Here is a 116,087-nt window from a genome sequence, read left to right as displayed (position 1 = left end):
ATATATTTTCTTTATATATTTTTTATGTTTTGTATTTTCAGGCGAAGCTTGAACCACCGATTATCAAGCTCTAGTGTGTAATCTTGCTCTTGCCTAATCTATTAGTAGCCCTTTACTTCGTGATTGTATAACTTTCTTATCAATAAAATTATATCAATCTTTGCTAAAAAATAACAAACGTTCATTTCATAGTCGGACTAATTAACTAATTAGGTTATTAAACTAGATTTTATTTTGAATTAACAAACCACAAATATATATTAGTTTTGAAATCTCAGTGGTTGAGGTGGATTAGGTTCATGATGAAGTCACATGCTTTTTAAAAACATGTAAAAACAACAGATCATGCCTTCTTTTCCATGCCAAACAAAAGATGGATGTGTTTCCAAAAAAAAAAAAACAAAAAACAAAACAAAACAAAAGATGGATGTGTAAATATTTGATCAAAAAAAGGGCCCCCATCAATTTCCCATCCAATCGATTGTGCTTTTTGTTCTGTAATTGTTTGCTTTTGCTAGCACCGACCTGCCCTACCAAAACCACATCTCATCAATTATTTAAGCAGAAGCCCTGCCTTCTGTCCTATGTCCCATGGGTTTACTGCACCATGTGAGCTGTCCTTGTTTTGTCCTATATTTACAGCATTCATCATACAAAATGTAATGCAAAAAATAATAAAGAAAATTATGAAAATGACACGTGAATTTTTAGGTTAAAAAGAATTTCCTTTGAGACACATCGAAATTCTCACGCGCATGCAACAGACAATAAAGGCTCAATCAAGAAAGAGTCAAAGGTGATCAAAATAGTATTTATTCAAATATCTCTAATCAAATCCTCATTTAAAAGATAACTTCCAATTTATCTATTCAAATTAAGGTTGATTGCCACATAATATCTTGCAATCAATCCCACAAATCAACCATATGTGGCTGGTCCCAATTCGCCTAATAGAACCGGCCACAACCCTATAAATAGCCTCATTTCTCCACCAAAATCCGAGGTTCATTATCTCCCAAAAATTCTCAAACACTTTTTCTCTCAAATTATAACTTTAGCATTAGAGATTTACAGATGCGTTTTCGTCAAATAAGGAAAAGGCGGAAATTTGCATCCACACAAAACACTTTGTCCTTTACATATTAAAACCCTAACCCATACCTTTTAAAATCCAAATGTGGTGGATGGGTTGGATGATGGTCATGAATTTCGAGAGCAGCTTATATGTAAAGGGTTTATTGTCACTAATATGATATTATGCAAAAAGAAATTTATATATGACATTATAACATTAGATAAGGACGACATGGTGTAAACACGTTTTATCAAAATCTTTCTTCATAAACTCGTGACAGAGTTGACAAAAAAAAAAGTGAAAGAGAGTAGTTTTGGTGTGTCGCCAAATAAATTGTATTCCTATATCTCTAATCACGTGATGAGAAACAATAACACATGAATATATACATTTGTTAAGATTCGCCAATAGCAACTCTAACTTACGCACGTGCATATATGCACCGTCACCAAGGCAAATGGTGCGGGTTTGATTCCCATTAATTTTCTTTTGCTCTAACAACTAATTATTTAACGCATTAATATTATTGTTTGTTAAAAAATATATATAATAATAATAATCTTTAAGGTAGTATAAATTCTGCCCCATTTTATTTTCTACCTGTCTTCCATACATTCACAGGAGAAATAAAGGAGGTTGGATGGAGACGGAAATCGAAGAAGTTGCGAGAAGACTGAACCCGTGGGCTGGGCCATTAATGCTGATCGAGTATTGGGAATATTTTCTTTCTTTCTTCGACAGTGGTCCAACCCTTTGACTCTTCAATCCCTTTCTCTGTAACAAAAATCCTAACCATCTTTCTATTTTGGTTTTTTTAGCTAAATATATTTGAGATAGATATAAATCCATACTTTGTTTTCTGAGATTTGAAATTAATAGAAATATAGCTTGTTTGAATGTTTTTTTTTAAATGATTGAAAGTGTTTTTGGTGAAAATATTTTTGAAAACAATTCTTAGTAATAATGTTAGTAAACCCTAGAAAAACACTTAAATGCTTCATAGAAGAAGCACATAACTAGTGTTTCTTATAGAAAGCACTTAAAGTGCTTTTGAAACCCAAAAATATTTTCTCTAAAAGTGCTTTCAGTTATTTTAAAAACACATGACACACCTCGACCCAGAAAGTCCATTGGACTCCAAATCGAGTTGTGATGGCCGACACCAAGAGGGTGACGAAGCCATAAAGTATAGTGATGTGGGAAAATGTGAATAAATTTAAATCTAAAAGTTCCTAAATGCGAGAGTGCGTTGTGAGCAGAAATGAACTCATTTCACACGTGATGTCAGAGTATAAGTAAAGTACAGTAGAGCCTTGTACATATATTCCCATCTTTACCTAGCACGAGGCTTTTTGGAAACTCACTGGATTCGGGTTTCGTCGGAACTCTGAAGTTAAGCGAGTTCGGGAGAGAGCATTCCCAAGATGGGTGACCCACTGGGAAGTTCTCGTGTGAGTTCCTTGAAACAAAACCATGAGGACGTGGTCGGGGCTCAAAGTGGACATTATCGTACTACGGTGGAGTTGAACCCAGGATGTGATGGGGCCCGGGCCGGGATGTGACACACATCCAAACGAGCCCATAGTCTTTGAGTTTGCCTGTCATAAATCATTCTGATCATTTCGTAAAAAATTCTATTAAATAAGAATCAAAATAACAAATATACCCTTAGTTTAATAAATAATAGACCGTAATGATATGACAAAAATTCATGGTATTATTGTGATTTTATTCTTGTTTAATTGAAAATTTTGACGAAATGACCAAAATAATTCATAGTTGACAAACTCCTCTACCAATTCTATTGATTTTTAATATCAGGAACTAATGTAAGGAGTTATGTCAATCTCAATGACCAACTAAAAAGCATTCTATTTCTATTTTTTATTTTTTATTTTAGGCATGCCGATTTAACTTCATTTTCACTCTTTTGGAATTTTATTTATTACGGTTGTGATTAATGTTGGAATTTAGAACCCGTAAACTAATGTATTATGTTTTTCTATAAACGTTAAATTTTGAGATGATGGAGAGTCAATAAAAAATCACACTTTGAGAAAATATCTTTATCTTTTATCTTACATAGAATATTTAACCTGACTAGCAATAAAAGTCCTATCAATTGACGATCAAAATATATATATAAAACCCCGAGTTCTACCAAAAACTTGCTTGTAAAATTGGTTTAACTTTTCTTTTGTGAATATACTATTTGTTATAAGCAGTACTATAAGGAGAAGATACCGACACAAAACTTGCAATGTGCAGATAAACGCTGTTAATTAATCATTTGAATTACAAACTTTTATCTGCCGTGTGAATACAATTGTAGTCAAACACGTCCGTATGACCTTTTACATGCAGATATGATTAAAGTTTGATGATGGATCATGCTACACCTAATAATGAAGTAGGGTTTCGATACCTTCAAATCAAACTAAACCATCACCATAATTTCAAATTAGCACTTTGGAAAAAAGATAGAACCAGCTGTCTAGTCTAAATCAAAATACGAAAAGGAATAAAATCACTGATTTATTAAAAATAAAAATAAAAATAAAAGAAAATAAGCAAATGCTTTTTATTGTGAAGGAATAACGCAATTATATTTACATGCGGATTCGAGCTCATTTTGCTCTTACAAACAACTAATAATTTAACTCACGCTATAATTTGTAAAAAAAAAAAAAAAAAAAGATTGATAGAAATTAAGGTGCACCCGAGAGTGGTGGATCTCAATTTCTTATTGCCCTTTTTTTTGGGTTGGAAATTAACAATTTCTTTGAAGCGTGTAACCGGGGAACCGTTGACGGCCGTTTGTCTGCATGTGGAAGTTGGTTCAGCGCGCCAGATCTCCGTTCCGTTTTCGTCGGTGCGACCATTCATTCAGCTGTCGCACACTTTGGTTTATCCCGGATAATAACCTGTTCTGGACAAACAGGATTAGAAGGACTTTAATCCGAGAAAACACAAAAAAATTGTTTCATCGTCATTGTCACGTGTTATTACTAATACTTGTATTAAAATATGCAATATACTATATAGTTGGTATTTCATAAACTTTTGATGTAAGATATTGTAATACGAGTAAATTAATAAAATTATGTGAAAATGTGTTAGCAAGATACGATAACCATTATCTCACTTAAAAAGTTACTACGGAAAGTCTGGGTGTCTTGGCACAAATTTTTCCTTGGATTGTGTTCGATTATAGCTGAAGAAATAGAAAAGAGAGTATTGGTAGAGCAGCTCTCGCAAAAGTATGAGAGATCATGTATTTTAGTCTTATTTGACTTCATGTTAATTGCACTCGGTGTGAGATACGTTGTAATTAAGTAAACCTATCAAAATTTCTCTCACTGCGGGTATCTTTGCATGGTGGTGCCAACTGAAAGAATAGGAAAGAGATCATTAGTAAGGGTGTTACACAAAAGCATGAGATGTCATGTATTTTAGTTCTACGCGACTCAGACAGAAAAAGAGGAAAGGAACCATTGGGCTACAATTGCCTCTCATGTTAAGGCTTGAAGCCCGAGTTGTATATGGGCTGGACTCACATAAGTGTTCATTCGGGCTCAAATTTGTATGTCTGTTCAGCCATTTGGGTCGGCCCATATTTCATAATTTGATATCAAGGTTGCAAATACGATTTCAACACCCTGTTGAGAATGAATCCCACATTGATGAGATGATAGACCTTATATGTGCTTATAAGAGGTTGGGCTACTCCCCATATTGTGAATTGGTTTTATGGTGGAACCTCAACTTTCTTCATAGTATCAAAGCAGGTTGTCGTCCCACATGTGAAGCCCAACGGTCACACGTGCTCTACGTCACCCAAGTTGTGTTGTTTACGTGTTAGGCTTAAAATTTTACGCACGTGAGGGAGCGTGTTAAGAATAAATTCCACACTGATGAGAGGATACACCTTGCATGTACTTATAAGGTTGGACTACTCCTAAGTTTGCCCATGTGAGGGAGCGTGCTAAGAATGAATCCCACATTGATGAAATGATAGACTTGTATGTGTTTATAAGAAGTTGGACTACTCATCATATTGCCAATTGGTTTTATGGTGGAACCTCAACTTTCTTCGCATCCTACCTCCTCCTCCCCCATTGCTTTCTGCCCGCCACCCTGTGGGTGGAGGACACCGTCGCTGTGGATGCGTCTCTACCTGCGGTGCTTTTTCCACCCTCCGATCCGATATTTACCATTTTTGCTCTCTTCTTTTTTTTTTTTTTTTTTTTTTTTTTTGTGGTCTGCAGAAGGGACAGAAATTGACCAGACAAATTGTCACCGGGCAGAAACAGAAATGAAGGTGATAAAAAAAAAAAAAAGGATTCTGAGTATCTTAGTAGTAAAAAGCAAAAAACCAGAATTACCAGAAAAGAAGAACATCCCTGTCTGAATTCTGAGGAAATAAACAATGATTGGGAAATGTACGTACGTCTCTGAAAGTTTGATTGACATACGGACGTGTCCAATCGACCACGATGTGCCATGCGTGCCATGCATATATGAAGAGCTTCCCATATATTACAAATTTCCAAGGAATCCGAATAAAGCAGTACTCTTTCGCGTTACTGCGTAATCTTCTGTCCTCCAAATGCTCAGTGAGAAAAATTTGCACAAGGAAAATTCTAGACCCTGGAAAATGCTCTCTAGCTAGCTAAAGATAGTACTCTTTCTTTTATGGCGAACAACTCATATGAAATAAGTTCAGGTCATCGTCATGTGGTCGATATGCAATGACATATAACGAGAAACTTACGCATAATATTATATTATTAGATTGGAATGCCACGATGATGGTAAATTCCATTCCATGTAAAGTCTATATTCTTTATCTGAGGTCAGAATTCAGAAGTGATGGGAACAATTGTTTGATTCCTTTTACTTTTGAAGCCATTAGCTCCGTAGTGGAGAGAATAATTATCTTCTTCCACACAGTTGTAAGGTGTAGATATAAACTATTGTCTTAATTCATGAATCCACGCACGCTTTGTGTTCCGTATATATGCGTAGCTCAGCCATATCATTCTTCAGAGTGCAGCGTTCAAGTATTCGATCAACTGCATTCACAATCTCACCCCTTCTACATCTCCTTCATTTGGTCACTGATCCAAAATGGTAAGTAGATAACTATTTGTTTTGAAGATATTTTATGTGTTCCGTATATAAACGCATATTTATAAATGTGTCGATAGCATGTTGGTAAATTTTGTTGGGGTCAATATATTGATGAAATATTGACAGTCTGTCTTTGTTGTGTGATTTCTTGTATTTTGATCGGAACTTAAACCCCAGTTAATTATATATGACTGACTAATTTGGGGTGAATGTTAACGATTGCAGGATACTTTTGAGGGATCCGACAACAAACCCGTGTCAGTTGGGCCATGGGGAAGCCACAACGGACTCATTTGGGACGACGGAGTTTACTCGACTGTGAAGCAGCTGGTGATAACTCATGGTGCTGCCATTGATTCCATCCAGATTGAGTATGATGAGAAAGGGAACTCATTTTGGTCAGACAGGCACGGTGGCAATGGAGGCTGGAAAACTGACATGGTGAGTTAATTTAGTCCACGTTATATATTCTCACAAAAGCATGTGACTCCGTGATCCTCCGATTAACGCTCCCACTTGATTCCATGCAATTTTACTCGGTGTGAGACTTGTTCTAGTTAGGCAGCCCTATCGAATTTCTTCTCCTCCTCTTCAATTCATCCCAAAGTACATGACATAAAAGTCAGCTAGTCACGGTGTTATACAAATTAATTGTGTATATATATGTCATGCTGCTGCAGGTGAAGCTTGCTTCTCCAGAAGAATTTTTAACTTCAATTGAGGGATATTACGGTAAGATAAGCGAATGGGGACCGGTCACAGTTCGATCTCTTACTTTCAAGAGCAACAGAACAACTTATGGACCGTTTGGGATCGAACAAGGAACCTATTTTTCACTCCCGGAGACAGCTGCGAATAGTAAGATTGTTGGGTTCCATGGCATGTCTGGCTGGTATCTTGATTCAATAGGCGCTTACCTAAAGCCCCTTGATCGGAATGAACAAAACCAGCACGCGAAAACTCTGCTTCAGACACAGTTCAATTACCTGACTGTTGATACTGATCAGAACCTTGCTGGCTACTCATTAATCCAAAACTGTGATGTGTTTTTCGCTATAAGACCGAAGGACAACTCCACTACTAAACCAGCTGCAGTACCAGCACCAGCACCAGTACCCAAAATGCTCTCAGGGCAGTTTTCTGATTCCGAATTAAGTGATGCAGGAACCAAACGTAAGCTGGTAAGGAAAATTTCACCTTTTCCGTTTCCTTTTCGGGTTCAATTTGAAAATACGCCATATTAACAAGTAGTTATTTATTTCAGATGACGAATATTGAGAAGTTTCCCTCGAAAGTTGAAGGGGTGGTAGCATATGGTCCCTTCGGAGGAACGGGTGGTACTGTATTTGATGATGGAATTTATACGGGGATTAGACAAATCAAGTTATCAAGAAACATCGGAGTTGTATACATTAAGGTTCAGTATGACTGCAATGGTGAAGCCGTTTGGGGAGGCAGACGTGGAGGGACTGGAGGATATAAAAGTGACAAGGTGAACAATTAGTACTTAAACAAACTTGTCTTACAGGTTAAGTGTATTTACACTATATATTACGGTGTTTTTGAAATTATAATGTTCTGTACATGTATTTGCAGATAGTTTTTGACTATCCGAACGAGATCTTGACGCATATAACAGGAACATTCGCGCCTACAATGGTGATGGGGCCTAGTGTCATCAAGTCCCTCACTTTCCACACCACGAAGAAGCAGCACGGGCCATATGGAGAAGAACAAGGAGCCTGTTTCACCACCAAGCTTAAAGAAGGGAAAATCGTCGGAATTCATGGGAGGAGCGGTCTGTTCTTGGATGCTCTTGGGGTCCATGCCATAGAAGGAAAGGTGCATGTTGTAGAGACAAAGGCACCAACTGTTACAAATACTCCCAATGTTCCTAACGGCCACACTGACAGAAATAAGACCCCAACTGCCACAAATACTCCTAATATTCGTAACGGTCACAGTGACCACAAAAAGACACCAACTGTGACAAATACTCCTAATACTAGCACTGCAATGGTCCCAAAGGCGCCTGCAGGGGCAATTACTGAGATAGATAATCCTCACTGGACAAATAAACTACTGATGACAAACAGAGGAAAAGTCGAAGAGGTGATAAGTTCAATCCGATTCCGTCAGTAGATAAGACAATATTGTGCATGTACTAACTGTATTAGTAATTCTGTGTTTGGCAAGGTTGCTTGTGGGGTGATAAAAGAACCAGCTCCGTGTGGACCGGGACCTTGGGGCGGAGATGGAGGTAGACCATGGGATGATGGAGTGTTTTCCGGGATTAGGCAGATTCATTTGACAAGAGCAGCAGAAGGCATTTGCTCAGTGCAGATTGAGTATGATCGAAACGGTCAATTTATCTGGTCTGCTAAGCATGGAGGCGATGGAGGAACTTCCCCACATAGAGTACTAATGCTTAATCAACATCTTCATCAATTTGATTATTTTTTCACGATATCATAAACGACTATAATCTTAGTAATCTACGGGGCGAAGATTTGAACCTTCGTGCAAGTGGGCGGACATACTGCCTTGACTGACTGGCTTTCTATTTACCGTTTTCATTTGTATATTCTGCAGATAAAATTGGAGTACCCTCATGAAGTGATCACCTGCGTATCTGGATATTATGGTTGCGTAAGCAATGGCGAGGGACATAAAATCATGAAGTCGCTGAGTTTTTATACAAGCAGAGGGAAGTACGGTCCGTTTGGAGAAGAAGTTGGGACATTCTTCACTTCGACCGCGACGGAGGGTAAGGTGGTGGGCTTCCATGGGAGGAGCAGCCTGTATTTGGACGCCATCGGAGTTCACATGCAGCATTGGCTGGGAAGTGGTCAGAAAACAAGCTTCAAACCCTCCTTCTTCAAGAAGTATTGATCAAACGTCTCAAGCAATAATCGGAGTTCATACAGCTGGGAAAATAAATAGTTTTTCACTCGTGAATGATATTTGTTTGATTAAAAAGCACAAGAGAAGCCTTTCTGATTGTTTTGGGTCATTTTCTTATGTGGTTTAGTTGGTCTTGTCATTTAAGTGAGTCGAACTTTAGACTATCTTAATCGAACTATGGTCGTGCCATCTTGTGGAAATTTTGGAGTCATCCTCGTCCTTCTTTGTAGAAAAAATAAGAAAGTGACAGTATATGATGATTATTTTGGAGTTGTTAACATTTCTATTGTAATTATATGATTATTTGACGTGATAGATTGTTTTTTAAGTTGCTTATTCTTACTATTAAACATAACCAAACATTCGCAGTTTTCTCTATTATTTTTATTTTGCACGCATTGACATTGTTGCATAAGTGAAAAACTTCGGTCATACCATATAACGATCTTGTTAGTTCAATTTGTTAATAAGATTATATCGCGTCATTAGTCGTTTTCTAATAAAACTTTCATCAACAAGTATATCGACAACTATGTACAGAAATGTGATATCGGTAATATCAATGACACATTGATAGTTGATAATGTATTCCTACACTTGTTAATATTAGATAGTTGGAAAGGGAATTGGATCCGCTCAGAACCTTAGTGTCCGGAGCCTAATAATCAAATCAACTGGGCCACTGATTGGTGTGTAAAATAAATAAGAGCTATTAATTTTGTGTGGTAGGCTAGAAAAATAAATTAATGAGGACCGTTGGATTCAATTTGTGTGGCCTAGAAGAATTGATCACAGGCTCCGAACACTAAGGTCCAGAGGGATCCAATTCTGTTGGAAAGGCCGTACTTCTACGTGGCGCAATATCATTGGCTAAATCCATTGCAATTTGCAATGCGCGGGTTCCACTTCCAACGGACACAACAAACTCTGCAATCTTCTATCCGCGCTTTCCACCTCATCTTCCAGCCATGAACTAAAACAAATAGCGCCCAGAAAAACCCAATCCTTCAAGCTTCGAGCTTTCAGCAATGGAGAATTTTACAATCCCCTGCAAATCAAACCCTCCAACAGCCATCATTCCCCCCAAATTTAGCAACCCATCTGAATTCTCACCACGACAAACCAAACCGACAATCTCTTTTTCCAGAAAAACCCTACCAAAATCCACAGACTCTCACTTGAATTACCTCTGCAAGAATGGCGAGCTCACCAAGGCCGTCACGGTTCTTGAATCCATTGCCAAAAGTGGGTCGAAGGTAACTTCCACTACCTACATGAATTTACTTCAATCTTGCATTGACACCAATTCTATTCAACTGGGTCGGAAGATCCATGAGCGTATTGATGTAGTTGAGGAATTGAACCCTTTTGTTGAAACGAAGTTGGTGAGTATGTATGCGAAATGCGGGTTTTTGGATGATGCGCGCAAGGTATTCTACGCAATGCGTGAGAGAAATTTGTACTCTTGGTCTGCCATGATTGGTGCGTGTCTCAGAGACCAGAGGTGGAAAGAGGTGGTGGAGCTTTTTTACTCAATGATGAGAGATGGGGTTTTGCCGGATTACTTTCTGTTTCCTAAGATATTGCAGGCTTGTGGGAATTGTAGGAATTTAGAGGCCACAAAATTGATACATTCCATTGTGGTTCGGTGTAACTTGAGTAGTTGTATTCAAGTGAACAATTCGATACTGGCAGTGTACGCAAAGTGTGGAAAATTGAAGTGGGCAAGGAGGTTTTTTGACGACATGGATGAGAAGGATGGGGTGAGTTGGAATGCAATTATATCTGGTTATTGCCACAAAGGTGAGACTGAAGAAGCTCAGAGACTGTTTGATGCGATGAGCAAAGAAGGGATTGAACCGGGGTTGGTAACTTGGAATACATTGATTGCTAGTCATAACCAGTTAGGGCATTGTGATGTCGCTATGGAACTGATGAGGAGGATGGAGAGCTGTGGGATAACTCCTGATGTATATACTTGGACTTCTATGATTTCGGGGTTTGCTCAAAACAACAGGAAAAATCAGTCTTTGGATTTGTTGAAGAAGATGCTTTTGGCAGGGGTACAACCAAATGGGATTACAATCACTAGTGCAATCTCAGCTTGCACATCTTTAAAATCACTCAACAAAGGGTTGGAAATCTATTCTATTGCTATAAAGATGGGTTTCATTGATGACGTACTGGTCGGAAATGCACTCATTGGTATGTTTTCAAAATGTGGGGAACTGGAAGCTGCTCAGAAGGTCTTTGTTAGGATCCCAGAGAAAGATGTCTATACCTGGAACTCAATGATAGGAGGATATTGCCAAGCTAGATACTGTGGTAAGGCCTATGAACTGTTCATGAAGATGCAGGAATCAGATGTGCATCCCAATGCTGTGACCTGGAATGTGATGATCACAGGATACATGCAGAGCGGAGATGCAGATCAAGCAATGGACCTCTTCCAAGGGATGGAAAAAGACGGGAAAGTTAAACGAAATACAGCATCTTGGAACTCTCTTGTCTCTGGCTACCTGCAACTTGGGGAGAAAGACAAGGCACTTGGGTTATTCAGGCAGATGCAGGCCTACTGTGTTAATCCCAATTCTGTTACTATATTGAGTGTCCTGCCTGCTTGTGCGAATTTAGTTGCCACGAAAAAGGTGAAAGAGATCCATGGTAGTGTATTGCGTAGGAATTTGGAGTCTGTAGTCCCTGTTGCAAATTCCTTGATAGACACCTATGCCAAATCGGGAAATATAGCATATTCAAGATTCATATTTGATAGAATGCCATCCAAAGATATCATCACTTGGAACTCGCTAATTTCTGGTTATGTCTTGCATGGTCTTTCAGACATTGCACTTGACCTTTTTGATCAGCTGAAGAAGTCGGGCTTTAAACGAAATAGAGGTACCTTTGCAAGTATCATATATGCATACAGTCTTGCTGGAATGGTAGACGAGGGGAGACAAGCTTTTTACAGCATCACTGAAGACTATCAAATCATACCAGGTCTAGAACATTATTCAGCTATGATAGATCTTTTTGGGCGTTCAGGTAGGCTTCAAGAAGCAATGCAGTTTGTAGAAGTTATGCCCATAGAACCAGACTCCTCTATTTGGGCTGCCTTATTTACAGCATGTAGGATTCATGGAAATCTTGCCTTGGCAGTTCGTGTGGGGGAGCATTTACTCGACTTGGAACCAGGGAATATTTTGATTCAACAGTTACTGTTACAGGCATATGCTCTATGTGGGATATCTGAGGATACTTCAAAATTGAGAAAGTTTGGTCGAGATGCTGCAATAAAGAAATTTACTGGGCAGTGCTGGATTGAGTTCAAGAACTCAGTGCATACGTACACTGCAGGTGACCGGTCGAAGTTATGCTCAAACTTTCTAAATTCATGGTTACAAAACATAGACGAAAAAGCAAAGAGACCTGATTTTTGTAATGAGCTTTGTGTTGAGGAAGAAGAGGGGGGTATTAGCTGGGTCCATAGTGAAAAACTTGCATTTGCTTTTGCTCTCGTTGGCTCCCCGAGTGTACCCCGAAGTATTAGGATGGTGAAAAATCTGAGAATATGTGGAGACTGCCACAGGACAGCCAAGTATATATCTATGGCTTTTGGGTGTGATATATATTTGAGTGACCCAAAGTCGTTTCACCATTTTAGTAATGGTCATTGTTCTTGTGGTGACTATTGGTAGAGAGGTCATCAAGGAAAATCATCAAAGGCCAAAGTTGAAAGATCAGGTGCAGCGAAACGGGGCTTGTTAAAGGCACGACTGCAGCTAACATTCAACTTCATTTTTTATAGTCACATCAACTCCAATCCGTCAACATTTTTTAGTTTGAAGCCAAACTTAGGATTCGATGTAGCTCTGTGACTCGGCTGCAAGAGCAGATTCAATACCAATGTTTAGAGAGAAGCCTTCGATCCTCTTCGTTTTCATTGTGCAGAACTCAACCTGCTCCAATTTGACCAGGCTCACCTCTGAACATTTAGGAGGGGGAAGCCAATCAAGGAGCACAGTTTGCCTAGAAGATTTGTAAGACTGTTTTGGGTTTAGGTGAGGGCCCTTTTTTCTTTCTGAAATTCTTTGTATACAAAATAAATAAATAAACATTATTTAATTAGCATTAAGCATTGCTTGGACATGTTTCACATTTTCCCTCCCCATGTAACAACTCATTCATACTGAAAAGACCAATTAATGTGAAGTGTGTGGATAAACGTATGTGTCAGCTCATGATTTGCAGGTTAGAGAAACGACCGGCTATGCTACCCTGAAAAGCACGGCATGGGCTCCTCGTAAGCCCTCTTACTCCAAGGCCGAACTACTCATTGACTGGTTTGGATCTGTTTTGTTCTTCTATTGGGTCAACTTCTCATGAAGTCCGTGACAAACAGCATAGTATCCACAAAGAACAAACTTTTTCCCCAGAATAAAGTTAATTTCTGCTCAGATTAGGTTCCCTCTCCTTTTTTGGTCAATGTTGGAGCTTGGAATCAGATTTCATTCCTGTATAAACCCACTTAATCTTTTTATGACATACATGCGTCCTTAATCTGCTATCGCCAGTCCACTCCAGTCCAATCCAATCCAATCCAATCCTAACCTTCACTCGACCTACCTTATTTGCCTTGGATTTTAATTTGATCATTGATAGATTACTGCATTTATCCTTGTTGCTGGTTGAAAGTTGAAAGCAGGCCTCTGAAGATTTGGAATGCTGAAGAAGCTTTGAAATATACATCCCAAAAACTCAAATCACCACCTGTCACAAGTTACTTGCATGGCAAGCATCCGGATGAAGATTGCCGAGGACATTGCAGAGATGGATCATCCAATTTGGTTTATGCCGAAAGCGTTAACAGAAAAATTCAGATCAATTAGAAGAAAATAATGTACAAATTGTATTGGTGATCCTGTGTTTGTCCAGGTTGGTTATGGGGTGGTAAAAGAGCTAGACGGGCACTTGTGTGGACCGGTACCTTGGGGCGGAGGTGGCGGCAGATCATGGGATGACGGAGTGTTTTCTGGGATCAGCAGATTCATTTGACAAGAACAGCAGACGGTGTTTGCTCAATCCACATCGAGTACGATCGAAACGGCCAATTCATCTGGTCTGTTAGGCATGGAGGCAATGGAGGAAATTCCTCACATCGTGTAATAATCCTTAATCTATCTTCCTTCTATTTCGTTTGATTTTTTACGGGCCTAATTAACAATCCTTAATTAAGGTGATGGCTATGGAGACCTTAGGTTATTAATGGGCCAAGTTCTCTTAAAGAACTTTGGTTCAGTCGTGTCGATATTTAGCAAGGTATGTTGAAAGACAAAAAAAGAAAAAAGAATTGTATCCACTTTGAAGGTTAAAAAGCGGATTAACATATAAGGAAACTCACCTTTTCCTCATCATCAGAAAAATAGTAGGATTGAAAGATATATGTTTCATCATGTCTAATCTCCTTCTAATAATCGACAAAAAATAATTCACGTCTTCAACATACATTGAGTTTTATGCACCGAACAAGCTCTAAATGAGTAATCTAATCCAATTATAGAATTGAATGGTAATGTATAACTCATTATTCAAGTTGCACACCAATTTTCATTCGTGACGTAATCCACCATTCCTTCAATGTAATAAGTTATCAAATTCAATCCAATCATACATGACAAAAGAGACATAATCGCGTCGTTGTTTTGGAAAAGTATGAATGGATTTAGCTAGCTAACCTAACATTTCAAGAAAAAGTAATGCTGATGGTGAGAATTTCAGGTAAAGTTGATTTAGAGAATGACATGTTAGTGAAAGTTTGCTGCTGTTGCTGTACATTCATCAGCTCAATGCCATACACAGTTGTAAAGCCAAACTTTAATCAGAAACCATGCATGCATGTATATGATGTCAAACTGCACCACCACCATCAGTGTCATCACCCAACGAGTGACGCAATGCAATTGGGAGAATAATATAAATAGAAAGAAACAAATTTGAGTAGATCAACTGCTTTTGATTAATTAATTAAACATTTTTTTAGGTAAGTACTTGAAGTAATTATTTATCAAAATATTTTTTTTGTTTTTTTCTTTATCATGTTCTTTTATATTATCTTTCTTAGATTTTATACTTACATATGAAGCCAAAGAGATAAAAAAATTATAGAACTTTGGAAACCTAGCTAGAAGGTTTTCCATTTTGTGCAATAAACTATTAGGTTTGTTATAACTTCTTCCACTTGAAATTTATATATAATAGATATATGAGTCCACTACTCAACTGCTTTAAATAATAAACACCCTTTTAACAAGGCAATCAGCTTCCCGAACTATAGCACCAAAAAAAAAAAAAAAAATTATTATTATAATTAGAGTAATGTTCATTATTTAGACACGAGAAATTGATATACTCCCTAATACAGGTAGACCTCACATAAAATGATAATTTTCATCTAACTAAAAATGTACTTGTCAGACAATTTCGTGTTTCTAAATAACATTATTTGTATTTCACTTCCAACTCTTTCTCTTCATCTTAAGTCGACGGATCTTCTCAATTCAAAGATCCTCTAGATCATACACATTTCAATTGACCGACTAATTCTAATTGTGAGAGTTCCAAGTGAGAGACCTCCCTAGAATCTAAGAGTGAGCTACATGTGAAAGATACATGTAAAATGTGGTTGTGTGCATGAGCTGATCAATAACAGCTTATAGCTGACATGAAAATGAAGTGTCACTTAATTTGGTAGACCTAAGTGAATAATTAGGGTTAGGTATCGGATTATATGGCATAATTAGTATTAAAAAAATGCCAATAAATATAAAGAAAAATATAAGATGATGCCAATCGAGAAGAAATGGATTTATGGAGAATTGGAGATGCATGGGACCTATGACCTATATATGTTGTGCCGTATGGATAATTGATATGCCACTTGTTGTGGGAAATTCCAGAACAAATGATGTCAGATGGCAAACTAATAATTAAATTGGATCTGGCAATCTGCTACTATATATAACCCCCGAATGATGGACACCAAGATTCTGTGCTAGATTTTATCCTTGTAGCTGAGCTTTTTGCATGGGGCAATGCAGTTATGCACGTTGATGCAAAATGCTATGTCGACGTAGCCATTAATTATTAGAGAACTTTAATGAAAAACTCTCGATGTAGTTTATTTTAACGAAAAATTACATTTTTATACTAAAAAGTCAATCTTGGTACTATTCACTTTACCTTTTATTTTATCCTTATCGTTAAAACTCAAAGTTTTCAAGTTATTTTCATTAGTTTTTTTTAACTATTAATGTTCATGACCACGAAAAGGAAAATAGCAACCTTTCAGGATTGCTGAAGGTCGCAGGCTCACACAGAGATGATGAATGAACAATGCTGCAAATTAACAGGCTGCATCTTCTTCCACCGACAAATAATTAACCCCATTTTAATTGGTTTGTACCGTATCTAGGGGATAACGTCTTGCCTAGTTAGTGACGTGGCTCCGCGTATGCGTTGTGGTTTTAATGTGACCTCGCTTGCTAGCGATCGTTTGAGGTAGTCTTGCTTGTGTGGCGGTGACATTACATGTGCTTCCGTATAAATCTGTTGAGTTTGCCATCTTTGTTTCAGATTTGTTCCGGAAGTGCTTGTGCTAGTGTGTGTGAGACATTAGGAGATTATTACTATTGCTTGTGTGCACGAACTACCTCCAAATCAAATATTTCTTCATTGAGAATTGTACCCATGTAGCAACCCTTGTAATTGTTATCGTTCAGTACGTAATAAAAAACTGCTATCATTTCTTGTGAAAATAAAGAACTTCAATTCACTAGATAAAAGACGCTCATAGGTATGGTACTACAAATGATGAAATGGGTAATTTGTTTGTTTTTGATATATATATATATGACTTAGAGGTTAAAGTTTATACATATATGGGAACCGTCTGTCTTCTTGTAAAAATTTAGAATCACTAGTTGTATATGTATAGGCTACAGCCTGTAATATATAGTCGCGCGATAATTTGAAATTTCATCCATGTGCATGCTATATATACATAAAAGGCAAGGCCCTTGCATAATGCGTTTATATTTTGGTCTTGTTGGTTTCTCTCATAAGGAAGTTCATGTATGCATACCTTATTTCTTTCCCGTTCAATGAAATTGTTTGGACACATAAAACTGACACAAAGTCTTTTAATACAAGTACGCTCTTTCATTATATATGAGTTTTGGCTATATTATAGATTATGTCAGTAAGCATCAACTTCGCATGTTCAAATAGCCAATGGCGAAGCCAACTAGGGTCATTGACTGCTCATGACCCCACTTGCTTCATAGCCCCCAAGGAATATTTATATAAAAAAATGAGTAAAAAACACTAAATTACGACCTGCTACTTCTTTTGTGCAACCCTATGCATAGTTATTTGTAGCTTTTCTTATTTCTTTGTTTTGTCTTTCTACTAGTATTTCTTGCGTGCGACCCTATGGTTTGCAACAAGTGTTTGATTAAATGCTTCACTCTACAGGCCTTAGCATAAATCGACAAAATGTGTCATAACTCACCAAGTATCCACTAGGAGCTCGACGAAATGATCCAATAAATTTTTTTTAGCTTATAACTTCATTGTTATAAAATTTTAGCTCCTTCACTACAAATAGCATCACACTTTCCAATATTTTCCACCTATTTCATATGCATTGAGTTACAAGCACTTTCATTTCATTTCATTTCATGTGTAAATTATTGGGGTATTATTTGTGCTGTTTGATGCCATGCATGCATTGATTCGAAAACCATTTACTTCATTTCTATTAATGTGTTTCAGGTAGTTGCCTCTAATCTCTCTCTCTCTCTCTCTCTCTCTCTATATATATATATATATATAGCATAGGCAATTATGCATAATGCCAATGCTTATCCATATCTCACTATTCGATATGCGACTTTAAGCTCCCTATTGCTAGCTAGCTATCTTGCTAGTATTGTATAATTTGTATTACACAAAGGAGACACACGTAAGAAGCAATCAGCCGTGATGGACGCCTTAATAATGTCTTGTTACTATCTGTTTACATTTTGCGCCCTCATCAGTCATCACTGATGTGAAATGTTAATTATTATGTTATCGTTCAATCCAGGTACGAATTCGCGTACGTCGTGTAATTTTGGTAGGGAAAATGGGATTTGAATGCCATTCGAATCCAAATTGTAGGAATTCTAGGGATCTTTTCATCTTAATCATTCATTATGGATCGTGCAGTGACAAATCATTTAATTTTTTTTATTTAAAATTAAACATAAATAATACGTGATGAAAATTAATCACACGATATATAATAAACTACTAGAATGTAATAATCTTTATTATCCCGACAAAGCGAATCCAAAGAAGATCCTCTTCCGAGGAAAATGAGTCATTTCCTTTTCTCCACTCTCTCGGAAGCCCCCTGCATCATGGTTTTCTATACTGCACTTATGTTTACGTGTTAACTTCTTAGTGAAACTATATAATGTAGCTGACCACGTGTCAGCTCCATCGAAGTTCCTCTTCGATACGCATACAGCCTGCAAGAGTAGCATAAATCTGTTGAACAAAAAATTAAAGGGGCATAGCATGACCACCTAAATTGGTAGCTCAGCCGTGAATAGTTAAACTATCGCAGAATGCATGTGCAAGCAAAACATGAACACCTTGGTAGCTCGGCCGTGAATGGTAAAACTGTCGCAGAATGCATGTGCAATTTATTGAGTACACTATTTGCATGCAATGAAACGAAATGAATGGTTACAAAATTAGGTTAGCTTTGGACCTTGGCCAGCTTGTACGTACTCTGTACTATACATTAATTATCTTTTGTGTATCTTGTGAACTAGAATTGTCTTTCTACATATTGATAGATACGTTTCAATACTGAATCAACTAATTGACACTATGTAGAGTAATTCAAATTTTTATAAACACTTACGACTTCTCTTTTTTTTTCAATGTTGGATTTACTTTCTAATTTATGATGAATACACCATCACGAAGTAGTCAATACAATGATATTATCTATTCCGCTCCATGTACAGTGCGAGGGGATTCCCCTGGAAAAGACTTAACCTTTGCCCGCATGATTCAAGAAGAAATTACAAATATTTAATTTAATATAATACTATATGGTTTTAAAAAAGGACTAATTAAGCTAGTTTGCATGCACTGCATGGTGCTTGGCAGCTTTCTCTCGTTTATAATATGGTAAAGAAAAATGGGGAACCAATAATGATAATGAAAACAATAGGGAATGAATGAGCTGTTCATCATGTAATTAAAATCATCAAGACCCGTGGAAAGCAAAATTTTTCTCACTTCTGACATGCATCCTTACAGTCTAATCACGGTTTTAATTGCAATTAGGGTTTTAATACGCAATATAACTGTGATTTAGCTCCCTTTAATTATAATTTTTTGAAGGAAAAGGTTTAAGAATCTAATCTAGGGAACAATTGGTGTCAGGAAGGAAAAGAGGCTGCTATGTTATAAACTAACACAAAAGCAATTGTGTTTGCTTTCTTGAGCACAGCTTTGCCTGTAAAGTGACCCTTGTGTAGGACCTTTGTTGCCTCATTGCTCTGCACTTTGAGGGAGAAAAAAAAAACTTTTTGTTGTAAATTAAAGACGAGTTTAAACTCAAAAGCAAAAACAACATGAACGAATCATAAAGCAAATAGACAAAATGGCTTTCTCCTTTTTTAGACGCACAAAAGATAGAAGAAGAAAAGAGATAGAGAGCCCCCACTTCCACTTATTTGCCAAACTTTTGTTGAAAAGAGCAATTACAGCTTACAAACGAACTCCTATCGATTAATATTATTAATTTTATCATTGTCACTTTAGTTGGTGTTTAAAACTGCACTAATCGTTCTTATAGTTTAATCCCAATTGATTATATTGAAGGAGCGAGGAGAGGAATGACCAAAATGGTAAACCAGACCTCATTGAGGATTTGAGATTCCTTTTTCCTTTTGGTAAAGTGGGATTAAGTGTTACCTAAAAAATGAAGTGGATTTTTTACACAATAATGTTTAAAAAAAGAGTATAAGTTCATATATATTTTGTTTTTTTTTTTATTCAGCATGTTAATAGAATCACAATTCGAGCAGTTAAATTTATACAGTATTTGATGCATATCATTGAGGCTTAGATAAGTTAAGATACTAGAAGATTAAGGATGAACGTCCATAGTTTAGATTAGAAGAAAATGAGAGGATGACTGTCAATTTGCTCTATTTGCATGATTGTTTTGTTTTTGTTATTTAGTTTCCGGTTGCTTGATAATTTATATTCCTTATAAAATATTGGCGATTATATTTATAAATTTGGTTTTATTTCTAATGTTAAGATAATTGGTCATAGTTAACTCTCATTATTTATAAATTAATGGGGTCCTACGCATGCATATATATCTACGTACAGTCCAAATTGGTTGCTGACTTAAACAATTGGGCATTAAAATTGTTAGTACACAAGTTTGTTTGTGTTGGTCTTAGGACAGGACTCGTGTTGCAATCCCAAGTCTGAAGGACATTGGCACTGTTAACACACCTCTTCTTGTCGACAGATTAAACGTGGATTAATTCATTAAGCCAAATTATTTAATGATAATTGTACAACCAAAGCTTCTCATATCTAATCCGGTTGGATTTGGCTACCCGACAGAGACAAGACTTCTTGTCAAGACTCAATCTTGTGAACAGAAAAGGGCAAGTGTTGATTTGGATTTAACAATGGGAATAATTTGGAAGTATTTTCCTCGTTTAGGACATTGATCTGACAAATGGCCATCAACTTCAAATGGAGGTCAAATTTCATATACAAGTTCTTTAATTTGTATAAATATACGACAGTGTCGTACATATACTTATTTTTATTTTTTTTATATCTTGTTCAACTTTTTGTTGTTTTTTTTTTATTTTTGGTTATATTAGATGTTAGATTAGTCATCGACGAGACTTGAATCCATGTCATTATACAAGAGCTCAACACATTTTTATCACTGTGGTAAATGGTCACTTGCCAACTTTTTGTTGTTAGATTAAATAAATTTAAAAAAAATTAATAATAAAAATTAATAAAAGTATGTGAAAATTAAAATTGAGTATGTAACTATACTACAAATATTATTATGGGAGGTTTCACAAAAACACTCCCGGTATTGTTCATTTTTAACTAAAAACTATATTTATACATTTCTCTGATACTATTTACTTTACTTTTAAAAAATATTTTTTATTGAAAAAAAAGTTTTTTTGGACTTTTAGTTAGTTTTCCTTATTATAAAACCAAGCAAGGGAGCTGGGTCCAACCATTCACACCAAGAAAGAAAATGAATACATGCGTCCCCATTTCATGTGGGCTTGTTTAGTGGAAGAAAATGAGATAGATTATAGGCACCACTTGATTTTATATTATCAATGTCATTCTCAACAAAACCCCAATATTTTGACTCACAGAAAGATGATTTCTACGTATATCCATGTTGATTTATATATTTTTATTCAGGGTCCGTATATGGTATCTTATTGAAAAATAAGGTATTAGTATAATTTGAACGTTGAAATTATAAAGTTGAACTCAAAGTTGTACCATTTAATTTTCTTCGTACTATTTTTCTGACTCATACGAAAGAAATTTTCTATGCACTATTTTTTTTTTTATTATTTATTTCAAATTTTAGAAATGAAGAAAGGTATTAAGGTAGAAAATGAGGGTGTTTACTTATCAGAAATAGGAATTAAAATCATTTTGATTCTTGATTTCCCAATGTTACTAAATTATGGATAAGGGAATCATTCCACTCCTTAATTTTTTTCCTACTTTTACTTACACATAAGAAATTAGAAAAGTGAAAATTTCTCCCTAAAATCTGTAATAAAATACCAAAAAATAAAAAATCAAATCGACTGGAGGTGATTAGTTGTTTTGATTCACAATCCTTATTTCTTCTAATTTTAAGCTTTCCGATTCATTTTTCCATTTTTGTTGAGTAAACATATTAGACCTCGACCCACACGTATTTCCAACACCATATTTCCGTGTGCTAGGGTTATATTTTCACCATTGACCTAGTTTAATTATTATGAACCCTAATTATTCCTTACTGGCGAATGCCCATTCACGTCTGTAATGAAAGACAAGTGAATTAGACAAACTATTATTACGTGGTCCAACAAGTGTCTATATATATCAAAGCTCAAAATATGCACTCACTGATTGGATAATCATTTTCATTCCTAGACAAAGGTGGAAGAGTTGTCAATTTGCAGAAAGCTTTCCTAAACAGTGACTTCTTTAACCAAACAATGGTTTTACACCGTAACTATTTCATTTCTTTGTTATCTATGGAGGTTTTTAGGTTGTTAATAGCGTAACTTGAATACTTGAATATATATATATATATATATATTCTCAGATTTGGGTCTCAACCAATTAGCTAAAACAGTATGCACTCTCCACTACTTTCAAAGTTGAATCTTCCTTCACATAGTTTAAATAAAACTTAGTATTGAATATCATTTGGTATAAAAAATAAAAGAAAAATAGAAACTACAATCTTGGTATGAGAATCGTATTCTTATCCAAGAAGCTGGGTAGGTGTTCCTAAACTGCAAAGACTTGACTAATATAAGGGCCACATCCATTAAATTCTTATATTTATAACCAACTAATTATTTGCGAAGACTTGATACCAATCTAAGAAAAATCCAGAAGTGGGTGCCAACAATACCCACTTGGGAAATTGACATCGATCTAGCTATGTCATCACTTATAAATTAACCTAGAAGACTGACTAATTTCCAAACACCCACTTGTTGTTTTATGAATGTTTTTAGTTTGGAAAGAATGAAAAACCATAATTAAGTCCATAATTAGTCATTTGTAATCTAAGCTTTAGATTCTGCGATTTTCTTAGAATTAATTTAATTGATAAAATTTCTGGTTGTGTTGTGTAGTGTTGGTTTGATATGGATTGAGAGGGAGGGAGGGAGGCTTTCACAAAGGCCTAAAGAAACCCTAGCAGCTAAAAAGAAAGGGAAGGGAAGGGAAGGGAAGGGAGAGAGAATCTTCAAATCTTTATTGGTTGCTGCATTAAGCTGAATCGAACACCGTCGCAGTGGTGCTGCACCCATGTGAAGGTTCCCTCCCTCGTGTCCCCACACAGATCCTCCGTATCCACATGTGGGCCCCCACCATCCCTTCCCTTCCCTTCCCTTCCTTTCTTCCTCATCAAAGCAGGATCCCTGGGCAGTGCATTGGGTAATATGGTAATGGGTCATGAGAAAAAATCTTGGCTAGGGTTATACTTTTTTACCAAACAAAAAAATTATTACGTACACGTGTTCTGAACTCTCTCACTTGAACAGACACGTGTCCTCGGACCCCACACCCCGCTCCACTCTCTCATAGAGTCCCTTGTCCTTTAAATTGAGGACCTGCATGTTATATCCTAGACACAAAAGAAAGAGATACAGTCAGAAACTCTATATAATTTGTTGTTTGTTGCCTCGGAAAATTGTAGAGTGAGAGAAGAAATATTAGCATACATATATTACCTGCAGTTATCTGCTAAAATATTATGCAGTATATATATGTATGTGAGTGTACTTGCGGTCTTGTAACGTGAAGAAATCGAGTTCTGGAAAAGAACGAAAGAAAGAGAAGCTGATCGAATCTGTTCATGTTGCGTACAAAATCTTTAAAGCGAAATCAGCCTTACGTTATCTCCAGGACTACCCACATCCCCCTCCTTCCCTCTGCCCCAAAGATTTTGTTCCTTCTCATCTTTTGCTTAATAATTTCCCACAATTTTCGTTAATTATTTCCTCTCGCTCTGTCCCTCGCTATATATTTAGCTAGGGTACGTATAGCTAGCTGCCACCACCGCCACCAACTTCTCTCCGCCGTTGTCCTCAGTTTTCTAATCCTTCATCCTTCTAGCCGCCGCCTCCTCCTCCATTATGTAGCCCTATACCTAATTCATCATTTTAAACCAAACAAAGAAAATCAAGATCAAGAACAAGAATAGTAACGTACTCGAATACATGGCCACTACCAAGCTTGTTTTATTAACATTCGCAATCTGTCGACTTATTGTCACAGTTGGTTTAACCGTGGACCCAACGGAGCTTCTCCGCCTCGTCGTCGAAGGACAGCTGAGCTTAGACCCTTCCGACGTGGATACCGCTTCGAAAGATTTCGGCCTGATGAGCAGAGCGGAGCCCTCGGCAGTTTTACACCCAGCCTCCGCCCAAGACGTCGTGGGACTGGTGCGGGCCGCCTACTCTTCACCGCTTGGGTTCACGGTCTCGGCCAGAGGCCACGGGCACTCCATCAACGGGCAGGCGCAGACCAATAACGGTGTCGTGATTCAGATGAGCGGGGGATCGTCAAGATCGGGGACGCCGGGTCAGGCGGCTCGGGTGTCGGAGAAGGGTATGTATGTGGATGCGTGGGGTGGGGAGTTGTGGATAGATGTGCTAAGGAGCACGCTTGAGTATGGACTCGCACCGAAGTCGTGGACTGATTATTTGTACTTATCAGTTGGCGGAACCCTTTCCAACGCCGGAATCAGTGGCCAAGCTTTCAATTATGGACCTCAGATTAGTAATGTTCATGAGCTCGACGTTGTTACAGGTTTGGATTATATATTTATCACCCATTTCTGGTATTTTGTTTCTCATGGTGCGTTTAATTTTCCTTCTTACCAATATCCAATTGAATATGCAAAGGTTTATTAGTAGAATAAAGTTAGTTCCTACCACATTTAGGACTCTAAAGTGGACTCTATCTATATATACGAAATTCGACTGTCTCGTATAACAGAAATTGTCGAACACTATATTTAATAAATATGATTCAAATAGCATCACTTGTATTTTTTATCGTAGCATCACTTGTTTTAAGATAATTTGTTTATATGAACAGTTGAGCAGAACATTGTTTTAGTAAGTAATATAGGTAGCTCAGTATTTATTTATAGTTCTTAATCATTTTCCTAATTGGTGTTTGCAGATTTTATTGAATTCTAAGATTGCCCATTTTACACTTCTGGTCATCTTCTTATGTCATGAAGGATGTTTTCAGTTTCAGTTTAAACTGTACACATGACCACATGAATATCTCTTTAAAATGGTTGTTTTTATATTGTTTCATCAGCATCACGCAGAAATTGTGGTATTTTATTTTGTTCATTAGTTATTTTGTGCAAATAAATTATACCACTATTTCACCAAATGTTTGTTTTAATATGGGTTCATTTAAAAGCACTTTTAAAATGACTGTAAGCGTTTTTTAGGAAAATATTTTTGGACTTCAAAAACACTTAAAAGTGCTTCTTGCATGAAGCACTTCAAGTGTTTTTTTTTAGGATTTACTTGCATTTTTACTAAGGATTTTCCCAAAAAAAAATTAGCATAAAAAACGTTTTTGATCATTCTAAAAGCACTAACAAACGATTCCCATAGAAGACTCGAAATGGTTAGAAAGGTAGTTTAATTAGTTATAAGTTAGTCTCCTTATGTAGCATATTAAACTTAATTATTATATAATTTTACGCCGTTCACATGGCCTCTTTTGTTATGTCTGATATAGTGACGATCTAACAATATTCTCACATTATTAGGTTGTTGTCGTTGTTGCCAATGAAACTGCTTGTCTTATATGATCTCATCATGCATGATCAATATATGGTAAATCTTCGAGTACATATATAATTGATGTATTGAAGTGATCAATATATGTCTTGTTTAACAACAGGCAAAGGCGAGCTATTGACATGTTCAGAAGAGCAAAACTCAGAGCTGTTCCACGCTGTTCTTGGTGGGCTAGGCCAATTTGGAATCATCACTAGGGCTAGAATTGCTCTTGAACCATCCCCCCAAAGGGTATATATCTCCCTTTCACATCAAGTCAATAATGATGTTTAGACACTTGTGTTTCAGCAAGTATGTTTGTTCTATGTGTCTAAATAGCATTAATCGTTTCTGCTTAATGGGTTTGAAAGTTTTGGTTGGTTTCACCTTACACTGTGTGAGTGGAGGAAAGACTTGTATTAAAAATCATTATCAAATATGTTAGTTTTGAATGTCCAAATAATGTTACTCTCAACTGCTTTGGTCGGTGTCCACCTTCCAAAGTGAGGAACCATTTCAGTGCCAGGAATACAGTCAGGTACAACAATTGTCATAATATACAATTGGTTGAAATTTTTTTTTCAGGTTTTAAACCAATTAATTGTATGATTACACTTGGTTTCGGGTTGTTCTCAATACACTGAAAAATCTCTCCAAAATGGGAGTGGGGGCACATACCTTGCAAAACTTTCCTAGTATTTGTTAATGACAAAACCTAAAAAAGCAAGGTATCATCTATCATGCATGACCTAATTAAGGGTTTTAAGTCCATGAATTGGAGCTTTTTTAACCACATTCAAACGGCTGTTCTATAGCTGGCAATGTTGTTGACGTGTCCTTTTGCTTCTTTAACGTGGTCTCTTTCCTATATCTTTTTGTTGCTACTTTATTAAAGAAAATAAAAAATTATTGTCGTTCTTGTCAATAGGTGAGGTGGATCCGAGTACTGTATTCCAATTTTTCGTCTTTTACCAAGGACCAGGAATTCCTCATCTCTCTGCATGGGCAACCCACCAGCCAGAAATTCGACTATGTTGAGGGTTTCGTTATTGTCGATGAAGGCCTCATCAACAACTGGAGGTCATCCTTCTTCTCCCCGAGCAACCCTGTCAAGATCACCTCCATTAATTCTGAGGGTGGTGTTTTATATTGCTTGGAGATTACGAAAAACTACGACGAATCGACCTCCGTTACAATTGACCAGGTATAAGTATACTCGTATTTACACTCTAATATGGTTTTATTAGGCGGTCGGTGATGTATTAATTAATCTGGGTTATTAAAAAGTTGCAAGTCCAATATAGTCGTAAAGTTTAGGCATGCAAGCCTAACTAATTGAAATGGAAAGAAAGAAAGAAAGAAAAGAAAGACCTATAGAATACGTAACTTAAGAGTGTTAAAAATACAAGAGTCATATATCGAAAATTTGACGAAGTAAAATACAATATATATTAAATAGTTCTACTTATATACTTATTCATGTTGTGTAAGTGGTAAAATACAAATTATCTAAGTAGTTAGTAATGAGTCGTCTGCCGTTGATAAGAAAAATTAATATGGAGTAACAAATATGAAATATATAAAAGTAATGCGTCAGGCCATTGTGTCGTGCATGTGAGAGATTTTTTAATATGCCAGAACACAGGGTAAAACGCCATGTCTTATACAGTTAGAGGATACTTGAAAAAGAAAACTTTCCTCCAATTGTAAGAGGTGGTGTTCGGCCCCGTGATTCGGGCACACAAAGATCTCTCCGTGTATGGAGTATGTAATATGCTAAAGCAACACACCAACTTCTAGTAAATATATATTACATTAGAATAAACAGTAAGAGCGATAATTGGTTGGCACACTCGGACTTTAGAGACTAATTAAAATCGTTTATGTGGTTGTTTAAAGTGCTTGCTTAGAGTAGCTTCCAAATTCCAACCCTATCATATTGCACATACTAAAATTTAAAACCAATTAGAGTTATGCTCTGCTAGATTGATTAATTTACAAGGGTGTTCCACTAAACCATAGATTATATGATTGAGATGATTAGTGTCTAAGTGTACATAATAATTAAAGCTGCTATAAAATATAACCAGACATTCGCAAGAAAACATGGAAGATCTGTTATCTATTATCCTATTCAAACATAAGATCGAATACACCTTTATTTTTCTAATTTGTTACTAATTGTATATTACTAAATCTAAGCCACGCACCCACCAAATATTCCTCTTGTTAATTAGAGATTTAAACAGAATAATGGAACTTATCCTGACAAAAGTAACAGTTCGGTAGCAGCTTTCTTTTAAGCAGACTGTGATTTTTTTTTAATAATAATACGTGCATTTAAAACAACAAATAATTAAAAACTGTGCGTTGGGAATATTTTTCTTATCGCAGGAAATAGAGGATTTGTTGGAAAAACTGGATTTTGTACCGATGTCAGTCTTCACGACTGATCTTCCATACGTGGATTTTCTGGACCGGGTTCACAAGGCCGAGTTGAAGCTCCGATCCAAGGGTTTGTGGGACGTCCCCCATCCATGGCTTAACCTTTTTGTCCCCAAATCAAGGATTTCTGACTTCGACGAAGGAGTGTTCAAGGGCATTTTGGGAAATAAGACAAGCGGACCCATTCTGATTTACCCCATGAACAAAGACAAGTGAGTTCCACAGCCTCAGATGCGTACATATATGCACACGCGCGCACGCACACACAAAAAACTATTATAATTATATAATGTTCTTTCCGCTGCATGCATGCCTCTAAATATAACGACATAGCTGTTTCATGCAACATGCTAGCATTCTGTTGCGGGTTTAATCTTCACCGATCTTCCTGTCTTTTAATATTTAATTATTTAATCTACTAACGCTATTGTTTAAGTAAAAAAGAAGATGCTTTTAAGACATTGTTAATCTTCCTAATAAACAATACTAAAGTGTGCATCTAGGTTGTTGCATTTATTGAGCCTAGCTCTAAACAGTGGTAATTATACTATAAAGGCAAATAGAATCTCTTGTGACAGCAGCTGCGCACCTCCTCAATAATTGAGAAAGAATGACCGGAGACTATGTAGATGATACCATAGTCTTGAGGATAAAATCCTCCAGATCATAAAGGTTATTAGGGTTGCTGTTAGGTAGGTTGGCAGAGATGCCATTATCTATATGTGGAGAAAAATTTAGGCAGAGCAATTTGGCTGGATCGTCGTGCACTTTTTCAAAGATACATGTCCCGCTGTATTTGGATGTCATCTTCTTGTGTAGGTACTGCTGCCGATGCACACACTTTTTTGAGAGTGACGTGACAAACTAGCTGATCGAGTTGCTCTACTGACTATTTCTCTTACAAGATGTGGATAATTTAGCACTTAATCTCCATGTCTTTTTGCTTGAGTTGAGTGCAATTTTGGACATGAAAACGTATATAATTACATATAGATTACAGTTGGACTTGGTCCAGGATCACAGGGCTGGTTTCTGACCAAAAAAACACAGTGCTGGTTTTGTTTTATGGAAAGAGTTCTCTCGGATTCATTTTACCTAATTCTCCTTATTAAATAATCTTAATCTTTAGAATTTAATCCAACGGCTACAAACAGGGACTCATTCTAAAAGTTATAATAGTTTTAGCCGTTAAATCAAATTTTAAGAGTCCGGATCGTGACGGTTCATCGTACATTGTTGTCAATTTTCGTTAGGTACTATTTATATTTATTTTTAAATTTTAAATTTTAAAATACTTTTGTACGATGTATGATTACGATCACATGATCCATACGATCCCAAAAAAAGAATCCGACGAGAATTGCTCTCCAAACGTAAAGATTCCCATGTTGGGAGTTTTACTGATGGGATGTTCATTGTCGTTTTAGAAGCTCAGTTCGAGAAACTTTGACGTTAGTTATCAAAGTACAATATTAACACAGCCGTTAATTCCCAAAACATGTTTCGCTAATTGTCGTTTGTCTGGTTTTGATTCTGTGTAGGTGGGACCAGAGTAGCTCGGTGGTGACTCCCGATGAAGACGTTTTTTACCTTGTGGCGCTGCTAAGATCGGCCTTGGATACCGGGGACGAGACCCGCACCTTGGAGCACTTGACCAATCAGAACCGTCAGATCCTCAGATTCTGCGATGATGCCGGGATCGAGGTGAAACAGTACCTCCCGCACTACACTACGCCGGAGGAGTGGATGGACCACTTTGGAGATAAGTGGGACCGGTTTTACCAGAGGAAGATGGAGTTCGACCCCCGGCGCATTTTAGCCACCGGCCAACGTATTTTTAGCCCTTCATCGGGTTCTTCTAGTCTTGGGGTTGGTGGTGATAAATTGTCAGTTTATTGATGAACGAAACGCACAGCTTTTAGGGTTAGTCTTGTACATGTAAATATTTTGGATGAATTTTTTTTTAGGGAGTTTTAACGTTGAACTTCCAGTACTGTTTATTTTTAATGAAAAATCATATTTTTATCTATCCACTGCATCTTTATTGTCATTTCTCATTAAAACTAAGGTTTTTTTTGAACTTTTCGTTAATTTTTCTATTTTTTTTATAATCAAATGGGTACTTGTCGTTAGAAAGAAAACGAGAGGAATTTTTTGGAGTTGTTCAGTCTAGATGCCCGGATCACGTGATTTTCTGCCCGAGGAGGGACTAGAGAGGGTGGATGGGGCTGGAATATAGTGGTGGGACTGGATGAAATGTTTTTGTGTCTTTGGTTGTAGAGGTGAGGTGGCACCACCATCCGTACTGAAGAATTTCTCGTCTTTTACGGTTGTTCATCGAGGGCGAGAAGCGAATAGTGGGCCCGGGCGGGGTCCAGGACCACAATCTGCATGTCATGTGCCGCATGCAGCGCCCGTGATCGCGACAGCCCAGTCCGGTTTTGTTCAAGGACTTGGAAGTCTTTGTCCTCAACCTCTTCCACATAAGCTCGTTCCTGTTCAATGGCTCCATCATCCTTCATGGTTTGTAAAATTACAGTTATACCCTTCTTAGAGAGGTCTCTATGCAGAAGTAGAAGAAAACATGAAGTACAGCCTTGCAATTAGAGAAAATCAAATTTAGTATAAATTAAATTTCAGTATACAGAAATGTGAATGCAGTACACGTTAAGTGAAATCTACTCGCAAAATACGTGGTCCGGCGGTCTGCCATTAACATATAAGGTTTCACTTCTCTAGCTGTGGCTTGCATGGATCTGCATCACTCTGTGAACCAGGTTGCTTCCCGAATTGTTTCAATGCGATTGAATATATTGTTTTCCTCCGAACTGATGTCCCGTCGGCCACTAATTTGACAGCCTACATATGTACATAAGAGTTGTCAAACCCCTCAACCCCTCAACAGTTCACGATCAACAAACGGAAGAAAAGATAAATTCTTCATAATCTTTCAAAACTTGGAAAAGGCATACACACTTCTGTGAAATAGACTAATATCCGATAACGGAAATAGGAGTCATTACCGTAGAAAGACCATGCCCACTTGAGATCAAATCTCTTAACTCATCCTCAAGCTGGGACTCTGAAGGAGCTACAACCGGAGAATTTTCCTTTCCTTCAATTCATACTGTAATTTCACCTTTTGGCTGGTAAGTAGAAAACGCTTCTGCAGCTTCCCCCAATGTACCCCGCCAAAACTGACAAGGCATCAAATTTAGACACACATCGTAAAATAAGTCAAGATCACAGGACGAAATCAACAGAATAGCAATTATTTGTGAAAGAACATGCTAGCATTTGAAAAATTAAAAACAAAAATATCAACAGAATGGCAACTTTATCACTGAATTTGAACTTAATAGGAACACGGCAAATAATATACGCATATCGAATTAAGTACATTCATACAAGTTGTCCAGCTGACTTGTTGAGTTATTCCCCAATGGGATCTGGGTTCCGAGAGGTTCAAATCACATTGCCAAAACATTAGTCAAGTGAGATCGGCCTGTGCCTAAAATGTCGGACGAGCAATGCAGAGCCCAAAAGAAATTACAGAAACAGTCTGCTTGGGCAGAGCAAAAGAAATTGAGGCTGTAGTCTAACACATAAAGAAAGCCAAATGTGTAGAGTCTGAAACTTAGCCTACAGACAATCTTGAGCAACAAGTTTCTACTGGCATTGGCCAGGCATGCAATTTTTTACAGAGACATTGTCCATATTATCAGTTACTAGTCTTCGGTATGCAAAAATTTAAGAAGTTATATCATCAGAAAGAAGACTTAAATACTACTCATAAATTAGTTCAATTTTCGTTTCTTGATAAATTACGTAGTGGGATTTAAAAATGGTTAATCGCATGAGATTCTTCACAAATGAAATGAGGAAAATAATGTATAACAGATATAAATAAGAGACATCACCATAAGCCTACCTCTTCATGAATTTTTGTAATTTCACGAGCTATGACACATTTTCTGAAACACAATTACAAAATCACCAAATCAGTAATTTTGTAAAACCACTAAATCAGTAAAAGTGCATAAATCTATAAATGGAAGTTCAATTTGTAACTCACCATGACAAAAACTAATAAACAATCATATCAATGAGTTAGTGAGGGATAAAAGTACAGAGTATAGGATCTTTTAGTTTAAATACTAATTCTACAAAAACTTTTAGCCAAAATACCATGTTTTCAGTTTAGGTACCAATAGAAAAGTTGACCAAAACAATTCCGTAAATAATACTATAACTCAAAATAATTACATGAGTGCCACTCAATCCTACCGCGTTTTTTTGACCGGCCAACCTTTTCCTATAACCGGTTAATCAAATTTTCTGGCAACTGACCGATCAAATTTTCCGGTCTCATTGTCACTGTCCAACAGTGACCTTCAAAAAAAACATGTTAACTAATGAATTTTCTCATAAGTTTTCTAACTTTATTGTTTGTATACATGTGAAAAAAAAAATAAACTCAAACATCAAAACATAATGGGGAGAAAGCTTATAGGTGTATTTTCTCACAATTTGTGGCTTAATCCAAATAGAATGGGAAGGGATTGGTAGTTTTTATTGAAGTTGGTATTTTTTTTTTTCTTAAAACCTTTATTAAAATTGATTTTTAATCAGAAGCCTTAAAAGTATTTACCTTGAAACACCAAAAACTGAAGAAGTCTCTTCAAGAAACTGCTGAAGTTTGTGGGGAGGCACATAGAATATTTGGGTCGTCCCCTCATTTGCTGAAACCGTCAACCTCTCTCTTCTAGATCCAGCATGTTTAGAGAGAAATCCAACTGCAGAAGTATAATCAGTTCAGAGTTCTATATACATCTTGTCCCTCAAGCCACATCCACCAAGAAGAATATCTGCAACATCATTTCCATGGAAAACTTACCAAACGTAAACTCATCCGTGGACAGGCCAGAGGCAGAGAGAGCAGCCACAAAAGCGGACGGCCCAGGTATAGGAATAACAGGGATGTTTTCATCCACGCACAGCTTTGCCTGCAGCAAAACTTGATATCAATTGCACCGCTACATGATACATATATATCTAAACCATATCCGCAATAATATACACTACATTACTCCAAATTCATATTGTCCCGAATGACTAAACAATTGACAAAATCAATTCAAGCTGATACATGATGAATTGCTTGGTGTAAAAGTAAAGAAAACTAAAGAAGATGGGGAAGCACCTCACCAATTCCGTAGCAGGATCACTGATGCCCGGCATCCCAGCATCGCTTATGAGCGCCACAATTTCGCCTTCCTTCAACCGCTTCAACACCGTACACTACATTACTCCAAATTCAGATTGTCCCGAATGACTAAACAATTGACAAAATCAATTCAAGCTGATACATGATGAATTGCTTGCTGTAAAAGTAAAGAAAACTAATGAAGATGGGGAAGCACCTCACCAATTCAGTAGCAGGATCACTGATGCCCGGCATCCCAGCATCGCTTATGAGCGCCACAATTTCGCCTTCCTTCAACCGCTTCAACACTGTTTGTCCCCTTTGAGCTTCATTGAATTTGTGATAGCTCAGCTGTAATCTAAAAGCATAAATTAAAACCACTAAATCTAAAAGCCAACCAAAATTACCCCCAAAAACTCCCAATTCACTTACAAGGGGAGTTTTGATACTGTAATGGTGGAGCAGCTTCCCCGAATGCCGAGTGTCTTCGGAAAGTATTACATGAGCTGAATTTAACACCCGGAGAGCCCTGCATTGGCGAAATTCAATTCGATATCAAATTAAAAAGTGAAGAGAAAAGGAAAACATTGTTTGTAACTTTGTATGTAGAAATTGAGCGAGCACCGTAGAGTGATATCTTCGAGGTTTCCGATCGGAGTTCCGACTAGCTACAGACCGGGTTCAAGAGGACCCTGCAACCGAAACAGCATTCAAAAAACAGAAACTTTACGGAAAAGAAGCAAAATCATGCATTTTCATCAACCAAAAAGGAAAACTGACTGATTGAATTCTGCAAAAGCCAAGAAATTGAAATTAAATTGAAGGAGGAAGGACGGTTACTTGTTTCGACGGCGGTTGGGGGATTGAGTCGGTGAGTTCGGCGGAGATTTGAGGGCTGGAAGAACAGAAGGGGATTATGCTAACTTTATTGGGGCAAACGGAGAGCGAGTGGAGAGACGGCTGCGCCATCGGAGCCGTCTGGGTAGGGAGGAAGTTCGAGAGTCCGGGGCGCCGCCATGAGAAGGAAACCGCCGTGAAAGGAAGTCGTCGCGATAGCATTTGTTCCCCAAACTAAACCTCTCGCTCGTCTTTCTTAGTGGAGGGAAAACACAGCTGAAGCGAACCGTTTTGGGATATTTTTAGAAACGACAAGTGAACAAAGACGCTGATTCAAAGAACGAATAAGACAATAAGAAACGATATTCAACACTAATCTACTTAATTAAGGTCGATGCAAAAAGTTTTCAAGTTTTAAAGAATTTGTAGCTCAATTGATTAACAGTAGTAAAATACCGTCACCTTGTATCAAAAAATAGTTAACTCAGTGCGATTGCCGTCATCCCGGTGTATTAAAAACAATTGACTCGAGACTGATAACATATTTGAGATTTTTTTAGAATAATCAAAAGTAGACCTGACATTTCAAACCCGACCCGACTCGTCCCGTTAAAATGAGTATTCGGGTGAGTGTTTAACGGGTCATTTTGGATGAACCAGCGAAACCTGTTAACCATCCGTTAACACCCGTTATTGAGGGTTTTTTTTGTAATTTCAATAGTCAATAATGAAACCCTCACTCCGAGTCTCTATCCCATTACACAGTCAAAACTCAAAAGCCCTTATGAAACCATCTACCATAAAAACTTAGGGCCGTTTGATAACCATTTTGTTTTTAGTTTTTCTTTTCGCTTTGAAAACTGAAAACAAAATGATTATCAAACGATCGCTTTGTAATCTTATTAGGACCAAAACGACACAAGTCTAATTGATCAACCAAACGGAGCTCACCATTTGTATAAGCAAGGATGGAGACATGATATTTGACACAAGGGCGGAGCTAGAATGTTTTTCTTGAGTGAGCTAGCTGAAAATAGTACTATAAAATCATGTTTATTTTTATTTTTTTGCTTATATAAAATTATATAATAATCAATATAAAAGAGCAACAATATAATATAAACTATTCTCAAAATTATAACCCTAACCGATAAATTCAAGGACCATATAAATAATTAACCTACTAATTAAATCAATAATAAGTAAATAAAGAGATTAAGAACGTACAAAGGTGACATTCATTGGAAAATCGCAACTGAAAGTAAGGAATTCCGGAGATAGGGATTTAATTGTGGATAAAAAAATTAATTTTCTTTTCTTGAGTAAGAAGCACAAAGGCTAAATGACATAGGATAAATGGTATTTTTCTCTAAATAATAAGATAAAGGGGGACTAGAGATAGACCTAATTTATCATTTTTAGCATAAAACGTATTATTTACTACCTACCCTTTACTAAATATACATTAAATAATAATTTGTATTGAAATTGAGTAGGTTATAAGCATGAGTTTATAGTACTCCAATAACAACATTGATTAAATAGTACTCCAAATCAAACCCCCTTTTTTTCTTTTATAAATAGTTAATAAACATTTGTTAGGTCATTATATTACACTTTGTCATCATGGAACCACCATCTCGTCTCCTTGGGAGATCTGCCGTTCCTGCAGTTCTTCACGTATCGATCGTTATCCGCCGGGCGTTGCTGCACAATGGTAAATTGCACGAATCAGGGTTGTGAGTTTGCTTTACCGAAGTAATGTAGGGTGAAGTAAGATCATCAAAATCTATGACTTCAACCACCATACCTTCTCCGTGGAACTCGATAACATGGACAGAATGCTGATACAGATTGAACTAACCGTCATGGCTGGGGACCATGAATCATATAGAATGTCTGCAAAGAAAAACACAATCCGTTACCGAAAAATGAGATAGCTGGTGCTCATTTCATCCTAATAATCAGAACCATCAGGTACGTAACAGTTTTGTATTTCATCAACAATAAATTCAAAATAATGTCTCGAATTGATCGAACTGATCAAACTGTGATCACCTTAGCCACGCATTTCACAGTGAATCAAGGATAAAAAGATGAAAGTTTCGCCTTTTTTGTTATCTTATCATTTCCGGCAACAAAAATAAGATATCTAGTGCTTCAAAAACCAAAGCTTTAAAAGCTCAAAACAGCAATGACAAGAATAGATGCAAACATAAGGGATGCCAAATGACTCCCAGCAGGCAGCACCTAGAAGATTCTATCCGGTGACCAAAGCCTCACAACTTCAGCTGTGAGCTTGGCAGTACCTCACGCGACCATGCCTCTGGACTCATTATTGTCGCTTACAGTAACCAGAATAGGAGTTGAAACTGGAATTTGAGCTCCAACTACGAGCTATCTTATTCCTGGTCCCTTCTTTATAAATTCATTTCTAGTTTATTTTCTTGTCAATCTTCATATCAAGTCAATTCAGAATATCACAACCTCCAACCAGGCACGTCCCAAGCTCATGTGTACTCACTACAGTAAGCACTGGAGGCTTGTGGGTGTGGAGCAACAAAATATATTACTCTACTTCTTTTAACTCAAATCCTGATCTGTTTTTTCAGGTTATGGTTGACCGGCATTGGACTGTACCCTCCAACATTTGATGCTAATGAAAAAATTGCATGTCATGAGACATTAGATTTCTATCACAGAACGCAAAATGAAACGTTCCAAAGGGCTAGTGCTATGATCAAAATGTTAGGTGACGTTTGCCTCAAGCATAGTTGCATAGAGAAGGATACTCTCCAAGGCAAGGCCAAATTCTAATGGTCTGAAAATTCAATAGAATTCAATTAAACTTATTATAAAGTTGCCTAACTTGCAAGCAAACATTGCGATGTAACGTTTGACCAACTTAACAACTAGTCATCATTTTGATAGAATGAAACTAACGATCGCACAGGTCAAAGCAATGACTCGAATAATATAACAACCATCTAATTGTCTACTTCCGTAAGAACAAAGTACGAATTCACGCCAAGACTTTGGTTCCATACCGGCCCAATACTGAAAACTAAAGATAGCGGAAAATACTAAAACAAAGTTAAAAGACAAGAACGGTACCTAAACAAATATGGCCATTGCTATAAATGTGGGGATGCAGAGGAGCCGGAGAGACAAAAATCACCTGAACACCGAAACAAACAATATAGAAACTACAAACCAGTCATTTAAGCGAAAAGTTTCAAATATAAATCGAACATTGTGCGCTACTAAGTTGCTAATCGTTCTGTATTCGCCAATTTTTTGAAACCCTGATAACTACACAACCACCAAACGATATGTATAAGTACTTAAACAACTTAAACCTAATAGTCAATCTTCGGTTTCGAAATAATTTTCTTGGCAGCCAAACAGCATTAAGAGAAAAGCAAAAATTAAAGTCTGAATCTTATGGACCTGTGGTGCTTCCATGGGGTAATGCTCGGGGAAATCAACTTGGAGCTGATACAATTCGTTAGCGTATAGAGTTCCCGGAGCTCCGGTGACTTCGATTACCCATCTTAACACAAAATTTCAAGGAAATAAACACTAATCACATGATTAATCGCAAAACAAAGGAGATTAACACTTTAAATTTAAAGAAATTGGAAATGGAACCTCTGAAGATTATCAGTGACTTTGTGACTAAAACCTGCCGGAGCATTCACCTGCCACTCCACCAGCTCTTTCTGCAGACGATTGCAGGCGATCTTGCTTAAAGCCTACGCACCCAAAAAATTCCATTAAAAATAAATAAATAAATATTTAAATTGTAGAGAGAGAGAAGTAAACCTTGCGTGAAGTGGAGGAGGAGCTAGTCATCGTTTCCGGAGAAAGTGGACACAGAGGCGGACGACGACGGCTGATTCGAGTGCTCCTCCCTACTCTCCTTCCTCAGCTAGCATTTGCTCTCAATTTTCTCTGAAAAAAATTCAGAAAAAGTATTTTACTTTATATGACTGGTCAAATTCGGGATCAGAAAATTTTCCAAAAAAATAAAAATTAAACTATATTTTATCAAAAAAGTGTTCACGCGTGCGAGCACCCGCCACTCTCAACAGAACTATCTCCGGCGGAAACAATTTTTTAATGTGTCAAAAACACGACAATAGATATAACAAGTATCATTAGAATTTTAGGAAAGGGATCCGGAGATGATCTATTTCCACTAAATCCACCAAATTTAGGATCTAAATCGTTGAAATTTGATGTAACGGTTGCAAACAGAACTATCTCTGGCGGAAACAATTTTTTAATGTGCCAAGTATCATTAGAATTTTGAGAAAGAGATTCGGAGATGATCTCTTTTCATTAATTCCACCAAGTTTGGGATCCGAATCGTTGAAATTTGATCCAACGGTTATAAACAAAAACTCCGTTAAAAATTATAATAACTGTAACCGTTAGATCAAATTTCAATTATCCGAACTTCGATGAGTTTGATAGAAAGGGATGGAAGAATATCTCTTTCCAGAATTTTTAGCCGACTACTTGTATATAATATTTATATTCCGAATTGTATTTCCGTTGCACAAAAAAATTTCTTCTTCGGCAGGACCCACTGATTACTGGAAGTTTTTGAGGTTTGGTTTTGCCACGCTGATAATATTTGATTGCGTAATCCGCGTGGTCGTTTACATATATATATTTTTTTTTGTGTTGGCGCAGGTCGTTGCCTTTATTTAATTTTAATTTCTATGGAACCAAAAGATATTCTCCTAATATAATTTCGATATCGAAAAGTCGCACCAAATCGAACACGTGGTCGTCTAATCTAAGCATATAATTATAGAATTAATAGTTTATTTTGTTTCGGTGAGAACTTTAACGAAGAGCTTTAGGTGTTGTTCACTTTAATCAAAAATCACATTTTTACATTAAAAAGTTAATTCTGGTACTATTTATTTTATCTTTTATTTTGTCATTAACGTTAAAATTCAAAGTTTTTAAGTCATTTTCATTAATTTTCCTTTACGATAATCATTAATTAGTTTCTTGTTTTAAGAAATATGATTACTGGTTTTCAAATGTTTGCATATGAACAATTGGGTCATTAATCTAAATTATAATTAGGTCCATTTGGTGGAGTAATATATTTGGATTATATTTCTGGTGGAAACAGTTTGGTTGGCAATTTTAAGACGAGGTTTTGAAGAGAAATAAATATATTGATGATAAAAGTGGAATTTTCAAAACGGTTATAATAAAAGAATTAGGTGAGACGAACTACAAATAAAGACTTGATCATTGGCCTATTAAAGTAGCCTTACCCTCCTTCCACTGGCACAAATGGTGAAAATCAAGACCCCAAAGTTTGGTCATTGAACCACCAAGCAACCTAATTCCTTCATCTAACAGTTAGTTGATGCCGATAGGCCTCGTACCAGACTATTATAGCGTCTCCGAAAAGACTTTCTAGATTATTTTTCTAATCACTTATTAAATTCGTCATTTGTTGGTGTATGGTGAGCATGTATCTTTTTTTAGAGTTGAATTTTTCAAACTTTTTTGACAAGACAATTTAATTAAACTTTAGAAAGCATTTATAAACAACTTAATTGCTCAAACTGAATTCAAAATTAATTTTCTCATTTCTTAAGTATAAGGTCCTTTTTAAAAAAAGAAGTAAAAGGTCCCAAATTTATGTTATGGCATTTATGACGGTTACCTTGAATTAGGGGTAAGCAAAAACACTTTATAATTTAAGGGTTTTTTTTAGCCAAAATAGTTCATGAAATTGTTATGACACCTCACTTTGGTTCATGATATTTAAGATCGATATAATTGGTTTTTGAGATTGTCTACGGTCAATTATTTTGGTTATTCTATGAAAAATTTGTGTTAAATTGAAGAAATCACCAATTCTAGGGGAGAGAATGATTTGACGAAAATACCCTTAACTTAACGGAGATTTCTTACGGAATGATCAAAATAATTGACCGTAGACAATCTCAAGACCACAATTTTAAATTTCAAGAACCAAAATAAGGAGTTATACCAATCTCAGAATCATTTTTCATAAAAAGCCTAATATAAGCTTTTTTAGGTTTGCAAAATCCATAAGTAGTTGCCAAAACAGGTAAAACTGTACCTTCATGTGCGCGTTATGGCGGGACCGCAATTGAGAGCTAACGCACCGTATTCGGTCGTTAATGTTTGGACCTAAACGCACCGTACTAGTCCTCCGACACGACAGCCAAGCTACCGACTACAAGGCCTTCGACTACATCCACACCTCACACGGGAGTTTGCCACTTCCACGTTTTCCACCCGCAACCTTTTATTGCATAATACCCCCTTATATTTTCTATTTTTGTGCAATTGACATTTGCTCTAAATAATTCACAATCAACCACTTGTACTTCATGCATTTTGACAATTTGGTACTTTCGTCCGGTATCATTCATATTTTTATCAAATAATGATCATGTGGCATTCAAGAAGACCTTTTTCAAAAACATCCTTGCGCGCGTGTAAGGTATGAGGATAACTAAGGAATATGTAATGGAAACATGTAGTTTAGGGGGCTAAAAAGTTAGATTTTGAGTTTAGTGGAGGGTATTTGAGCTGGGATTGACCCTGGTGAAGAAATATGTAATGGAAACATGTTAGATGGGCCTCGTGCTAGCCGTTGCATCTACTGTGATTTAGTGCATTGTGTATCACAACAATGTGACGGTTCAACGGTATGGATTATATTACCTTTGTAATCCAACCATGGAAATCAAGATTTGTCGCATGCTCACTAAAAATCTATTGGTGCGTTGGTCTTGGCCTAGGCGAGTCTCGTGTGTGATAGTCTGACTCGAATTAAGCATATAGTTCCCTTCCTGGTCTGGGTTAGTTTTACGGTTCCATCCTTACTCCTCTTCGTATCCAAAAAATTGAGTACCTAAGGGCCATGATTTAGTGTGGCGCATTATAAAGTTGTGGGCTCAAATGATGAGTATCCTACTATTGGAGGAAAAAACTAATCGATCCCACACGTATAGGTGATACTCTAAGAATTTAGATTTGTGAAGAGAAAGCAACCTCATAAGCACACAAATTACCCCCATTTGAGTGCATGTTGGAAAATGTTGATACCAATTCCAATCAAGGCCGAATAAATTGGTCGAGAGAAGCGATGCGCAAACTTGATCGTTTCAAAGAACTCGACTGATATGTGAATAGTGTGAAGCAAACCTCCCACACAACCAAATAAAGACAAAACTTAAAGTCACATGGTTGGAGTCGAAACACAAGAAAAGGTCACAATTTGCCTTGAGGTGGTGCATTTCATTATCGGCTTACTACTCATCACATTGATATTGTTAATAAGTCGCATTTAACTACCTATATGAACAACATTTGTGATGTTTTATAAATAAATAAATAAATAACACCTCTATACAATTAGTAGTGTAACCATCTCATTATACATTGTATTTTGTTTCGTCAAGTTTCCGACTTTGAATTCTCACATACTTACAACACTACATTGTCACACAACCTAAAGTTTAGATGATTAATTGTAAAATTAAAAAAAATCTATACCAGTTGAAATTTTCACAAACGTAGAAAAGTCTTAAGTCATAAACTTGCAATTTTCAAAAAAATAAAAATAAAAATAAATGAAGAAAGAAAATTGGACGACATTTACTTAACTCACCAACTGGTGGTTAGTTGGCCGTTGGCGTAATAACGTTTGATTGAACTCTCTTAAGCAAACAACCACCACCACCACCCGTCACCCTTCACCCGTCACCACCACCCACATTCCGCTCCCCTGCTCTCTCTCTCTCTCTCTCTCTCTCTCTGTCTCCATCTCTCTCTTTCTCTCCATCTCTCTCTCTCTCTCTCTCTCTCTCTCTCTTCATCTCTCTCTCTCCAAGAACTTTCTGCCTCTGTTTTCTCTTGGTTAGCGTATACATATTGCCAAACCAATATCCCCATTAAAAAAATACACAAAAAACAGAGCATTTGAATTTTAAATTTCTTCCGGGCATTAAAAAATTCAAGTTGGTGTTGATATTCGAATTCTTCGATTATTCAATTGGGCATTAAAATATAAATATACTCGGCCGAAGTAGGTGCCTTTGTTCCAATGATAAGGAGGTTGGTCTTCTTCGGGAAACATATCTCTCGGGATTCGTGTCCGTCTTCGATTCCGGAGAGTCGAAGAAGATAGCTCGACTTTTCTTCTTCCTCCCTTTTCTGCAACTCCCTTCAATTCTTCAAAGTTTCTCCATTTTTTTTTCTGGTAATTTCGGTTTCTTACTTCCCCTGCTGCTTCAGTTCTGACCCTTTTCTCTGTTTTCGATTTTAATTAATTATGTTGATTACGTTAGTATTTTGGCTATGAAATCAGTATTAGTTTCGGGTTTTTAGCATCAATCTCCACTGGTTTAATTAACCTTGGATTACTTGATTTTTGGGTTGGATTTTGCTTGTGTTCTGGTATGACCACTCTGCTTGCATACTTTCTGAATTGGGTTTTTGCTTTTGGTAATTTTTGTTTGGTAAATTTGATGAATTTCTTGTTTTTCTTGGTAGGAATCGGTAATTTGGTTAAACGGGTGTCACCAATTCGATTTGTTTTTGGTAAATTTTGGTTTCCGTCCCTCAATATTTACTCAAAGATTTGGAGAGACAGAGGAAGAAGAAGATACTAGGCTATTAAGCTATGGCTACGTATTTCCAAAATTTGAGTAATCAAAACTTACTGAACCCTTATCAAGGGGACGAGAAACTTCCCTCGTACTCCGAACCGCCCGGAAACATGATGATGTATCTGAATCAGGCTTCCTATGCCGCCGGATCCTACTCCCAGGTCTTGCCCGGCGGCAACTTCTCCCCTCAGAAATATGCTGACTCTGATGGGGGCAGGAGTGAAATGATGTTTATTCCTCCAACGAGTGATCCAGTCAGGGACTGTAACGTTGGCGGCGAGTCCTTGATTGGGAAACATAGTATGCAGGATCATGGATTGTCTCTTAGCCTTTCCACCCAAATTCCGCAACCAGTTTCTCTGCCTTCGTTTCAGTACCAATATCCGAATTCAAGTCTCTCTTCGGTTTTGAGCAATGCTCCAATGATAGGGAAGGGTGAGGAGTACAATCAGAGCGAGGAGTTTAGAAACTTTGAAAGCTTGGCATCGGGGTTATATGGAGGCGGCCATGAGGCTGTCAAAACACAGGCTTTCTACAATCCAATGTGTTCATCGGGATCCAAAGAAATGCATTCGGAATATGTGTATGACTCACTAGGTTCCACGAACGCTATGTTAAGCTCTAAGTACCTCAAGGCCGCACAACAGTTGCTTGATGAAGTGGTCAATGTCAAAAAGGCTTTGAAGCAATCTCATTTGGACAAGAACCAAAGCTTTAAGCGGAGTGGATCAGATGGTTCCAAAGAAACCGATGGGAATGATCAACATTTACCGAGGTCATCAGATCCTGGTGAATCGAGCACCATTTCTTCTGTCGAGTTATCAGCAGCAGAACGGCAGGATTTGCAGAACAAGAAGACCAAACTTTTATCCATGTTGGATGAGGTAAATAAGCGCAATTCGTAGAAACTTTTGTTAATGATTTGGTCGGAGGTCCTTTTTATGTTACTTATTTTGCAACGTCATCAATGGATATGCCGTTATTGCAGGTAGATAGAAGATACAAACAATATTACCATCAAATGCAAGCTGTGGTGTCATTTTTTGACAAGGTGGCTGGGAACGGGGCTGCTGGACCGTACACTGCACTTGCTCTCCAAGCAATTTCCCGTCACTTTCGCAGTTTGCGTGATGCAATCAAGGGCCAAATTCAAGTGACGCGGAAAAGACTGGGAGAGCAAGATAATTCATCGGATGGTCAAGGGTCAGTAATACCCCGCCTCCGCTACGTGGACCAGCAACTCAGACAGCAGAGGGCATTTCAGCAGCTTGGTGGATTGCAGCATGCTTGGAGGCCTCAAAGAGGACTTCCGGAAAGCTCTGTTTCAATCCTTCGTGCTTGGCTGTTCGAACATTTCCTTCTTCCGTATGTACTTGAGCACCTTTTTGCCTTAATTGAAAATCATACTTGCCAATCTCTTAAGAATTCACTGATTCTTGTGGTTTTTGGTGTCCCTCCAGCTACCCAAAGGATTCAGAAAAGATTATGCTTGCAAGGCAGACAGGATTAACCAGAAACCAGGTAAGATTACTTATAGTCTTCTTCCCGTTGCATCGCCATTTATTTTTTCCGTTATGGTTTCTTAACGTGCACGGTTTTGAATTGGGATTCAACTCTCAGTCAGTTCAAAATATGAACGTTAATACTTGGTCCTTTCTTTTCAATGCCATCAACATGACTACTCAATGTTGTAATTTCTTCGTCATCATTTGAATCTCGTAGCTTACCTTGAAATATTACATCACCAAGGCCATATGGACCCTTGTTTTGTTTGCATAGTGTTGTAACTAACATTGTTCGTTGTCAGGTTGCCAACTGGTTTATCAATGCAAGGGTACGGCTTTGGAAGCCCATGATTGAGGAAATGTACAAAGAAGAATTCGGTGATTTGGACACGGATGCGAAATCTTCACCAGAAAATGCACTCAAAGAAGCAGCAAGAGTTGATCTCTCAGCATCTGAGGACAGGAAAGAGGAGTTGCACGAAAGCCTGATATCCGCAACTGCTGACAGCATCGAACCAGGGCAAATGCATGACTCGAAGTCGGGTCACAGTTCCACATATGACATGCCAGGGTTGGATCATTTCACGGTTGGCAACGACGTGTCACTTGCATTGGAGTTGCGGCATTGCGAAGAGCACGATGGATTTCCTCCATCAACCGGATCCCATGTAACAGTGAGCGATGCGGCAGCTTCTTTGGATTGTCACTATGAGGATCCGGAGCAGCAACATTTGATTCAGGTTTGGCAATACCCACGCGTTACTTGATTTTGTAGTCCGAGAGGATTATCGCCTCCAAGTTTTGGGTGGTAAGCGGTCTCAGGCAATGATCGTCGAGAAACAGAATGCTTGTTTTGATGCTGTAGCAAAGGGGGTGTAGATGTAGATGTGTGTATGATACTGATACCAACTTGTAATATAACAGAGATTGGTGGAAGAAGAAGAAGAAGAAGAAGAAGCCTTAGGCATATTTGTAAACTATTTTTGTAAAGATAAAAGGTGAAGGAATATCTTGTGCATTCATTGAATAAGGAACCTGGAAACTCTATAAGTGTGACATCAAAATAATCTCATTTGGGAAATTAGTCTGATACAAGATTTACATGAAATCGGGTGTATAATCCAAAGTATTTGTTTATATTCTCATGTGACGTGTTGGGAGAGTATTTTTTTATAAGATGAAAATGTGGTGTATAACCAGTGTATTACGTGTTTGTGCAACTACACATACAAAAGTGAGACTGTTTGTTTTTTTTATATCAACCATGTGTATCCGTAAAAGAATGTTGCATATAGCTGGTCGTACACAATAACACATTCATATACGTGATATTTCAAAAGAGAGTAAGATATAATAAAATTTGTGTTTCTTGTCGCGTGATGTTCGATAAGAAACAAATCTAAAGAGATGTATATTGGCTTGTATGATAGTCTCTCTCATGGGACTATGAAGAAGCATATACTTATCCAAGCATTCGATTTTTCTGATGGTCTTGGAAGGAGATCGGATTGGAGGGTGGATATCCCAAAGCAATATGATCACGGGAACAATTTTTTTCTGGCAGAAATTGTTGGCATTTGAAAATTACTGGGAGGGGAAGGAGTGGGATGGGTTTTCACTGTTCAGGTTTTGCAGATAGGGCAGAGACAACTTTAATCTATAGGGTTGTGGGCCCTAGACTTTAGAGGGGAGGGGTGTGTCCTATTATTTTATAAAGTTACAAAAGTTAGAAACTAGTGTAAGAGAGTGACAAGTGGAGGAGGCCAAAGGAACAAAGATGGCAATCATTACTAAAGCATCCGATCAGACCACCCCAAAATACCCAGCAAACCAACGCCCTACTTCAACCTCAAGATAAAATTTGCAGTGTGCCGGAAATATATCGGTATACTAAGTGTAATTATATAAATAGTTGGATATTTAAAAAAAAAAAAATTTAAACCACTTATATAATGACACTTCGTATATCAAGCTGTGATTCTGGCATACTGAAATTTTTTTTTCACCCTCAATTAATATTGACTACCTCTTTCTCAAAAACCTTGTGTAGTAAGAGCATTCAGGTCGCGTCGTATGTAGATTATTTCATAAAAACATAGCCTACTTGTATTTAGTCTCATTCGACTTCACGTTAGTTCTATTAAATGTGAGAATCGTCCCAATTAATTAGCGCTACACAAATTTTTCTTAGCGCTCTAGAAAACTTGGTATAGGGGCATCGATACCGCTTCATTTGTTGGTCATCTATTAGAAAACATGGGACTCAATGCATTTTTACTCGTCTGACCACAAGCTTATCTGCTTAGTGGGAGTTTTGCCCAAATTAGTCGATCCTACACAAATTTTTTTTTCTTAATACAATGAGAAACTTATTTGCATCGAAAATGCTACTGACTTGAATGAGAGTTCAAAATTAACTTTGATTATTACCAAAATGACATCTTGTATTATCCTCATCAAAATCACATGAACGATGAACTCGTTTACATTTTCTATTCAATACTTGAAAGATTGTGAAATCAGTGTCCTTTCAACATCTCTCCCTCTCTTTCTTTCTCTCTCTCTATATCTCTCAATCGCAGAGTTGGATTCTCTTCCGTCATTTTTCCCTTCTCTCCTCTCTTTTTCCTCTTCTTTTTTTTCTCTCTCTCTACTTTGAAGGTTAAAACAAGATAATGATGTGGCTTCGAATAAGAGGAGAGGGAGGGGAGGAAAAAATGGAAGCAGAGAGAATCCAGATCCATCAATCTCCATATGCATGAAGCATGAATACGATACCTAACATGAAAAGGTGAGATATTCCCATATGCTTAGAGGCTCAGAAGCTGACAATCTTAGAACTGGGAGTGTGCAAAAGGCACCCCACTTTTTCCCTCCTCCTCTCCTCTCCCTCCTTTTATTACAGTCCTCCACAGCAAACCCAGCAGCACTGCATACGAATAGAACAATTTAACGTGCTGAACTAGCTGAGACCAGCTGCTGTCCTTCTGCCTTTCACAACAAGAGAGAGAAAGTGAGGAGAGAGAAAGAGACAGCGACATACACACTGTTTAGAGAGAGAGAGAGAGAGAGACGAAAGAAAGTAGATTTGATAGTCCAAAAGAAATGTGACTGCAGACACTAAAGCTGGAGGCTTGGATGCTTTTTGGCTGTTGGTTTTTTTAAAGTCAGGGAAAATTGGGACCATCTTTTCTCTTGTCATTTTCTCTGTGTTTACTTGCCCAATTAACCTGCCTTCGTTAAGGATCCAGCACAAGTCTATGGTTCTAGCTTTCTGCTCCGAGTAATACTAGATAGATTAACTTTTTAGATCGTATTTATAAATTGTTATATAATTTACAAAATATAGTTTAAATAAATGATATCTAGCATTACCCTTCCGCTGCTGCTTACATTTAGATAAGGCCTGTTCCCTCTGTAACACACGGAGGAGAGAGAGGGAGAAGAGAGAGGAGAGAGAGAACCATTTCTTCATTAAAGGTAGGATTTGAAACCCAAACCACGGATTGGTTCTTGCTCTTTGTTTTGCCATTTCAAAGGGTCATCATAGCTCAAATTCTCAGGTTTACATTCACCAAATTGGGTTTTTCTTCCTCTTGTCAAAAGTGCTTTTCTTTTAAGCCATTTTATGACAACAAATTCACCAAAGATTCTGAGATGGCCTTCTGCCTCAATAGCCAAGTCCTATTTATATCTGGGCTGATCAAGCTATACTTGCATTGCTTTTTTCCTTGACATACCCATCTCCCCATCTCTCTCTCCCTCCCTCTCCCCCTCTCTCTCCCTCGTATGATCATGAATTAGATTTTTCAGTTTGTTTTTCTCCCTTTGAAAGTTTTGAGATTTTCAACTGCTTGTTTGCAATGGTGTCACAAGACTCACCCCCAAATCCCTCCTCAAGCATTTTCCACCAGTTCATAATCTCAGACTCCATTTCTGCTCAAAACCATCATCTGGAAACCCATCACCTTGACGCTTATCCGCCTTCGTTTCAAACTAGTACCGCAGTTCCACAAGCTCTCGGAGTCCTCCCCGGCATTCACTCCCTCGGCGAAAGAATGTCCCGGTCAGTAGACCTTGTTCAAGCTCCTACTGGCGCATCAGTCGAGAACCAAGCGCAGCGGCTTTCGCTCTCCCTCGGTTCCCGCATGCTTGTTCCTTCTGTCCAGTACCGGTACAACAACTTCCTCATTGGGGAAGAATCAGGGGGGGCTTGCAACCCGGGAGTTGAGCACGTAGGCGATGAGTACTGCTTCATGGGCGGCGCACTTGCTTCGCATTCAAGGGCGCTGAATAGATCCTGCTCCACTTCTTATGGAGCAGAATCTGTAGCCGCTGTCATTGCGAATTCGAAATATCTTAAACCGGCTCAGTCCCTCTTGGATGAGATTGTTAATGTTGGCGGAAAATTGGTTGACATTAGCAATGAGAAACATGTTGGGAAATTGTACGGAGAAGGGCGGCGAGGCGGTATGGGGCTCTCCTCTGAGCTAAAAGCAGAGCTGTCTTGCAATGCCGGGCTCATGAACGCCGACAAACACGAATTGCAAGCTAGACTTGCAAACCTCATCACATTGTTGGAACAGGTACAATCTTGATGCTTAGTTTAAGTTTTTAAACAAGACGATATTCTAAACTAGTTTAATCTACGGGAATGGGGGGATTAGAACTTAGGTACGAGGGGACACACTGCCTTAGGGTTTAGGGAACAAATTTTGTTTTTTAAAGACTTAATTTGTTTGATGTTTTTAAGGTTGAGGACAGATGTGGGAAGTACTACCATCAAATGGAACAAGTGATATCATCATTTGAGATGGTGGTAGGGGAAGGAGCAGCCAAGTCCTACACAGCTCTGGCACTCAAGGCCATGTCAAGGCATTTTTGCAGCTTGAGAGATGCCATAGTTTCACATATCTACACTGAGAAGCGAAAGCTGCTGCAAGATGTTCCGAAAATCAGCAGCGGGTTATCGCAACTGAACTTGTTTGATAAAGAGTGCAGGCAGAAAAGAATGTCCCTTCAACAGCTCGGCATTTTCCAGAGCCAACGCCAAGCTTTCAGACCAATTCGTGGATTGCCAGAGACCTCTGTTGCGATTCTTCGCACTTGGCTTTTCGAACACTTCCTCCACCCGTAAGCAATCCAAGAACTAATCAACCCTTCATTGGGATTAATCCGAACTAATTATGTCTAACTTGGTTTTGATCATACAGTTACCCGAATGACAATGAAAAGCTGCTGTTGGCATCACAAACAGGGCTGTCCAAGAACCAAGTAAGTTCCAACAACTTGATTATGTCCTAATTAGTTTCATATGCTGTAGGTCATATGTAACGGTCCGATTTTCTGATGATCCATGTTGTCTCTGTTTCAGGTTGCGAATTGGTTCATAAACGCGCGTGTCCGGCTGTGGAAACCTATGATTGAAGAAATGTACAAGGAAGAGTTTGGGGAGTCTTCAGAGGACTCTAACTCTTTAGCCGCCGGTTCCATGACCGGCGAAGGCAACACAGATCAGACAGAGGATTAATCGCTTGCAGTAGAAGGCATTTCAATTCTTTTGAGTTTGATGGTAAAAATTGCCTGTAGAAGTTTAACGACTGAAGTTGTAAAGATTTTCAATTTCTCAAGTCTAACATATGCAACTGTTGGTTTTGGTTTTGTGAGAGTAAATGGAAATCAGGTCTTAGAATTTCTCTTTGATTTCGGAGCATATAGCATCGCGAAATACAGAATCTCGGAAAAGCAAAACAATTTAAGATAATGCTAGTAAGAATTTTTCACATCCTGCTCACATCTTTTCTTTGATTAGCAAATCCTTTCCTATGCGCGTCTTCTTTCTTTCGGGTGTGGTTTGTCAAACTGAATCTCCCTTGTATCCCGTCTTATTTCATCCAAGGGTCGAATTTCAGAAATAATCGGTCTCCAAAGTTGCACGTAAACAGAAGCTTCAGTTTTGTGGTCGAAATGCTTTACGTTGTAAACTTACACCCAACAAATGGCAGTGTTGAAACCAGAAAGCCACTCTGGTCACTGTAACACAGAGCTGGAAGCCATAACATCCTCAACTCATCAGGGCCTACTCTTCAAAAAATAGGTCGTCTGCATCAGCGTCAAAACTACTTCGCGGACTCCTCCTGGACCTGACCATCTGCAAAGTGAACATGTCCAAATGACGTCGTTAAATCAGCTCAATAGACCATATGCAGAATCCACTAAATTAATGCAAAATCATCTCTCGAGTCTCTCACCAGCAAGAGTGATTTCCAAGTTTGCTTGAGCATCTGCCTTGGAGTTTCGTTCCCTTGAAGGTACACACGAACATGTCAGAATATTATAAGCAGCCTTCGTGAGGCGGTATAATACAAACCCACAGAAAGCAATACAGCACAAAAGATAAATAGACTCGACTTTGCTCACCCTCAGGGCATGGCTGATCTTGAAGGAGAGCAATTTATCCTTCAGTTTCTTCACCTCTTCATACAAATCCGACATGTTCTGGTTTTTCACCTTCCATAAACCCTGAACCTGTCCAGTTATCTTTCTCTATTAACACAGAACAAGGAGTAAAAGGAAAAGGAAAACCGCAAAACTGCTAAAGTATCAAACAACCAAAGACAACGTAAACCACCTTAAGCAGAAGAATGTAATCACAGTACTAACCAGCCTGCATACACACGAGTTTGGAGTCGCCTTGGACAGAAATCCTTGTAAAACCTTTTTTATGAGCACAATTTAACCCTAAAATAACAGCTTGGTACTCAGCAACATTGTTGGTTACAACACCCAGACCTTAACGTATTTCACCGATCTACATGAGGAAAAGCATGGTTAGAGTCTTCGAAAGACGAGTAACTATAAGAAAAGACCACCCAGACGTAAAATGTATACCAAGCGTCCATCGTCTGCTCGCAACACAGCTCTAGCACCAGCTATTCCAGGGTTTCCGTTTAATGTACCATCAAAATGAAGAATACAGGAACCCTGCATATTTAACCTGTCCCTGCAGTATCTTTGGTAAGTAAATACGTTGACATTGTCGAATTCACATTTATTTGGTGGTGGTTTTTAGTTTCTACCCGGTGTTGATTTTGTGCATTCTGTGCTGAGAAACAAGTTAAATCAATTGACTGGAGCCAATGTGCTTGCTGAGATTGATTATTTGCAACCGTAGATCCAGCCACAAGAAGGGTGGTTCGGGTAGCTTGATCATACTCTGACAAATTTCTTATTACATGATCATGTGTTATCTACCGTATAAACAACTGAAAAGTCAGAGAAGCAAAATTTTGATTTGATGTAGTACCGAACAGGCTGCAGGGGATGCATGAAATTTGGTTAACATGCTATACCACCTTTGATTCTCCACTGACAATGAGCTACTTTAGATCCTGTACACCAGAATTTGAACTTCATGCAATCAGTTAATTAATTATGCATCAGTTCCCGTCGAACCCTAATCATCGTGATTTATTTTATTTTATTTTTTGGTACGAGGGGAGTTTTATTGATATCGAAAAAAGTGTACACCTAGTCGGCGGAGGGGGAAAACCCTCATCATCGTGATCGAATCAATCAAACTTACCTGAAATACCAAATATGAAACCATTTCGATAGAGTTGTGCTGTCATCTAGTCATGTTATTCATCTTCTGCAAAACTGAAGCTCCAGTGGTATCCGGTTCAAAGTTGAAACTATTTCCAGTTGTAGTCTGTTTAGATGCTAATGGGTGGTCACCCTCATCTATACCCTAAACCGAATATTCGAACCGCGTTGGGATATTGACCAGCGTAAGAAACAGCGAGGAACGTTCGTACCCATGCCTGAAATGGGATTTTACATACTGATTGATTACTCTATAGCCAAAAGTGGAGAAAAATAAAATGTTAGAGAAATATTCTTCCTTGGAGCAGGTGGCACTAGAGACAGGTTCGACAATGCGAACAGCTGTTTGTCCACAGTAGTAGGTGGGAGTGGTTCCATTTCTTCCATTAGTTCACCTCTATAAATTAACTGGTCACCATGCAGTGAGAGCAAACCACACACTCGAAGCCTTGGACTTGAATTACCAATGGCAGTCTTCAGAGGAACTTTCTTAGGTCTCGTAGTTGTGACATTGGTGGTCTCAGCCACGCTTTCCGCCGCTCACCTGGAGGGTTTCAACTTTGGGTCGGTTGGGTCTCAAGGTCTTTTCCCAGAATTCTATCAATCCTCGTGCCCTCAGGTTAACGACATTGTCATCTCCGTGTTACAGCGGGCGATTGATTATATGTTGTTTGATTGTGTATAGGAGCTGCTGTTTGAAAAAGAATCTGTTGCTGCCAATATCAAGAGACTAATGCATATTTCCTTTAATGCTATTTGAATATTTCTTTTTGCTTGCTGTTGTTGCTGCTGAGACCAATATCAGGAGACTAATTCAGTAATTCTGCTTGAGTTCTTCATTTTTTTTTTTTGTGTTGTATACAACTTTATATAAACAGTTTTAGAAGATGTATTTGAATGCATGATGATTTGGTGTTCAAATAATTTAGTATTTGAAACCGTAAATCGGCAAGAACCGAGTTAGAACCGGTGTAGACCAAATCGTACAGTTCTAGTAATAAATTTAAGTGGAACCGCACCGAATTGAACCATTGATAATTTAAGATTCCGATTTCGATTTAGGGGTAGAACCACACCGAACTGTACCGTGCCCACCCTTAAAGTATAGAAAAATTCAGGTTGTCCCGATCCAAGTTGTACTCTTACCTTTACATTCTAGGTGCAAATAAGCATAAGCCCCGTAGAAATAGGTTCTTAGAAATATGAAGACGCCATGTCTAATTGGTTGCCCTTTCATGCGTTATTTTGTAGAAATAGTCAAATATGATACATGAGATAACTTTTGAAAATGCTTTATAACTTTGTGTTTTATTCTCTGAAAATACATGAGATAACTTTCCCACCATTGCACTGCGCCTATGAAAAACAGTTTTCCTGTATTTCTGTTCAGCTTTTCTATATTTACAATTTTCGGCAAGAATTGTCGTTTGTATCTAAACTTTCCAATGAAAATGCATCGTGTTTCACATGAGGTTAGCTTTTGCTGCAAAGAACAGTTAATAATAATACACTACTATGAGCAAATCTCGAAACGAAGTCAAAATAAAATTTTCTTAAATATTTAGCATAAGATACACACAACATAATGTAACACGCATGTTTCATGCATATAAACCAACATCATTCAAGCAATCCAAAGTAACATTCATGTCTTAAAAACTGAAAAATGAACTACTACAATTAAGGAAACACAATCGCTGATACGTGAGACTCTATTCTCCAAAACGCCCACTCACGAGTGGCACCGCATGATGTCTCATATGGGAAACCAATTCCCGCATTGCCGACGGTCAAGTATTTGACGTCAAAATGGTATAAAATCATTGCAAAATTTTCAATGGATCATCCACCCATTCAGTGATATCTCTAAAATCGTACAAAATCATCATAAATTAATGCGATTTCATAAATTGACCCCGATTATGAGTTGAAATACACAAGCATTGAAGAATAAGGAATATTTACAGTAATAATTATTCAGTAAATGTGATAATTATTAGTTACGGAAATATCATATGGCATTTGGAGAAGCAAATCAAAACGTACGAATTGATTGCGTTATAGGGTCAATGTTGTATATATAAATGGATTTGTAATGTGGTTTTGTATTTTGGAGTTGATCGTGAAAGGTTAAGGTTAAATACATACTTTGTTTGTGGAACGATCAAAGATGGCAGTTGGAATGCACAAAATTTTGGTGATTGGAATCGGCATTTTTGTCAGCTGTTTGCTGCTCCAATGCGAACAAGTTGATGCAAAAGAATACATAGTGGGGGATGAGAAAAGATGGAGCCCTGATGCTAACTTAACCCAGTGGACTGAGGGCAAGAAGTTCAAGGCTGGAGATGTTTTGGGTAAAATTACTGAAATTTGGTTTTCTTTTCAATTCGTGTTCATGCGTCCGATTCCTAAAGTTTATATATTACTATATTTTATTAGCAGATGGTTTGTTTACTAATTCAATGTATTTTATTTTGAAAACAGTTTTCAAATATAATAGAGATCCCTTTCTCATGGTAGCTGCTGTACGGGACAAGTATTTGTTCGAGAAGTGTGACTTATATGCCGGTGCGATAAACCTATTCCGTTCAGGAAATGATCATGTGGTATTGGAGAAGGGCACAACCTACTTCGCACCTTATCTGACTCCTTATTGTGAAAATGGAATGAAACTTACAATTGATGTGGAGTAACTATATATTATAATTATAAACATGCATGATGTAGTATGTTTATCAAACAGACTCCATTGTTAATTATGTCATACAAGAAAGACATTATATATGATGAAGAAATAATTGGAGCTAGATGTATGGGTTTTTGTTCATGTTCATTCCCAAAGCCAGTGATTGCTAGCGTCACCAATATTTAATAACTATGTCTATCATTTCAACTATTTCAACAACCAAAATTTGTTAATTCCACATTCCGAAAAAAAATATAAATAAATAAAAACACTCAGTTTATTTATTAAAAGATAAGAAAAAGGAGGGTTTGGGCAAGAGTACAAACTTAAAAATTAAAAATTTATAACACCAAAATAAATCAAACTCCATATGAATACCAATTTAAACTTGAAGTTTACCAACGGCTGTATTCCAAGAACAAATTTAGTTTGTCGTTCATTTTCTTGGCAAATCAATCATATGCAACTTACGTAGTCGGAGCTTTCAATTCTTATAAAAAGTTGCAGAACCATAATTTTAAGAGTTCTTGAGATATAGACCCTTACAATTGTTTTTCTCTAGATAAAAACTTACTTAATTCTACACATCCAAATAAAATCTAAATTTGAAAAAGACTGCCAAGTAGAAAAGTAATTGACGTATTATTACTAAATATTTACAATTGGTGCCACAATATTCAACTCAAATCAATAAATGTTATTACTCACCTTAATTATAATGAACAAATAATTATTGCACATACTATTAGCCCTAACACACACACACACACACACACACACGCACACGCATGTACACACGTCAAAAGTATATAGTACTACTATAAGTTCAATATATATAATTTACCAATATGTATATAGTACAACTATACGTTCAAATATATATATGCACTACCGTTTATGTTAAAAAAATCTTATATGTAATTAGTTTAAATATATATAAATTTATGATTAGCAAATAATATATATTTTGTGGGTAATTTAGTAATGAATCAAATACATTCTTTTATTTTGTAAGTAACTTATTTTTCATATATTATTACATATATTTGACAAATTAAATTTGTGGAATGTCATGAACTTGTACCCATTTTTTCCAAGGCCAGTGATTGATAGCTAGCGTCACCAATATTTAATAAATATGTCTATCATTTCAACTATTTCAACAATCAAAATTTGTTAATTTCACGTTCCAGTCATTTCCCATGAAAAAAAAAAAACACTCAGTTTGTTTATTAAAAAATAAGAAAAGGGAGGTTTGGGCAGAGTACAAACTTAAAAATTAAAAATTAAAAACACCAAAATAAATCAAACTCCATATGAATACCAATTTAAACTTGTAGTTTACCAAATGCTGTATTTCAAGAACAAATTTAGTTTTTCGTTCATTTTCTTGGCAAATCAATCATACGCAACTTACTTAGTCGGGGCTTTCAATTCTTATAAAAAGTTGCAAAACCATAATTTTAAGGGTTTTTTAGATATAGACCTTTACAACTCTTATTCTCTAGATAAAAACTCACTTAATTCTAAACATCCAAATAAAACCTAAATTTGAAAAAGACTGTCAGGTAGAAAAGTAATTGACCTATTATTACTAAATATTTACAACGTGTGCCACAATATTCAAATCAAATCAATAAATGTTATTACTCATCTTAATGATAATGAACAAATAATTATTGCACATATTATTACCCCTAACACACACACACACACACACACACACACACACGTCAAAAGTATATGGTACTACTATAATAAGTTCAATATATATAATTTACCAATATAGTACTACTATACGTTCAAATATATATATGCACAGTACTACCATATATGTTAAAACTTTTTTATATGTAATTAATTTACCTATATGTAAATTTATGATTAGCAAATAATATATATTTTGTGGGTAAATTAGTAATGCATCAAATACATTCTTTTATTTTGTAGGTAACTTATTTTTCATATATTAATACATATATTTGACACATTAAATTTGTGGAATGTCATATGAACTTGTATCTATTTTTCAATTTGTTCATATAAACTAAAATTTTAAGCAATTTGTCATACCAACTTTCCAAAATCATCAATTTGTCATCTCACCCTAATTCCGTTAAGTTTTCCATCCAAAATAAGTTATGTGTCTCACACATGACTTGTGTTCAGGGTTATTTTTATCATTTTAACATCATACTTCCTTCTATTAAGTTGCATTTGATCAAAACATTTCTAGGGTGTTCAATTTAGCATGTCATGAAACCAAATTTTAAATGGGCTATGTAATATGAGAAACAAGTTGTGGTTTAGCTCCAGAAATGGAGTTGTAGATGCATATACGTTGCACGAACACAATGATCCGCATGAATACCCTTGAACACAAAATTTAAGAGTTTTACATAAGAAAAGTAAAGAACTTGTAAAAAGATCTTAAATGATAGAAATAATCTTGAACATAAGTTATGTGCCTCGCAGATGACTTATTTTGGATGGAAAACTTAACGGAGTTCGGGTGAGATGACAAATTGATAATTTCGGAAAGTTGGTATGACAAATTGCTTAAAATTTTAGTTTATATGACAAATTAAAAAAAGTGTACAAGTTCATATGACATTTCAAAATTTTTCCCTTATTATTATAAGATATATGTACAAATAAAAGGTAAATTAACTTTGAATCAAATAACATTGGTTTATTTTGTAAGTAAATTAATTTTGAATCAAATAGCATTCTTTTGTTATGTAGGTATTTTATTTTGTATGTATCAAAATCATATATATATGGCACATTTTATTATTGTCACATCCCGGCTCGGGCTCTCACCACATCCCGGACTCGACTCCACCGTAGCACGATATTGTCCGCTTTGGCCCCCGACCATGCCCTCATGATTTTGTTTCTGGGAACTCACACGAGAACTTCGCAGTAGGTCACCCATCATGGGATTGCTCTCGCGCGAACTCGCTTAACTTTGGAGTTCCTTTGGAATTCGAAGCCAGTGAGTTTCCAAAAAGCCTCGTGCTAGGAAGAGATAAGAATATACATATAAGACATAGAGGATCCACACCCCTGGGCGATGTGGGATCTTTTAATCCACCCTCCTTAGAGGCCTGACATCCTCGTCGGCACACTTCTGCCTAAGGATTGGCTCAGATACCAAATTGTCACATCCCGGCCCGGGCCCTTGCCACAACCCAGGCTCGACTCCACCGTAGCACGATATTGTCCTCTTTGGGCCCTGACCATGCCCTCATGGTTTTGTTTCTGGGAACTCACACGAGAACTTCCCAGTGGGTCACCCATCATGGGATTGCTTTAGCGCGAACTCGCTAACTTCGGAGTTCCTATGGAATCCGAAGCCATTGAGTTCCCAAGAGGCCTCATGTTAGGAAGAGATGAGAATATACATATAAGACATAGAGGATCCACACCCCTAGGTGATGTGGGATCTTGTCCCGGGCCAGGATGTCACAATTATTATATGTATATATAATAGGTAAATTAGTATTAAATAAAATAAATATTGTTTTATTATGTAGGTAAATTATTTTGCTTGTATTTTGCATATATTGAGTTTGTTATTATGTAGGTAAATTATTTTTCATGTATTTTACATATATTGGATAAATTATTTTGTTTTAAGCAATCTAACATTTTAAAATTTTAATAGTAGGTGCACTATTTGAATCAAATGTTTTTTTTTTGTAGGTAAATTATTTTGCAAGAATTTTACATATATCAGGCATTTATATTCATGTGTGTATGTGTGTATATATATATGTGTGTGTGTGTGTGTGTGTGACATCCCACATCGCTCAGGGAAGTGATCCTTATATGTATATTCTCATCCCTACCTAGCACGAGGCCTTTTGGGAGCTCACTAGCTTTGGATTCCATAGGAACTCCAAAGTTAAGCGAGTAGCGCGCGAAAGCACTCCCAGGATGGGTGACCCATCGGGAAGTTCTCATGTGAGTTCCCAGAAACAAAACCGTGAGGGCGTAGTCAAGGCCCAAAGCGAACAATATCGTGCTACGGTGGAGTCGGGCCCGGGAAGTGGTCCTGCCCGGGCCGGGAGGATCACTCCCCTGGGCGATGTGGGATGTCACAGTGTGTGTGTGTGAAATAATTTACCTACATTAATGTGTAAAATATAATTTTATTGATTTAATTAAGCATGTATAATAACATATATTAGACAAGTTTTATGTTATTATATATTAGGCAAGGAATTTATAACATTAATGTTTTTTTTGGTAAAATCATTAAACTCATCAGTGAAGTACTCAACTAGGCGTATCATAATTGCTCGAAGGCAGTAAATGTCCATCACCCGAAGGTGAAGCTGTATAACCTATCCATCACCTGAAGGTGAAGCTGAATAACATGTCCATCATCCGTAGGTGAAGCTGAATAAAATAGCATAACATCCACACTGACACTAGCTGTGACTAGTGAAGCTGTTTGACACTGCTTTCGGCGGTGAAGCTGGGGGTATATAATATATCATATCTTACTCCTCCATCATCTGTGTCTTATGGCCATAGACATAATATCCGTGGTGTGCGGATGTGCCATATGATAACCCACTAGATAAGTACTAAAAACATATCTCAAATCTCGTATCAAACCTCGAAGCTCAAAAGCTCAAACCTCGACTCATAAATCCATGGCAATTCATATTCATAAATCCATAGAGTAAATCATATTCGAAAGCCATAGAATTTCATATATAGAAATCGAACACCAATATATATAGAGGCAGTTGATTAACTAGATACAAAGTTATGGAAAAAGTAGAGTAACTCCCAAGGAGATTAACTAGATACAAACCAGTCGATTAACTAGAAATCCAACACCATATATTTCCATTAAAGAATAACTCCCAAGGAGATTTGTCCAACTTAGATAGAGGCAGTCGATTAACTAGATACAAAGTTATGGAAAAAGCTTCAACCCATAATTTGTGAGGAACATATGAAGCTACTAAGAGAGTTCTAGTAGTCTGTGAGATGCCTGTGTTTGCACTCAACACAACCATTTTGTTCTGGAGTGTGAGGGCAACTATATTGATGAGAAATGCCATGGTTCATAAGAAAGGAATTGAAAACAGAACTGGTGAATTCCCCCCCGGAATCGGATATGAAGATTTTGATTTTATTTCCAACCAAATTTTCAGCATATACTTTGAAATTGACAAATACAGAGAACACCTCAGATTTTGCCTTCAATGGAAATAACCATGTGTACTTAGTGAACTCATCAACAAAGAGTACATAGTACTTGTAGCCACTAACAAAGAGCACTGGAGTTAGCCCTCTAACATCACAGTGAATCAACTCAAGACTGGCATAGACAATACTAATACTAGAAGAAAAGGGTAATTTGTGATTTTTACCTATGGCACAATCTATGCAAAAGAAATTATTTGTCACCACTGTGACTAAATAAAGCTTTATTGAAAATTTTCCTAAACATTGCTACAGAAGGATGCCCAAGCCTCCTATGCCATGTTTGAAGTGTAGCTTTAGTACTGAAAAGAGCTGAGTGTGCAGAAGTGGAGGGAATGCCTTGGAGAGGGTATAAACCTTCTCTAACTGGTCCTTGAAAAAGCATCCTCCCCGTAGAGCGATCCTTGATTGTTGAACAATTAGAATTAAGGGTTAAAGCACACTTATTATCGTTTAAAAACTGATAGGCAAAGAGAAGATTGAACTTCATCATAGGAACATGCAGAACATTATTCAATCAAAATGTAGCTGATGGTGTTTTAAGCACATAATTGCCAGAGTGATGAATAGACATACCTTGCCCATCACCAATGTACACCTTATCTTCGCCAGAGTAGGGAATAGAGGAATGAATAACAGAGATATCATTAGTGATATGGGATGTGGTGCCAGAGTTAATAAGCCAAGTAGGAGAGGTAGGTTTGGAATTGGTATGCACACACGTAGCAGTTAATTTGGCTTTACTAGCAAAAGCATGATTCATCATTTTCATAACAATCATGGCTTCATGCTCAAAGGAATGACAGATTTGGCAAGGATGTTTACCACCAGAATAGTTGTTATAGCAAGGAAATCCACTAGATTGAGAACGATTACTAGAGTTATTGAGAAAATGGCCAGAACGATTGCCATAATTATGAAAATTACCATGAAAATTGTTGACGTTCTTAAAAGAGTTACCATGATAGTTGCGTTGAGATGATCCTTTTCCACGATTGTTCTGAAATCTGAGAGGTGCATTAAACTGCACAACATAAGCTTGTGAAAGGGAGAGTACTATGATGTAGGAGGGAGAGGGCCCTGAGATTGAGCGGCAAAGGCCTGAAAAGGTTCTTGAGCGGAAGAAACAGTGCCCTTCTTTTTGCGATTCATGAATAATTCCTTGTTGATCAACAAACCATGAAGTTCATCCAGAGTAGTTGATGAGATGTGTAGCATAATAGAATCAATGAAGGATGCATATTCATCAGATAAGCCATTGAGAGTGACGGCAATTAGGTCATGATCAAAGACTGGTGATCCAGCCGCCATTAAAGCCTCAGAAATACCTTTGATGTGCTGCAGATACTCAGAAATCAAGAGATCACCTTTGGTGACAGAGTGTAAACAAGATCTGAGTTGATGAATATGAGCCGTAGAAACACCTTCGAATCGATTCTCAAGATTAAGCCAAAGATCACGAGATGAAGTCACACCAACGGTAAATGGAATAATTTCTTCAAAGATAGTGGAATTAAGCCAAATCAGGATATTTTGATCATTCTCATACCAAGCTTTATAGGCAGGATTAGGAGCTCCAGTAGGGCGACTGATTTGATCAAGAAGATAAGGCGGTGGACAAGGCTCGGAGCCATCAACGATGCTAGTGAGCTTGTAGCGCTTGAAAATCGGAGCAAATAGAGCTTTCAGACTAGGTAATAGTCACGTTTCAGCTTTGTAGGCACCATACAACTGATGTTCTGGATCGTGATCGAAGAGATTGACGAATTTGAGAAATTAGGGTTCATCGCAAAGAAATTGGGGGCGACGAACTCAGTCGGTACAGGATTTAGAGGAACAATTTTAGGATTCGGTGAAGAAGTTGACGACACCATTGTTGAGAAGAGGAAGAAATTGAAGATCAAGAGAAAGAAATGAAGAATTGAGAGAGATCTTCAAGATCAAGAAGAAGATCGGAAAGATTGAATCGCACATAAAGGCGGTGAAAAGATCGAAAAGCGGTTAAGCAGAAAGGCGAGTGATACTAAGATAGAAAAAATGCTTTCTGTATTTCAATTCTTAATCAGGAAGTAATTACAACTGAGTTTATATACACTTTGCTAAATAAGCTTAGTGACTAATAACACTAGATTAACCACTAATACAATGATTAGTTACAAAACAGAAAATATCTAAGTATGAGGTGTCCCCTTAAACACTGCGTTCGATTCATGCAGCGCGAACATCGGCATTCGTTTTGGTGACAGGAGTGATAGAACACCCGACGTAGTCCACTCTACTGCCGTTCAAGCCGCCGGGAGTGGCGGACCAAACCCTCTGAATTTCATGACGTTCAAGCTGGTTCTCTTGGTCTCCCACGAGCTCTCCCTTTCCGGTAAAAATCTGTAATTTTCTCGGAAAATCGGAAAGCAATGGGAAAATGGAAAATTGAAAAAAGCTTCTATCTTTTTAATTTAGTTTAGTTTTCCCTCTTTTTTTAACCGTAAAAAAATGGAACAGGAGGTCCATTGTTGCTGATGGAGCTGGCTTTCTTGGTGAGAGGAGTGGGGGCGGAGGTTGTTTGGATAACGAACCAGAAGCCGGAGGAGGACGACGAAAAGTCATGTCCTCTTTCCTTCTAATGTGCAATGGAGCCGGTGTATCAATTGAAAGAGTTGGTTCATCCAGCTGGGGTCGAACGCTTGGACTCAAAGTTTCCTACATGAGTTTGTGTAACAACCCGTCCCGGAATTTACGGAAGAAAATGGGTATTTTTGTATTTTCACTAAGTTTGGGGGATACTTTCCTTTTAAAATTATTTTTGAGTCTTAAATGGTGTGCCCAAGGGGCCCATCCCCTGATTCTGTCCCCCCGAGCCTCTCATCTCTTTCTTCTCTCTCAGTTTTCTCTTCTCTCCTTTCCCCCGACCTCTCTCCCTCCCTCCGAGCAGAACACACACACACCCATGCCCACACCTATAGCTCTTTTCTAACCCTGTGGTTGTGTTTTGGACGTCAAATCATGAAGAAACCACCTCGGAGACATTCCCTAGTTTTTCGGCGAGCACCGCCCATTTCGAGGCAATTTCCGGCCAAACCATGGCGAGTTGGCCAGGGTGCAAGGTATCAATCTCTTCGTCTCGCTGAGTACTACAACTTTCCTTTTTGTTTCACCCAATTTCATTGAGTATTGAAGAAGTTATACTCATTTGAAACTTACCTAGTTTCCGGCGGACACCCGTGGCTTCCAGGCTGTTTTCCGGCCAACTCCGGCCACGATGACGGGAACCAAGGGTATATTTCGATTCCTTATCTTCGGGGCTTCAATTTGGTATATTGAATGACATGTTTTGGTTGAGTTTTGAGCTTCATCGGAGCTTGGGAATTCTCGGGCTGAAATCCGGCCTTCTCCTTCCTTGGAATCCGGTGAACCACCAAAACCCAAGGCCTTTGGGCCTTTCCTGCCAAGCCCAAAACCCTGGGCAGCCCAACCTAACCTTTTTATTTATTTATTTTTTGTTTTGTTAATTCAAAGGCCTTTGGGCCGTTTCTTTTAGGGCCTCTGGCCCGTTAACCCTAAAACCCATTAGACCCAAACCCTTAGGCCTAAACCCGGATCCAACCCAAGTCCAAACCCTTTAACCCAATCCGGATCCAAGCCCAGACCCGTTTGACCTGTTGACCCGGACCCGAACCCGGTCTGATCGTTGACCTGGTCAACGGTCAGCGTTGACCTGGTCAACGGTCAGCGTTGACTTTGACTTTGACCTATCAACGGTCAACGTTGACTTTGATCGTTGACTTTTTGGGTTTTCGTGCGGGACCCCTCCTAGGCTAATTTCGAGGTCCTGAACCCGTTTCCGATGTCCGTTTTCCCAAATTCAGTCGTTTGAGTAGAGTTTGACTAAATGTACCATTTATGTGCTTAGAGGCAATTATTTGTGGCGTTTTCGTCTTCGCTAGTGGCGTTTTCATCTTCGCTAGTGGCGTGGCCTTTCGATGACGAAGTACTGTGAGTGGACCCCTTCTAAAAATGCATGTTTTGATAGTAGAAATGCATACATGAAAAGCATGATTTGATGATTATGTTTTATGAAACGTTTTACGAGATAACATGCTTACTGATGCTAGTTTGAATTATTACTATTTTTCCTATAACCCATGTTCTTATAGAATATCTGATGGATGACGATATGATATTTAGAACATGTTTAGAACACCTCTTTATGGTATAGATGATGGATGACTTTATACTATGAAGTTGATTTTCAATATATGTATGTTCACTGGTTTTGTACTTACTTAGTGGTCCTTTCCGCTACGGGACGTAGGGATAGATCCGGTCTGTCCCAGGCGACGGTTTGGTGTTGGCATAGGGCCTGAAGTGTGTTTTCCTCTGACTGTTTGCTCAGAGACGAGGAGCCAGCATGGGGCCTGAAGTGTATTTTCCTCTGACGGTCTGCTCAGAGACGGGGAGCCGGCATGGGGCCTGGAGAGTTGTATCAGACATTCACTAGTGTTTATTATATATATACGAATTATGATTTGAGACATTGCACGACATGCTAGGTTTCGGAAAACCTATGTTTATCATTATATTTGTGTTTTCATAAAACCTGGGGGTTAGTACGTTGATAACTGTTTTATTATATTTATATATATATATCAACTTAGTCCACTCATGTTTGTTTTGCGCCCCCTTCAGGACTTAGAATCGAGGCATACAATCCCGACGTCCAGGCACTTCCGCATCGGCATCTTCGAGTCCTCGTGGTGTAGGACCCACTCCTTTGTTTCATTTAATTTTATATTATTTTCTTTTAGTGTTCTAGATTAGTGGTGTGCTCTGAACACGGTCCTTATTTGCATATTCATTATTCTTTTATATTTATAAGCCTTATTTATCCCTTGTTTTCAGCATTTGCACTCAATAAATGGCTTTCGTCACCCTCGGGTGTCGGCCAGCACGTGCCTATCCTGGTATTTGAGGAATATCGGGGTCGGGACGTGTCAGTCTGTGCTTGTATCTTAACAGCCCACTGCCCACTGCCCACTCCTCATGATCTCTTTTTATGTTTTTTCTGTTAATGTTGTGTATTCAGGGAGCTCTTTAAGTACCTGAGGTGTTGAGTTTATCCACTATGAATATATTATTTCGGCATAGTTCACTCGTTCTTGGGTGTCCATATACCGGTGCCCTTCTAATCGTGAATTTTCTAATACTTGTTAGGGGTCGTCCCTGCAAAGGGTGAAAAAGCTATAGATACAGCTCTTAAGGCTAATTTGGTTGTTTTAAATACTTCTGTGGCTGGAAAATGGCTGGATGTTGTTCTGAAGGAAAATGTTTGTTGTGTTCTTCCAAAGGTGTTGTGGTGGATTCATGAAATGCGAGGGCATTATTTCAAAGTGGAGTATGTTAAGCATCTCCCTTTTGTTGGAGGTGCCATGATTGATTCACATACAACAGCAGAATATTGGAAAAATAGGACTCGGGAACGTTTAGGGTAATAAGAATCATACGATGCATAATATCGCATGCACCATATTCTATCATTCTTATTCAGGAAGCATTAATATGTTTCGTTTGCGCTTTGTAGGATCAAAATACCAGAAACCTATGTTGTTCACCTTGGAAATAGCAAGAGCTAATGGAAATCGCGGAAGATAGTGTATCCAGGAGAGTTCTTCGTGAGCACGTCCTCGAGTCTCTTGGAGTACGAAACGAAGATCTACTCTTTGCCATCAGTAGTAGTATGCTTTCTTTGTTATTACTATGAGGTTACTGTGTGTATGTACTTTACTCTATTTGTCACCGATAAAATTTATCATGGTGGAAGAGTACTTTGAATTCCTGCAACTAAACCTCTGTAATATGTTTCCAGTTTTGTTCTTTGTTTATCTTTGCAAATCTAAAGGACCATCCGTGCCATACCTGCAGGTGTTTCGTGTGGAAAAGGTCAGGATCTATTTCTTCGTTCCTTCTATGAAAGTCTGCAAATTATCAAGGAGAAGAATTTGCAGGTGCCATCTATGCATGCAATAGTAGTGGGAAGTGATATGAGTAGGCAGACAAAATTTGAATCAAAACTGCGCAACTTTGTGATAGAGAAAAAGATTCAGGATCGTGTTGACTTCGTGAATAAAACCCTTACTGTTGCTCCTTATCTGGCATCCATTGATGTTCTTGTTCAGAATTCTCAGCTAGGATAGAGTAATTGGGCCTATTTAGGTTCTGGTTTGTGCATCATCACATAAGAAGCTTAACTCTGTAATCACGTGCAGGCCCGGGGAGAGTGCTTTGGAAGGATAACTATTGAAGCAATGGCTTTTCAGCTGCCTATGCTGGTATTTCCTTTACCACACAATTGTACTTCATTTTCCGATGCATCATTTACCAGTCATGAAGATCTGCTTGATATTTCTGTCATCTATATCTATATCTTAGTTTCTCGGATCTTATTTTTCAATTAATCGTGTTCTTGTTTTCGTTTGAGCGACCCCAGGGCACAGCAGCTGGGGGCACATCACTGACAAATAACATTGTAAAATTGGCGACGCATGTAGAGAGGAGGTGTTGGAAAACTAGGAGTAATGGAAAGCATGGGATGGAATAATGGAAAGCATGAGTGCTGCTGCCGATGCTGTCATGTGCTTTGGTTCAACACGTTTCATAAAAAAAGAAAAAAAAAAAAATTCACATGCTGAAAACATATGCAGTTCGACACATACATTCGAATCTAGGATTTGTTAATTTGGCTCTGATACCAAATGTTGAAAAACTAGGAGTATATAATATTAACAAGTTTCCTAGATTACTAACAGATGTTAACATGATACCTGAGGCAGCCATTGTAGCAAAAAAAATGATATCTTCTACGTGTTGAAAGACTAAATGTTCTTAAGGTGTTAGAACCCAATAACGCAGAACTTTTCTTTACGAGTAGGGAGACCTTATATAGATCAACATTCACCAACTTCCCTCTATCATGAAGAGTTGGTTTTTGTCAGTTAACAGCAGTTTCATCAAATAAGTGGGAGTAAGTTATCTCCTCAATTGTTATCCATATTTCCTTAATAATAGGAAGCAGTTTTTTCCTCGTTTGCAACTTACGTCAAACTGTATTGTTACCAAATACATTTCGTCCTTCACTAAATGATAGTTTAGTCCAATTAAGTTTCCAATAGGAGGTTGACAATGGGCAAGAAGGGTTAAGAGAGAGTGAAGGAAAGATTTTTGGAACCGCACATGGCACAAAGGATTGCTTCGGTTCTAAGGGAGCTGTTGCAGAAAGCTAAGAGCCACTCCGATTTGTATCATATGTGGCAGATTAGGTAAAATTGAGAGAAGCTGATATGGATCCCAGGAAATCAAAATATGGAGAAGATCTTGGACGTTGAATTCGGAATTCATCAATGGTATACATATAGTTTCGTATAATGTAAGTTTTCTATTTATACATATGTGTATAGTTTAGAAAGTAAAATTTCCGAATCCGAACATTTTTTTCAGAAAAATGGAATGCATTTTAGAGATTCCAAGAATTCTGAATTTTCAATCCGACTTGTTACAAATTGTTCCAAACTCATTCCGAGAGAAAAAAAAAGTCCGAAACTTTCCAATTTTTTACTCAAATTATATATTTTCTGATCAATTTTTGTAAATTATTGTTTGTTTTGGAATTTGGATACATTTTTTTCAATATTTTTATGTCAAACTATACTTATATATTAAAAAAATAAGCATATTAGTATATCAAAAAATAATTGAATTTATACATAAGAAAAAGTTAGAGAATATTCAAAAGCTTATAAAATATATGATTTATGAATTATGTTCTGAAATTTCAAAGATTACTCTGATTTTGAAATTTTCGGATATGCCGAAATATCAAATTTGATAATTGTAATCTAATCTTATCTGATTTGATTCTGATTTTTTTGGAACGGAAATCTCAAGCACAACATTGAATAAACCCCAATCAGTGGCCAATCAAATTCCAATTGGTACACAAATGTGGTCTCTCTAGTGTTTTCCTATTTCTAGGATAGTGTATCACATACATTTTTTTCTCACACACCCATGTTAATTTTTGTCCATTGATTTTCTTTAATTCATTCTATCGGACGACTAAAAATTAAAAGAGATGTATGAGATGTAAAAATGAGTGTGAATAGCATCACCCTACCTTTTTACTTTATGTACATTGGAATTTAAAACGCAGTGTTGTTCACAAAACTTATCATCCAAGACATATAACTCCATAAAACATACCAATTAATTGTTTGGTAACTTCCATAAAAACTAATTAAATTTCAATTGGTGTGTGTTTCATGGGTTTGGGGATCGACTTGTTTACTAGAAGCAGTAGTAGTCATCGTCCTCTTGGTCAATTTGTATTTGACCATCCTCGCAATCTTGTAGAACCAGAAAGCGCTTACCAGCTGCAACCCCGCTGCCATTGCCTGAAGAACATGAACGGTTCAATGACATGTTTACTTACTTGGAATCGAAGTAACAATACCTTACTCAACGAGCAGTTCGAGGTAAAAGAAAAATACCTTGATGATGAACGGGTTGTTAGCAGACAGAGTCACATAGGTGAGATAAGGCCCGCCTACCATCCTCGCAACCGTGAATATAACTGCAAATAAAATCTGTATATGCAACAACATACATTTATTAGGATTCATTTGATAACTATTTCGTTTTTAAATTTTATTTTTTATTATTTGTGCAATAAATAGAAGAAAAATACACAGGAGAAATGAGGAACGAAGAAGAGTCGGAGTTTCAGTAACTTACATCGGCTGCTAGGTTTAGATCGGTGTCTCTGTAACCAAGCTCTTTGAGAAGCTCCCTTATATGGAGGAAGGGGCTGGACAGCTCTGTTATCCACAATGCTGCCACCATCTCCGACCCACACTAACAATTTAGCACCAAATGAGAATATCAATCCTTATCAGGATTCAGAATCAGTTCGGGAAAGCGTTATGAGTTATGACATGACTAATCTTAATTCGAAAGAACCATGCTTGGCTCATTTCTCCTTCCGTGAAATCACGGTTTGATACATAACGAGAGATAATTTAGTAAAATATCAAGAAAATAATTTATTAACACATGTCAAAAATTAAAGAAAAACGTACTTAACATCTAGCGATCGGTCATAACCAAAGTTCTTAACTGCAGCACAAACTTTTTAGAATTCAACTTGAAAGTGTTGGAAATTATATATTATAATTAATATTATAATATTTAATTTTTATATGAATGAAAAATAAGAGTCATGTATCATAGTTGAATTCAAATTCATGAGTTGCGTCTATTCGTTGGAACTTTAGGTAATGGTCACAATGTTTCAAAAGAGGGTGGCTTGAGTTCTATATAAACTCAAACATCCCACATATCTAATGGATCGAAAAGAAGAGTTTTCTCCAATGTCTTAGTAAAAATCCGAGTTGTGTCTTGAGAGTACGGAATATATGAAGTTCGCTAGAGTTCGAAGATTGAAGTGCTTTGAATTCGGATTATAGATTGTTGAATCATGGGAGACGGACGCCTACCCAACTACAAGCACAAGAGTAAGGGCAAAATTCTGTCTTTAGGACATTGCATTTATGCAAGCCTCAATCTCCAAGTTTGGTAGTTTTTCTAACTTTCTCTCTAATTGTTTATATTAATTTTGTAAATATTGATGTTGTGAATTTCTTTATAACTATTATTATGGTAATTCTTCTTGTTATTTTCATATTTTCTAATATTGCTCCAACAATCTAAAGACAGAATTTAATATGCAATAGTTAGAAAATATGTTTAAAAAGATTATGGGTTGTAAGACGTATATGCAGTATACGTAAGACAGTGAAGAGAAAAAGGTAAAAAAAAATCGTCAAACAAGTTGGAGATCTTCAAATCATTGTACGTGATGATCGTTATGAAAACATGACCTTTCGTTGTATTCCATGGTAGCGTAAATGAAAAATTGCCACCTTCTTAAGTACAAATGATTGACGGAAGATATCTAATTATGAGACTTCATATATATATTGATGAAGATAAAAGTAAAAAGAGAATGGATATTTTTGGATTTTGATTCATGCCTTTTGGATTGAATGACTTGATTCAAACAAAGGAGGTGTCTCAACCGCCTATTTTGGCGTTCTTGAAAATCGAGGTTCTAAAAAACGCTAGGCGCTAGTCGGGCGGCAGACTAGTGCCTAGCGCCTAGGCGGCCTAGACGGATTTAGGTAAATTTCTTGTATATCTCGTAAATAAGTACATATAAAAAATTATACTTGTATGAAATCCATGAAGAAGATAATAAAAGAATGATAAAATACAAAAATAGTATCCAACAAGTGTTCAAAATTTAAAAACACATCAAACATATATGCTATATAACTTAAGACATTTTAAATGGTTATATCTTATTTTTGAAACATAAAAGTAAAAATCCCACCAAAAACCGATCTGAAAGTTTAGCTTGTTTAGGTCAGAAATCATAAAGAGACAATTATGGAGAGGTGCATGCATCCTTCCTTCACCATTTCATAAAGCACACCACACGTGACCCCTCCCTTCCACCCATAGTCCCATCACTCAAATCAGCCTAGAGACTCCCAAACCATTTTGACAAAACCGAAAACTTTTTTTTTTTTTGTTTATTCTTTCCATCACTCAAATCAGCCTAGAGACTCCCAAACCATTTTGACAAAACCGGAAAGTTTTCTTTTTTTTTTTTATTCTTTTCATCATTCAAATTAGCCTAGAGACTCCCAGACCATTTTGACAAAACTGAAAACTTTTCTTCTTTTTTATTCTTTCCTTTTTCCTCATCGTCTTCATTATCTTTATGTTTCCTCTTTTTCAGTTCTTCTTTTTTTTTGTTTTCCTTCTATAAATTCTTCCTTCTTTTTTTCCTTCTTCTGTTTTGTGCTTTTAAGTTCCTCTTCTTCGGTTGATTTCAGAGAAGGAGTCGCAAAAGCTAAGAAGGTCGTGGTGCACAGAGAGAGGGAGTTGAAGCGGCGAGAAAGCTTTTACGATTCCAAGTATGTGTTTGGAATTTCTTCCCAGGAAACCATTTCACTCCGCCTAGATTGCCGCGTAGACAGCCGCCTAAGAGCGCCTAGGCGGACGCCTAATAGCTCCCTGATTTTTCTTAACGATTTGGACCTAATTGGATCGGCACACCTACGCTCAGTGCCTAGGCGCTGCCTAGGCCGTTTTTTAGAACATTGCTGAAAATTTGACACCGCACTCCATAAGAGGTACGTGTAGAATTGTCTATGAATTGTTAATTGACTTGGCATGCATATACACAGGCCACGAGGATCATGCATTATAATCTAGGATTATAAAGTTATCATTTATGCATTAATCTAGAACAAGTTTGATTCTAGAATACATGCATGTTTCTGTGAAGTATATGTCGACCAGTTATACATATATGCAGTTTACGGGAAAAGCAGAAGGGAAGGTAAGCATTAGGCTTTACTTGATTCGTGCCTTTTGCATAGTACGATTTTAAAAATTTGGCAGTTATTATGGCAATAAATCAGTAGATTCTGGTAAAGAAAGATTGAGAGACACAAATGAATGCCGTCTGTTTAATACTTGTGTTTCATATACAATCATGTTTGTAACTCTGATTTGAGGCTTTGCGATTATATGTTTTGACATGGCTGTTCACTCTTTGAATAAAACTGAACATAAATATGCTTTATATATGATAGTTAATAGTGGAGATTAGTATCAATCCGTGGGATAAGGTCCTCTTCAAGGAAGGGACTTCATCTGAATTTGATGCATTTAATTGATATACATGTGGCCAAGAACTTGTCGCAGAAAGATGAGAAATGGTGAATCAGTTTTATATTTAATGGATTTAAAACTGCCAAACGGTTCGGCTATCCGTGGAGTCTGACACATGCATACACTCTTGTCTGTTGGTGGAAACATACCAGTATGTATAAATAGAACTATATGATCTTTAGAGTTTGGCTCTGTGTTGACAAGGTATGATTGTGTTGTTATGAAGTGATTCCTCTAAGAGAATCAAATTGATGTGCAATGTACATTAGTTTAGAGAATCCTATTACTTAAAATGGAAGATCGAGTGGCTTCAAGATCCAGACAAATCATGTCTTGCGCATATGATTTGACGAAGCCATAGTTGGTATTGATATGCCATGCTGATGTTTTACAGAACAAAATTCCATGAAAAGACATTTGGTGGTGGACTAAAAAAAATGTGGCTCTCCACTTAAACGGATGTATCTGTTTGCAAAGTAGTATTGTACTCGTGGTGGCAAGTACATTAACTTAAATTTTAGTATCAATCAAATGGATTGATTTGCATATGCCATTTGTTTCCAGCCCATTTCAGACTAGGATAAGCTGGCATACACATAAATACTTGAATTTGTGCAAGAGTATTTGAGAAGCATATAGTGCTTGCATTTGTCCAAGCCGTTGATCATAAGAAAGATACATCGCTAGTATAATCAAATGGGTATGAGGGCCTGGAGGTTTTAATGTATTTCCTCTTCACCAAATTGTGTGTTTGGGGTTGTTGAAAAGATATACCACTTGGCATCATCTAATGAAAGGCACTAGAATATGGTATAAAAGTTTTAGACACGTACATGTTTGCAAAATTTGGAAGAGTAAGTCTTCAAGTAGGTCCTTATTTGAGATACTGGAAGATTAAGTCTTCAAATCATCTTGCAAAATAAGAGACATTGTCTAACTACATGCAGGTTGCAATTAGTCAGAGTTGCAACCTCATAGAAAGTGTACATACACTTGCATGCCAGCCAAAAGAAGTGCTTTTCTCTTGCTAGTGAGGCCTGAAGACCTAAGAAGATAGATAAAGTCTATCTTGGTTGTTCCCTACTTTTTAAAGTAGAAAACGTGATCAATTTAATGATAACATTAAAAGAAACTACAATTATGAAAGAATTGTGGGGGTTGGTTAAAAGTAATTTGCTAATTGAACAACATTTAAGATGTAATCTCTTGTAATGAGTAATTGTTTAAGGTATGGCAATGTTAGAGATCTTCTTACAAATACCTTAAATGTGGGGGAGTTTACCCAAGTGCGTAGTGTTAGCAAATTACTTAGTAATTAAGTCCTAATATAATTTTGAGGACTTGACATTTCAAACAATGTCAAACAACTATTCTCATATGAAATATAATTTCATAAGATGGATTGTGTACACCATTAAAAATTGTCAACCTAGTAGTGGATCCAATTATTAAAGGTTAGATTAGAGAGTAAGTTAATCATTGAGGGGAATGAGGTTAAAGCTAAGATAACTAATGAATCAGCCGAACAGAAACCTAACTTAGTTGATTGGAGATCCCATGGTCTAAGTTCAATAGGCAAACTAGTTGGGCATGATTCAAAGAAGTTAACACACTATATACCTCATTCCTATGATGGAAGAGGTGTGTTGTCTGCAGACTATTCTTAATCAGTGGTCAACTATGTGAGAGTAGAAGTGGGTCGCTTTTATAAGTATGAGATGGCTGAATTATCTAAAGCTCTCATGAATCTGGGATTTTTTTCATAACCAAAATGAACACAACAGTATGAACCGGAATATATTAGGATTAGTGTTGTATGTTGCTTATTGTCTCGGTTTACTGCTATGGTGAACATTTCAAGATTACATATTCATTGCGTCACCAAGTAAATCCGATAAGTATTCACTAGGGTAGGTTCAAGTCCAAAAGACACATCTAACGATGCATCTCTTGTCAGCCTGTGCTCTCAAATTCTTCCTACTTTTTCATTCATGTGGGGGATTGTTGAAAATTATATATTATAATATTTAATTTTTATATGAATGAAAAATAAGAGTCATGTGTCATAGTTAAATTCAAATTCATGAGTTGCGTCTGTTTGTTGGAACTTTAGGCAATGGTCACAATGTTTCAAAAGAGGGTGGCTTGAGTTCTATATAAACTCAAACATCCCACATATCTAATGGATCGAAGAGAAGAGTTTTCTTCAATATCTTAGTAAAAATCCGAGTCATGTCTTGAGAGTACGAAATATATGAAGTTCGCCAGAGTTCGAAGATTGAAGTGCTTTGACTTCAGATTATAGATTGTTGAATCCTGGAAGACAGACGTTTACCGAACTACAAACATAAGAGTAGGAGCGAAATTCTGTCTTTGGGACATTACATTTATGCAAACCTCAATCTCCAAGTTTGTTAGTTTTTCTAACTTTCTCTCTAGTTGTTTATATTAATTTTGTGCACATTGATGTTGTGAATTTCTTATAACTATTATTATTGTAATTCTTGTTGTTCTTTTCATATTTTCTAATATTGCTCCAACAAAAAGAACATCTCTATAACCTAACAGAAATTTCGGTTGGGCTGCCTGACTAAGGTAGTTCTCACATCAAATGAAATTAACATGCCGTCATGTGTTGCATATACTCTCATATTTTGTAAAGTAAGCACTCAAACAGATGTTTAACAATACTAAGGGAAATAATGGTGCTATCCTCACAGCCTTCTCAATTTTTCAATCATTACATCAAATTTGAAGTAGATCAATTATAAAAAATTAAAAAGGGTGTGTGGGAAGTAAAAATTGGTGTGAAGATAACACTTTCTTATTAAAAGTGACAGGACAGTGCTATCCAGTATTCACACACCTCTTTTTACCCTCACACCTTCTGATCGTCAGATCAAATGACAAAAATTAACAGAAAATGTGTGGAAAGTAAAATAAATGTGTGAAACCCAAAAGGAAACTAGTTTACCTTTTGGTAGGAAAGGCCAGCTCCAATGCCAACAATGCTGACCAAATGGTGGAAGAAATTATCAGGATTGAATTTCTTATCAAAGAGGCAACAAACCAGATCGTATATGAGATACGAAAGGCTCGCAGCCAGTGCTTTCATCTGCGTATATATTATGATCAACCATTCACAAACGTTATCGGATGCTTGATAATCATTTCATTTTCAGTTTTTAAAACAAACAAAAAAAAACTAATTATTTTAGTTTTCACAACTTGCTTTTTGAAAACTTTTCGGTTTCAAATTTTATTTTCTGAAAACAAAAAACAGTTGCCAAACCTAAATAGTTATCAGAAGCTTCTAATTGAGCTACTCTCATTGAGCTCTCTAAGTGTTTTTATTTTATCTTATAAAACTTAAAATTATTATTCCCATGAAAAAACAAAACAAAATACCTGAGGAGGAGACGAAGTTGAAGCCAGAGGGCACATAGGGCAGTTCCAGTCTTTAACGGAGAGGGAAGCTAAAGTGACAGCCACAGCTGCATGAACTGTGGAAACAAGGCGGTTGCAGAAGTCGAACGATCGCTTCGGAAACATCCTTCGTACTAACAGAAACCCCGTCGTCCATGAAATCACCCCCAACACCACCACCCTTGCAATTTGCTCCTCCATCCTCCTCTCCTCCTCCCTCTCTTTTTTTCTGTCTTTTTTTTTTCCTTCTAATTTCTAACAAATGAAAGCATAAAATGTTTGATGCTGGAAAGCTTTTAATTTGATTTATGAATTTGTTATTGGTTGGAATTTCATTTAGTTTTAGAACTTTTAGTAGTTGGATTTGAAGGCAATGGGAGGAAAGTTGGTCACTTGCACCAAACTTTATATTAAAATTAAATGATATGACTACCAGAAAATAAGTGAAGACAATTTATTTATGGCTTCCGTTCGTTCGTTCGAATCATACAAATTTGCTGACATTAAAAATGATTAATTCTTAATTAATTGTTAGTTGATCAAAATCATCGGTGTAAAATAGTCGTGAGGCATTAGCTGGATGATTCTTGTTTCAGAACATCCATTGTATTGCATGCACTGCATATATGTACCTCTATCAAGTGTAATAATACAATTAATACAATTATTTGAAAACTTAAAAAAATTATATCAGTCAATTGTATTACAACACTTAATGTACCGAAATATGTTCCCGACATACTAAAAAGTGTCTCATTTAATATTATTTGTTTATAGTCATTATTCTACGTTCATGGAATGAACACACTCATCAACTTAATTAAAGCTTAATTGGTTAGTCACTTTGTTAACTATAATTATTAAAATGAGTGAAAAAAAAAAAATTCTTTTGATACAAGTTTTACCTAGTAGGTGAGTCGAACTCATAACTTCGAATATAAAGGTAAATGCTCCTTTAACTAAATGAGTTTCGAGCCTATGTACAACAGTGTACCTCCTTGTTCCCCAAGTTGTATAATCAACCAATTTCCTCTATACATATGTCATATTATAACCATTCAGTTCTGTAATCTCAATTTATAGATCATGTATGCAAAATATCTATCAAATTGAACATCTTATATTAAATATATTATACACGTATCAAACAAATCAACAATTTAATGAAATATTCAGTGTTTGACATATTTACATTTCTACGTGACATTTCAACTTTATTGATTTTGACCGGAATTCTTATTTGGGTTGGTTGGGGCCCGTTATTCATAAAGTTCATCAGTTAATTGTGGGCCGTAACTGGGTCAGCAACCCACATTAAGTGAGGGTGTCCACGTCATCATCTGCAGAAATCCGATTCTGATTCAGTGTTTCTCTGGATTGAGCTCCGATATTTCGTGATGGAGTTGTGTAAAATATCGGGTTCCACGGCCTTCCAATCCGGCCGTCTCCCGAAACATTCCGTCATCCGAATGACCGGCACGGAGTTCAGACCTCAGAACCGGATGTTCATCGCCGGAATGGGTTTCGTCGGCCAACGCCTGGGGCGCGAGCTCAAGAACCAAGGATGGTAATTAAATCTTAATTACTTCTGGTACTTAATTTCACAGTTCATGAACTGAATTTCAAATTTAGGGTTTTTAATTTAAGCATAATTGTTGCTGTTATTAGGGACGTCTCTGGTACTTGCACTAGCATTAACAAGAAGAAGAAACTTGAGGAAGAAAGAAGCTTTCAGATTTACCTTTTCGATGCAAATGAGCCAGAGTACTTCTCAATTTTTTTTTAATTTAATGTAAAGTTTTTTAATTTAATATAAAATTTTTAAATTTTCTTTTGCTTTTTGGTTTATTTGGGAAACCAATATCTGGATATTGTTCAGTGTGATCATCCTTGATGCTATCAAGAATCATACCCACATGGTTGTCTCCATTCCTCCTGTTCCCGGCATCGGTGATCCGGTATGATTCGTTCTAGCACAGTTAGGTTAGGAGATATTCGAAATTCGAAACTGGTTATCAAGTTTAGTGACAATTTCTAGAGGGAGCTGTTATTGGCAATTCAAAAAAGATATCTTGCACTCCTCTCGTAAAAAGCTACGAGATGATTGTGCATGAAGGAGTGCATAATGACGTTTTTAGAGTGTTAATGACAGTTTCCGTCTTTAGGGGCAACTAATGTTGGCCTTGCTTTTGTAGATGCTGCATTATGAACAAATTCTAAGGACAGAACTTGTGGGTGGAAAGCTTCAATGGCTTGGTTATCTGTCATCAACTAGTATGTATGTTTTCGTTGTGAGATAGATAAAATGTGGTCGACAAGCATTCATATTATACACTTAATCAGAAAGTGAATTCTAACATTGTGATTTGACTCGAATTAGACTCATTATGCATCTCGCTTGTTGCCCCCTTTCATGAGAAGTGACAATGTTGCATTCTCCGTTTCATCAAAATAGTTGTGTGTGGGTTGTTTTCTCTCATGCTCACCAATGTTAGTTTTTTACTATGGAATTGCTTCTTCTAGGTGTTTATGGAGACACTGGCGGTGCGTGGGTAGATGAGGAGTAAGTGAGTGCATCTAAGTTAACGACTTTGATATGCAAACTACTGCTCAGCATAACAAATTGTCTCAGGAACTTTGACTATTATTTGGCAGTTATATCCCAAACCCCACAAGTGAGTCGGGCAGGTTAAGGTTAGCAGCTGAGGAGGGATGGTTCAATTTCAGCCAGAGTCTTGGCATCTCAACACAAGTATTTCGGCTTGGAGGCATCTATGGTCCTGGTAGAAGGTTGTGATAAATTCAAAACCATTATGTTTAAATTCTGTCTTTTCTTTTCACTCTATAATTATAGGAAGCCTTCCCTGTTTCTGAAGTTTCAAAATTGAAAACACATCTCTTCTTAGCAATTCAGTGTCAGATCTCTGCTCTAATAGATAAAGTTTTCGCTTCTTTCTCTAGCTAAAAGTTGGGTTTCTTGCAAACTATTTTCTACAGTGCGGTCGATACAATAGTCAAGCAGGGAGCTTTATCGGAGAGTCAGAGAATGAGAGGACATAAGCGGTTCACATCAAGAGTTTCTGTTGATGATATTTGTCAAGCAATTATGGCCAGTATATGTACACCGTCATCCAGGTTGGTTCTGAGTTTCATTTTTTCTTAACTTTGTTTGATTTTTTTTTAAAACCATTTGTTCTAAAGGTGTGAAACATGGTTTAGATACACTGAAATGATAGACTTTAAAGTCGCAGGCGGGTTTACAATATTGTTGACGATGATCCAGCCCCAAGGGAAGAAGTATTCGAGTATGCAAGGGACTTGGTTGAGAAAAAGTGGCCTGGCTGGATCAAACAGCCTTCAGAGCAAAAAGAGTCTTTGGTTATTGCTAACAAGAGAGGTTTACGGGGAGAGAAGAGAGCTTCGAATGCTCGCATGAAGAATGAACTAGGAGTGAGGCTGCTACATCCAAGTTATAGGTCGGGATTGCAGAGTATTATCGAGCAAATGGATAGCCCTTTTGAACACGGCAAATTGAATTCATGAGTAGCGGAAGCGGAACTCTCCAAACATCGAACTTTTTGCTCTGTTGTTTTAAACATTTTTGGATGAAAATTTAATTTCCGGCAACCTTGTTTTCGTTGTTTGACAATCTACTAAAAGAATTGATCTTTAAATCAACACACTCCAAACACGTTTTGTTCTTAACGAAAGTTATGTGCATGCATTGTCACTTATGGCGGCCAAACGGCTCTTGTGCTCTCGCATCACACATTTTAACCGTTACGTGTAAAATTCATCACACGTGAAGGAGTGTGTTCTCGAATTGAGTTTTTCCAAGTCTAGGAATTACTCCTTTCAGAACTGACTTGGGCTATTGCCATTGAGCTACACTTTGCTCAACTCTCCAAACATTCAAAAATGGGCCGGGTTTATCCTGACCCATATCCTAGATTGTCAGCCTCGGTGGTTGTCTACTTGGGAACCGAATTCCCTGAACTTAGGAGGCTGAGCCTTCAGAGTAAAGAATCTGAACCGTTGAAATTTAATTCAACTATTACAAATTAGAGATTTCTTTAAAAAGTAATAATAATTACAACCGTTGAATCAAATTTCAATCACCCGTATAATTTGCTCCGGAGTCTCGGCCTCTAAGCCCAGGAGGGGATCCGGTTCCGTCTACTTGTCTCTCTATCTGGCTCGTTGCTTTCTCTCTCCATTAAGTCTGTTCTCTTCGGAACAAGAGACGGTGTCTCATCTGTTCTCTACCAACAACAAACTAATCGGAAAACCCTAAAAAAATCGATTGAAGCGGCGCAATCTTAAGCGGGTGCTGTGATCTGGTTCCCCAGCTTCTCTGTTCTGGGTAATTTATCATATGAAATTAGGGCTTTTCGGCAACTGGATATTTAATTTCTGGGATTTAATTGTTTTTGGTCTGGAAGTGAAAATTTAGGGTTTTGGAATTTAGGGTTCATATTTTTTTCCTTTTTCAAGCTGAGAGATTTGTGCATGTTTTGTATTTACTGGGCTGCATTGTAAATTAGTAACCGGAGAAATTGGAGAAAAATCTACCCCTTTATCTGGATTATGTTTTTGACTTGTGAACTTGGGTTTTATTTAATCAGGTACCTGGCTATGATTCCGAATGGATGCGCCATGCCCGCCGGGTGTAGTTCTATGAGTTTCGGAGAGTGTAAGCCATCGATTTCTGGTGGCCCTTTCTTGTCATGTGCTTCCCGTTTTCCGATTAAGGCGACTGTGTTTCCATGCGTCAGGTCATGGAGAGCTCGGCAGAAAGGTAAGTCTCTCGGTCGTATATTTCATTGTGAATGTCCTGGTTGTTTAATTCCGGTATGAAAAGTACATCAGTGTGTAGCTCTCAATCCTATCTCTGTTAATGTGCTTGACACACACTTACTTCACCGGCTATCATTTACTGACACAAAAATACGTATCTGCTCAAATAGAATTTGACGTATCATTTGCCAAACCAATGTTGAGTTGAGTGCGGGTTTTGATTCGACATCTATTTTGTCCTAGTTATGCCACTTTTGAACCCCTGTGCTGCATCGAGCCCATTTTTCAGCAGGGGGCATGGTAGCTTGTTACGCACAATCCCTGCATTGAAAAGTAGATACGAATCTCGAATGGCTCCTCAAGCATCTAAGGATGTTCCATACAGTTTTCGGTTCCCTCCAATGACTAAGAAGCCAAAGTGGTGGTGGAGGACATTAGCCTGTCTCCCCTATTTGATGCCCCTACATGAGACATGGATGTATGCTGAGACAGCGTATCATCTACACCCTTTCCTGGAGGACTTTGAATTCTTAACATACCCGTTCCTTGGGGCCATTGGGAGGTTGCCCAGCTGGTTCTTGATGGCATACTTTTTCGTTGCGTATCTGGGAGTTGTGAGGAGAAAGGAATGGCCTCATTTCTTCAGATTTCATGTGGTGATGGGCATGCTGCTGGAGATTGCCTTGCAGGTGATAGGGACTGTGAGCCGTTGGATGCCGCTTGCTGTCTACTGGGGTAAGGTTGGGATGCACTTCTGGACGGCCATTGCATTTGCTTACCTTTTTACCGTGTTGGAGGCCATACGTTGTGCTCTTGCTGGCATGTATGCTGATATCCCCTTCGTCTGTGATGCTGCATATATTCAAATTCCATATGACTAACAGAGTGAACGAAAGCACAAGAGAAACTCATAAAGAATGTTGTCTTCGCATTGTTTGGATTTTGTTGTACGAGATGAAAACTTGTTTGCCGAAGCAGTTTTTCGAAAATCGACGTTTGTCTAAATGTTTTAATTGAATCAGCTTGGTGTGTGTTCTAGCTGACTTCTCGTTCAGGTCTTGTTTGCTTATTTCATTGTTAATCAGAATTAAGGTGTTTTGTTGTTTTTCTATTCTAATTTTATGCCCATTTCGATTTCCTTTTCTTTTTCTTTGATGTGGGCGGTGTCAGTGTGTAACATATCGATGAAAAATTAAGGATTGATATGGAAAGGGGGTGAAATGCAAATTTTACCCTATATCGGCGAGATGTAGGAAAATCAATGAATATCGACTATATATATTGATCCACCACACAAATTTTGCCAGAACTCATTGCAAATTTGGAACTTTTGAATTTGTTTTTTTTTTTTAAAAAAATCTCTAATTTAGACTAAATTTGAATGAGTTGATATACCCACTCATTGCAATTTTCATAATTTTTGTTGAAGGGAATTGATATCAATATCAATATTGACAAGTGTCCCTTTAACATAGTGGTAGAAATGTGTTGAGCTCTTGCATGATAACGTGGGTTCAAAACTCGTCAATGGCTAATCTAACAATTAATCTTACAAATTCTATCATTTGACAAAAAATAAATATCAATATCCATATTTTAAATGCTGAATGTGGGCAAGCGGCCCTTTACCATAGTGGTGGAAATAAGTTAAGCCCTTGCATAACGACCTAGGCTCAAACCCTATCAGTAGCTAATATAATATTTAATTTAACAAAATTTATCGTTTGATAAAAAAAAAAAAACCCTGACAATGGGAGGGTTTGGGATTGGGCTGATTTGCATCTTGATATCATGAATGGATCACTAGCGACCAAAATCATGAAGTGTGGGCCTCAATGTAAACTTCATACCTAGCGGCTAGCGGTTTGGCGGAGGCAGAGAAACTTATTTGCACCTAGAATGTAAAGGTGAGAGAAACTTTTTTATTTTGACCTTTTCAAACCTAATTTTTTTACACCCACCCAATAACTTCCCAAGCCAGCAGCCCAAGTTTTCTACCTTTTGAAACTTAATTTTTAACGTCATTTCTCTTCTCCCCAGTATCCTTCGCCAGTCCTCACCAGCGGCTACCGCCACCACTCTCTCCCTTCTCCTCCATTTTATTTTCTGTGGATCCTTCATCATCATTTCCTTTGCATCCATTGATCTCTCTTGCGGGTCGCACCTCCATCCCCACACAACCACGATGCCACAACCAAAGAACAACCAGCTCACTACGATATCTAAAGACGCCCTAGGATTCTTGAGATTGGTTCACTGGGCATGGGGAGGTGAAAGGGAGGCAGGCAGAGAGGTTTGGGCTTTTTGATTTGAGTGGCAGATTTGGAGTTTTTCAGGAATTAGATGGGGTTATAATCGGTAGAAACTTGTATTTCGGATTCCTCCTTTGTCCCGGAACTCAAATGACACCTCCTACTCAGGAGTTCAATTCTCCCAAAATTCGGAATTCAATTCCTATCTTTCGAGTGGACCCCACCCATTTTGATTCCTTCAAGTTTTAGTAAACACAAGAATAACCCGTAATTGGAATCACACTCCGACTTTTGATTCCGATTACGAACACGTAAACACGCCCTAAGGGTGGGCACGGTACAGTTCGGTGTGGTTCTACCCCTAAATCGAAATCGGAATCTTAAAATATCAACGGTTCGGTTCCACTTAAATTTATTACTAGAACTATACGATTTGGTCTACACCAGTTCTAACTCGGTTCTTGACGGTTCCGAATACTAAATTATTTGAACACCAAATCATCATGTATTCAAATACATCTTTTAAAACTGTTTATATAAAGTTGCATGAAACACACACAAAAAAAAAAAAAAAAAAATGAAGAACTCAAGCAGAATTACTGAATTAGTCTCTTGATATTGGTCTCAGCAGCAACAGCAAGCAAAAAGAAATATTCAAATAGCATTAAAGGAAATATGTATTGGTCTCTTGATATTGGCAGCAACAGATTCTTTTTCAAACAGCAGTTCCTATACACAATCAAACAACATATAATCAAATCAAACAATTTATTTTAAAGAGCAAGCAGAATCAAACAACTTCTTATTTCAGAATGCAAGCATGAGCTTCCCCAGTTTTAAAAGGTTGATGTCACCAAATTTACATAAACATAAGAATGTATCTTGAGGATAATAAGTTACGGAGTACAAATTAACCTGCTGTAAAACATTTCTGCATTGAATGTAGTAAAGACACAAAGCCATGCAAGACAACTCTATGCCAAACATATAGGCATGGATCTAGCTATCTTAATCCTACTTCGAAGCAACAGAATAATTTTCACTCAAGCAAACAAGGTTATCAACACTAAGGATGAAGTCGCACGCACCGCTGCTTGACAATGATTAGTTAAAGTTGGTTACCTCAGCTGCCTCTTCACTTACTGCATTAGTTGGTATATTGAAACACACTAAATATCAGTGCAATCAGAACAAACTTTGTGCAGTTGGACAATAATAAATTATTTAAATCCAAAAATGTTGCTCGTGTTAATAATTATTAAGAAGCATATCCACATTAATCAGTCTTTCACAATTTGAAAATGATATTAAAATAGCAAAGAGAACTCAAATACTTTAAACTCCACCATATTCAAAACCTTAATTAAGGATATGCTGGCTAAACAAATTAAGTTGAGAAAACCTGATTACTCAGAGTCCGGCGTATTCATAAAATTCAAGGAACTAAATAGCCAATTTCTAGCTCATCCCTTTGAGGACCTGTATTGGTTTTTATGAATTAGACCCACCAACAACTCAGTTCTTTTGGTATCTCCAAAGATATCTCGAAATCGAGTCCATGACAAGTCTGCGCTGCGGGAGTTGGTGTTGTGGGCGAAGGCGAACCAATCTCTCTCTCTCTCTCGCAGGTGGGGACGTTTCTCCATTAACGAAGAAATCATCGGAGAGCGTGGACAAGGAAGAGGGGTCAGCTGTGTGAAATGAGGGAATGGGAATGTGAGGACGTTTCTTCGTAAAAAAACTGAAGTGCTTGCAAGAAGCACTGTAAATATTTTTTCAGGTTTACTTGCATTATTTTTTACTAAGAATTGGTTCCAAAAATATTTTCACAAAAAAATCGAAGTGTTTTCTACAAGAAGCACTGGTGCTTCTTTCATCAAGCACTGTAAATGCTTTTCTAGGTTTATTTGCATTTTTTATTAAGAATTGGTTCCAAAAATATTTTCACAAAAAACCTGAAGTGCTTTATGCAAGAAGCATTGGTGCTTCTTTCATCAAACAATGTAAATGCTTCTCCAAGTTTACGTGTATTTTTTTTACTAAGAATTGATTTCAAAAACATTTTTACTAAAAACATTTTTAATCATTTTAAAAACACTTCAAATGAGCTTTTACCTAGTCTTTACCTACTCATGTCATTCAAATCCAACTCGATTTATAGCCTGAGTTAATGCCATCGTAACTTCTTGCATGCATGAAATTTCTTCTCACAGTTACGGCTTGCAAATGATGATAACGTGCACATTATTGCTTCTCCCCAATAGTAAACAAATATCATATTGGGACGAGATTAGAAAACCATTAATATGATGACGTAAGACGATGTTTTAACCTACTCGATGTTTCTAGATAAGAAAACAGTAGATATTACATAGAACAGTGTCGATGACTCCAATGATGTAAACATTAACCTATTAAATTTTGGTTGAATTAAAATTCTCCCTAAGATAAAACATAAAAAATTAAAAAATAATATTAAAAATATGAAAACTTTGTGCTCTAATTTTTATATTTAATCCAATTAGTTGTCGTTTTTAGTCTAACATCACCCTGTGTTTTGGGTAATGTTAATTAGGAGACCAAATTTTTTAAATTAAATTTACAAATTAAATGATGTGGTTGTAAATCATTGGATTATTAACCAAGTGTTGATTAACGTACTTACTTCTTATTAATGACACATCATTTGATTTAGGAATTTAATCTTTTTAGCATTACTCTATGTTTTTGTGTCGCCTTTCATGCTTGCAAGTTGCAATCCATGCATACAAACTGAAAAAACCAATAAAACCAAATCTGTCGGATGAGGTGGCCCTTACGTCTTTTCATGGAATAATTTTAATGGGCTAAAAAAAGCATTGTTCTAAAGATCGGTCTAGGCAGCGATGGGCGGTGGAGTCCCACCTCGATTTTGGGCAAGGTGTTTGGAAAAATCGGCTAGAAGCTAGGCGGTCCTAGGCAGCACCTAAGCGGTCCTAGGCGGCCCTAGGTGGTTTTTTATATTATTTTTATTAATTGTGTGTTTTTTTTTCTTTTTTGGTTTCATGGTGGTATACTTATCGAAATGGTGTACTTAATTTGCAACGAATTGGAGTACTTTTGAGGGGATACATACAAAGAAAAGAAATAAACTAGATATAACGAGCTTAAATAATTTAGTTTATGTCTAATCCAATACAAGGATCATGATTCATGAATAAAAAGAATTTAGTCTATCATCAAAATCCTCCTCATTATGATTATATGCTTACTGTTTTTCAAATATTGAACTTTTTAGATGTATATAATTTGTGTATCCTTCTACTTCTATTTTTGTATTTTATCATGAGAAATGGCTGGAATGTGGAATTAACAAATTTTGATTGTTGAAATAATTGAAATGATTGACATATTTATTGAATATAGGCGACGCTGGCGATCAATCACTGGCTTTGGGAACAAACAAAAACAAAAAACCATACATCTAGCTCCAATTATTTCTTCATTATATATAATGTCTTTCTTGTATGACATAATTAACAATGGAGTCTGTTTGATAAACATACTACATCATGCATGTTTATAATTATAATATATAGTTACTCCACATCAATTGTAAGTTTCATTCCATTTTCACAATAAGGAGTCAGATAAGGTGCGAAGTAGGTTGTGCCCTTCTCCAATACCACATGATCATTTCCTGAACGGAATAGGTTTATCGCACCGGCATATAAGTCACACTTCTCGAACAAATACTTGTCCCGTACAGCAGCTACCATGAGAAAGGGATCTCTATTATATTTGAAAACTGTTTTCAAAATAAAATACATTGAATTAGTAAACAAACCAGCTGCTAATCAAATACGGTAATATAGAAACTTGAGGAATCGGACGCATGAACACGAATTGAAAAGAAAACCAAATTTCAGTAATTTTACCCAAAACATCTCCGGCCTTGAACTTCTTGCCCTCAGTCCACTGGGTTAAGTTGGCATCAGGGCTCCATCTTTTCTCATCCCCCACTATATTCTTTTGCATCAACTTGTTCGCATTGCAGCAGCAAACAGCTGACAAAAATGCCGATTCCAATCACCAAAATTTTGTGCATTCCAATTGCCATCTTCGATCGTTCCACAAACAAAGTATGTATGTAACCTTAACCTTTCACGATCAACTCCAAAATACAAAACCACATTACAAATCCATTTATATATACAACATTGAGCCTATTACGCAATCAATTCGTACGTTTTGATTTGCTTCTCCAAATGCCATATGATATTTCCGTAACTAATAATTATCACATTTACTGAATAATTATTACTGTAAATATTCCTTATTCTTCTATGCTTGTGTATTTCAACTCATAATCGGGGTCAATTTATGAAATCGCATTAATTTATGATGATTTTGTACCATTTTAGAGATATCACTGAATGGGTGGATGATCCATTGAAAATTTTGTAATGATTTTATACCATTTTGACGTCAAATACTTGACCGTCGGCAATGCGGGAATTGGTTTCCCATACGAGACATCAAGCGGTGCCACTCGTGAGTGGGCGTTTTGGAGAATAGAGTCTCACGTATCAGCGATTGTGTTTCCTTAATTGTAGTAGTTCATTTTTCAGTTTTTAAGACATGAATGTTACTTTGGATTGCTTGAATGACGTTGGTTTATATGCATGAAACATGCGTGTTACATTATGTTGTGTGTATCTTATGCTAAAAATTTAAGAAAATTTTGTGACTTTGTTTTGAGATTTGCTCATAGTAGTGTATTATTATTAACTGTTCTTTGCAGCAAAAGCTAGCCTCATGTGAAACACGAAGCATTTTCATTGGAAAGTTTAGATACAAACGACAATCCTTGCCGAAAATTGTAAATATAGAAAAGCTGAACAGAAATACGGGAAAACTATTTTTCATAGGCGCAGTGCAATGGTGGGAAAGTTATCCCATGTATTTTCAGAGAATAAAACACAAAGTTATAAAGCATTTTCAAAAGTTATCTCATGTATCATATTTGGCTTTTTCTACAAAATAACGCATGAAAGGGCAACCAATTAGACATGGCGTCTTCATATTTCTAAGAACCTATTTCTACGGAGCTTATGCTTGTTTGACCGCTCCATAATTTGAGTCACTAGTTGCTCTACATCATATATCGCCACCTTTCCTCATCACTTAAGCTAATTCCAAATGCTTAGCGTTGAAACTTTAGTATTCTAGGCAATTGTTATCAACACTTGCAAAACCACACTTTTGAAAAGTCAATAACAATTTTATAACAAAAGTCATATTTCATATTACGTGACAGCAAATGCATATTTTGGAAATTTTGGAACGTTGATGTATAATTTTTTCTTTCTTAATTCAATGTGTTTAACACTAATTAGAGAAAGAAAAGTAGGGAAAACAGAAAAGAAGAAAGAGGAAGCAAAGGTTATAAGCAAAAAGAAGTTTCGCATTTCACCGCACCGTCCAGGGAGCAATCACGTGAAAAGTTAAAATCCAGTGGTCTTATTTAGTTTAAACTTTGAGCATATACATAGTAAATAACTTAATTAAGGTGGCGACAGTCCTTCCGGACTTGTCCCTTTGATCCAGTGAGAGGATTAATGTTCCCCATCTTAACCATGGACTTAGCAAACTGCTGAAAGAATAAACTCTCATTAGCTGCGTAGGTGTTCACCAGCTCAGCCGCCTGCCTTTCCTTCCCAGTCAGAAGCACTTGGTCTGAAGGGTCCCCCAACTATAAGCTTGAAGTAGCTGTTGTCGAACCTTGTAGGGGAAACAACGTCCAAGGGAGCAGTGGTGTTGTCGCCACCTCCGCCAGGGCAAACAGATTTCCTGGCCAACCGACACTTGGCAAACCCCATTGTATGCGCTCCTGCATTGATATTGTTTTTATGATTAAAAAAGCCCCATAAATGTTCAGCTTCAATTTGTGCCGCGTTTACACCGTTGTGATTCATGAAACAAGTTAGTTTTACCCTATTAATGATAGTGTAACATCCTTTGTTCAAAAAAAAAAAAAAAAAAATTGATAGTGTGAGATCCTAACAAAAAACCCAAAATGTTTCACGTTCCCATATATAATAACCATCTTTCAATTTGCCCTTCAACTTTCAGTTCGCTTTCAAGCCTCTTTAGTCTTGAATGGACAAAAAGAACCCTCAATTTGACAACACATTTGACAACATGGGACGTTTGGAAAAATTAGAAAGATCAAACCTAACTTGAAAGTCGAAGAGAAAATCCGAAGATCGTACCAAGTTGAGAGATCGCTTATAAATAATATGATTACAAAAGGAGAGAGTTGAGTAATTATTGGCTACCTGACAGGGCAACGAGGTCTGTTTCGTCAAGACCCTAAAGGGGTGTTTCGATATAGGTGCCTCAGTTTTGAAATTCTTAGATTTAACATCCATAGCTTTTAGACTTTTGATCAAACATTCTTATCTAATTTTTAATCACCTAAATCCCAAAATCTAGGAGATATTTTATCCCATAATTCATTTCAAAGGACACTTTTCATTACTCAAATAAAAAATATCATTAAAATTATAAAAATACAGCTAACATCGTATTAAACATAACGTGCCAATTATGGACATGATATATGAATGCACATATGTATTAAACATAACGTACCAATAACTTGGTACATAATTGGTACATTATATAATCTTAGTTTTGGTACGTATTAATATTTTGGTACATTACAAATTACTAATTTTGGTACATTATTTGATTCTTGTTTTAGTATGTACCATGGTATTGGTACAATATGTTAGCCTAACTTTGGTACATACAATCTAATGGTACGTTATGACCCTTTAAAAAGAGAGAATTTTTCAAATTAAAACTTTGTACTGAAAATTAATTATATCAAATTCTTAACCATTAATTATTGGGATAATGACTTAATCAAAATTTTCAAACTTATTTTCTTTCCACAAATTTAGGGATTTTAGATCTGATCAGTTTCAATATAAATAACTCCTATTTTCATTTTTTTTTTGTTTTCTTTAAAATTTACTCAAAATGATGAGTTGGAAATTAAAAAATGACATGAATAAAGATGGAAGCACCTTAATCAAAATACAAAGCGTTTTAATAAAAAGTTGAAAACCCACAAATGTTTAATTAATAAGATGTAGAATTGGAGCGCTTTTATCTAATTAATCCTTTAAACAAGAAAAATTGACAACCCTAAAATAAATCAAACTCCATTTGTGTGAGATCCCACATCGACCAACAAAGAAGGGGCGATATGCCTTAAATGTATATGATTCCCTCCCTATAGCACGAGGCCTTTGTGTGAGATCCCACACCGTATCTTGTTCCGAAGAGTGCACGCTAAATGGAAGCAACGAGCCATATAGAGAGACATACACCATGTGTTACTATACAAATGGTGAAATATGTGGGTTAAAAAGTTAATAACTTAAAAAGTAAAATTTCCTCCCACTTATATAAAAACACGTGATGTACAATTTGTGTTCCAATCATAATGAAAATTTGACGATCTGGGCTAACTTGGCCCATTTCCTAGATGATTTGGATTATCCATAAGCCTTATGTCTTGGGCCAGTTGGACTCAGTGTAACCTAATAACATCAGCCCAAGTCAGTTCTGAAAGGGGTAATTCCCAGACCTAAAAAAATACAATCAAGAACACACTTCTTCACGTATGACGACTTTTGCATGTAATAGGTAAAACGTGCAATGTGAGAGAGCAAATGAGCCGTGTGGCCGCCATAAACGACAATTTATGCACATAAGTTTTTTTAAGAATAAATCGTGTTTGGAGTGCGTTGATTTAAAAATCTAGCATTTTTCAGCAGATTGTCAACAAAAAAATGGTTGTATGGAAATCAATTTTTCATCTAAAAATGTTTAAAACAAGAAGAAATACAGTTCAATGATTGGAGAGCTCCGCTTCCGCTACTCCTGAATTCAATTTGCCGTGTTGAAAAGGGATATCCATTTGATCAATAATACCCTGCAATCCCGTCCTGTAACTCGGATGCAGCAGCCTCACTCCTAGTTCCTTCTTCATACGAGCATTCGAAACTCTCTTCTCTCCCCGTAAACCTCTCTTCTTAACAAAAAGTTCCGAAGAAGGTGCTTCTATCTTTATTCATGTCATTTTTTAATTTCCAACTCATCATTTTAAGTAAATTTTAAAGAAAACAAAAAAAAATGAAAATAGGAGTTATTTATATTGATATTGATCAAATCTAAGATCCCTAAATTCGTGGAAAGAAAATAAGCTTGAAAATTTTGATTAAGTCATTATCCCAATAATTAATTGTTAAAAATTTGATATAATTAATTTTCAGTACAAAATTTTAATTTGAAAAATTCTCTCTTTTTTAAGGGTCATAACGTACCACTAGATTGTACGTACCAAAGTTAGGCTAACACATTGTACCAACACCATGGTACATACTAAAACAAGAATCACATAACGTACCAAAATTAGTAATCTGTAATGTACCAAAATATTAATACATACCATAACTAAGATTATACAATGTACTAATTATGTACCAAGTTATTGGTACATTATGTTTAATACATATGTGCATTCATATATCATGTCCATAATTGGTACGTTATGTTTAATAGAATGTTAGTTGTATTTTTAGAATTTTAATGATATTTTTTATTTGAGTAATGAAAAGTGTCGTTTGAAATGAAATATGGGATAATATATCTCCTAGATTTTAGGATTTAGGTGATATTAATTTGTCATTTATTGGTAACCAAATATACGTAATTTTTGTTATTAAAAATTAGATAAGAATGTTTGATCAGAAGTCTAAAAGCTATGGATGCTAAATCTAAGAATTTCAAAATTGAGACACCTATATCGAAACATCCCTAATTAAAATTGTAGGAAGTAGTTTGATCAAATCTCTAAAAACCTTAAATGTTTGGTCCAAGAAATCCCAAAAACCAAGCATCTACATCAAAAGACACCAAATTATTAGTGCGTTGTATGGTAAACAAACACTTAAGGCTTAAAATAATATCCCATCTTTGGCATACATGCAAAGTTTCCTCACTATTTCTTACACTGGGCAAAATCTCAACGCAGTTTGAATATTAGGTTTAGGGTATAGATGAGGTGAAAATGCCATTAGCAGCTAAACAGACTAAAGTGGAAATAGTTTCTACTTTGAAGCGGATAGTTTTGCAGAAGATGAACAAGATGACTAGATGACAGCACAACTCCTCGAAATGGCATATAAGATTGATACGAACATTGGTTTCATATTGTGATTTCAGGTAAGTGTGAAAAGAATTGTGTTAGTACTTGGGCTACGTCTGTGAAATTGAATATGTGAACAGTCCGTAAATGAATATATAGCTACTAATCAGTATATTAAAATTTCTATATCATCCCTCATTCGTTTAAAATCATGGTTATGCAACTTTTTATAAGAATTGAAACGCCCTATACGACTTTGTAAGTTGCATGTGATTGATTTGCCAAGAAATGAACAAAAAATTTAATTTGTTCTTGAATTGCAACATTTGGTAAAATACAAGATCAAAATTGGTATTCACATGGAGTTTGATTTATTTTAGGGTTGTCAATTTTTATTTTTTAAAGGGGTGTGCTATCCACACACCCCATTTTATTTCTCACACACCCCTTGATAATTTCTATTTGTTGATTTTCTTCAATTCATCTGATCCGACAGTCGAAAATTAAAAAGGTGTGTGAGAAGTAAAATGGTGTGTGTGAATATCACACCCCTTTTTAAACTGCGGTCCTCTACTCCTGCTCAACCACTCCGTTTTTATTTTTAATAAAACAAATTAAAATTTTTTTTTTACAAAATTACCCCTACATTTTTTATGTATTCTTTTCGCCATTATAATCATATAAATTATAGATCAAAATTTAACCGTTGATTGTTGTTTACATTTACGCTTCATTTTTCTCATCAAATTTTGTTTTTTTTCGTATAGTCTTTTTTGAAAACCTAATCTAGTAGAGGATGCAAGAAGATGAACGGTTTGGATCGTTGATACTATGTTCAGAATTTTACGGTTAGTGAAAATATTGCTTGATGTTTGTAAAGTTTTTACAAACTATATTACATCGACTCAAATTTCAGTTAACCTTAAATATCAAAACGTAATATCAAAGATCTAAACCGTTCATCTTCTTACATCCGCCATATGATCATGCTTTCAAAAAGGAAAATTTTAAAAATGAAATTCAGTAAGAAGAATAAAGCATAAATGACAATCGACGGTTAAATATAAATTTAAGGTTTATGGATTATGGTGTTTGATTTTGAAGCTGACATCTTCATGAAAGTTGTAAAGCTTGTCACTATGAGTAATTATATATATATTTTTTTTTTACATTTTTTACACTTCTACAATAATTATTATTAATTTTATTAATTTTGCCCTCAAATAATTATATGAATAAATACATAATATAATATTAATAATATTAGTAGGTACGGTATACCACCGGTACTGGTTTTGGATACCAGTACCGTATCGAAATAGTATGGTACGGTACAAATACCGTACCATTACCAATTCGTACAAATTTTTGGTAATAATTTGGTATGGTATGGTTGGTAGGGCGGTTGGTATGGTAATTTGGTAAAAAATTTAATCCCTACATGTATGTAATATTATTCGGAGTTCATTGGTACGTTTAAAACATTATCTTTTAATTTTTTTAGTTAAAAAGTATCACCTTCTTTTTTGCAGTCACAATTCAAGGTTTTTTTTGTTTCTTATTGTTATAGAGATTTATTGTTTTTTTTTTCTTTTGAATTATATTGAACTAATGGGACATAAATTAACAAGATCTTTTCAAAATAGGAGTTTGTTATATTTTGGATTTAATTTGTAAATTAATTATAATGAAAATTTGTATAATTTGAACTTAATTAGTTAAGTAATTAAAATTGTAGGAAGTAGTTTGATCAAATCTCTAAGGGGTGTGTTATCCACACACCCCATTTTACTTCTTACACACCCCTTGATAATTTATGTTCGTTGATCTTCTTCAATTCATCTGATCCGACGGCAAAATTAAAAGGGTATGTGAGAAGTAAAATAGGATGTGTGAATATCACACCCCATCTCTAAAAGCCTAAACTATTTGGTCTAAGAAATCCAAAAAACCAAACACCTGCATCAAAAGGCACCAAATTATTAGTACCTTGTATGGTAAACAAACTGAGTTTTATTTTTTCTTGGGAAATGGTCTGGACGTGGAATTAACTAATTCTGATTGTTCTTTTTTTTTTTTTTTTTTTGTCAAAAGGTAGATTTTATTAGATTAAATGTTAGATTAGCCAACGACGAGATGACACATCCCGACCCATATCAAGTCGTGCTAGCCGTCATGTGAGGGTGACGTAGCCATATGCACAGTGCGGAAGTAATAAGCATAAAAGAATACGAATAAATAAGTGTGAAAACACTATAGTCAGAGCATAGATAACCTAAGTGCAGTCCAACAAGACAAATACTAATTATACAATACCAAAGGTGGTCCTACATTAGTGATAATCTGTCAGAACTGCCGTCAATTCCTCGTAAGCCACCAACAAGCACTCATTCCTAAAACCTAGAGGAGCGCAAAACAAAAAGTGTGAGTGGGCAAAAACAAAGTTTTGCAAACCATTTCACTTATCAAAGGTAATAACCCCTCGCTGTAAAATCTGTATAATTTCCCAGGATTTAGAATACATATGTATATAGAAATCATGCTCGAAAGCAATGAAAACCAAGTATATGCCATATCAAGTATCTCAGCAGTAAATGTGTAAGCTAGGTGATATAATTCCATACAAAATGTATGTCAGCCAAAGTCACCTAACGTGACCTGTACAGCTAAATTTAGAGCTCATCCATACAACCGGAGTCACCTAACGAGACTTGTATGGCTGAATCCATATCTCAACAAATATGCCTACACACGAGTCGGAACCACCTAAAGTGATTTGTACAATAGGACTGGGTGTAAATAAATACGCTCAAGTGCTACGATCAAGTGAAGACTGCAATCACCTACGAGTCGGAACCACTTATAGTGGTCTATACGATAGGACTATGTACCTAACTTGGATCCAAGTTGAGCGTATGGTGCGGGAAGTGAATATCACGTGAAGGAATGTGCCTTAACCACGGGCAGGAGCACTAACACCGGGCTGCAGGTTTATGAGCTCAAATACATCTTAACATAATTATGCAACTCACATCCACAATCTATAAACTCAGCTGACACTTACCTGAGCCCTCGCAGTGTCAACAACAACATATGCAACTACTAAATACATATTCTAAGTATAAGACATTTGGCATGACATTTCAAAACATAGGAATCATTTAAATCAATTTTCTGGGAAAAAATACCAAGCATATATATCTAATATATATATATATACTGAAAACCAAAAGCCCACTCACTAATATGTGAAAGGGTCGTAACCCCCGAGTCTCGCTTGACTGCACTATTCCTCTGGAAAAGTTTCACCTATATGTGAAACAACTATTTTAACGTTATTTTTAAGCACATAAACAAAACTAGGTAAAAACTTCTCATACGTTGCTCAATTAGGGTATTTGAATATACCATCGTGGCCTACTCAACCCCACAAATATCCCCATATTTTAGAAAAAATTTCTAAGTTCCCACAAGCCCTCATGCGCTGGCCAAGGCACAACCACATGCGTCGGCCACGCGCAGGCACGTACCTGGCACACGGACGAAACCTTTAACGCCGTTAAAGAATATTCCGTTAAATAATGGAATATACCGTTAAATATACCTAACGTCATTAGGTATATTCCATCAAACTTGACGGAATATTCGTCTTCTTCTCCGGTAGTCCGCCGAATTCCGACGCCGGCTGTCGTCTGTGTCACTAGTTTCTGGAAAAACTTCAAACCTTAATATCTCACTCATTTCAACACCAAAATTCATGAAATTTAAAATGAAGCTCTCAACTAGGAGAACATGATCTTATCGCTTTGGAGTCCTAAAACCAACGGAATCTCTTCGAGAAATTTCGTGAAAACTGGCCAAACTTGAAACTCAACAAACCCTAGCGTCTTGACGTCCAAAACCTTCCAAAATTCTTCTATAAGCTTCGTGAAGAAGTTTTAAGACTCCCTAGGACCCTAAAACTCGACGAAACATCCGCGATCACGACGGAGTAACAGTACACCTCGTCAGAGCTCCCTGGTTCTCGAGTTTCCGAAGTCCTCACGTCTAACCAAAGCTATAGTTCGACTCCTGAGCTTGAAAAGAGCACAAAAATAAGGTCCACAACCTCGATCCGTGAGTGATGAAGTGGTTTGAGGGAGTGACCGTACGGGTTGTATGGAAAATGGAAGAAAATTCAAGAGGGAGAGAGAGGTCAACGGGTGTGTGTGTGTGTGGTCCAGGTTTGGCCAACCAAACAAAACAAACAAAAATCTTAACTTCCAATTGGGTCCAAATATTTAGGAAGGAAAAGAATTGGTCCCAAACCTAAAGGACAAAATACTAGTAATTTCCATGCTCTCAAGGACAAAATAAATACATATTCGGGACGGGTTGTCATACGAGATTCGAACCCATGCAGTCATGCAAGGATTAAACACCTTTCCATCACTATGGTAAAGGGCCACTTGCAACAAATTCATATTATTGAAATAATTGAAATGGTTTACATATTTATAAAATATTGGTGACGTTAGCGATCAATTATTGACGTCATATTTATAAAATTCAGAAAATTGACCATTTCAACAATAAACGAATACAAATAATAAACTACAAAATGAGTATAATAACTGATAATATGTACGTGTATTATCTAATAAAATTGCAAAAATGTCTTGACAAAAAAGGCTCTTTTTAATTTTTATAATATATTTTTAAATTATGTTTTTAATATTTCGAAAACACGTCATAGAATATGTAAATTTTATATGTATTATTAAAAATGTATCAAAACGTGTATTAAATGTGTATAGAACCTATGTGTATTATATGTGTAAAGTATATTAGAGTTTTAAAAACATGCAATATAAGGAATTCTCATGCATCTTTATTTTTTATTTTTTTATCAAAAAATTCTCATGCATCTATGTGTTAGAGCAAAAGGGTTCCTCAAGGTTGGAAAGGACAAAAAAAACTCCAAAGTAAAAAAAAAATTACAGCTCCAATTATTTCTTCATTATATATAAGCATTTCTCTTGTATGACATATATAATTAACAGTGGAGCTTGATAAACATACTGCATCATGCATGCCTGTTCATTACTATATAGTTAGTCCACATGAACACTAAGTTTCATTCCATTTTCACAATAGACAGGCGGAAAAGGTGCGAAGTAGATTGTGCCTTTCTCTATAATTACATGATTGTTTCCTGAATTGTATACATTTATGAGGCCCCGTGAATATATCTCACACTTGTCGAAAAAGTACTTTTCCCGTTGAGCAGCTACAATACGAAAGGGCTCTTTATTAGTGGTGGGCCAACTGGTAGAGGAATCGCGGGTTGTGGCAGGTAGTGTAGGTTCGGGATGGGTATGGACCGAATCCTTTTTTTTTTGGGAACAAATGGGTCAGGGTGGAGCAGGCCATTGTTATTTACGGGGCAGGTCGGTTCCTAAACATTAGAAAAACGGGGCTCCGGACCAACCCATTTTTAATTATAATCAACAGTTGAGATTGAATGATAACCTATCATCGAATCTGAACCCCTAAACCCTAAAGCCATTGTTATTTACGGGGCAGGTCGGTTCCTAAACATTAGAAAAACGGGGCTCCGGACCAACCCATTTTTAATTATAATCAACAGTTGAGATTGAATGATAACCTATCATCGAATCTGAACCGTTAATTTCTAACCCAGGTTTCCAGAATCAGTTTCAGTCTCACTCTCTCACTTCCACCTCTCCACCATCCGTCACTCCCTCGACTCCCTCGACTTTGACGACATCCCAGAGAATGCCCATCACCGCTGCCGTGACCAACACAACAACACCACCACCACCCATCTAGCCATCCTCCGACCTCGACAACATTCGTTACTTCGCCGGCTACTGTAAGTCTACTTCTCCGAATTTTATTTTTGTTGATGCGGATGATCAGTAGCATGAATAATAGGATTTGATTAGAGACTAAATCTTTAGGTGGGAGTAGTTTGATGAATGCATGAACATTTGGGTGAAGGAATTGTGGATATGTTTGGATGGGAGTGGGATTTGGGATTTGGGATTTGAGAGTTCTGATTTGTGTTGGGATTTGGAGTGTTTGGTTATTGATTGGAATTTGGAATTGGGATTGGGATTGGGATTGGGATTTCAATCTGAGTAGGCAATTTTGAATTTAATTGGAATTTTGATCAAGAACAAGAACTGCATTTTTCAGATTTGGTTTTTTTTTTTTTTTTTCCCCTTCTTCTAGTTTTTACTTACTTCCTTTTCCTTTTTAATTCCTTAATTATAAAATTCAATTGCCAACCTCTGTTTACAAAATGTCGATAAACTGTAAATTGATTTCAAGTAAAGGCTTATATTCTTTGATTTCATGGAGATCTTACTTGATCATCTTTGATTCAAGTAGTCCCTCCCTGCGTTTTGATCTTTGTGACTGGAAACTGTTGGGTTTAATACTTTGAATCTTATTTTCTTCTTATGCCTATATTTGGAAATTCCTCTTCTCAGCTTTTACTTTGTATCCACATTTTGCAGACGTTTTTGGTGCGGTAGCTGAGTTTTTTTGCCCTTTTCTTGGGAAGAACAAACACACTCAATCAGATTGTTGGCTGCATACTCGTAGCTACAGGTGTAGCAGCGGCTGTTTCAAGGTACCTTGATCGATTCTTCCACAGATTAAAGAGCTGCTACTGTGTTTGGTTATATTTAATATTGTCTGGTTCTTCTGTCAATTAAGCTGAAGAATATGTGATACAGATCTTTTGAGGTCATTATTAGCAGTCACTTAGATGTGGTGTACTTTAAAGTCATGCCATGCCTACAAATGTTGATGGTCTGCATACTCATGCATTGTGTTCCAGATAATAACAAAGGAAAGACCAGAAGAGTTGAATGGTCTTAACGATATACTAATTACATTTATCTGTCAATGTATCTGTCATTTGTATACATATGATATGCTTTGAGTGCGGGAGTTCATGTTTGAATCTCGATATTTCATACTAGAATGGTACCGAAATGCAGGTTGAGCCATTGAGGAATTGACTTCTCTTGTCAAAGACAATCTTACTTGCAAGCATCTTATTCTCTCAATGGAAGAGTCCTTGGTGGACTTCCTTCAGAGTTATACCAGGCATGTAAGACAAACTCCTAAGTGGTATTACCGTATTAGCATTGCCATTTCTTATGAGATTAATTTTAGAATAAAATATTAAAATTATATGGAGCAGGAGTGATGCAATTCCTTATAGATTCAATGAGGAATGTTGTTGGATGGACTTCGGAATTTAGATGTCTTGGACTCTCAGATATTTTGTATGTTGATTTGATCTTTAGATGTCTCTCGGATGTTATTTTGAATGTCTCGAATTTAATGTATCGAACGAGGTTGGACTTTGTATTTGGATTTGAATCTGTGCAAATCTGTGCAAATGTGAATGAGTGAATTTGCTGAGGCCTGGGAATGAATTTGAATCTGTGCAAATGTTACTCTTTTTTTTTTTTTTTTTTTTTTTTTTTTTGTAATTTATAATATATATATATATATATATATATATATAACCAAAAAAAAAAAAACCAAGGACCTATGGACCCGGCCCGTTTCAACTTTTTTTTTTTTTTTGTAATTTATAATATATATATATATAACCAAAAAAAAAACCAAGGACCTATGGACCCGGCCCGTTTCAACTGGGCCAGGTTAGATCCGGTTCCTATATTAGAATCCGTTATCCCTAGCCCGACCCATTTCCTTTGCATACAGGTTCGGCCTAGTTCCTCTAAAAATAGGCCCGGCCTGACCCGTGCCCACCCTTACTCTTTATATTTGAAAACTGTTTTTGAATTAATTAGTGAACAAACCATCTAATCAATCAAATATGGTAAATATATAAACTTGAGGAATCGGATGCATGAACACAAATCGAAAAGAAAACCAAAGAGTCAGTAATTTTACCCAAAACATCTCCAGCCTTGAACTTCTTGCCCTCGATGCACTGGGTTAAGTTAGCATCGGGGCTCCATCCTTTCTCATCCCCCACTATATATTATTTTCTATCAACTTCTTCGCATTGGAGCAGCAAACAGCTGAAAAAAAGACCGATTCCAATCACCAAAATCTTGTTCATTCCAACTGCCATCTTTGATCCGCAAACAAACAAACCTTACATCTAACCTTAACCTTTCTCTATCAACTCCAAATACAATTAACCACATTACAAATCAATTTATACAACATGGAGCCTATTACGCATTCAATTTGTTTTGATTTGGTTCTCCAAATGCCATATGATATTTCCATAACTAATTATCACATTTATTCAATAATTATTGAAAATATATTTTCCTTATTCTTCTATTATGCTTTTGTATTTCAACTCATAATCGGAGTCAATTTCTGAAATCATGTTAACTCCTGATGATTTTGTACTATTTTAAAGATTTCATTGAATGGGTGGGTGATCCATTGAAAATTTTGTAATGATTTTATGCCCTTTAATTTTGACGTCAAATACTTGACCATTGCCATGTGGGAATTGGTTTCCATTAAGACGCCATATGGTGCCACTCGTAAGAAGGCGTTTTAGAAAATAGGGTCTCAAATATCAGCAATTGTGTTTCCCTATAGTTCATTTAGTTTTTCATTTTTTTTTAGTCTAAATTTTTTATTTTATGACATGAATGTCAGTTTGGATTGCTTGGATGATATTGGTTTGTATGAAGCATGTTACATTATGTTGTGTGTATTTGGTGCTATAGTGAATGTTGATTATTGAAACGATCTTGTGACACTAAAATTTAAGGAAATTTTGTTTCCATTCGTTTCTGCTAAGAATGAATTCTACATTGATAAGAGGAGAAACCTTCTATAGTTAATACGGAAATTTTAGTTAGGACCTTCCTTGGTTGGTTTACTAGCCATAATGACTAAACACCCAGGTGGGAGACGATTGAAGTTTGTTTGCTGCTTTGTCCTCGGAATTAATCATCGTGCACCCATATCGAATTAAAATGTATCTATATTGGCATAAAACGTAATGAAAGGTTTTAAGATTACACATAACTTGCCATTAGTTTTTTACATACCAAAATTATGATAATATAAACATACCAATAGTTTGGTATTTATCTAAACAGAAATTACGTAACCTATCAAATTCTAATTTGTATACAAATTTGGATTACAAAACGTACTAATAACGTACCAAATTATTGGTACATTATTTTTCAAATATATATATATATATTAGTCTAATTATTTTTGGTGAAGCCTTGATACACCAAACTTGACTTCTGACTTTCTAATATTCTAAATTATAATAATTTATTGTGAGAAAATTTCAAATTTGGATGAAAAAAAAAAAAAACATATTGCAAAAGCCAACAAAGCCTAACACAAGTGAATAGTTTTAAGTTAAGTCACCTAAATTAGGAGAAGTTCTTCTATCTGAAAACTGGACTAGAGCCAAAAAGAGAAAGGATATGACCGGAGAGCGGCGCATGTGTGGATCTAGGAATCAAGGACGCATAGTAGGTGTGAATTTTTGTGTCTTGGCGATATAATTTCTCCTAAATTAGAGTTGTCGAGGATCACATTCACAAGCTTCAAGGTTTACTCTAAAGTCGTCTAACAAACTATAATCAATTATAAACCAACTCATGTAAGAGAAGCATATGTTAGAACTTAGGGACTCACTAGAAATTTGTGCCTGCGCGTTACTTCGGATTGAAAATTAAATGAAAGATTATGTTTGAAAGATATAAAAGTTAAACAACAACGACTAACCCACATGCCAATCCTACCAGAAGGAGGTTATCATAATTCCAAGTGAAACAGAGATGAGTAATTCTAAGAGAAAGGCCATCACATATAAATGATACATTATGATACATTATGAATTTCCCGATCAGAAAATGCACTCCTCACAAAGGTCTTCCACTGGACCAATATTTTCCTTGGGCTCTGATACTTGTAATCCAGCCCAATTCCATAAACCCAGCTGAGTGGCAGTCTTGTAAATAAACGAAATGCACGTATTGTTACTTTAGCTTATGAACAGAATTCCGCCCACCCAATCCGAGCCCAAAGAGCAGACCAAACTCATCATCTTTTATGAAGGAAAGCCCAAAACCGAAAAGATCAATGGCAATGTAATTAGATTGAGATCGAGTGCCCATTCCATATGCAACATGAATAGTGCAAATTCTTTTCCAACTTTAGACTTAAGTAATATGCTAGAATATTCTCATCACTCGCCATTCCAATTATTAGTACACCTTCCTTCCTTTCCTTCCTTGTTGATTTTCCACGTGGCAAAATTTGAAAACGTTCAATATTGAAACATTTGAATGCAGAGGGAGGAGTTCCTTTGACAGAAAAATAAAAAATAAAAAAAATACATGATCAAGCATGTGTTTTATAAAAAAAAATTTCTTAATTACAAACTTTGAATATTTGAATGCAGAGGGAGGAGATTCAAACTTAAAATTTCTTAATTACAAGTAAAAAAGAATACTACTATGCTATAGTACTAAATGACTGACGTATTCTTATTAATTAAACCTTTTAGAAAAAGACAATATAAATGTGGTGATTTCGAAGAGTTGCTTTGTTTGGTATATTCTTATTAATGAAATCTTTTTAGCAAAATACTTAATCAGGAGGCCATATTATGCCCCTTCTAAATCTTCTTATCCAAGTAAAAAATACAGGAACAACACATAGATTAACACAAGGATCTAGCAGTTACCAATTACTTATCCTCTCATTAACCATGTAATCAACTTCTATCTTCCACATTAACATTTTTTTACTAAAAAGAAAAAGAAATTAAAATTGTACTATTATTAGAGGAAAAAATAAGAGCAAAAGAATTGAAGTCAAATTAACATTTGTATTTCATGCTTGCGTGTTCCTTTTGTATGCATGTTGTGTTTCTCTACAATTTGTCCATGAAGATTTATTGTTGTTTCCATAGTTTTTCTCGAGCAACTGTAGTTAAAAAAGGAACAAAAGCAAGTGCGATGAGATGTGCTGAATGGCAAAGCAATGTAGAACGACATCGGCAGAGGTGTGCGTGGCCGAGGGGTTCCCAAGCCAGGGAAGCTCAAACAAACTCAAGGATTGTTTTATTCACACCTTACATATTGTTGACTATACAAACTTATTTAATACACTCCGCACCTACTTTTTAAATTACAATTTATCTTAAAATACCCCAGATATTTTTCAATACCACCCTCACACTCTACACTTTTCACTCCACACCAACCTCTATGCTTGCTTCAAAAAAAAAAAAAAAAACAAAAAATTGCGTGTTCATCCCACAAACTCATTTTCTTTCTTCCTGGATCTCCAACTAAATATATAATAATTAGAGTTTAGTTCAATGTAATCTCTTGCCTGCTATGTATAAATGTATAAAATAGAGTTCCTTTGGGGGTAGGAAAATCTTGCAAAACACAGTTTTTCTTGTTTCTCGATAAAGGTATTTGTGTTGTAAAATTGACTATGTGTGTACAGTGGAATAAATAAAACAAGACACAAAATTTACGAGGTTCCTCTACAGTCAGTGTGACTGGAGTACGTCCTCGGGCAGCAGTGATGCTTTCATTATAATTTGGAATAATAGGAGTACAAAGAAAACTCTATGTATTCTCTTCTCTCCTCTTCCTCTCTTTCTTTTTCTGCTCTATCTTCGAAGCATACGGAGTGCTCTATTTATAGAGCAACTCCAAGCACACATCTTTGACAAATGATCTCCACATATCAATATTTTGCCAAGGTTTTCAACCCTTTGGCAACGTTTTCAATGTTGTGGCAGGTATTCAATACTGTGGGCATTCATTACCCACTAGTATTTTCAACACTCCCCCTTGGATGCCCACATATCAACATGAGTTGCCTCTGATCTATTTTGGATGCTCCCCCTTGATGAGTATCTCCCCCTGATTTCAAATTATTTAAGCTGATCATTGATCCTGCTGCTTTAGTCTTTTAGCGGTGATAGTTGCCGAATGAGGTGTTTCACTTGTTGTTAACTTTCCACAGACTTGTTCTTGAACTGGGTTGGAGGGCCTTTCTGCTAGACTTCCTCCAAAGGTCTGAATTTACCTATTTTATCTGGAGCTGAATTTGATTCAAGGGTGGTGGACACTTGATCTTGAATCGGACTTGTGATTTCTTCAAAGGCCGTCTAGACTTGATCTTGAATGAAATTGGATCATGAGGAGCTTCATGTGACAAATGATCTTAGACTTTGTCGGGGATGAACTGAAATGTGTTTGTTGTGCTTGTCTCCACATGCTTCAATGTATCATTTTCACTTGCCTTAGTTGCTCCCCTTGCAGAAGTGGTATTTTCCTTATGCAGGTTTGACATCTTCTCTTGTAGTATTTGTCATCTGATACAGGAGTGGAATGCAAACCTTGTATTTGAATGGACCATCACTTCTTGGTGGCAGCGCAAGTTTGAGTGGAGGTTCCGACATATTGCTTTCTTTATCCTTGTCTTGGCAGGTAAGAACAAGGACAAAGGAAAGGACAGGGAGATTGCATGATATGAGATACTCTTGCTCTCGTCCCTGATGATATGAGATACTCTTACTCTGGTGTGACTTGTTTGTAGAGGTATTCTCAGAGAGGGGGAAAACTGAGTATTTCGACATACTTTGTGAAAGATGCATTCTCGGAGATGAGGAAGAGTTAGATATTTTTCAGTTCTGCCTTGCCATGGAGGACAGAGGTTGACATATATATTGATTTTCCAATAGCAGGTAGTAAAGCTGTGTCTTTACTCTTGTCAGCAACTGCGGTGTAATTAGAACAGTAAGATTCACGCGTTTTCAACTTTATCAGAAATCTTTGACAAAGTTGCACGTGATATCCAAGAACTGAGATTGTGTCTGAGAAATGTTGACAGACGTCATGCAGGGAAATCCAGCTTTTGAGATTCGAAAATCGGTGTCTCTTCGATTTTTGAATAAGTGGTCCTGTTGTCCCTCCTTTTATAGAGATCAATTTTTGTTCAGTAACACTCAGAAAATTGTTGCCTGCAGAAATTTCCCTTTCTTGTACTTCTGAGATTTTATCTGACTTCCTTCATCATTTCTGAAAATGGCTTGCCCATCTAACATTTGTTTAGATTTGAGTCTCAGGATTGATACAGACGAGCAGCGTCAGGATAACAAATGGCGCCCGTCCTTCTCAACTTCTAATGGTCTTCTTACGGTTGGAGACTCTGTGATGAAGAATAACATAACTGCTATAGTGGTAGCCAGAAATCTTCTCACTCCAAAGGACAACAGAATCCTTTCAAACCGATCTGATGAGGTGGCCGTTCAAGACTCATTGGCTCTCAGTGTTCAATGTGCGGGCTCTGTATCCAATATGGGCCAGCGTCTACTTGCTCGAACTCACCAAGTTGAATCATTAATGGCTGAGGTGGCAAGTCTTAGACAAGAGATTAGAGGGCTCAAGCATGAGAATAGAGTGTTACACATGCTTGCAAATAATTACTCTACGAGCATGAAAAGAAAGCTCGACCAGCTACTAGAATCCGAAGGTCGGACTCAAAATGACAATCGGGGGTTCGAGTCTTTATTCCAAAGACATCCATTGTCTTAGCTGTCTGGAGTTCCACCAAGTATTGAGACTCCAAATAATCAACTTCTGGTGTCTTCCCCTTCTGGGGTACTTCCGAGTACTGAGGCTTCACATGAGTAACCTTTGTGAAGGTTCCTTTCTGTTTGTTTGTTTTAACTCATGTGTATGTAATTTCTCGGAGATATTAATAGATAAGCTTTATTTCATTCAGTGTATTGTGTTAAATACAATAAAGCATATATTTCACTAAGATGTGGTACTTCTGGACCAAATATCAATTTATCTTTACTCTCGCGAAGATAAATGATCATTCTTAGTGTCTAAATCATTTGAGTATTCAACTCATAATCTTCAATTCATACGATTCTTTAATGTCATAAACATCGTGGATAAGATTCGTGTTGGCATATTGTTCGATTCTGCAGTTCGAGACAATATTTCTCTCAACACTTTATAATCTTTCTTGACTCTTCAGGAGTCCCAATTTAATATCATCAACTCTTGCAAGAGATTTTAGTATGTTGCAACAATACCATAATGAAAAATACTCACTAAGGCAATTTATACCATCCATTGGTATTGAGTACATATTTTATGCTTTACCCTTATGGGGTTTTCTTCAAGCAATTTGAATCCTTCAGGGATTTTCTACATTTCATGACACATTTTCCTTTAGAATTTATACAGAGCAATTCGCTTCCATGTATATTTGAGGGATTTACTCATGGAGATATGATGTGGGCGACTCATAACCCTTTGTATATAATTCTCCATTCATATGAACTCCTTTACAACCTTGTGTCATATCATGTGAGTGTATTTCACAGTATTACAAATGCCCATATGTAACCTTCTAGGTTCAACATCTTTTGGCTATTTGTATTGTATCCAAGTATATAAGTCTATTTTTCCACGTTCTTACAAAATTGTAATGGAATTGCCTATTTCCATTTTGGCCCATAATTTCGTTGATGGAAAAAGAACGGGACTCAATATCACCACAGCTCATTGATGAATTTAGTAGCTACTTGTAAGAACCAAAATTACCATTGGTTATCATCAATTTTTGATCCCATATTCTCATGTGCATGCGCATGCATAAAAACTTTTCATTTCTTTTGGGATATCCATTGCCTCTTCAAGGGCATTACACTATCTCTTCCAGGATAGTTATAGTTTAGAGAATACAGATCATAACCTCCTCTTGAGCGTTATAGAGCTTGGATTTTTAATCTCCACTTCGGGAGTTAAGTCATTGGAACTTATACGTCTGTCATGCTTCATGCATGAGACATCAATATTCCCATATCCGCGGATTAACCTTTTCGGGACAAGAATCCTTGCGGCAACTGTTATGCGTTTGGCATGTGACAGTTATGCAATAGTTCAGTAGTGCCATATTCTTCTTCTTTCGAAGGACTGAACCTTTTGAGTCTGAGGATCTGCCACGCTTCAGGCGTGCAACAGATAAATCATTTGCTGCCATATTATTTTGTCCAATAGGGACATTAATTCTTGTAGGCACATTTGCAGCAAGCATATGTGATTTTATCATTTTCGTTGCATCATTAAATGCATCTGGCATTTGATTTGCATATCGTTGCATCATTCAATTATTCTCACTTTGTTTGTATATTGATTGCTTCATGAATCAAAATACGACAAATTCTCTTCGTTCTTCTGGAACGGTTTTTTCTCATCATTCTTCTGGAATGATATTTGCTCATCGTTCTTCTGAAACAAAGTTATTTTCTCCCCCTAACGGCAAGAAAACTGTCTTATCAAAATGACAGTCCGCAAACCACGCGGTAAATGTATCCCCAATCAAGGGTTTTAAATATTGAATGATAGATGATGTTTAACATCAATGCCTAATCCGCAATGATGCTTCATTTCAGTATGTTGTGGCAGTGCAATAGACACATAGATAACACAACCAAAAACTCGTAAATATATAATGTTTGGCTGGTTCCCAAACACGAGTTGTACTGAGAAGTATTGATGGTTGTCAACAGGTCTCAACCAAATCAATAATGCATCATGTAAAATGACATGTACCCATGTAAAAACGGGCAATTTTATTTTCGTGAGCAGAGCGCGGGTAATCTATTTCATCCGCTTAATAAATGCTTCTGCTAAACCATTTTTGAGTATGGACATAAGGAACTTCTGGTCCTTATTTAATAGTCTTACAGACCGAGATTCTTATGGCTTTTTTATTGCAATTAAGTTGAGGCACTGCGGCACTTCAAACTTAAGATACTTATCAAGGAACTTTATGTCCTAATCTTGAGGATCAAGGGACTTTATGCCCGATCTTTTTGTTTGATGGAACCTCAGGTCCAATCATTTTTATATGATGAGGATCAAGAAACTGCAGGTTCTGATCTGATCAAGGAACTTCGGGTCCAGTATATACTCATCGTAACAAAAAGAAGTATAATAAATAAATTAAAGCAATAGGCGGTAATTTCAGCCATAATGAATAAATTGCATTTAAGTAAATAAAGCTTGTGACAAGGGCTTTAATTCAGCACCATTCACATAAATCAAAACTTAAAGCAGTAGGCGGTAAAACCGTCCATGATAAATAAATTACTTTAAAGTAAATAGAACTTGTGAAAGGGTTTTAAACCAACACAAATTCACATAAATAACAAGAAGTATCATACCTCCTTTTATTTATTATTTTTCTTTCTTTTGTCAGTACTTATTCAAACTTTACTTTTCTTATTTCTGTAGCATGGTGCTATGCACCAACAGAAACCATTTATATCATTTTGACTAAATGGTGTCATGCACCATTCTACACCATTCAAATCCTTTATATATATATATATATAATTTTTCTTATGTTGCAGTCAACATCCCTTTTTTCTTCTTTCTCTGTCTCTGCCAGTCTCAAAACGCAGGGCCAGCTGGGTAGTTATGGAAGTTGCCCAAATTCAATTCAATCCAAAAGGCTACAAGAGACTGGCGTTGTTCTTGCATGACCCAGGGAACATGTCATCGTTAAGCAAGAACTTCCTTACAGAGACATAGATGACAGTGGGGTTGACAGAGGCACAAGAGAGGGAGGCCTGTGTGGATTCATTCTTGCCATCACCATCTCAAACAACCAAGTATTCATGGGAGTTCTCAAGATTCGTTGAAAACAACGTGATCTGGGTTTCCAAGTCTGATGAGATTCTTCTGGATCTCTGGAAACCAGTTGTCAAGTACGAGTTTTCTCATCTCGTGACGACTTCAGGTCGTAAATTTCAATTCTCATCGGAATTCAGTGGGGCGCTTCTGGCGCAGTGGGAAAGACGAAAAATGGACATACCTTTTATTCTGTGAGATTTTAGATGATGGAGGTGAGAGGTGGATAGTGCTTCATCGGATTTATGGCGTTGTGCTTTCCACTGACATAAGAGCTTCTCGTGCTGATAACGTGTTGTAAAATTGACTATGTGTGTACAGTGGAATAAATAAAACAAGACACAAAATTTACGAGGTTCCTCTACAGTCAGTGTGACTGGAGTACGTCCTCGGGCAGCAGTGATGCTTTCATTATAATTTGGAATAATAGGAGTACAAAGAAAACTCTATGTATTCTCTTCTCTCCTCTTCCTCTCTTTCTTTTTCTGCTCTATCTTCGAAGCATACGGAGTGCTCTATTTATAGAGCAACTCCAAGCACACATCTTTGACAAATGATCTCCACATATCAATATTTTGCCAAGGTTTTCAACCCTTTGGCAACGTTTTCAATGTTGTGGCAGGTATTCAATACTGTGGGCATTCATTACCCACTAGTATTTTCAACAATTTGTTAATTTTTCCTTTGAACTTGTAACTTGCCGTCAATTTACACCATGAGCTTTTATTTTAGCCCATTATTCCTTTAAACTTTTGTTAATAGCTAATTACCACCCTGCCCTTGGACTTCCAACTTTCCATTTGTATTTCTGTTAAAAAGTTATCAAGAGCCATGCTCAGGAACAAAAAATTTATCACGTGCCATGCACATGCTGCACAAATAAGAGTAAAAGGGTAGCATCATCCTCATGTCTCTCGCAGTAGCGTTTCCAACTTCATTCCCTGAGTTGTTGACACCCTGACTCAATGCGGTTGCATTTGAAACTCGCTTCGCCACGGCTGCGCGGTTGGGTTGGGCTTTGAGACGGGATTTAATATCATCGGCATTAGATCGGCCATCATCCGATCGGCGATGGTGGTCAGGTGGTGGTGTGATTGGTGTCACGGATGGGTGGAGCCGCGGAGAGCTGGAGGCGGAGGTGGAGGCAGGTGGGCCTCTGTGGACCGTTGGATCTGGGTGTGGGTGGACGGTGCAGCCTTAGCCTGTAGTCTGGTCGCGAAGAACTTATGAAGACGAAGAGAAAGGCTTGGAACTTGGAAGACGGAGAGACCGAAGCGTCGATGGTGAAGATTCGAAGACGCAGGACGGCGGGCACTGTTGCAATTTTTTTTTAATTTTTAAATTTTTAAAATTTTAATATACTTGTATGCCTAAAAATAAAATTGGGTGCCCTAAGCAATTTTGGAGCCTGAACAGGAGCCTTGTTAGCATTGGGCCAGGACCGGGCCTGCTAGGTAGAAAGGAGAAATTCAAGAGAAGTCGGACCCGAGATCAATCTGCTAGTCTCAATGTGCAAGATCAGCCGTAGATTCAATTGGAAAGATCATCATTACATCAACTCTCAAACTGTCCAATCAATTTTACGGTGGAATATTCAACCTGTTCTCTCTCTCTCTCAATTTCCAAATTTTGACTTTTTCCTAGAAATAGGCTAGATATGTTTATTTGTTTATTTGCTTACATTCCAATGGACGTCAAACGTACATTCGTTTTTTTTTATTAATGCCGGAAAAAGTGCAAATGCATTCTAAATAGAAAAATTGTGTATAATGGTTTCGTTGAAACCCAAATCACGAGATCTTTATGAACCTAGTAGTGGGTGAGGAACATGACTGCGATGAAGGAATCTAAAAAGCCAAGAACACCGGCGTCCACGACGGCGATGAAGACAGCGAAGCGGCTTGGGGTCGCCGCCTAAGATGATAGGACGCTAGGACCGGCGAAGAAGATGGAGGCAACAACCTGAGAGGCTTTGATTTGTGGAATTGGAGTTGGTTTTGAGACACTATTTCGACGACGGGACACTCTGCAATTGTGGAATTGGAGTTGTTTTGATCTGATCTCAAATTGTGGTCTCAAATTGTGGAATTGGTTTTCGAAGAAGAAAGTTTTCAGACCAAAAAAAGAGATAATTAATAATAAAATATTAATAAAAAGGGATTAAATAATATAATATTAGATTTTATTAATTATCCTGTTTTTAGTCCGACGCTATCACAAACACTTCACTAAGTTAGTCCAGGTTAGTCTAATCTATGCCAGTCCAGCTTAGTCCCTAAAACTACTCCAGTCCAAAATAGTTCGGTGCAACAAACGCACTCGTTAAGTTTTGCCATGGAAACTTTATTTGGGCGGTACAATAGGATTTGATCACAATAAATTTTGGGATGCATTCATAATATATATATATATATATATATATATATATATATATATTGTGAGATGCATCAGAAGACTCAGATGGACTACCTGTAACTGCAACCGTAATTGGGTTACTTGTGACTGTAACTTATGGACCCTAAGCATTGGTTATGTTCAATTTTGGGTGTATTTTTCCTGTATATGTAATGATATAGGCAAAATAATTTACTTACAAAATAAAAAATTGTTATTTGATTCAAAATAAATTTATCTATATTTTATATAATAATATAGGTAAATTATTGTGCGCGCACACACATATATATATATATATTAGTAGTAAAATGTGCCCAATATATATAATAATGAATGAAAATAATTCACCTACAATTAAAGGAAATTCGATTAAAAAATAATATATCTACTACTTTTTGTTTATGAATTTCAATTTCTTTTTTCATGTTACAAACATAATGTACCTACAATATATTTTACCTATTGTTTAATCCTATAAGAAAACAATGTATCTACTGTTTTACTTTTAGTTTTTTTTGTCGAATATCTACTGTTTTATTTTAATAGAGATAATTTGTCTTGGTTTAATTTTTATGAAATAATTTAGGCGCACTGTTTAACTTTACCAAAATAATGGAACTACTATTTTAATTTACCTACAAAATAAATGCTATTTGATTCAAAATTAATTTACTTATATTTTACATATAAATATAGATAAATTATTTTTAACAAGCATATATGATAACAAATAAAAGATGCGTCATGTATGTAATAGTCTAGGTAAAATAATTTACCTACAACATAAAATAATATTAATTGGTTCTTTGTTATTTTTATCAAACAATATTATTATTTAATGCAAAATAACTGATTGTACAAAGTGTCACATCCCGACCCGGGGCGGATCACTTCCCGGGCCCACTCCACCACCGTAGCACGATATTGTCCGCTTTGGGCTTATCATTCCCTCACGGTTTTATTTTTGGGAACACACGAGCAACTTCCCAGTGGGTCACCCATCCTGGGAGTGCTCTCGAGCGCTACTCGCTTAACTTCGGAGTTCCGATGGAACCCGAAGCCAGTGAGCTCCCAAAAGGTCTTGTGCTAGGTAGGGATAAGAATATACATTTAAAGATCACTCCACTTCCCAGTGGGTCACCCATCCTGGGAGTGTTCTCGAGCACTACTCGCTTAACTTTGGAGTTCCGTTGGAACCCGAAGCCAGTAAGCTCCCAAAAGGCCTCGTGCTAGGTAGGGATGAGAATATACATTTAAAGATCACTCCCCTGGGCAATGTGGGATGTTACAATCCATCCCCCTTAGGGGTCCGACGTCATCGTCGGCACACTTTCGGCCAGGGATGGATCACTTCCTGGCTCACTCCACCACCATAACATGATATTGTCCGCTTTGGGCTTACCATTCCCTCACAGTTTTGTTTTTGGGAACTCACGAGCAACATCCCAGTGGGTTACCCATCCTGGGAGTGCTCTCGAGCGCTACTCGCTTAACTTCGGAGTTCTGATGGAACTCGAAGCCAGTGAGCTCCCAAAGGGCCTCGTGCTAGGTAGGGATGAGAATATACATTTAAAGATCACTCCCCTGGGCGATGTGGGATGTTACACAAAGGATTTCTTTTTTCCATACGAAAAATGTGCCCATAACACAAGAAAGGTAAAATTTTCATATGGGGTTAATTGCTAATCATAATTAGGGTGAGTAATAATATATATATTGACATAATTAGGGTTGTGTGGCATAAGTTGTAAATATGTGATAATAATTGGTTACATATTTGTTTACATGGTACTTTATTTGAAATTTAAGTTTTATTTGGATGTTTAATATTACGTGGGTTTTTTATTGAAAAAAAGGAGTTTCAAGGCTCTTTTTTTAAAGAACCCTATAATTTACCCTATATAATATAATATGTTGAAAAAGTTATACTCTAGCAACTTTACCTTGCGACAGTCCCCAGTTGTGTGATGCCCAACATCCTCCTCGAGGGGATTTCTTGCAGAGAGAGTGACAAGCCTACCTTGCCACAAGTAGTTCATGTGAAGACCTACTGCAGGCTATTTTGGCCACAACCCAATTGCTTTTGGTCTACTTCTTGGTTGCTTTTGTTTATGACTTTACGTTTGTCCGTATACATAAATAGAAATAGTAATATAAGTGTGGCCCTTGCATTCTCAGCCAGTCATTGTCCCTGTGCATGAAAACCAATTCTTTGTTTTATTAACTTCTATTTCTTCCTCACAGGCGTAAACACAATTTTAATTGAAAAACATTAAGCGTTCTACATAAAGTGACTAGAGCCCCAGCAAACCAGTGCATAAAAATAAATTACAATACAGAAACATGTACGAAGAATCTTTCTTCTAAAAGGAAGACTCGAAATTTATTTATCGGAAACAAGCACTCTCTGCTTCTCAAGCTGTCAAAGGATCCAAAGCAAGCAATTCACCACAGGTTATCATACGTATTGGATTCGACAAATGCAACTTCTGAGTTGAGATGAGTTGAGTAACTTGTCTCATTGTACGGCGAGAATGCGGACTGGGATGCAAACATGAAAACGCAATCTTCATAAGAGAGAGTACTTCCCCTGCTTCTTGATGCGTTGGAGGCAAAATACGTTGGTCCAGAACATCCACAATTGACATTTGATGGGATGGTAATGTTGATGCTGATGACGACGTGGACGAAGAAGACACTGATAAGAATGATGAGAAAAAATCACCAGGATTCCTTCCCATGATTGTTTCCATAGCAATCACTCCAAAACTATAAACATTGCATTTTTCGTTCACTTCCATGGTATATGCAAGTTCTACTCATAATAAGACCATAGCAATATTGAGACTATTAGTTTGTATATATTATAATAACTAAATCGAAGAGAAAGAGCGAAAATTTTGAACAAACTAACCCGACTCAATTTGCTCGCAAAATTTTAATTAATGGGGAAAGACTTAACAAGCTCAATTAAAATAGTTGGCTCGAGTAATCCCAAAAAACCCGTAATCATAAATCACCCATTAAAGAGGGTTAGTTTGTAATTTTCGAAATCCTATCTAAGAGATACAGTCTGAAATCTCTCTCTTGCTCCGTCGACTCTGCCCTGTTCTCTCACTCTGCTTTCTCACAATCTTACTCTGCCACTCCGCCCCCTCCCCTCTCACGATCTCTCACTTCGGCATTCGGCCCTCCGTCCTCTAACGATTTCTCACTCTCTCTCTCTCTCTCTCTCTCTCTCTCAATTTAGAACAATATGAAGCAGCTCGCGCTCTCTCCGCGTTGAATCAATGACAGTCATCTAGAGGTGATTTTACTTTGTCTTTCTTGTTGGGTTAGTGGACTATTAGCTTAATTTGGGTAATGAAGGTTTCGTTTTGGCTTAATTTCGATTTTCAACTATAGTTGAATATTGGGTTTTAATGGATTTTTCCGTACCAGTTTTATGCCACTTCTGGTACTCCTGCAACCAACCCTCTGGGTGTGGGTGGACCATGCAGCCTTAGCCTGTAGTGTGGTCGCAAAGAACTTATGAAGACGAAGAGAAAGGCTTGGAACTTGGAAGACGGAGAGACCGAAGCGTCGATGGTGAAGATTCGAAGACGCAGGACGGCGGGCACTGTTGCAATTTTTTTTTTAATTTTTTAATTTTTAAAATTTTAATATACTTGTATGTCTAAAAATAAAATTTGGTGCCCTAAGCAATTTTGGAGCCTGGACAGGTTAGCATTGGGCCAGGACCGGGCCTGCTAGGTAGAAAGGAGAAATTCAAGACAAGTCGGACCCGAGATCAATCTGCTAGTCTCAATGTGCAAGATCAGCCGTAGATTCAATTGGAAAGATCATCATTACATCAACTCTCGAGCTGTCCAATCAATTTTACGGTGGAATATTCAACCTGTTCTCTCTCTCTCTCTCTCTCTCTCTCAATTTCCAAATTTTGACTTTTTTCTAGAAATAGACTAGATGTGTTTATTTGTTCATTTGCTTACGTTCCAATGGACGTCAAACGCACATTCGTTTGTTTTTATTAATGCCGAAAACAGTGCAAATGCATTCCAAATAGAAAAATTGTGTATAATGGTTTCGTTGAAACTCAAATCACGAGATCTTTGTGAACTTAGTATTGGGTGAGGAACATGACTGCGATGAAGGAATCTAAAAAGCCAAGAACGCTGGCGTCCACGACGGCGATGAAGACAGCGAAGCAGCTTGGGGTCGCCGCCTAAGATGCTGGGAGGCTGGGACCGGTGAAGAAGATGGAGGCAACAGCTTGAGAGGCTTTGATTTGCAGAATTGGAGTTGGTTTTGAGACACTATTTCGACGATGGGACACTCTGCAATTGTGGAATTGGAGTTGTTTTGATCTGATCTCAAATTGTGGAATTGGTTTTCGAAGAGGAAAGTTTTCAGACAAAAAAAAAGAGATAATTAATAATAAAATATTAATAAAAAGGGTTTAAATAATATAATATTTTATTTTATTAATTATCCTGTTTTTAGTCCGACGTTGCCACAAACACTTCACTAAGTTAGTCCAGGTTAGTCTAGTTTAAGCCAGTCCAGCTTAGTCCCTGAAGCTAGTCCAGTCCAAAATAGTCTGGTGCAACAAACGCACTCGTTAAGTTTTGCCATGGAAACTTTAGTTGGGCGGTACAATAGGATTTGATCACAATAAATTTTGGGATGCATTCATAATATATATATATATATATATATATTGTGAGATGCATCAGAAGACTCAGATGGACTAACTGTAACTGCAACTGTAATTGGGTTACTTGTGACTGTAACTTATGGACCCTAAGCATTGGTTATGTTCAATTTTGGGTGTATTTTTCCTGTATATGTAATGATACATGCAAAATAATTTACTTATAAAATAAAAAATTGTTATTTGATTCAAAATAAATTTATCTATATTTTATATAATAATATAGGTAAATTATTGCACGCGCACATATATATATATATATATATATTAGTAGTAAAATATGCCCAATATATATAATAATGCATGAAAATAATTCACCTACAATTAAAGGAAATTTGATTAAAAAATAATATATCTACTACTTTTTGTTTATGAATTTCAATTTCTTTTTTTATATTACAAACATAATGTACCTACAATATATTTTACCTATTGTTTAATCCTATAAGAAAACAATGTATCTACTGTTTTACTTTTAGTTTTTTTTTGTTGAATATCTACTGTTTTGTTTTTTTTAATAGAGATAATTTGTCTTGGTTTAATTTTTATGAAATAATTTAGGCACGGTTTAACTTTACCAAAATAATGGAACTACTATTTTAATTTACCTACAAAATAAATGCTATTTGATTCAAAATTAATTTACTTATATTTTACATATAAATATAGATAAATTATTTTTAACAAGCATATATGATAACAAATAAAAGATGCGTAATGTATGTAATAATCTAGGTAAAATAATTTACCTACAACATAAAATAATATTAATTGGTTCTTTGTTA

At 36.8% G+C, this 116,087-nt stretch overlaps 10 protein-coding genes, 2 long non-coding RNA genes and 3 pseudogenes across 14 annotated transcripts; 10 read left to right on the top strand and 5 right to left on the bottom strand.

Moving 5' to 3' along the window:
- The first annotated feature begins 6,046 nt into the window (after positions 1 to 6,046).
- On the top strand, positions 6,047 to 9,301 carry LOC103929382 (jacalin-related lectin 3). The gene is made up of 7 exons (XM_048588521.1): positions 6,047 to 6,208; positions 6,434 to 6,649; positions 6,889 to 7,389; positions 7,473 to 7,700; positions 7,805 to 8,320; positions 8,405 to 8,626; positions 8,801 to 9,301. Exons 1-7 carry the CDS (start codon positions 6,206 to 6,208, stop codon positions 9,098 to 9,100), a joined length of 1,986 nt encoding a protein of 661 aa, XP_048444478.1. The 5' UTR covers positions 6,047 to 6,205; the 3' UTR covers positions 9,101 to 9,301.
- Positions 9,302 to 10,013: 712 nt separating this feature from the next.
- LOC125479324 (pentatricopeptide repeat-containing protein At1g19720-like) lies at positions 10,014 to 13,237 on the top strand. Its single transcript, XM_048588520.1, has one exon. The coding sequence runs from the start codon at positions 10,141 to 10,143 to the stop codon at positions 12,808 to 12,810; it is 2,670 nt and encodes an 889-aa protein (XP_048444477.1). The 5' UTR covers positions 10,014 to 10,140; the 3' UTR covers positions 12,811 to 13,237.
- Positions 13,238 to 23,608: 10,371 nt separating this feature from the next.
- LOC125479294 (cytokinin dehydrogenase 5-like) lies at positions 23,609 to 30,286 on the top strand. Its single transcript, XM_048588460.1, has 5 exons — positions 23,609 to 24,793; positions 25,916 to 26,043; positions 26,720 to 26,995; positions 28,186 to 28,448; positions 29,778 to 30,286. The coding sequence occupies exons 1-5, from the start codon at positions 24,202 to 24,204 to the stop codon at positions 30,133 to 30,135; spliced, it is 1,617 nt and encodes a 538-aa protein (XP_048444417.1). The 5' UTR covers positions 23,609 to 24,201; the 3' UTR covers positions 30,136 to 30,286.
- A 553-nt stretch (positions 30,287 to 30,839) lies between these two features.
- Positions 30,840 to 34,594, bottom strand: LOC125479295 (annotated as a pseudogene).
- A 1,146-nt stretch (positions 34,595 to 35,740) lies between these two features.
- Positions 35,741 to 38,391, bottom strand: LOC125479170 (probable ubiquitin-conjugating enzyme E2 18). Its single transcript, XM_048588239.1, has 6 exons — positions 38,105 to 38,391; positions 37,931 to 38,034; positions 37,730 to 37,832; positions 37,394 to 37,457; positions 36,090 to 36,178; positions 35,741 to 35,986 (listed from the first exon to the last, which is right to left on the bottom strand). The coding sequence occupies exons 1-6, from the start codon at positions 38,132 to 38,134 to the stop codon at positions 35,891 to 35,893; spliced, it is 486 nt and encodes a 161-aa protein (XP_048444196.1). The 5' UTR covers positions 38,135 to 38,391; the 3' UTR covers positions 35,741 to 35,890.
- Positions 38,392 to 42,047: 3,656 nt separating this feature from the next.
- Positions 42,048 to 45,576, top strand: LOC125479314 (BEL1-like homeodomain protein 3). 2 transcript variants are annotated; one of them, XM_048588504.1, is made up of 5 exons: positions 42,048 to 42,554; positions 42,848 to 43,847; positions 43,952 to 44,328; positions 44,424 to 44,484; positions 44,771 to 45,576. In XM_048588504.1, the coding sequence occupies exons 2-5, from the start codon at positions 42,978 to 42,980 to the stop codon at positions 45,233 to 45,235; spliced, it is 1,773 nt and encodes a 590-aa protein (XP_048444461.1). In that variant the 5' UTR covers positions 42,048 to 42,554; positions 42,848 to 42,977; the 3' UTR covers positions 45,236 to 45,576. The 2 variants fall into 2 exon arrangements, with proteins under 2 accessions (XP_048444461.1, XP_048444462.1); XM_048588505.1 differs by having other exon boundaries at positions 42,048 to 42,751.
- A 2,176-nt stretch (positions 45,577 to 47,752) lies between these two features.
- Positions 47,753 to 50,171, top strand: LOC125479179 (BEL1-like homeodomain protein 11). The gene is made up of 4 exons (XM_048588254.1): positions 47,753 to 49,054; positions 49,222 to 49,601; positions 49,682 to 49,742; positions 49,843 to 50,171. Exons 1-4 carry the CDS (start codon positions 48,332 to 48,334, stop codon positions 49,996 to 49,998), a joined length of 1,320 nt encoding a protein of 439 aa, XP_048444211.1. The 5' UTR covers positions 47,753 to 48,331; the 3' UTR covers positions 49,999 to 50,171.
- A 122-nt stretch (positions 50,172 to 50,293) lies between these two features.
- LOC125479180 lies at positions 50,294 to 50,983 on the bottom strand. Its single transcript, XR_007259858.1, has 3 exons — positions 50,889 to 50,983; positions 50,720 to 50,772; positions 50,294 to 50,619 (listed from the first exon to the last, which is right to left on the bottom strand). It is a non-coding gene; the product is annotated as an uncharacterized LOC125479180 (long non-coding RNA).
- Positions 50,984 to 54,243: 3,260 nt separating this feature from the next.
- LOC108865638 (basic blue protein-like) lies at positions 54,244 to 54,766 on the top strand. The gene is made up of 2 exons (XM_048588351.1): positions 54,244 to 54,427; positions 54,558 to 54,766. Exons 1-2 carry the CDS (start codon positions 54,244 to 54,246, stop codon positions 54,764 to 54,766), a joined length of 393 nt encoding a protein of 130 aa, XP_048444308.1.
- A 7,535-nt stretch (positions 54,767 to 62,301) lies between these two features.
- On the top strand, positions 62,302 to 67,302 carry LOC103966882 (annotated as a pseudogene).
- Positions 67,303 to 68,120: 818 nt separating this feature from the next.
- Positions 68,121 to 75,502, bottom strand: LOC103966857 (TLC domain-containing protein 5). The gene is made up of 5 exons (XM_009380071.3): positions 75,187 to 75,502; positions 74,753 to 74,893; positions 68,770 to 68,889; positions 68,526 to 68,621; positions 68,121 to 68,429 (listed from the first exon to the last, which is right to left on the bottom strand). The coding sequence occupies exons 1-5, from the start codon at positions 75,403 to 75,405 to the stop codon at positions 68,280 to 68,282; spliced, it is 726 nt and encodes a 241-aa protein (XP_009378346.2). The 5' UTR covers positions 75,406 to 75,502; the 3' UTR covers positions 68,121 to 68,279.
- Positions 75,503 to 76,522: 1,020 nt separating this feature from the next.
- Positions 76,523 to 78,886, top strand: LOC103966855 (protein YeeZ). 2 transcript variants are annotated; one of them, XM_048588480.1, is made up of 8 exons: positions 76,523 to 76,771; positions 76,873 to 76,968; positions 77,084 to 77,162; positions 77,400 to 77,478; positions 77,728 to 77,767; positions 77,860 to 77,994; positions 78,202 to 78,339; positions 78,450 to 78,886. In XM_048588480.1, the coding sequence occupies exons 1-8, from the start codon at positions 76,602 to 76,604 to the stop codon at positions 78,745 to 78,747; spliced, it is 1,035 nt and encodes a 344-aa protein (XP_048444437.1). In that variant the 5' UTR covers positions 76,523 to 76,601; the 3' UTR covers positions 78,748 to 78,886. The 2 variants fall into 2 exon arrangements, with proteins under 2 accessions (XP_048444437.1, XP_009378344.2); XM_009380069.3 differs by having other exon boundaries at positions 76,525 to 76,771; positions 78,456 to 78,886.
- Positions 78,887 to 79,339: 453 nt separating this feature from the next.
- On the top strand, positions 79,340 to 81,112 carry LOC125479303 (protein TIC 20-I, chloroplastic-like). Its single transcript, XM_048588481.1, has 3 exons — positions 79,340 to 79,567; positions 79,830 to 80,002; positions 80,245 to 81,112. Exons 2-3 carry the CDS (start codon positions 79,840 to 79,842, stop codon positions 80,880 to 80,882), a joined length of 801 nt encoding a protein of 266 aa, XP_048444438.1. The 5' UTR covers positions 79,340 to 79,567; positions 79,830 to 79,839; the 3' UTR covers positions 80,883 to 81,112.
- Positions 81,113 to 85,831: 4,719 nt separating this feature from the next.
- Positions 85,832 to 86,352, bottom strand: LOC125479245 (annotated as a pseudogene).
- Positions 86,353 to 97,161: 10,809 nt separating this feature from the next.
- On the top strand, positions 97,162 to 98,915 carry LOC125479321. Its single transcript, XR_007259927.1, has 3 exons — positions 97,162 to 97,333; positions 97,983 to 98,098; positions 98,472 to 98,915. It is a non-coding gene; the product is annotated as an uncharacterized LOC125479321 (long non-coding RNA).
- The last annotated feature ends 17,172 nt before the right edge of the window (positions 98,916 to 116,087 follow it).

The sequence above is a fragment of a genome, unplaced genomic scaffold, assembly GCF_019419815.1.
Source record: "Pyrus x bretschneideri cultivar Hongxiangsu unplaced genomic scaffold, Pyrus_bretschneideri_v1 Contig28, whole genome shotgun sequence".
Taxonomy (NCBI): Eukaryota; Viridiplantae; Streptophyta; class Magnoliopsida; order Rosales; family Rosaceae; genus Pyrus; species Pyrus x bretschneideri.
Note: the sequence above shows the minus strand (reverse complement) of the source record. Positions and strands in the feature narration are given on the sequence as shown.

Bases quoted from the DNA above. Each gene is read 5' to 3' on its own strand.
- LOC103929382 (XM_048588521.1), top strand. The intron at 6,650-6,888 runs GTGAGTTAATTT...ATGCTGCTGCAG, and splicing joins GAGGCTGGAAAACTGACATG to GTGAAGCTTGCTTCTCCAGA. The intron at 8,627-8,800 runs GTACTAATGCTT...TATATTCTGCAG, and splicing joins GAGGAACTTCCCCACATAGA to ATAAAATTGGAGTACCCTCA.
- LOC125479324 (XM_048588520.1), top strand. From the start codon at position 10,141: ATGGAGAATTTTACAATCCCCTGCAAATCAAACCCTCCAACAGCCATC.
- LOC125479294 (XM_048588460.1), top strand. From the start codon at position 24,202: ATGGCCACTACCAAGCTTGTTTTATTAACATTCGCAATCTGTCGACTT. The intron at 26,044-26,719 runs GTATATATCTCC...TCTTGTCAATAG, and splicing joins TTGAACCATCCCCCCAAAGG to GTGAGGTGGATCCGAGTACT. The intron at 28,449-29,777 runs GTGAGTTCCACA...GATTCTGTGTAG, and splicing joins TACCCCATGAACAAAGACAA to GTGGGACCAGAGTAGCTCGG.
- LOC125479170 (XM_048588239.1), bottom strand. From the start codon at position 38,134: ATGACTAGCTCCTCCTCCACTTCACGCAAG. The intron at 37,458-37,729 runs GTCCATAAGATT...TTCGGTGTTCAG, and splicing joins ACCCCATGGAAGCACCACAG to GTGATTTTTGTCTCTCCGGC. The intron at 35,987-36,089 runs GTATGGTGGTTG...ACCATTGTGCAG, and splicing joins TATCGAGTTCCACGGAGAAG to CAACGCCCGGCGGATAACGA.
- LOC125479314 (XM_048588504.1), top strand. From the start codon at position 42,978: ATGGCTACGTATTTCCAAAATTTGAGTAATCAAAACTTACTGAACCCT. The intron at 44,329-44,423 runs GTATGTACTTGA...GTGTCCCTCCAG, and splicing joins TTCGAACATTTCCTTCTTCC to CTACCCAAAGGATTCAGAAA. The intron at 44,485-44,770 runs GTAAGATTACTT...GTTCGTTGTCAG, and splicing joins CAGGATTAACCAGAAACCAG to GTTGCCAACTGGTTTATCAA.
- LOC125479179 (XM_048588254.1), top strand. From the start codon at position 48,332: ATGGTGTCACAAGACTCACCCCCAAATCCCTCCTCAAGCATTTTCCAC. The intron at 49,055-49,221 runs GTACAATCTTGA...GATGTTTTTAAG, and splicing joins TCATCACATTGTTGGAACAG to GTTGAGGACAGATGTGGGAA. The intron at 49,602-49,681 runs GTAAGCAATCCA...TTGATCATACAG, and splicing joins TTCGAACACTTCCTCCACCC to TTACCCGAATGACAATGAAA.
- LOC108865638 (XM_048588351.1), top strand. From the start codon at position 54,244: ATGGCAGTTGGAATGCACAAAATTTTGGTGATTGGAATCGGCATTTTT. The intron at 54,428-54,557 runs GTAAAATTACTG...TTTTGAAAACAG, and splicing joins CAAGGCTGGAGATGTTTTGG to TTTTCAAATATAATAGAGAT.
- LOC103966857 (XM_009380071.3), bottom strand. From the start codon at position 75,405: ATGGAGGAGCAAATTGCAAGGGTGGTGGTGTTGGGGGTGATTTCATGG. The intron at 74,894-75,186 runs GTATTTTGTTTT...ATATATACGCAG, and splicing joins CAACTTCGTCTCCTCCTCAG to ATGAAAGCACTGGCTGCGAG. The intron at 68,430-68,525 runs GTATTTTTCTTT...CATGTTCTTCAG, and splicing joins ACAACCCGTTCATCATCAAG to GCAATGGCAGCGGGGTTGCA.
- LOC103966855 (XM_048588480.1), top strand. From the start codon at position 76,602: ATGGAGTTGTGTAAAATATCGGGTTCCACGGCCTTCCAATCCGGCCGT. The intron at 76,772-76,872 runs GTAATTAAATCT...TGCTGTTATTAG, and splicing joins GAGCTCAAGAACCAAGGATG to GGACGTCTCTGGTACTTGCA. The intron at 77,163-77,399 runs GTATGATTCGTT...TTGCTTTTGTAG, and splicing joins TTCCCGGCATCGGTGATCCG to ATGCTGCATTATGAACAAAT.
- LOC125479303 (XM_048588481.1), top strand. From the start codon at position 79,840: ATGATTCCGAATGGATGCGCCATGCCCGCCGGGTGTAGTTCTATGAGT. The intron at 80,003-80,244 runs GTAAGTCTCTCG...ATTTTGTCCTAG, and splicing joins ATGGAGAGCTCGGCAGAAAG to TTATGCCACTTTTGAACCCC.